The following is a 125,716-nucleotide window of genomic DNA, read 5'->3' on the forward strand; positions in this document are numbered from 1 at the left end:
TGAACTATTTCAATGCAAACATCTGTATCACAGACAGTTGGCTGCTATGTTCTTCATGAACATTTGTTTGCCTGTTTTATAATGAACGGCACCACTGACTTTATCAGTCATCAGTCATAATATTTAGCCCATAAACGTTACAAACTTTGTGAATTTCAACTGCAGAATTGTTTTTTGCCATCAAAAATCCTATTACTCTTTGCACTTCTATTCTGAGGGAATAGGGATTGTAGCATTCATTATAAATGGATTAATACAAACGTCTAACAATATAATAACTATTGTTCCTTACAGCTGCTGATTATTGATTGAAATAACTGAGCTACACTAGCACCATCTGTTTTCATTGCTTATAGGCAGAAAATTCAAGACAAACCTTACTTTAAAAACACACCTTTATTTTATTTATTATTTACATAATATTACTACAGTTTTTTTTTTTTTTTTATAAGTGCATTGACCCAAACTCATTAGCCACTAATATTAATAATCATTAGCAAATTGCATGTCACGAACTTCACTTGATGTTTAACTTTCACAATCTATAGAAAGTTCCGGAGTTTCCTTGTTAAACATATCTTTAGTCATTGGCTAAAGCAGTCTTTACTAAATGCCCTAATTTTCCAGGTTTTTATTTCTTGTGACATTCTAGGTGTTTTGAAACATCAAATTGCAAGAGGTGCAGTTCAGTACCCAAAAGCTTAATATCATTTTTTTACAGAAATCATTGTGAACAGTACCACTTTGATTACTCACTTTTATTATAGCCACTTTCTACAAAGGTTAATCTAATATGAACGGTAATTTTTTTTTTTTTTTAATAAATTTATTATAAAAAAATAAATGATAAATTTATTTATCATTTCTCTATATATCTCCTGCACGATCTACACACTTTTGCCAGTGATTTGGAAACTTGAGTATTCCTTATTCATAAAAAATATGAGGACGAGTCATCAACCAGTTAGTTGTGCATGCGCTCCTTGACATCTTCATTGTTTTTTAATCGTACCCCTCCAAGCGATTCTTTCAAGGGCACAAACAATAGTCACAGGGGGACAAATCTGAACTGTAGGAAGGATGGTCAAGGGTTTTCCAATGCATTTTTTCCAATTTATCCCTTGTCAAAATAGTGATGTGTGGCCTGGCATTGTCATGGATAAGGATAACATCTCTTAATGGGCATATCCCCCGTCTTTTGTTCTGGTAGGCAGCTTTTGTTTACTGTAGCAGCCGGTAATAGTAAGCCGCATTCACCATTTGTTGATTGTGAAGAAAACTCCCCTTGAGTTGAAAAAAATTGTTGCAAGAACTTTTCTGGCTGCATCCTTCTTTCGCCACTCCTTACTTGCCATTTTTGACTCCAAAATGTAATGATGGACCCATGTCTCATCATATATGACAATTCACCTCAAAAAATCGTCCCCTTCTTGCTGAAATCAATTCAGAAATCACTCGCACATCTCCAACCTAACCTGTTTTTTGATTTTCGGTGAACAACCTCGGAATCCATTGAGCACTAATTTTTCTAAAGCCATTATGATCAGTGATAATGAATTGAGTACTCCTATAGCTAATACCCACTTCTGACGTGATTTCTTCAATAGTGAACTGGCGGTCACCTTTAATAAGCTTTTGAATGGCATGTATGTTGTTAGCTGTGAGACTTGACCTTGGGCATCAATCATGACTGTGGTTTTTTTACACTTTCTTCCCCACCCTTAATTTGTTTGGCTCATTGGCCCATGTATGCACTTTGTTTTGGGACAGTGTAGCGTCCCCAAACTGTACTTTTAAACGAGTTGAAATTTCTACGGGTTTAACGCCTTCATTAGTTAAAAACCTTATGATTATACATTGTGTACCAGACAATGGAACTGTTGTTCACTCATGGATGTACTGACAACAGAACAGAGTGGAGGAGTTAACCAAGCTGGTTCCCCCTCTCTAACACACTGAACATTACCTCCCCCCACAATCTGCCATTCAGCTCAGAACTACCTGCCATATAGAAAGCAAAATCTGAGTTTAAATTTGATTCACCCTTGTATTATTACTGGAACTGCTCTATTAGAAACATTAACTTGTATATTTTGATTAGTTCATAGCCTTATATTACATTATATGGGGGTGTATTTTTTTGTACCTCTGAAAACAATGCTTCACAGATCTTAAAGCATGTATTGAATAATTTGTTTGTCACATACATTGATTTTTCATTTGTATGAAAAGAACAAAATGATGAGTGTTGAAAGTAAATTGTTTGTTTTCACTTATCAGATTTTAAATTTTGATATGCCTCTTTATAAACTGTAATCCCTTTTTTCTAAAACAGATTATATCTAAAAAAAGTGTGACAATATTAGTTATGATAATTCAGGTATAATTGTTAACAGTTAAAAAATATTTAACCTTAAAAAATGCAAATTAAAATTAACTCATAAAACAGGAGTTCGTTATTTTGTTAGAAGTAAAAGATAGTTTGAATAAATTTAATAATGTTTATTGCAGCTTAACATAATTTTATCTTTTTGTTTTTTTTTTCTGTAGAAAAGCTGCCCAAATTGTCGAAGACGTGATCGTTGATTTGTGAACCGTTAAAAATATTTTTAATGATTGTTATAATAAAATTGAAGTTTTTTAAATTGATTTTTTCAATACTGTTATTTGTTTATTTGATAAAAAAAAGTATATTGTTCTATAACTGTCTTCATATTTTAATCAGTTTAATTAATATTTTTGTTTGAAGGTATTTAAATTAATTTTGAATATCTGAATTTTTTTTTTTTCTTGGGCTGAAATTTATGCATTCTTTTATTCTGAAGCCCATTGTAATGAACGTGCCTTTTTAAAAGTAATAATTTCTTGTAAACTACCGTATATTAAAAGTGGATGAATCAATTTTTTAAATATATCAACCAATAATTTATTAATCATGATAAGTAAGTAATGGTAAAAAACTAGTCATATAAAATTAATCTTTACATTTTGTACAATTATACATGAAGTCAATTCTGTATTGCATACAGTCTTTAATTTTTGTTTAATTACATTTGATTGGACCTATATTTTCTAAAAAAAAAAGTGAAAATAAAAATTAAATATATTTATACTAATAGCAATAAATTATGTTGATTTTATGTTATATTATATATATTTTATGTAAATATTCTGTCTCTGTTGATTTTTTGTAAATGTGAATTAAGTTTTTTCTTCATTAAGTATTTTTATCTCTATATATTTTTAAAACCTTGTAAACAGATAGCAAGGTGTAAAATTTCAACTACGTATTAACCAATAGTTAATAATTACACCAGTAAAATAAGTTGTGAACTTTGAACACAATTAAAATAGATTTACTTTAATTACAATAATTTTCAGTATGTTTGTATTATTTTATCTTATTTGTTATTACTGTAAACAATTTATTTTAACATTACCTAATTGAATTTCTGTTGGTTAAATAGTAAAAAGCAATGGGTGGATGTCAATGTCATAAGCAATTTTAATAGTAATAAGAATGATTCAGTCTCAGCACAGTAAACATTGGGATTTTTGTAGTAGGTAATAAACCTCCTGACATAATTTAAACTGTAAGTGTGTACGAATTACATGTTTAAATCATACCGGAAAAATTGTGCTACAACTTAAATTGTCTTGTCACAGTTCAAGTTCTTAGATTGATTGAATTATCTTATAGTTTGGAAAAAATTCTAGCTTTTGGAAAAATCAAATTATTAGGTTGATTTATACTCCTTTGACGATGATTCAGTTAAATGAAAACTTGTGAAGTTACATAATTTTTATTTGTATGTATCGTATTAAACTTTTACTTTCAATTTATATTGATTATTGAATAATTTAAGAGTGCAGTGTCATTAATGATGTAATTTCATTACTCTTAAATAGATCACAGATTTTCAATTTTATTTTTTTGTATGACTAAAACTGATGTAATTTAACTGGAAAGAGAGGAATATTAAATATTACATTCAATTCTATTTATTTCACATTCAACAAAATTTCTAACAAATGTATTGATATATAAATGTGTTTGTATGAAGCTTTAATTAATTTTTTGTAACTACTTATAACAGCTACCTTATTTAAATTTAATTTACCTTGATTGTGCTGCAACTGATGCATGAATCTGCTTCTGAATGTCAGTTATGAATGTCATTTCATAAGTATAGTTTGCATCTTATCATGGCAAATTGATTAAAATACTAGAAATAAAAACTGAATGAAAATAATTCATACATATTATAGTAGTTTATTAAGACTATTGCTACTGAATTCTCATACGTTCTGGATTTATTAATTTTAGTTTTCCATTTACAAAATACATAAAGTAAAAAAGAATTGTTGCCACAAAAAAAAAAATTGATTTGAAGTCTTGTTACATTAGTATTTTTTTTCAGAATTATGTCTGTATGTATTTTTGTAAAAGCTTCAGTTGTTAAGTACTGAACTGGTTTTGTTAAAAAAGTATTTTCTCTTGTTTTAAGCTAAGTGGTTGTTTGGCACTGTATCAGCTTTGTAGTCCATAACTTTGTCTTGAACAAATTAAGTAATTTCCAAAAAATATACTTTTTCTTTAAACAGCTCCATTATTTTTGGTTTAAATTCCTAAATTATTGTTATAACTGCTCTTATTCTTCGATTAAAGGGTTTTGTATTTGATGTGTAAGTATGCAATTTGCTAAAAAAATTAATATAAGGTACATATAAAATTCATAAAAATGTCTTGTTTCTTCTAGTTTATATGTTCATTCATTTTATATATGAGAAAGAATGTGAAAATGGTAAAAAGCTAATTTTTATTTTATCCTAAGTTGTTGGAAGATTGCATTTGAATTATTGTTTTATGTAAAAAAAAACACGTTATTTATGTAATTGTATTGATTGAAATTAAAATAAAATATATATGCTGTACTACTAATTGATATTATGTTAACTATTTAAAAATAAGTGAATGTGTAAAAAACACTTAATTTATCACTGATGAATAAAGTTCATTATTTTTTAAAAAAAGATTTTAATTTACATTCAAATTTTTTTTTAATTGGTATATTAAATAATGTTAGTAACCTAATATCTCTCGCTTCCCCCCTCTCTTTCTATCTCACTCTGTTGCAATATACATATGTTATTTTTAAAATAATTTATTATATTTTATTGCATTATCCTTATGTTTCTTAGTTTATAAATTTTTTATCTGTAAATTTTCTTTCTATTTATATTGTCAATAAAGTAACAGTTTGTTGCATAAACTTGTATTAAATATCAACTAATTCTTGGAGATTAATTCAAAACAATCTTTAAATTAGGAATTAATTCTGAGACGTGTGATTAATTATCATTTTTAATATATACACGAGGTCTGTAAATAAAGTAATGAGACTGGTTTAGAAAAACTTTTTATTTACAATACAATTATACATTGACTCTTATCACCTTCAAAATAATTCCCTTGGGAAGCCATGCAATACTGCAAATGGTTTTCCCACTCTTCATAGCAATGTTGGAATTCAGAAACCAGAATATGCTTCACATGATTGGTTACATTTTTTTTTAATGTTTTCTATTAAGTTGAGAACAGGAAAAAGTCGCAGGGACTCAAGTCAGGAGAATAAGGTGGTTGAGGAACTACAGGAGGAATGTTTTTGTTTATCAAAAACTCATTAATTTAGAGTGCAGTGTGACAAGATGCATTGCCATGATGTAGCATCCAGTTGTCTTTTGATTGCTGGTCTCACACAGGCAACTCTTTTTCGCAGTCTTTCAAGAATTTCTCAGTAAACATATTGATTTACAGTTTGTCTTGCAGGCAGAAACTCCTTATGGACAATGCCATTACTATCGAAGAAACAAATTAGATTGATTTTTATTTGTTCATTTTTGCTTTTTTGGGATGTGGTGAGTTTGAAGTGTGCCAGCTCCTTGCTCTGACATTTTGTTTCTGGGTCACTCTTAAATATACAAGATTCATCACCAGTAATAACATTTTTTTTGAAAATCAGGATCAGTTTCAGTTTGCCCTAGAGGGGAGCCTCCATTCTGTTGTTTTTCTGTTCAACAGTGAGATTTTTTGGGACCAATTTTATACAAACGTTTTTCATGTCCAATTCGTTTGTGAAAATTTGATGGATTGTGGTATGGTTCAAATTCATTTCTGACAGTTAATTGCCGGCTGTACCATATCAAATCGTGATTTGATACGATTGTCACTTTTTGACATTAATGGTCTTCCAGAGCATGGATTGTCCGCAACTCCCAACCTTCTGAATATGCCTTAAACCACCTAAAAACTTGAGCTCCTGCGTGACAAAGCGTCATCTCCATACTCCCTTTTTTTAATTTTGAAAAAGTTTCAGTAGCATTCTCACAGAGTTTTACAAAAAACTTGATTGTATAAACGTTGCTCATATTTGTATCATCACTCATTTTTGTAAAATATTATAAAATAATATTTATTTTTTCTAATATAAAATATTTACCTAATATAAATCAGCTGTTCATATAACCATATGTTTATTAGTCATTTTAAAATGTTGCCACTGTGGCTGCCAAAAAAATTATTACTTTATTTACAGACCTCGTATTTATGTATGAAATCATTTTTTAATGAGTTTCTGATTTGTGTTTTTTCAAACTTAATTTAAAAAAGAAAGATATTTAACAATAACTAAGTAGCCATGAACACATTTCTGGAAGGAGTAATGAAAGATGAAGTACACAACATCCAATTCAACATACTTGAAAAGTTTCAAGTTATTGTCTTATGTAACAGTGGTTTAATTTTAATAAAAATTATCAAATAATGAATAGATTCTTTTATTTATTTATTATTTTTTTTGTTGTATTGTACATGAATTCCAGATTGTACTGTAGTCAACAAAAGGATTACTCTGCACCTTTTTGCCAAAACTATTGGATATTATCCAGTATCTCCATTATTTTGTTTTTGCAGTTGTTTATCCTTGGCATTGTTTTCTAGAGAAGGTTATATGTTATGTGTAATTAAATTTAGTTAGTAAATAAATACATTTATAAAAACTTTATTTCAGAATATTTATATAGTTTTTTTATTTGTAGAATCTCAGTTTGTATTGCAGTAGTGAATTTTGTAAATGTGGTACTTGTAACTTTATAGAAACATTAATAAAAAGACAATATTAGTGTTTATAAATATGCAGAATTGGTTAATCCAGAACATTGTTGCATGTGGTGAAAGTGTAAATCTGTATTTTTTACTGTTTGAAGAGGAAACTTAATGTACATTGATAATTTTTTTTAGACATTATTATTAGTTTTTCTTGTGTATCTATAAATATCCTTTGTATGGTAGTAATTTTGTTACTTATATGTTTATAGAGTACTGGTATCTTTTGGTACAAATGGAAATTAAAATATTTGTATTGTATTTTTTGAATTCAAGGATAATTTTTTTAAGTTTTATAAGTGTCATAACTTGTCACTCATTCCAGCAAATAAGTTGTTCTAGCAAGTCATCTACAACTCATTGTCTTTAAGAAGTAGAAAATATATTTTAAATTTGTTTACAGAGTGAGTAATGGTTTTATATGTCAGAAAGTGTCTACAAAAAATAACTGGTTACTGCCATTTTTAATTTGGTTTTGCAACCTAATTCTGAAAAGATGCAGACTTATTACAATATAATTTTAAAAGAAACAACATTTTTTCCTGTCTTTAATACATAAATATGATTAAATATCATGATTAGATTTAATAATATTTAATTATTGTACTTTTAGTTTTTAAGAGTGGTGTTTATTGATACACCACTACATTGTAAAATTTGATACATTATGAAATGTATCCATTTGGAATATTGTTTTTGTAATTGCCCTAATTGAAAATTTTTTTTACTGAAAAATCGTTCAATTAATCTTAAGCTATAAATTATATGAAAGTTTCATTCTTAACGCTATATAAATATATTGTTTTTAGTGATTATACATTTTTATATTAATAGATTTAATTATTAAGATTGTTATTTTTTTATTTATTAGATCTTAAATTTAATATAAATATAGGATAGAGTATTTAAAAATGAGACATTTATCTGATTGCTCATAGTTAATACCTACATGGTCAGTTTTCATTCATCCAGAATTTTATTTTGCTCAATTTTTTTACACGTTAAGTTTTTGGTAATTAATTAAATGTATATAATGTAATTTTATTGAATGTAGGCTTTGTTTCATTAACCTGTGTTACTCTAAAGTATTACATTTTAAAAATATATTGAAACTTCCAAACAAATACACAATTTTACTTAATACATATGATAAAAGCTACATGTGCTTACATATCCAGTTCTCAGGAACTGGAAAAAAGGGTTTAACAATTTTACGTCCAGTGCAGTGTTAAAAAATCTGATGTGGACACCACATAACTTTTTTGTACGCCTATTTCATATACACATTTTTTGCTATACTTTTATTCATTTGAAAGTGAGATGTGATCCTCAAATCTTTTAATAAAGTGGACAGTAACATAGAAAAATGGCCCTAAAAATTTCCTTAGCATTTTGTATATTAGTATATATATATATATATTATTAATTTTGTTTCTCATCGCTCAAGTGGATATGTGGTGTAAGTGAACGTGTCAGATCTGTAACCATGCACACATTGGTTTGAATTCGATTTCATTACTATATTTTTTTAAATTTAAATATGTTGATTTATTAATAATTATTATTATACCTCTGTAAAATATTTTGAATTAATATAAAGTACGTTATTATTTATTTCACTAATAGTAACTTCTGATTTTTTTGTATTGTTATTACTGGATTATTTATTGTTAAATTTTTTTTTACAATCGCAGGTTAATAATTATTAGTAAATCAATGTATTTAAATTAAAATGTATATTAGTTAAAAAACCATATGTATATGAAGGGGAAGGCACACCAATGTGACTTCCCCTTGTAAAATCCAAATATTTCATTCATTAAAATTTTATTTCCGTACAACTCTGGAACCAGTAAAAATTAATACCACTTATGTTAGATATATCATTGAACCTGTTCAAACATGGCTTATTACTGCAGTTAAGAAAAAGTCAAAATCCAGTTGTTTCAAAATTAAAACCCCGCTTTACTTAGGAAGTCTGACTGTGTATACATTTTTGGCCCAGTTGATTGCAATCAAAAGGACCACAATTAGATTTTACAATAGTCCTAATTAACAAAATTTCAACATTCTACGGTTAATCGTTTTTGAGTTATGCGTGATACATATGTAAGTACAGACATCACGCCAAAAATAGTCAAAATAGATTCAGGGATGGTCAAAATGGATATTCCCATTGGAATCTGAAAACCAAAATTTTTTGCGATTACAATACTTCCTTTACTTCGTACAAGGAAGTAAAAGTGAAGATTTAATATTATATTTTATATTTTAAATTCATGTAAAATACAATTTTTAAAACAGATTTTCTTAATTAAGTGTTGAACTGACTTGTCATCTTCGAAAAATTGAATAACATCTGACAGTATAATTCTACGTAACTTCATGATCTGTACAAGCATACAAAAATTTATCAGTGTACGTAGTTAAAACATCATACTTTTTTCCCCATAAAAGTGGCGTGATTTTAAAATATGAATGTGAAAAATCTTGAAAAACTATTTTTCTGTAGTATATTCATTGACTGTGTTTATTTAAAACTATATCCTTTGCGAAGTGGTAGCATTTTGTCCTTTCATCTGGAAGTTCCAGGTTCAAATCCTGGTTTGGCATCTCATTTTTCATACATTACAAAATGTCTTATTTCATATTCTCATGCACAAGCTTCTAGCTTATATGGTGAATTAATAAATAAAAATTGACTAAACGTATGAAATTTAAAGAATAAATTTTTAATATGCATTTTAATGTTCTGTGTGAGAACATTAAAAAAATCCTATTTTGATTTTTTAATTTTAATGTTTGTCAAAAAAAAAATATTTGTGTACAATATAAAACCACAATATGTAACATTGTTTTTTGTTTTTTTTTGTACATGTTTACATATTAAAGGTTATTAGTTAAGGAGCTATATTATTAAATCTTATGTTTCAAAATGACATAGTATTCTACATATTCATCAGTTATATATCCTATCAATAATATTATTCATTGATTATTATTATAGTGTTCTTAGTTATTTTGCCTTTTGTAATATTGAGTACTACTTTTTTTTTAAATAAAAAAACATTCAATATTGAGTAGAGGTATGGTAACATATCACATGTGTATAAATATAAATTTGCTTGTGTCTTTCCATTTATTGAAATTTACTAATCTTTTTTACCAGCATTTTTAATTAGATTTTTTATCAGAATTTTACCATACAAAAATGTGTATTGTCTGAAATTAAAAATGTATTAATACAATAGTATTAATAGGGTACAATTGTAAGGCTGAACAATTGTAAGGCTGAACAATTGTCACATTAAGATATTATTATTAAGCATATTTAATTAGAAGTGGTACAATCACCTAGTTGCCTACTAACTGTTTATATTTTATTAAGTGATGTCTAAACCATTGATCTCAAAACCAGGAAAGTAGTATTTGCCATAAAATTCAGATTTATATTCAATCCAGGAATAAGCATATGCCAGGTGGCATTATCCTTTTGTAGCAGGAGTTTCTGCCAGCCTTCATTTCAATTCAGTTGTTCCATTATACACAGTATGTCTGAAAAGCTCCTAAATTAAATTTCTGTAGTCTATACAAGTAGCGCCATCTTTTGGACATCCAAGAAACTATGTAGTATGATGTCTAACAAAATTTCATCACTCCAGTCTTGAGTTATATTCAATCATGTATGTTGTGTTGATGTGACCTTGTGTGAGCTCGGAACATGGAACAGAGAAGTGCGATAAAATTTTGTGTTCAACTTCAAAAATCTTTCGTTGAAACTTATTCTATGATACGGCAAGCATTCGGTGATGACGCTGCATCTTGTACTGCAACATACACATGATGGAAGCGATTTAAGACAGAGAGTCTGGATGGCTGTGAACGAAGTGGGAGTCTGTCAACAGCTGTTAACGACAAAAACTGCCCCGACGGTGAATTCTAAATTTTATTTGGAAGTAATGAAACGCCTGATGCATTGCATTCACTGAATCCAGGTCAAGTACCAGGATTCAGGCAGTTTGACTCTTGCATGTCAATGCCTTGGTACACATGGTAACAGTTTTAACATGTTAATACACCCCAAATCAAATCACTGTCTTATCCCACCCACCCTGTTTACCTGACTTGGCTTTAGCAGATTACTTTTTGTTGCTGAAACTCAGTTTAAGATGAATGGCTGTTTTTTTGACAATATTCTGGCCATCCAAAGGGCTTGATCTAAGCAGTTGAGGCGATTCCACAAAGAGGTTTCTCCAGAGCGTTTGATGGGCTCTACAGATGCTGCAATGAGTGAAAGGTTCTAAATTTATTTATCTTTAAATCTGTATTTTTATTTAATTTAGTTGGGGAACTTTTCAGATGTACTATGTAGTTGTAAAATATCTGGAAGTGTAAAAAAAAAAATATATATATATATGTATTTTATGACAAGTGATTATAATCCCTTTTTTATGTCAAATTAATTACATGTGTTTTATAAATTTTTTAGTATTTTATGATAAATTGTGATTCTGAGGTAGCTTACTTCCTCAATAATTCTCTCTTCATGTGTGTTCTTGTGTTCAGACCTTCCTTGACATAATTTAAACCACCTTATTGTTTGTTTTCTTCCTGTTATTTCTTTACCAAATAGAATTTATTTAATATTTATTTCCTTTGTGAGTGTTCACAAATGGTGAACAGTATGAGACATTGAGGATGTAGTGTATCTGAACTATAGAATGATTTTGGTGGGGTGGTAAACTTGACTTGGTAAGATAAAAAGTAGTCAAAAAAGCTTATGGACTCTAGTGAACTTAAAATTTAATACTCTTAATGGAATGCTTTCGATCTATTGTATTGGAAGTATTTTGCCAGGTTGATTGGTAAACAAGTTTGTTACACAGTTTGTCCATAATTAAAAAGTTGAATTAACTATTCTGGCATCTCCTTTATTACTTATTTGTTAATTGTAATTAATTAGTATGATTTGCCAACCTACCTTTAGTAATTACTAATAGTAAATTTGTATTATGATGAGATTAGATAAGAAAAGGTGTGATAAAAAAATATAAATGTATATCCTTTCATAGAACTTAGACATATTTTTAGCTGTGATAATTCATTTAAATTTAAGGTATTAAAAGAAAAAAATTTTAAAATCTTGATAATATTAATTGTTTCAAGAAGTCAGTCAGTCTGCTTCACAAGTTTCAAGATCACTGGTAACATTTGATTAGTTATGTTATGGTGCCTTTGTTTTTAGACTTTTATATTTGGCTGGTATCAAAAAACTGATACTGCCCAGAGTTGTGGATGTTTGGCATGATATACAATTTGTATTAAATTTATAATTATCTGTGATTACAATAAACTGGTCTGTTTTTCCCTAAGATTGTAGTGAACAGTATTAGGAGTCTACCTATTCTAGATTACAGGTATTGTATATGCAAATAAAATTATGGTCTTTGAGGTTTAACTATAGTTTCATTTCTTGATCAGCAATGTATGATATCATGCAAGTATATACCTGGTGATCATTTGAAAAGTTACCACATTTATTATTTATCAGCTATCAATCCCATAGAATTTCTGTTTTGCATACCCATTCTTGGGAAGAAACCTTTGTAAAATTATTTTCAAAGGGTTCAAAGGGGTGGAACCCACTCTCTTTGCTACACCTACCTTAACTCAAAAATCTTAAATGGCAATGGGTAACATTTAATTACATTATTTGACAATCTGAAAATAATTAATTTTGGTGAAAAGAAAATTAAAATCCGCCCACCCCATCAATAGATGCAAAAAACCATTTGGGGTAGTATTTAGGGTTGAAACAACCCTTGAAAATTGGTTCACTGGTAGTGAAGTTATGATACAAGTTATACAGTATTACTGACTCAAAGCATTAGGTCTGAAGTCATCTGTTATTAAAAAAATGGGTTTAGGTTTTTCCAGCATTGTAAAGACAAGATGTACCAGTAAACGTAGCATTATTTACATGTTGAAAAATTATTAACAAATAAACTTAATAATTAAATAAAAACTAATTCATAAATGAATAATTGTTAATCAAAAAGTAAAGCTAAATCATTCATTAATTTTGTTATGAAGGTTTTTATAAATCATTTGTTCAAAATGATTCCTATTTAAATCTTTATTGAAATTCACATGTTGCTTTTATTAAAATTTCTTTAGTTAAATACCTGCAAATACTTTTTCATAAACATTGAATTGACATCTATTAATTGATTCATTTCTTCATAGAATTCAATCCTATCAGCATCATCCTCAATCAGTTCTTGATGCACTGAATTTTATGCGGAAAAAATTTATTTACAGTAACACTATATCCCAACATAACCTAAAAAAAAACACATTTTTAATCATAATTCAATACCAGTGAACCAATTTTTATTTTATTGTGTCAAATTACTTTTCATTCAAAGGCCCTTCCAGTGAAGTGTCACAAACTATGTCTCATTTTTAAAAAAAAGTCAACCCTGGAAAATTTTTAAAAGATTTTAAGGGTGAAATTTTGTGTTTGTAATTAAAAAATAATTTTAACAAGTTTAATCCACAGATTATGATTATTTCAAATGATTTAAGAAGTAATATCACATAATTCTATAGTTATTTTTGTTGGATTGAAATTTAAAAACAGTACTATTCCAAATGTTTTTTTGCACCTAACTGAAATTTTAAAAAATACTCCAATGGGTTTTTTGCACCTACTGAGTGAAGGGGTGGGTGGATTTTAATTTTCTTTTCACCAAAATTAATGTATTTTTTTCGGGTTGTCATTCAATGTAATTAAATGCTACTATTGCCATTTAAGACAATTTTGAGTTGGGGTAGACGTAGCAGAGAGGGTGGTTTCCACCCTTTTGAAAATTATTTTAAAAAGGTTCTCCCTGAGAATAGTATACATGCGTGCAAACAGAAATATGATGGGACTGATAGCTGTTGAATAATGAACGTAACTTTTCAAATGATCACCCAGCATACTACACAAGCGTAACTACTGTCTTTGTTACTAAGTAGTTAATTAACTACTTCATCAACAAAGATGCAGAAGTGATGTGTACAGTTTCTGAATTTGGAGTGATTGACCAGAAGCTGACAAGCAAGACATAATTCTAAGTGGTTGTTGAGTAAAATTGAGCCTGTTATGAAGGAGCATAATCTAAATTAAAAATCATTTTAATGATTAGTTAATAATTTTAGTGTGTTGTAGTTATCTTAATTGTAGTAAGTTAATGTTGTTGTAAAAAGTGTTACTTGTAATATATCTGCTCACATTTCTATATGTGTGTGGCAGCTATATTCTTATTTGTTTGTTATTGCTTTTTTTCTAGTTTCCAATTTTTTTTAGAGTGATAATGTTTTACAAAAATTATATACAGATGAATTTAAAAGTACACTGTTATATCAATGCTATAAATATAAAAATTTTGTTTATATTTGCCCACAAGCTAAGCTGACTTTCTTGTAGACTCGTTAGGTTAATAAAAAGTGCTAGAAACTGTAATCAATTTTCTGGGCATAATTGTTTCTACTATATTAGTGATGTCTGTTTTAGTTGCTGTACAATATGACGATTCTTCCAGTAAACCTCCTCTGAAAAACACCATACAGAGAAGTTCAGTCTTAGAAGTCAACAGATTAAAACCCTTGATCTCTAAACCAGGAAAACAGTATTTCCCATAAAATTCAGATGTATATCCCCTCAGGAATAAACACATGCCAGGTGGCATTATCCTTTCGTAGCAGGAGTTTCTGTCAGCCTCTTAAAATAGCAATTAATTCCAATGTATTTCAGAATTTACAGTTGGTGTAACATATTTTCCTTTTTGACATAGCTCATCGCACATCTAGGTTTTGCTCATGACTGCTAAAATATGTGGGTTATCTGCATTCTACACAGAATGGTGTGTTTTACGAATGTTAAGCCAAACTTTACGTGAAAAGAAGAAAAACTGGAGGGTAAACTGAAGCTACTTGAATAAAGTTTTAAAGCACTTAAAATCATCAGTCTTGCATACGACATTTCCTTTTGCTCATGAATTACTCTGTGGACTATGATGTGTGGTAAAATTTTAACATCTGTATGAATGAAACCATATGGATTGATATATTGGAAGAATTACATTTCTTATGAAGTATTCACTCACTGACTTAATTTAAGATATTTCTTAGGCACAACCATTTACATCTGAATTCTTTCTTTCTAATAAAATGACTTCCTGTTTTTTGTTCTTTTTTTTTTATAAAAAAAGTTTTACCAATTCTTTGAAGTTTTATTGTTAGTATGGCCTTAGTGAGTTTTCCATAAATTCATTTCTTGTAATGAACATAACGCAAGATGTAAGAAGTGTTCATCGGTGAACTCCTTTTTTATTTTTTTTCAGTTTATAAATCACTTATTGTCACAATATTGTATTAAATTCTTTGAATAAAACAGTATTCACTAAGCTTTGTTTGAAACCATGATAATTCAGATCCAGCCTCTTAACAGTTTACCCACTCATAAAATTTTCTTCATTTATGTTAATTACAATACATCAGAATATGTAAAAAAAAATAATAAATAAAACGGCAGTAACTTTAGATCAGAATGTTTAAACTTAAACAGTTAGGAGAAATAAAATTAGAAAATGAGAAAGAATTTTTGAAGAAAAAAATTTTAGGTCACATAAAAGAGAAAAAATTGTTTATTGGGGAAAATATCGCAAAAAATCAAAAACTTTTATGTTTTCAATACAAAAGAAGATTAATTTTGGACATTTTTCTAGAATGGTTAAAAATAGATTTACAAAGAAAATATTTGAATCTTTAAAACTAGATAATCTGAATTAACTTGGTTTTCAGGAGTCAGAAACATTTTGAGATCTCGTAAGAGGAAATCTGTTATAAATTGGAAGATTTCCAAGCCAAAAATTACAAATTAATATTCATTGATCAAAAGAAAGAAATGTCACAGTGAAATGTGAAGGACTATTGGAAGAAGAGAAAATTACAGAATAAGGCAAAATAAAAGTTGTAACATGTCCATAGTGGGGAAATAAGGGAGAAAAGAATCAGTGTAATTTTAAATTGATCACTGCATTATTTATGTAATGTTTACATGTACACTTAGGTAAATTAATAATTTAGCTTTAGTTATTTTCTTAACAATTATAAAATATATAATTAATATATATAGGCAGATTTTATTGCTGCATTTATTGTAGAATAACAGATTATATTTTTGTGAGTTGTAGCAAATTCTTTGGATAAACAAAAAAATAGGTTCTGTCAGTTTAACCTGCAATATATTCTGGTAGCAGTGTTTTGTTTTGCTCAAGTGCTGTCTCCTCTGTATTCTGCTGAAGCCAATAACTAAATGGAGGATGTAGCCCTTGATAGTAATAGAACATTTGCTCATTCTGTTTCTAAGGTTTGACCATGCATTAGGTTGTTAATGATACTTTTAAGGATTGTGATCATTTAGTTTTCATATGTGCTTTTTTCTGGGAGTGGATAATGCAGTTGCCAATGAAGTACGTAAGTTTTAGATTATAGGTCTACCATTCTTTGGATCTATTTCTCACAAATATTATTTGCCTACGTAATTGATTGTGTTGTTATATTTTATAAACATAAAAAGGCATCAAACTTTTAATAAAACATTCTAAATTTTATACTAAATTTCTTTTAACTAAAAATTTAAGTTTTTCTTTTTAAATTTGTTTTATTTATAGATAATATGTCTTGTTGGATATGTTTTATCCAATTTCAAATTATTTATACCTTTTACTTGAATAATTCTATATCCGAGTAAAATATATCTAACATTTTTCACTTCTGAAAGGGGATATTTATTAATTTGTTATCATTATCTGCCGTAGTCATTTTTAAGGGTTTGATTTATGTAAAGCCGAGACACAAGAGGCATCAATAAGAGTTGCTTTCTAGGAGAGTTATGATCTCTATGTGATCCTAGATAGATTTTAGGGCTGAATATCACCAGCATTTCATTGGCTCTGCATACATTGTATACCAAGCTTTTTGAGGATAGTAATGAAAATAATCCACATTTTACATTTAATAGAATCGCAGGTTTGTGATGCTTTCTTTAATTCTTTACAATGATTGTGCCATATGTATTTTCTTAATGTCAATATAATGTGTAATATGATCTGTGATCTTTACAACAACCACATTGTTTAACATTCTGTCCTTTGTTAAATGTATGGACATTGAATGCAGAGCTAATCTCTGTCACTTCTAGAAATTTCTTAATATGATTTAATTTGCTTAATGATAATTTTATTAAACAATTCACATGTAAACACAATTGTATAAAACGAAACTTACCTTTTTTAAGGTTTTAACAGTTCCAAATCTGTTAAATACATAAAATAATAAGTAAGCAATCCTTCAGAATTTACTTCTTCAGTTTAGGAATGTTAACAGAAAAAACAAATATCTTTTCTTTCCAGAGAAGTACAATTTTATTAAAAACTAGTCAACACTTTACTAATTTGACAAGTATTGCTTTATCCTGTTGATACTACAGTATCAGTGAAGCTAAATCGTGTCTTAAATCCTTTAAACATTACAGGTTTCTGCTCAAACTTTAAATGAAATAACCTATTAATATTTTATTTTTATTTGTGGAACTGTCGTTAACTAATTAATTATTTAGCACTTTGCAAATCAACTTTATTTCTACCCTATCAGATTTCTTTTTTCATTCTGTTGCATTATATTATTTTGTCTTGTATATCCATTTATTTTTTTGTAGTATGCAATTAATTGTTTATAATGCATGAAAAATGCTAAGCCTGATGGATTCAAATCCATGATCTAGATGAGAAAATACCACTCTCTAGATACCATTAATGCAAAACTTTTGTGCTTCATGGCAACTTTGATACCCTTAGATAGAATGAGTGAATATTCTACTACTGTTTACTATTATTTTTTTTATCTTAGTATGGTTTATATTAAATCAAACCAAATTTGTTCCTTCCTTTAGCTCTAGCTACTGTTTTCTGAATAATGATTTTCTTATACTCAAGATCGTGATTTTGATTTTTAATTAATAAATATACCCATATAAAGGCTTTATTAGAAATATGTTTAATGTGCTTTGGAATTGTTACATATGGGAACTGATAATTTTTTTTTATATAGACGTAGTAATACTCTCTGAAAGCCATTGCAATCTGCATGAATATGCAAGTAAATTATAGTTTTTATAATAAAAGGTGTATGGAAACTTGTTATCTAAGAGCTTTTTAAAATATTATTAGAAAAATTGAGATATTTCAGTGAAAATAATTATATAATTTTATTTAATCATTTATTACACTTAATACCAGTAACATAATAATAATAATAATAATAATAATAATAATAATAATAATAATAAAAATGTGATTTTAATCTTTATTAATAATTTTTTCTATTGTATTTTTAAAATGTTTGTTTATAAATTTGTAACTATAATTAATTAAAAAAAATTAATTAGTATGTGTTTGTGTTTTAATCACCCAATGAATTTTATTTTCCATTATCCTGCTCATTCATAATTAATTGTAGGCATTGCTGTTAATAAGATAAAATAATTAAGTATAAATTAAACTATTTTTCAAATAAATTAAATTTTATTATTTAATTTTATTAAATTAAGATGATTTAAACATGGAAAAATTTATTCCAAATTATTGCAAAAATATTATTTTAAAATTATACCTGCTTGTTTTGTGGATAGTTGGAATCATTGATGATCAGTTGTGATTAATTGGTTAGTATAACTTATTTATAAATTTACTATTTACTTTCTCCTGGGCATTTATACAAAAATTAATAAACGGATGAAAAATAATGGCTGATGAATTGAATGAGGATTAACATTCCGCAGTCGAGCTGTTCCTTCAAATAATTATAATTCTTTTTTATCTTTGTGAAGTTAAAATAAGATCATTATTAATTCTGTAAGGAAGATTACTGTTGTATTAAAATATTTGTGAAGCTACAAAAATGATGAGATTGTGTCTATGTTATGATTGGCAGTAAAATCATTTGTAATAACATTTGATTGTGTCAGTTACATAAGTTACTCTTAAATTACAGTGTATTGTTATTAATTATCAGTGTATTGTTATTCATAATGTATCATTATGAACTATTAACCACTTTAAGAATTTTGGACTGGCTTTTGCAACAGCACTTGTTAAATCATAGACTCATATTCATGCATCCAAATTTACTTGCAATACCATATGGAGTTCTGTTGTTAGAGATATTGTTGACCGAATTAAAATTTCAACAACAAAATATGTACTTTCCAAATACAAGGAAATATGATTCAAAAAATCTGTTTTAAAGTGGTACAGTTGGACACTATTAACTGAATGGCAGATTATAACTTATGATTTCAGACAGTAAAATTGTAGTTTTATTTTTTTATCTGTGAGCTATAGCTTAAAAATTACAGAACACAACTAATAAATAAAACAATTTGGAAGGAAGGGAATCTTTTATTCTTTATTCTGATTTCTACTTCTTTCTTATTCTTAAGCTAGTGAATGATAGTTCCTAAGCAACATTTTCACTTCTTGTTCCGTATGCACAAGCTTTTAGCTTATTTGTTGAATTAAACAAAAAATTATATATACATTTATTTATACACAACACATATTCTATAGTGATAACATTAATAAATATTCAATATTATTTTGGCTTGTGATTAATTTTCACTTCTACCTTGTTCTTTAAGCAGGTCTGTTTACCATTTCACCATCTTATTGAAATGGTATATATAAAAGAGAGGGGATTGAGATTGTTTCTTCCCACTGAAAAGTAATTTGGTAGTGTTTTCCTACATCAGTATAATAAAAACCATCATTTAAACAAATCTTGAAACAATTTTTTTTAGTAGAAATGTATGTTATAACATATTAAATTATTCTTGATTAAATTTAATTTAACTCAATATTCTTTATACCATATAATGCAATACAGAAATTTTATGTAGTCAGTTTTCCAAATTGTGGTTTATTCTTTAGAAATAAATATTGGAGACTGTTAGGCTGGTGAAGTATTAAGTGTAGTTATTGTGAACAAAATGATATTCATGTTTATCAAATACGATTTCAGACAATAAAGTTATATGTGGTAAAAATCATCAAGAAGCAAGTAATCAAATTATCAAAAAAGAAAAATAATTCAATGTAAGGAGTTTTACCAAATTTTTTAATACAAACTACTTTAGACAGGAACACCTTAAAATTTATAAAAATATTTTTAAAAGCAAATAATTGGTTATATCTAGCAAACATCAGTGCAGACTAATTATTTATATTAGTAATGAGGAATTCGACTAAATAATTTATTAGTTAAATTGGATTAATCTACAGATACATACAATTAAACAAGGTTTGGAGTAACTATAATTTTTAGAATTCTTTCACATATATTTATACAGTTGTTCTGAGCCCATTTTTTCACTGTAAACTATACTGAGAAAATATTAAAACTAAAAATTCATTAATTACTTGTTTGTAAAAATTGCAAATTTTAAAATTATTTCCCTTATACTTTTTTTTAACATCAGACTCCTTATATCATTTATCGCACAGTCTCTGTACTGAACCATTATTCTAACATGTCAGATTTTTATCTCTTCTCAGTAGATTTTAATCCTCACTTGTCCTCTATATTCAATCTTATTGGTAGGATTCATTTAATAATTTGAGATTCATTCACATATTGGGAATTTAATCCTTTCAAAAATGGCAATTTCTGGGTTAAGTTTGTATGTAAGTATGCACCCCAACATATATACATTACATAAGAAAACCCCTTTTTTTGTTTGTACTACATTAACCTGTTAGGTTTTAATAACCTTTAGCTTATTTGTCAGCCCTGATTTGTTCACTATACTATTGTGGCACAATTCCAACTGAGAAAATACAATTATTTTTATTGTAAACATTTAAAATTTTGAATTCTACACAGCCACTACTTCAATTGATGATTATCACAGCAACTTTGAGAATTACAATTAAAATATATGAATGTTGGTCAAGGATTGTCAGTTACTAATTTTTCACCTGGAATTTCTACATTGCTAAGAAAACATCAGAAATTGACAAGTATATTATAGTAACCAAGAATTGAGGTCTATATGTACATATACATTCAAAATTATTGGACTAGTAAATGCCTTGTAGCAGTTACTGTACAGCAACTAGAATATGGCAGTATCCATCCCAGACAGAATTTTATATTGTAAATATATAATAAAATTCATTATTGTAGTGGTTTGATGAGAAAACTAAAAAATTATACTTGATCTCAATCTATTCTGATATTTTGTACCACAAACCATACTATTAAGCTTGAGTAGTATTTAGTAATAAATTTTACTAATATTAATAAATTAACTATAAAGACATATAACTGTAAATTGACTAGTCAATTTATAAATGTAATCCTAGTTATATGTGATAACTAAGAATGCAGGGGAACTGCAAGTGTACTCTTAGTGTATTTATTGGCAAAATATATGTTCTATGGATAATGTCTAATTTATTATAAAGAATGAGATTTACATGTAAAAATGAATACATCTGTATACAAAATTTATTCATGTAAATGAATAATTTTTTTTATACATTTTCAAGCGCAAAAATTAGTTTAATCCTTATCAGTACAATGCAATTATTAGGACTCTGTACAACTGTTACATTTTTTGAGTAAGAGTTAATACTAAACATTTTTCATGACAGCCACCCCATTTAGTTATTACATAATTCAAGAAGTATAAGAAACCAAAGAAAGAAGTGAGGTAAAAAAACAATGTGAAGGTGAAGATGAACCAACCTAAAAGAGGCTCAAAAATTACTAATAAAATTTAGATAACTGTAAATAAGGATCTGAATATTTATGGGCTACTGTTTATTTATATACTAAAACTGTTAGATGAATATAGAATATATAAAATGAATGAGTGATCGAAGAAGAAAGTGTAGAGATATGTGTATACAAAATGTATTATTAGAAGTCCAGAGTAGCAGTGGAAGATTGAATGAAGAGAAATGTACTGAAGTAGAAAAAAAATTATTTTTTTACCTATTAGGATAAAACATAAAGAAAAGTAACAGAATGATTTGAGGAAATAAAAACCAACATTTGTTAATACAGAAATAATAATGTTTCAAATTATAACCTTAGTTTTTTTGCATTGGTACAAAACACATATTCTTGTTATTCACAAGAACCTTGAAAAATAACATTTTCCCGTCCAGCTATTATGAGTGCTCTGTGTTTGGCTAGTCTTTTAACGTAATGTTTTTTGCTGCCTCTATTGTCTTACTTACATATGAAAAAAAACAGTATTTTGTGTAACCAAGCTGCTAATAAAATGGCTACCATCTTAATATTTGCAAATAATAATTTTCATGTAGTATCATCGTCAGTAAAAATTTCATGTTATAATAATATGCCTACTTCATTTGTGTTGCATAAACAAGAGGAATTTGTGGTTTCTCATTTGCATTGTGAAGGACAGCTTTCAAAGTTGTTTTAGAGGAATCTATAAATAAATCTCCATAGAATTGTGATGCTGTCATAATATTTTTGACTTCACTAAACCAAGTAATTCTGACCGCATTTTAGACAATTTAAGATCACAAGTCAGATAGATCATTTATTTTGTAAGATTCATTACCCTTATCTTGGAAATCTAGATCCTTTTCATCATTATTTCTAAATCATTGTAACCTTCTTCATCATAACATTTTCTTCTAAACACCATGTTTCTGGTGAATAGAAATAGATAACTTTTCACTGTGTGGAAAGGTCTTATGACTGAAGGAAGATTAGAATATATAACAGATTTCTTGAATTTACTTGTATCTTTATTTTTGATACAAAAATAACAGCCTGTTGACTGGTCCTTAGGCTTTGTCCATACTATAGGAACAGCAAAAGGCATTACATGCTATATAAAGCCATAAGTCATAGCTTCCCTTTAGCCAGTTGTTAAAGTTACACAAGAATTACGTCAGATATAAGGAAGAGTTACCCTGATCATTTTACCCCCAAAATAGAGTTCATATGATTTTTTAACCAAAGGAGTAATCTTTCTTGTTTGAAATTTAAAAGTTAATTCATCACACATGCAGCATAGATTGTTGCTGTAAATGCATTAAAATGATTATACTTCTATCAGGCATTTCCATATAAAATACACAAAAGCAGTAAGTATGAAGCATATCTATATCACTAAAAGTAGGAATGAAACAAAGACCATACTCATGATGATATTTGCATGAAAGTCAGAACGAAAATGATTCTCTGGTCTGGATTATTCCACAGTAAAAATAGTGATTGAAATGATTATATCATTTATGATGTTGGTAATAAAGGCTATTTAATTAAATCATATTACTGTGATAAATCTATTTTCCCTAGAAGGAATGAAACAGAAAACAGTGTATTAAACACACTGGCCATTCATCCAAATTTTTGCATACTGAACCATATTTTTTTTTTTGTCTTCAGTCATTTGACTGGTTTGATGCAGCTCTCCAAGATTCCCTATCTAGTGCTAGTCGTTTCATTTCAGTATACCCTCTACATCCTACATCCCTAACAATTTGTTTTACATATTCCAAACGTCGCCTGCCTACACAATTTTTCCTTCTACCTGTCCTTCCAATATTAAAGCGACTAATCCAGGATGCCTAAGTTTGTGGCCTATAAGTCTGTCTCTTCTTTTAACTATATTTTTCCAAATGCTTCTTTCTTCATCTTCTTGCGTAGAACTTCATCTATGCCGTTCATTGTTTCTTCTAAATCCTTTTTACTTTCGGCTAGAATTACTATATCATCAGCAAATCGTAGCATCTTTATCTTTTCACCTTGTACTGTTACTCCGAATCTAAATTGTTCTTTAACATCATTAACTGCTAGTTCCATGTAAAAATTAAAAAGTAACGGAGATAGGGAACATCCTTGTCGGACTCCCTTTCTTATTACGGCTTCTTTCTTATGTTCTTCAATTATTACTGTTTGGTTCCTGTACATGTTAGCATTGTTCTTCTATCTCTGTTTTTGAACCCTAATTTTTTTTAAATGCTGAACATTTTATTCCAGTCTACGTTATCGAATGCCTTTTCTAGGTCTATAAACGCCAAGTATGTTGGTTTGTTTTTCTTTAATCTTCCTTCTACTATTAATCTGAGGCCTAAAATTGCTTCCCTTGTCCCTATACTTTTCCTGAAACCAAATTGGTCTTCTCCTAACACTTCTTCCACTCTCCTCTAAATTCTTCTGTATAGAATTCTAGTTAAGATTTTTGATGCACGACTAGTTAAACTAATTGTTCTGTATTCTTCACATTTATCTGCCCCTGCTTTCTTTGGTATCATGACTAAACACTTTTTTTGAAGTCTGACGGAACTTCCCCTTTTTCATAAATATTACACACCAGTTTGTATAATCTATCAATCGCTTCCTCACCTGCACTTCGCAGTAATTCTACCGGTATTCCATCTATTCCAGGAGCCTTTCTGCCATTTAAATCTTTTAATGCTCTCTTAAATTCAGATCTCAGTATTGTTTCTCCCATTTCATCCTCCTCAACTCCTCTTCTTCCTCTATAACACCATTTTCTAATTCATTTCCTCCGTATAACTCTTCAATATATTCCACCCATCTATCGACTTTACCTTTCGTATTATATATTGGTGTACCATGTTTGTTTAACACTTTATTAGATTTTAATTTATGTACCCCAAAATTTTCCTTAACTTTCCTGTATGCTCCGTCTATTTTACCAATGTTCATTTCTCTTTCCACTTCTGAAAACTTTTCTTTAATCCACTCTTCTTTCGCCAGTTTGCACTTCCTGTTTATAGCATTTCTTAATTGCCGATAGTTCCTTTTACTTTCTTCATCACTAGCATTCGTATATTTTCTACGTTCATCCATCAGCTGCAATATATCGTCTGAAACCCAAGGTTTTCTACCAGTTCTCTTTATTCCGCCTAAGTTTGCTTCTGCTGATTTAAGAATTTCCTTTTTAACATTCTCCCATTCTTCTTCTACATTTTCTACCTTATCTTTTTTACTCAGACCTCTTGCGATGTCCTCCTCAAAAATCTTCTTTACCTCCTCTTCCTCAAGCTTCTCTAAATTCCACCGATTCATCTGACACCTTTTCTTCAGGTTTTTAAACCCCAATCTACATTTCATTATCACCAAATTATGGTCGCTATCAATGTCTGCTCCAGGGTAAGTTTTGCAGTCAACGAGTTGATTTCTAAATTTTTGCTTAACCATGATATAATCTATCTGATACCTTGCAGTATCGCCTGGCTTTTTCCAAGTGTATATTCTTCTATTATGATTTTTAAATTGGGTGTTGGCAATTACTAAATTATACTTCGTGCAAAACTCTATAAGTCGGTCCCCTCTTTCATTCCTTTTGCCCAGCTTGTATTCACCCACTATATTTCCTTCCTTGCCTTTTCCAATGCTTGCTTTCCAATCTCCAACTATTATTAAATTTTCATCTCCTTTTATGTGTTTAATTGCTTCATCAATCTCTTCGTATACACACTGTACCTCATCATCATCATGGGCGCTTGTAGGCATATAGACGTTAACAATCGTTGTCGGTTTAGGTTTTGATTTTATCCTTATTACAATAATTCTATCGCTATGCGTTTTGAAATACTCTACTCTCTTCCCTATCTTCTTGTTCATTATGAAACCTACTCCTGCCTGCCCATTATTTGAAGCTGAGTTAATTATTCTAAAATCACCTGACCAAAAGTCGCCTTCCTCTTCCCACCGAACCTCACTAATTCCTACTACATCCACATTTATCCTATCCATTTCCCTTTTTCAATTTTCTAGCCTACCAACCTTTTTTAAACTTCTAACATTCCACGCTCCGATTCGTAGAATGTTATTTTTAAATTTTCTGGTGACCCCTTCCTTAGTAGTCCCCACCCGGAGATCCGAACGGGGGACTAGTTTACCTCCGGAATATTTTACCAAGGAAGGCGCCTCCATCATTGCTATATGAAAATGCAGAGAACCACATTTTCTTGGAAAAAAAGCAGCTGTAGTTTTCCATTGCTTTCAGCTGTGCAGTACTCAGAGGACTGAGTGATGTTGATATGGCCATTTAAGTCATTCTGACTCACGCCCCTAACAACTACTGAAAGAGCTGCTGCCCTCATTCAGGAATCATTCCTTAGTCTGGCTCTCAACAGATACCTCTCCGATATGGTTGCACCTTCGGTCCAGCTACTCTGTATCCCTGAGCACTCAAGCCCCCTCACCAACGGCAAGGTCTCATGATTCATAGAGGAGGGAACCATATATATCAGACAATAATATTTTATTATTAATGTAAACATTGACTAACAATGAATCTTTAGACACATTCAGTTAACAGAAAAATAAATTGTTTTAAATTCTTTTATTTTTTACAAATTACATTTACAAAAATAAAGCCCTAGGACAAATTTTGAGGTCATGTTTGGATTCAGTATAAAAAAGTATACATGAATAAACCAAAGTTATCTTTCTTACAAGACTCTTGTAGACCAGCATAATTACTACATCCAAGGTGAAATTTTAAAATACATCAATTTAAAAGTTTAAGTAATTTATGATTGCCGTATATGAAGGTGATGATTCTATCATATATTGATTTTTGGTTAAAATTAATTCAAAAATAAGTATAAATTCAAGATGTGAAGCAGAAATACAAATAGTGACCAACAAATCTAAGTAGTAGTCAGTAATGTAAATTACACACAATATATTATAACTAACACTTGTAGGCATCCTAAAAAAAATATTTAATACATAAATAAAATCCTAAACAATATTTTTACTCTAACAAAATTAATTGACATAAAAGACCAAGTAAGTTACAGAAACAAATATATATACAGTTCAAACATCATTGTGTTAATAAATTTCTATAACGTTTAACAAAAAAATAATTAAGTTAGGAATAGCAGCATTTTCAACTTTCTCTCTCTCTCTACATATATATATATATATATATATATATATATATATATATAATAAATAGTTAACCAACACTCAGTTGGTTAACTATTTATTTTTTTGACCAACCATGGTCTAGTGGTTAAACTTTTCATTGTAGAATCAGCTGATTTTCAAGGTTGACAGTTGTATAATTTGAGTCCTTGTAAAGTCCTTGTAGGAATGACATTATTTTCAAGACTTCATGTTTGCCAGTACATTTTACACTTTACATTGCACTACGTCTGCAGCTACAAGAGACTTGACAACCTGGTAGCATTAATTGCAGCTGCTAATACATTTACACACTTGCCTAGTCCCGGCAGTTGCTGGAAAACTGGTTGGAGGAAACAAAAACAACAATATATATATGTATAGAAATGTTGCTGTTCTTGTTTTATTTACTTTTCACTTTTGTTAGTTAAATACCTTTACTGTGTAGTACTTGTTTGTTTTAATTATTTAATTCTTCCAACTTTTGAGTAGATACTATTTTTTTTGACACGTTATTGGCTTCTGCCTCCTGTCATTATTATTTTTATTTCCCTAAAATTAATCTTAGTGCCATATTCTGTCATAGCGTTTTGATTTTGAAGTCAATTGTTGATGTCCTGCATTTCATCTTCTAAAAAAATCACATCATTGAAAACCTTATATAATTTATTATCCTTCTGTCTATGCTAATCCCTTCATCTTTTGCTAGAACAATTCTGAATCATATCTTCAATACACAAGTGTATGGATGAGATCATCTGTACCAGCCAGTGTATGACAATGTAAACAATTATTAACATAAACACTGTAAAAAATAAATTAAACTTTACTGCTGAACTATTTAACAAATGTTCTTTTACCTTATTGTCTAAGAAAACAACCAACTAAAACATACTTTCTAACATTTAAAGCATTAATAAAATGGATGCATTCCAACCGTTCAACTTTTCTTTCTTAGTATCCATAGATTGGTTAGCATTAGCTCTCCATACGTCTTTGGTCAGCCATTCCCTTGAGCTCAGTATAGGTTCTGCAGCCCTTATTTTGTATTTGTTTAATATATTCCATCTCTATCTTGAGTATTTTTCCCTTCTGTAGCACCTTTGGTGATGGACTTAACTAAACTATCATATCTTAGAAAATGCCCAATCCATACAGTTCTTCTTTTCCTAATCATTTCAAACAAACATGGCTTCTCTAACTCAATAAAATTTGAACGTTTGTAACCTTGTCAACTCAATTAATTTTCATCATCTTACAGTGTCACCATAAAAGTGATAAGGTTGAAATCACCAAAGGTTTTGGTGCTCTTTTTCTCTACTTTCCCAAATGTTCAAGTTTCACTACCATAGAAGAAAACACCACACTATTTTTGGATAGTAAAGATGATTTTTTCTTTAGTCAGCATAAACCTTGTTCATTCAATCTTGCTGAACGTCACCTTTGCATGGTTGATTCTTCTATCTGGGTTTGCCTTAGCACCCAGATAGACAAAACAGTCTACACTCTTAGGTTACTCACTGCCAAGATAAAATTTGCTGAGTTCTATGTCTGGTTGAGGCCATTATTTTGGTCTTTACTTTATGTATTTTTAAAGTACATTTCAAGCAAAGTGTCCATTCTAACTCCTCCATCTTGGCTATTAAATCATGCTCGTTTTCTCCATGTCTGGTTACCTCATCTGCAAACTGCATCATATGTACCTTTATGTATCATCTTGTTTCTAACTTCATCAAGGCCTTTCATCAATACCATTGAAGAAAAGTGGTGAGAGTGCTCATTCTTGCCATAATCCCTTGCTTTCCTCCTCTTAGTGTTCACCACTACAACTCATCCATATATAGATTGTGAACTATCTCTGTATTTTATTTCTACCTCTTTTAATAAACTTAACTTTCAGTAACAAACTTCTGGAATAACAACTTTCAGTTCACTCTATCAAACTCCTTTTCCATGTAAACAAAAGCAATGAATGTATCTGTTCTTTCACAATCTTTTTTCAATTATATGGTGTAGTCCTAATCATCCAACTGGAGGTGTTATTTACAGTGCTTCTAACCACTCAACTTCAGATAAACCATCTGCTTTTAGAAATATAATCCACAGCTACTCAACAAAAACCTATCACCTGAGATCATATAGAAATGCTTGGCTGTATGCTTAACACACACAGGTCGGATATAACATACTCCTATATGAAACAGCCACAAATAAAAAACAAAAAATACAATACAAATAAAAACAAAAAACTCATTCTGCTAACATGTGTAAACAAAGACTCTAAAGCAATTTAAAAAAACTGGAATGCAATACAGCCTTCAGTGCAAAAATCAAAATAAAGTGATCAGTAGTAAATGCATGTTCCTGAAATACATAAACAGAACTTGTGACTTCACAGTGGACAAAAGAACACAGCTTCATACAAAGACACAATGAATACAAAAAAGAAACACACTTGATTAATATTAAATATATACAGACTCAAATGATGAATTAATAGAACAGACACAATTCAAATCCAACATATTTTTAAACACTATATGTGTGTACTTAACTAAAGAAAACTGACAGCATAGCATCGATGCCAGGGTAAGAACAGTACCAGTCACTGAAAATATATACAAAACTAAGTGAAAGCATTATAAGTTTTTAAATCATATTTAATAAAACAAATTTGGTTAGTAATTAAAAGGATAATTATGTAAGTTTAACATAATTGTAGTTAAAAATGCATAAGGATTACACAAAGAGAAAAATTATCTGACAAGGAAATTAAAGCGAAAAGATTGTCATATTATTATCAGTTGTACATCTACCTTAATTTAACAATTCTTTATTGCAAGAAAGAATATGAAAAGATATCCTGTATAGTCTAGGTCACAAAGCAAAATAACAATTAACTGTTCAACCTTTCTAACACTGGTAGTTAGATTTGTAATTGTATCTATTGTTTACAATAAATATCATTTGTTCATAAGTGCTGGTAATATAACTCTTTAAAAACAATAAAAATATCTTGAAAAATAAAATTTTGACAGAAATAAAAAAGACAAAGAATAAAAATGCTACTATTCTGTGATATTTTACTTTTAGCTTAAACTAAAAATAAATTGGAGCTATTAGCTTTGTAGTTTGAACTCATGCCTAGGAAAAAAGTTGAATTTAAAAATGTATAAAAGTAATAAAGAGAGGAAATATAAATGTTGTAAATTATGGTTTTTTACAGCGAGAGGTTTTTATAATAAATAAATATATATATGACTATAACCTCTTGAAGTGACTTTACATTTACAACAACATAAATGAAATATTTTGGCTTAATTTTAATTACATTACTAGTAATATTTTTAGGTTGGGAGATAATAAATTGATTTATTTCATATACAACAGAATTTGAGCAACATAATCTAAAAAAAATAAACTGTAGTTTTTAGGGTACAAAAGAAAGTCATAAGATATGTGATAGGCATAAGAAATATGAACCACTTTTAAAGATCTAAAATTAATAGTGGTTTCCTTATTGCTATCTATTTATAAAATACCAATCAGTTGTAGGCAGACATTTTGTAAAAAAATTAAATACTTATAATTATAACAGAAGAAATGGTACAAATAGATTTGAGAAAGTTCATATAAATAATATAATTGAATAAGCAATCTTAAAAAGAGCCAAAAATTTGTGATAGAAAAATTTTTACAGAAAACAAAAACAAATCCACTTTAACTTGGACATTAGAAGTGCTACTGGTAATTTTTCAGAATAAAATGACATAAATTAGCTCCAAAAAGATGTTTTGAAAATACAATTTCTGTATATTTTGAAAGTTAGTCATTAATAATAATGAAAATTAAAAATAAAATTTGGTTTTATGCAACTAAGAGATAAATGTTCCAGAAATATTAACCATATTTCTGGAACATTTTTTACACACTCATGGGATCTGGAAATTAACAAATTGTTACATCCTTATGCTGCTGAAAAATAATTTGCCTTACCTCTTTTCTAAAATGTTCTAAATATTTCAGAATGCTCTAAAATAAAATTTATTTAAAAAGTATAATTTATTGAATTTAGAGTGTGTAGGCAAGATTGAAATTAATGAATTTCACAGTTTAACAAATTAAAAAAAAATGTTTCAGAAATATGCCATGCAGCTATAATTAAGTTAGCTACTTTAGTTAATTTTCTGCTTAATCTTTCTTAAACAATTTTCTGCTTAATTAATTTTTCTTCAGAAATTCATTTTTTAGATACTGTGTCTATGCTAATATAAGTAGATGTTAGAGGTGGGGTGTGCCTTGAAATGGAAACTTTTTAATTGGTTGATTAGTGTGTAAGTACTTAGTATTATATTTGTTTGTTAGATATGTTGTTTTATCAAATTTCATATAGTTATAAGGTTTACACTGTTTAACCAACTGAATTTTGGCTTTTATTAGCTATGTTTAAACATTTTATGGGTTTTGCATGTGTTTCTGTGGTGATTTCCAAAAGTTGCTTCTGTTATGTAGGGTTTATAAATATTTTTGTGAATCAACTCTGTCAAAAGTAGTATTTAGTGCAGTCACAGCAATTTAATTTGCTTACTGAAAATTTAGTATTACCCAAGAATGTACATTATTCTTATATACACATTAGTTTTAATTATTTTTCTCCCCAATAAACATAATTTATTGCACATTTCATTCATATATTATTTACATAGAAGAAACTCTGAGCAGAAATTAGTTATATTCCATATTTTAATTTGAAACGTGAACTACAGTATGCATGAATATTTATGCGATTACTTTATTGTATGTTATAAATCATAGTTTTCATATTCAGATTTATGTCAAGACTGTGGTTAGCATACTTTAGTTATTAAATAAAAATGTGAGCATATTGTATTAGGAAATATTAGCTTTTCATTTTTTGAATACTTATCAATCTGGATAATTGTAAACAAAAATCTAATACTACTATTAAATAATATACATTCTACTACTATATATATATATATATATATATATATATATATATATATATATATATATATATAGAGTATATATATTAGAGTAGAATTAGTAGAATATATTATTCTGTAAATACAGTAATATATTTTATTTTTAATGGTTCTAGTGGAACTCAAATGTATAGTTGTAACATATTATTCAATATCAAAATCACTAATTAATTTAAATTTATATATTTAGCATGTGGAATTATGAAAGCAGTAAGCTGTTAAGTTTAGAAACTGGTCAGTTCCTCTCCTCACAATGTAAAATTAGTCTGTGATAATTTAACTGCCTACAGAACGGGTATTGATGTTCGAAAATGTACAGCAGCAGTGCATATTTCAGTAAAATTATTTGAACCCTTATAAAATGTTTTTCATTGTTTTTTCTTATGGCTTGTTTTAAAAAACAATAAACCGTGCGTTTAAAATAAAAATTAGAATTACGACAACTAATTAAATGTTGCATACGAACAGAAATATCTTAACAGAATTGATCCGTAAAGTTTCATTATAAAAATAAGGATTATTCAATTATTTTTATGATTTGTAAATGAAATTCAAGTGAAGGTTAAGTGTTTTTAAACGTATGTGCACGTACAGGACACAATATGAACTATTGCTTAAACAAAATAACGTGGCATTGCTTAAAAAAAGAAGGTAAATGTACGGTAGAACATTTTACTAATTAGTATTCAACGTTATTAGCTTCAGTTATGGAATTAATATCAGAAAAAAAATCGATTTTGTGTAAAATATTTGTTGACAAGAATTCGTGAATTATTACCGGAAACGGCAAATACGTCAGTTGTACTTAAATTAATTTTAATTCATATTTAAAAGAGAGTATAAAAATAGGCTGGAATAACAGTTATATCACCGCCTAGAGTTTAACTGGAATTAAAGGATGTGTCAAAATGGTAGCTTAATTGCCATTGGGCAATAGTTTAATAATTAACTAATATGGCGCGCCCCGAGAAACGCCGTCTTTGCAAGTTTGTTACCGAATGGTTGTCAAATAATGAGTTTTCATCGTGGCTCGTTTCAGTGAAGGAAGATAAACATAAAGCATATTGCTTATTATGTGAGAAAGTGTTCCCAGTAAGTCATGGAGGACTTAATGATGTGAAAGCTCATGGGAAGGGGAAAAGACATAACTTTCTTAAAGAACAGCAGGAAAATAGAGCAAGAGAAACGTCTACGGGGCAGGGTTGGCCTACGCAGGGACTTTTCCATTTTCTCTACCCGAATAATCGAAATCGGGTTTTTAATGCCAGCGTGAGTACTGTAACCTTTATTTAATTTTGTGTTCCTAATTAGTTTATTTGTAAGAAATATTTTTGATGGCATTTTAAGGTTTTTAATGAGTAATCATATAAACAGAAAGGACGTGTCCTTTCTCCCTTTACATGTTTATACCGTTAAATATATATGTGCGTTGTAGATTTTACTAGTTTTTATTCATTTGAATTCATTATTAACGATTTGTGTGTCTTGAAAGCTATAAAATAATGCATATTGGTTTTTTTGGGGTGGAGGGGTTAAGTTAAATTGATGGTCGTACGACCTAAAAAATTTGCTTTCGTCACGTTTACAGTTCGTTCTTAATTAATTACTAGAGGATGTCTGCTTCTATTTTTTGGAGGCGAGTATTGTGATAAAATTCTTCCTACTTTGTATTTAAAAAATTAGTTACTGATCAGTGATGAAGCCTACGTTGAAAATATTTGGTTGCACGAGTTAAAAGTGAAGCAGTTTTGCAAAATCGATTCTAGTATGAAAAATTAATAGCGTATTGAAATTATAATTCCAGGTAGGCCAAGAAATTATGCTAGTACCTTTTAACATAATACATATTTTAGTTAAAAATACGTTCTATTGTAAGTTTAATATTGAAATGTCTGATTAGTCACATGTATAGAGATCGCTTACCGCATTTGAAATGACAGATTGATTAAATTTCTTGTCGGTTTACATGTGATTGTGTGCCAGTTGTTTGTATTCATAACTGTACTTAAAATTATAATTTCAGATTGTTCTCTTTTCAAATTTAAACGTACGTTTCTCGTTATGTAACTTATTTTTACTGTATTAGAATTGATTTGACTGGTGTTATTACATTGAGTGTTCTTTAATGTAAACATTTTGTAGTTAACCTAACTGTTTATTATACGACTTCGTTTTTCGTTATACTTTCTGTTACTACCAACACTTCACTGTGAATTTAAATCATTTTTATAGGTTCTTAACTGGTTGAATGGTTTTATAAAACTTGTTTTATTGATTCCTGAATTAATATTCAGGAAAATTGAAATTTTTTTAGGGTCAGCGAAAATTATTTTTAAGTCGTGATTTATTAATTCGGTTATTTTTAAGATTGTATTTAGAAAAAAAAACTATTGAAGTTTTTGTTTTGTTTATCCCTATTTCTAAAGATTTGATACCCATTATTTGTACACAATTGTTTTGTTTGAATAAAACAATCTTTGATTTACTCAAATTTTTAAGCTTTTTAACAAATCTTGTTTATATTTGTGAAAGTTTTGTGGAGTGTAAACTACAAAGGATTATTTTAAGTATTTAAAGTGTATCCATAGTACAACCTGTGTGGATTTTTAATCTATACAGGATGTTTGTGTTGTCTTCATTGTGGCTATTATAGTTTTGAGAACTGAATTATTTTGCAATAGTTTTTCTTTACTGTTGAGATGAGGGTTTTATTAAGCAATATAGGGAGTTTTTTATTTTATTACTCCTTTTTTGAATACTTTGTAGAATATATACTTGCATTAATCTGATGTAATCTAACCTAACCATTTCAATTTTTGACAAATGTTTTTGTTTGGTATGTAAATAAATAGCTTGTTTTATATTATAAAACTTTATCAGTTTTCCCATAATGATTGTAAATTATATTCTCATTATTTTACCCTATTAAACACTGCTTTATTTAAGTGGTGTGGTTTTTGTCCTTTTTTGTTTTATATGCATTTTTCAGTTAATGTGAATGTTTTATGTTTATGTTTTTTTATAATTTCATTTATTACATTTTAAATTAATACTAATTCATCACTGGTTATGTATTGAAGTTAATTTTGATGGTAAATTAGTTTGTAGCGCTTTCTTTGTCTACAACATTTCATTTGATGTTTTATTCTTTTTATATTTATGTTCTGTTTGTTTTACCATTAATGAATGGTTTTAATTTTGTTGTATACTTTTATTATATAGAAGTATTCTTTATTGGCCAACAAAGTTTATATTAATGTTAGGTTAAGCTGACCATTAAGGAACTGTAGGAAGAAATTTTCCCATAATTAAATTGTGCTGTGTATACATTTTGGATCTTTTCTGTTACGTGACAGCGTTTGAATTTTGTTGAATAGTGTAAACGCGCCTTGTATGGAATGGAATGAAATGACATGACATCATAGCCACTTGGCATGTAATTAATTTATTTGCAATATTCCATTTTTCAGAAATCATTCATGTGAGTTGAATCCTTTATTCATTGTTGTCAGTCATATGTTTATTTTTGTATAGTGTACATTAATTGTTAATTTATAGGGTATGTTTATTATTAAATGAAGTTATTATTAAATGGATACCCATTTGTAAAAAAAAAGTAGTTAAAAGATTAAAGAAAGCAATAACATTGTAATCAATCGAATACTGACTCGTTATTGCTCTGATAATAAGCTGCTGCCGCAGAGTTGTGGCCAGTGGACCAGTCATTGCGATATTGATATGGAATAATGATGTCATTCCAGCCTATACCGAGGCACATTTACACTACTTCCAAAAAATGCAGATGCTGCCACTTAACAGAAAAGGTCTCAGTTTTTAATTTAAAAATATTCTGATTTCTCTGAAAGATGGCAGTTGAACAAATCTTTTTCACATTTTTTTTTTTTTTGAAGATTAGGTAGAAGTTTAAATACCATATGGCATTTCATTGTTAATCTTTTCTTAGCAGCTTTCTTTCAGATATTTTAATCTTTTATTTTCAGTTTCTGTTGAACTCTAAAATCATAATGCTCTTTTCTCAGATTTTAATGTATCTTTATGGTTAATATATCCTTAGATTTTGTGCTTGCAATTTTTTAAAATAATATAATTATATTTTTATCATGATATTTGCTCTTACATAATTAAAATTTTTTGTCAGAAATGAGGCAAAATCCTTCACAGTAAATAAGAAGAGTGAATAAATTTTGTTTATTGATATATCATTTATTTTGTTAGAAATTTGATGTAACAAAAATAATATATATATATATGTACTGTAATACTTTAATGTATGCAATTTTGAGAATGTGTAGCAATTTATATTTTTTTCCTATTTGAAATTTACATGTATATTTCATTTTACGTATTAGTTGTATTACTTTGTGTTGATTGATTCTGCTTGTGTTTATTATTTATAATAGTGTTTTTTTTAAAACTATTACTGATGTATTTATTTATTGTAATCTCAGCCTGTGTTGGTGTTACCTAACCTAAAAATTTTAAAGTGTAGTTTAAGGACTATGTTGTTTATTTATTTTTCATACCTTCAGCAAAGACATTTTCAAAGTATTAACAATATTCTTGGAAGATGTGTAAAATGGTACAAAAGTAGTACACGCAAAGGAAAATCTTGAATGCGATTGATTGATTTACTTACATCAATATTTTTACTATTATTAAATGAAAATCTGCCATTCATAGGTGTGCTTATATATTATCTAAATAGAATCTGAAATACTGAAGAACATCAAGTGTAATAAATATGGACAATAATCCAAAGTTTAGAATAAGTAATTCAAATCAATAATACTTCAAAAATCGAGGCATCAAATATCATGAATAACAGTTATTACTTTATACAAATTAAGTGGCATATGAAAAAGGGCTGTTTGCTCAATAAATTCTATAATTGCTTATTTTTTAGTTATATGTATGTAGAGGGATCCAGGGTTACTTTTCATATTGGCTGAATTCACTATCATTCTGTAGAAATAGATATGTGTAATATTTTAAGTTCCATAACCATTATAGCTCTAGGTGACTTGAAACAGGAGTCAAATGACAGCTATAAATTAACAAGATCTCAGGTTTATCTGGAAAAGTGAGGTAGGGATGAGGTTTTCTACTGCCTTTTTTTTGAGTTGACTGTACAGGTATTTCTGAGTTATACTAAAGTAACCTTTAATAATGAAAAAAGTAAATAACTTACAGAAATGTTTGATACAATATTGAATACAGTATATCTTTAACTTTCATTTATAAATGTTCTATATGGCTACCTTTTGTAAAATGGTAAATGTCCCATCTGTTATCAATTACATGTCAAATCCTATCAATCATGTTTGGATCTATGGTGGCAACTGTTCGTGTTTTGTGGTGCCACAGCTTGTTGACATTTCCTGAAAGTGGAGGAAACAACACTTTGTCTTTAATTTAATGCCATACAGGGAAGTCCATTGGAGTTAAATCAGGCAGTCGTGGTGGCCAGGAAATTGTTCTACCACGTCCAATCTAAGTTGGACACTGCTATTGAGATATGCGACAACTACATTATAATGTGGTGGCGCATCATTTTGCTGAAAAATGAATTTTGTGCCCATACCCTGTTGTAATTGTGACATTAGATAATGTTCAAGAATGTCCAGGTATGATATGCCAGTTACAGTTAACTGCAAAAAAGAAAGGACCAAATATTTGTGACAGCTTACAGCACACAAAACAATAAAACATAGAAATATTCTATATACCTACCACTGAAATACAGGGGGTATTCTGTCCTACAAATTATATCTTCACACTTGCCACAGGATCATTTCATCCTCCAGTCACTAAATATACATATGCTAAATGCTGCAGGACAAAATTAATATGTGTGCCTAAGATACAGATATGTGATAGTTCTAAGATACTTTGTTGTGACATATTTTATGTAGATAAAACAGTGCTTGTATGTTCAATCAATCATTAGTCATTCCCTTGTTTATAAAGTAATGTATTTGAAACAGATAAGTAGTAATGCTTCTTTGCAGTTTGTTTATTGTTTGTAATAATTTAAAATATGTAAAAATTAGTACTAATTTAGTTCTACTGTTTTTAAATTATTTATATTATTGTTCTTTGTATTTTATTTGGTTGGCAGAAAATCTGCCTATGGTAGTTGATATAAAACACATTTGTTCTTGTTAAACAGCAAGTATGTAATCTAATAAAACAAAATGAAAAATTGTGATTGACTTCCTATCAAATTTCTTGTAAATGCCTTTCTTGTGAAGCCTGTTTGAAGCTGTTTTGTGAAGTTTCTGGAAGCAATGTTTCTTTCATTAACAAAAGTGTTGATTCTCCACAAGAAGTGCTTCTCATTCCACTGATAGAGTTGCTGATAATAATTAGCTTTGAAAAACATAAGGAAGAACAAGTTCCATTAACTTGAAAATTGGTAGTTTACGATTTAAAACATTTTCTCTGATGCTGTTTGGTGGCTTTAGTGAAATTTCCTTAGCTTTTTATGGAAGAGATTTTTATTTTATCTTTTTATTTTGTATAGATCTGGAGTTAACTTAGAATATTCCGTGTGTTATTGATATTCTTGAAAAACTCTTTTTTTTTATTTATTCAGCCTAACTTTAATTCCTGATAGTTTTTTAAGCCTTTACTATTAATGACCTTGAATATATATTTTTCTGTATTTATAAATTTGTTACACTCTAAATTGTGCTGAGCTTTGGTATTAATAGGTACTAGGTTATTAAACTTAGCTTTGAATAGCATTTTATCCCAACTTTGTAAATATATATATATATATTAAATAATATATATATTAAATATTATATAAATATATATATATATTTCTTTGCTAGAAATCTGTGAACTGCTAACTTTTTGCTTTTAGTTTGTATATTGTTTTTTTACTTCATTAGTACCACCTACATTTTTTTCTCTACAGAAAGGTAATTGTTTATTTAAACAGTATCAGGGTTTGTGTGAGAGAGGTCTTAAACACAGTCTTTTTGAATGAATCAGTTTATTTGTTAATTGCTATTGTGCGTATGCTATTCTTGTTGCAAAAAATAAAAAAAATTCTGATTTGCTCTCCAGGTTAGGATCGTGGACATTTTAAGGTTTGCAGGCAGTTGTGGATTATAAATTTGAGTGATACCCTTGGTTAATTTTCTAAATTTATCACTATTTAAACTACATTCCAACAGCAAAATAAATTTATTTTGTTTAATTTTCACTTCTGTTCATCACTTTTTGGTGCTGTGTCAGTGCTGTTTTACTGCACCTAGAATGAGAATTTAAAACAAACATTATATAATTAAAATATTTAATAAATTAATAATTTTAAATTTCTGTTTTTATGAGAGAAATTTGAATGGTTATTTTCTGTCATATTTGATTATAAGTGATTGATTAGAATCGGACAGAATTAATATTTAAGAAATCTAAAGTTATTAAACATTGAATAAAAAGTATAAACATGAAATATTAAATGTTAATGAAAAAATATGAACTGTAACAAAATTTTATTTTATATATGAAATATTAAATATGAAAAATATTGAAATATTGCAAATTAATTGAGTTCTTTGTTCTAAAGGATTTTTGAAACTGATTGTTAGCACCTTTATTGGAGTATCCAGTAGCACTGTTGTTAATGGCACCGATCTAAAATATGATGTTGGGAAACTGTTTAAGCATGTAATTAAATAATATGTTTCATTTATATTATGTTATTAATCTAATATGATCTCAAAATTCACAAAATACAACATATTAAATGATCAAACACATCATCGATGAAATTTATTATTATGTATTCAAAAAGTCTTTTTTTTTTCATTTTTAAAGATGGGCACCATTAATATAATTGTCTCCAGATACTTCAGTGAAGAAGATGCTAATAATCAGTTGTAAAAGGCCTTTTGAAGATAAATTCTATCAATCTATAAGCTGTCTATAAATTTTCTGTAATTTTATACATTTCGTCTTGTTCAGTGATTCAGATTTATTTATCAAAATTTACATTTACTTGTTAAGGTTAGTAATTAAATAGAACATAATGTAATTATGTTCTTATTATATTCAACCTAATTATCCTAGGTTGAAAAACCTGCTAAATAAAACTGTATTTATCATTGTGTAACTACAACGATTTATGGGGAAGTGTTTATAAAGTATGGCCTAGGCTGTTAGCGTTATATTTTTATTAGTTATTTACAAGAATGCTACTCACAAGATATTCCCTGTGCAGTGGAACAGTCAGTTCATACGAAGATGCAATTTTTTGATCATGACCGCGATGTGTATTATATAGTGATTATATAAAAAATAAAATTATCTTTCTGTTTTTTACTTTTTTGTTTGCTAGCTGTTCAAAATTGAGAAAATTGATAATTAGTAGTTTTGTAAGTGAGCTAATTATCCAATAAGTAAATACAATTGTAAAAATTAAAATAAAACAAAAGTCATACAAAATTTTAACTTTTTCACCATTTTTGAACCATTAATTTTTTGAATGGCTTGGTGCTATTCCTTCCGTTTCTTAACTAATCTTTTCTATTTAATCTAAGTATAATGAAACAGTGTAAAATTTGAGACATGCAGTGCTCTTAATTGGATATTTTTCATAATTTCATTTATTATTTTATATTAGGTTATTTTTTATTATTTTTGGTTTTAATTGTAAAATCTCATAATATGCAAAAGTAATTATTTTTATCATTGTTTAGCTTTACCTATCCTGTTCCTAAAACATGGCCAAGTTTTTCCACATATCTTCTTCCATATATTCCTGGTCTAGTCATTAAAGACGAAGCTGTTTACTAAGTTAATGTTTATTTCAAGAAAAGTTTGTTTTGATTTTTTAGAGGTAATTATATATTTTTATTAACATAATATAAAATGTTATTTTTGTTGATTGTAAGTATTTAATTTTTAATTAAATAGATAACGTGTAATTTTTAGTTAAAATTTCTGAAAATTTTATGAATTACATTTTTCGCTTTTAAGAAACTTCAGTAAAGATATTTCAATCTATGTACTTAAATCTTTTTTCTTTTTGTAATACAAAATAAAAATGTTTACATTGCTGACGATTGCCTTATATTGAAATTTCATTTGGTGAAATGTTGGAAGGCCTTTATGATCAGATTTTAGAACACTGAAGAATGAAAAAATTAAAAATAATTTAGAATGGTCTATTTTTATTTAATTACTTACATTTCATTCAAAATTTTAGCTGATTACTCATTAGTTTGGTTTGTGTCTGTCCATGCTTCTTGCAATTACAGCTGATTTTTAGAACTTGAAAGATGAGTACTGTAATTTTCTGTTTGGATTAATCCATAACAAAATCAACCGAAACAAAATTAAGGTATTTGTTATTTATTTCTTTCTTTTTGTCACAGAGTCTTATCACATTCATAGAATTGAAAACAGTGCTTTTTATTTTTAGAAATTTTCATACTTTATTCATTAGCCGTTTTGCATAAGCATGTCAGTCTCAGTCAATTTTGCACTTCTTTTAGGTTTGCCAACTTATTTGTTTTTAAAAATATAAAGTTCAAACAAAAACCCCTTAATCTGTAAAAAATTAGTATATTTCATGTCAAGAGTATGTTTTGGGATTTACTGAATTAAATAGCTAAAAAAACTAATTGAAAATCCGCATTATATAAAAACAAAAAATTTCAACTTTGGAACCTGAAAAATAACTTAAAACAGATTTCAGTATTTAGAGTGTTCTAAAAAAGTAAGGATATGAGGATATGATTCCCTAGGTTTCAGACTTTTAGAGAGGCTACCCCCCCCCCCCCAAATAAATAAAAGGTGAGTTTCTATTTTTTTCTCAAAAATATTTAGTTTGTAAACTGAGATATTACGTTTTTATAATATGCTTTTCCAATTAGTTTTTTGAGCTGCTGCATATTAAAGCACAGTTAGTTTTTATGTTTTAGACATAAAAATGTAGTATGTCAATGTCATATGCAGATAAATGTGGGGTTTTGTTTGAACTTAATATCTTTAAATAGAAGGAAGTTATTAAAGTTTCTGCAAACTTTCAAAAATGCAAAATTTGCACATTTGCCTATACAAAATCCTGCTCACAAAAAATATGAAACATCCTAACAAAAGAACCTTTATTTTTCAACTTTCTAAATGTGGTAAGATTATAGTTTTCTTAAATAAATGTTTTGTAACACATTTATTAAATAACTTATTTAATAAACGTGTGTGCGTGTGCGCTGAATGCACACACATGTATAATTAGCACATCCATAAATACAGTGTATTTGGGATGTTATCATGGAAGTAAAGATATGCTTTTAAGAACATTTGAGATTTCTGTCATTTTAATTCAAAAATTAATTATAATTCTGACCTTACCTTAGATTCTGAAAGGAGGGCTAATAGAAAATTACAAATATCTTAGTTTTTGTTTGTTTGTGATCATTTGTTGATAGTTTCTTATCCAATTAATAATGTAATACAAAATTGTTTAAATTTTTAAATTACATCCTTACTGTAGAGTAAACATTATTATTATGTAATGTTTAATACACAGTACTTTTCTTCACTTTTACTTTATAAGCGCTTTTATGTTGATCATTATTCCATTAGATGATTTTTTTTATCAAAAATTAAAAACATCAAACTTTAAAATAATGGTGAGTACGTCCCCTCCCACTACAAAAAAATCAATTAAAAACTTTTTACATTCTCTCGGTTAAAATTAGTTAAAACTTTTTAATTGATTTTTTAGTGAGAGTGGTTGTTCTCTGCACAATCTGAAGTTTAATGTTTTTAAGTTTTTATTCAAAAATTATTCTGCATTTGAATCGTGGTCAAGTATTGCATTTTTCATGTTATATACATTTTATACTTCACTCTGTTTATAGATTAGAATCAGGAAGGGTAATTGGCTGTTGTATAAATCCCTCCTAACCCCAGAAGAAATAGGAAAATGGATGTTAAAGAAAGTACATTGTTTTTTAAGTAAATACTTCTTTCACCTTCACAGTAGAAAATATTTACTTTTTTTGCTAAAGTACATTTGAAAAGATATTTCCAATAATAATAATTTTTTTTTGTAGGACAGTCTTGATTGAAATTAGTCACTAGTATTTATAAATAACTGAAACTTTATGTGTTTTTGTAGAAATTCTAACTTGCTTATCCAATTATGACTTATTGTGTTGTCTTTTAGTATAGAACGAATGAATAGGCATATTGTATTTCAGTATAGAATGAATGAACAGTTCAGTTTTTTAATTAATTTTTTTAATATTTGTGAGTAATTATTGTGAAAATTGTTATTGCTGAAATTTATTTAATAATCTTAATATTTCATAACTACAAATTTATAGTTTTCTATAACTTTACAAATTCCTGAACCCTGAACAAGACTAAACAATTCTAGATTTCTTTGCTATACAGAGGTTCTGTCATATCTATATCTTTTGAAGTAGTATCTTAAAAAAAAAGTGCTATGAGGTAAGAATGAATGTAAGTGTAAGTTTCAATACTTAATGGATTTAATGGATTGTTTACTTAGGTACAGTTTCTGTTTGAATTGTGAATGTATAATGTTGACATTTTATAGCTGTGATGTTAAGAAACAATATATGAGGATGTCCATTTAACTTAAAGTTTAACCCTTTTGTTCAATGATAAAATTTAAAGTTGTTGTCATCATTATGATCTTATCTTTTTGTGTAACAAAAAAGATTTAAGTAGCTAGAGTGATTGGTAAACAGTAAAAATTTGTATTTAATTATCTAATACTCAATTTGGTTCTTGGCTAACATAATACATTAGAAACTTGATCTGCTCTGTGTTACTTTGATAAAGTACGAATAATATAATTTTTTAAAAAATATCATGTAACATAAAGAAGTTATAGGAATTTCCATTATGACAATATTTTATACATATACTAACAATTTTAAAATTTGAATTATATTTTTTAAAATAAACGCTATATTTTCAACTATATATTTTATTTTAACTGTATCTGGTGGATTTAAGTGTTTATTTGTATACATGCAGGCCTATGTATAAAATTTTGTGGCTCAAAAATCTAAAACTATTTGATCAATTTCATTGAAATTTATATATGTTCTTGTTAGTGTATCTGAAGTTGGGCATGAAAAAATTTGATTAAAATTGGTTGAGTCATTCTTGAGTTACACTCAATTTAAGGCTCAAATTTTGTGACTTGAAAATCTCCAAAACTACTTGATCATTTTTATTGAAATTTAGATGTGCTATAGTAATGTATCTGAAGTTGGGCATTGAAAATTTGATTTAGATTGGTTGAGTCATAGAGTTAATTTTTTAAGGTAGAAAAATTTGATTAGGGCAAGATAGAAGCGTGATTAATTATAATGCTGCGGGTTGGAACATTGGAATTTCTTTATGTATGTTATCTTTTGTTAACAATATTAAACCAAATTAAAAGAAAAGTATTAAAATCAAATTAAATTAATGAAAAATCAGTCTTCTGGTGCAGAACTGTGCAAGAATCCTAAGTTTTCCTGCTAATTTTCTTGAATTATCACACCAAAATAATTGAAATATGAGTATAACATCATTTTAATTACAACAATCAATATTAAACAATAATGATGATCAAAAATTAAAAATATCTTCAATTGACTGTGTAGGAGGTGTGATTTTTTATTTAAAATACTTTCAATCAGGTTATTCATAAAATGTAGCTAAGAACTAGTGCAAAACTTTGCCCATTTAGTATAAATTAAGGCTTTTGTGTGTGTGTGTGTTTTTTAAATAATCAAAGCATTTAAGTTCGTAGGTTGAAACAATCAAGTTATATAAAATTGCTCAAAATAGATTTAGAAATATTTTGCTTAAATTACTTTAAAAAAGTCAGCATAAATTACTTTATGGGGTGAATATTTTATGTAATTCAGAAAATTCAGGTTGTGAAATGCAGCTTGATGAATTTACAGTGATTATCTTTAATGATTATGATTTGTTGAGTTATTATAAATTCCTTAATCTTTCTTATTAGTCATCCCATTTTACATATTGAATCATTTGTTTTGACTGCAAATTTTATTTAGTGGCATGTACATAAATAGAATGTGTGTGTGTGTGTGTGTGTGTGTGTGTGTGTGTGTGTGTGTGTGTGTGTTTTATGTATATTTCTTTGTTCGAGTGATGTTTTAATTAAGTTTTTTTTTTACATTATTAGTTTTCCTCTTTGTTTATTGAGTTCACTTAATATTTTATTATATTTTGTGCTTTCTTGAGGTTAGTAATTTGGTGTGCATATTTTATGACGTATTAGAAGCATATTTCGATTGATAATGGTTTTTATTCTGGTTATTTAAATTGATCATTTTGTATCAAGTATTGCTGTATATTTTAAAAAATTCTTTTTTCTCATAATTAGGTAGGAAATAACATTCATTTTTACTGGAATTTCATTATGAAGCTAGTGCTATTTATTAACTAGCAGGGAATTGTTTTTTGGGGAAAAATGAAAGAGTCTTGTAATTATTGAAGAGTTAATGAAAGTAGGTTTGGTTATAGTTTATTAGTTAAAGAGAAACATTATTTAAACCTGTGTGATATGTCTTTGTTATTTATTTCTCATCTAATTTTGGGGATTTTAACTAATTTTTGGGTGCTGAATTCAAAATTTGTATCAATTATCAACCAAATTTTTATTTATTTAAAAACACAGATAATTGAAATATGTTAATACAATTCTAAAATAACAGTTTCTAAAGGTTAAAATGATTGGAAATGTCTTTAGAATAACAGTTTTTAAAATATGTTGACAAATGTTTTTTCTTGTATGATGTTTGATCAGTTTTTCTAAGTAAAAACCAACAATAGTCACCAATCTTCTTTAGTACCGACGCTCCATGGTCAGAATATCGTGATGGAAACGCTCTCCTTGCTCATCACTGTAACCCAATTTTTTAGGATAAATGTCTGGGTAGGAGTGTAGGAAATGAATTTTTAATGACATTCTATTCCTAAACATGTATAGTTTTCTTACACTTTATTAACCAAAAAAACATAGTTTTTATCTTTTCTGTTAAACAAAAACTGCCAACAACATCTTTGAATTACTTCCATGCAGTAATTTCACATTTGCTAAGTTTTTTTTTCTTGATATCACCACATAAGCTTGAAGTTGTGCGTGGAATATGGAAATTAAATTTTGTAGCGAAAATGCCATGCTTGACTGGGTTTTGAACCCGGTTTATAATCAAAAGTTTAGTCTTTAAGCAGTTTCTTGATTTGTGGACCAATAAATATACACACCCTCCTTGACCATCACTCAATTTAGAAAAAATTGTTTTTAAATTATGAAATCCTGACTCATTTTTGTGTAGTGCCTTTACAACATTTTTCATGAGTGAGTTTTACATGAATTGGTGGCAGTATTATTTTACCACTCAATTAATGTTAAATGCTTTACATTTTTTTCACAAGCCACAAAGTTATGCTGCAACAGCTATTTCATTACTAGGTATAATGACCTAGTTGTAATACCTACTAGGTATAATATCCTTTTGTATCATGACTATCCCAAAAATTAAGAAAACAACAATATTTCATAAGCCTACCTTGTAAACCAAGAAGTAATGTAACAACTTTCAGATCGCAGCAGACTTGCTGTATATATGCTCTTTGTATTTTATTGCTTCTAATATTGATGCCATAGTTTCATATGTTTCTTTCATGTTGACTGTATAAGCTGATGGAATGGATGCCTGTTTGTTACCATTATGCATTAAAACTGCTTTCATGCTAACTTTAGAAGAATCAATAAAAAGATGCCATTGCTCAGGTATATGCTGAATTCCAAGCTCTTTTTCATCAGGCCATTGATGTCAGTACAAACACACAATGAATTTTTCATGGAGAAATGTTGAGTTTCATTCCGTGTTCTAAATGTAGTAACTTCTGCCAAAAGTTTCCACCATTGAAGTCTAGACCCCAGAAGTTCAGCATGCTGCTTTGATAACTTTAAATTGTAAACTAAATCATTAAGTTCATGTTGTTGAATTAAATGAGATTTCTCATCAGATACAGGAAGAAAATTTTCAGCATCTATATACATCATCTGCTTCATTTTCAGATTGTTCTTTTAGCAGTGTCAGATTAGGTGGTGGTACAGGTACAACCAACTAATGGTTTTACTGGTTTTAGAGCTGAAGATACATCAACAAATTTTATGAACTTCCTATTTTTGAATGAAAATCCAAATATATTTGTCGTACAAAAGAGCAGTGGTTCTTAGGTTCATATCATCGGTACAGCAAATGGCATAGCTCATTGTTTCCCCTTCAACCATTCAGTTAGAGTTACTGAGCGTGATATGTAAATAACATGAGGAGCCCAGATCCCCTAGTGCACAATCAAAATAAAATTTATAAGCTGGTTTTATCAATTCAGAAATTGTCATTCTTTGAGATTAAGGCGTAAATTTACCACAGTCACCTAAAATTGTCTGGGTGATTTGAACACCACAAAATTTTGTAGCAAATAAAATGGAGTAAAATCACTTTCATTATAAAGAATTGAAGAAATATAGCAAAACATTAATAACCCTGTAAAACATAACATACACTAGAGACAAGTGAAGCTTGTAGAGGTGGAGGAACCCCATTTATGGGTGCCGAAGCAGTGTTGGACTCGCCTAACAGGTTCTACAAGATGTTATTAAGAGCGTATGTGTTTCTGCGCACTACTGACTAAACTTCCACTCCTGAGAACCACTTATGTAGCATTACTTCAGAAAAGGCACACACACACACACACACACACACCAAAACCACAGCACCCATATAACACTCATATAAACACACACTCATGCAGTCACCAACACCAACATCACACCAGGTTCAACATAACCCACACACATCATAACAGTCATGAACACTGCAATTTGTTTTAACTGGGAACACTGATAGAACCACACACAAGAGGGAGTCACCAACACACAGGCAACCAGATCACAAAGGCAAAACTCATACACAGACAAACACACAGGCAGAACTCACGATCAGTACTTACCCACAGCAACTGCCCTCTGTAGTCATGAGAATGTCATCGAACACCAGGTACAGAGCACCCACGGCTTCTTCGCACCAAGGCGACCTCCAAATGCTCAGGCGGTCGGCCTTGAGCCTGTCCGACCCAGAACCCTGTGACGTCTCCTTCTCTTGCAAAACTCGTCTATAGTATGTAGCCCTTTAGATGCTCCGCCGGTGACAAGTCCCTTGACCCCAAGCCCTCTGTCCCCTTCAACCGCCTTCCAAGGGTCGTAACTCCATGACTACTAGCAAATCTTGTTGTTACTGCCACATACTTACTGCTCTTCCTTGCAACATAATCTCCTGTACATCTGTGGGCCTGAACATATCCTCTTGACCTCAGGTGTCCAAAATTTGCCTCCATGCCAACCTCAAATCGTGGATGTTAGAAAAAGACATGATATGCCGTTTCCTCTTCTTCACAGACTGGACAACTGTCTGAATGGTTCAGGGCAAACCTAAAAAGGTATGTCCTAAAACCGTTCATGACTGCCAATGCGCCTACCTCCAACCAATCCAATGCCTAAGCCGGAACCCTAGCCACCTAGGATCCTACCACAATTGAGTACCTTGATTAAACTCCCTCTGCAGACCTACAAACTGCAAGAATGTGAAGAGAACCACTACTCCTCACGGATTATCCATTTAATACAGAGAATGGAATGTATTCTCTCAAGTTCCCTAACAGCTCGTGAACGTTCAACCTTGTATCAGGGACAGACGTAGAGGACATGGTCCAGTGTATCATCAGTCCCAAAATCTGGGCATTGACTTGAATCCACTGAACGAAACCTAGCCAAACTCGCCTGAAAGGCAAATTGCCCGGACAGAAACTGTGTAATATACCGATTGGGGAAGACCCATCCAATCAAACCAAAATCAGACACTATAGAAAATATACCATGCGTATAGCAAACTGCCAAGATACAAGGTCTGGTCTTCAATCTCCTGCTTTCGTTCTGACGTCAGTAGGTTATTTACTTTGGAAATTTAGCATTCCTTATAATCATTAGCCAAAAAATCTATTGGTTTGATTCTGGTTTTAACACAGACTGCGTCCTGTGAGACTATTCTATAACCACCTATAACAGCCAGCAAGAGGAGTCGCTTGGCCCGCAGCAAAATGTCCGTGCAATACCTAAAAGCCATGCGATGAGCCCAGATAAGCACAGCATAATAGCTTCACTGACACCCTTGTAAAGGATACACATGGTACGGTAATACAACCTCTAATCAGGATGAATGACTGTGGATTCCATAAAAAGCATCAGCGGCTTTTTCTGTAGATGTTCCTTGAACCATACATACTGTAGATGTTCCTTGAACCAAAAATTCTCATCAAGGATAACACCCAGGTATTTTTGAATCGTAACGTACCGAATGGGGAGACCTGCCATTCAGACCTGGATTCATCGGGTAGCAGCCAATCGACCCTTAAGCAACATCATTGTGGTTTTCTCTGAAGCCCTGAAACCACCATGTCCTGCCGAAAACTGTATCAGACTATGGTCCATCATACCATGTGGCCTCTTCACACCAGCTCTTTATATTACCTACCAAGCTATGTGTCTACTGGCCTCTCATGCTTGCATTCCACTGCTCTTGCCAAACACCCATCATCTCCTGCAACGACTGGTTAGCCCTAACCAGTCTCCTTTTTTCCAACGGAGGCAACATTCTTAGTTCTCTTAGTCTCCTCCTATGAGCGATCAACAAATCTATAGGCAGGGACCCTGCCAAGACTTATACAGCCTCCTGAGATATAGTCCAATATGCAGATGTTATTTGTATACAGCACTTCCTTTGTAATGATACCATTATTTTCATAAACTTGTCATACCTTAACGCCTCCGCGCAAATTTCCGCACCATATAAAAGAGTAGAATATACCACACTGAAGAGTAAACTCTTCCTCTGTTCACTGGGTTCCCTAGAATTTGGAAGGAGAGCAGCGATTAAAAATGTATAACCCATTCTGGTCTGTCACGGGCCTCCAGCACGTGTGTGCCAAATTGCAGCCGTACAGCTATCCAAATACCCAGGTACTTTATTACCACCGATTTGGACACAACTCTCCAGGTAAATGCAGAAAAATAAATTTTTTTGTTGTTGAATTAGAAATTAATAAAAATAAAATTATAATGTCTGATGTAGGAACAAGTAAAATAACTATTAACAGGAGATCAAATCATCCTTGATCACACAAAATTAATATATTTTCAAATATGTTGAATAGAGTGATGCATTATACACAGAATAACAGGGAAAAATTAGATACAGAAATAAATATCATAAAACGTATTGCAGTAAAAAATTGATATAGTACCTCATTAATTGATAATATTTATAAAAAATAAAAATAAAAATTTAGCAATATAACAAAATTGAAACCTATAAATAATACACATGACAGTGACAATATCTATAAAATATCTACACTAATAATATTATTGAAAATTTTGTTTATAATGATGAAAAATACAAATCAGCATATAAGCCAAACAACCATATAATAAAACATTTAAAATTTCATAATGATAATTATGATTATAATAATTCATGTGGGGTCTCTAAAATAACATGTAATGATTGTAGTAAAATTTATATTGGAATTTATAGATCGTTTAGGGTAAGGTTTGCAGAACATTTTAGATATTATGAAAACAATAAGTTAGGATTTTCTAATTTTGCTGACCATTTAATAGTTAACAAACATTCCATTACTGATTTAGAAACAAATTAGGGAATTATTGAAATTATAAAAGAATATGATAATGATAAAAGATTGGACATTTTGGAAAAATATTATATATACAAATGTAGCACAAAGTTCAGCTTTATTAAAATCTGTAGACAAAATTTGATAATGATTTTCTTATCAAAACTGCTGTAAATAGCAGCACTTTTGTAAATTTTAAGTAAATTTCATAAAATATTTGTACAGCACTGATAAGTGGTGGCTAGCCGCAAGCATATTTAAGAGATTTAAAAATTGAAAAAAAAATGTTTGTATTAAGAATGTTTAATTTTTATTTTAAGTATTAACTACATTTATTATACTATATATGCGATAATTTTAATTTCTTGACATATTTTTTAATGTGTAAAAAAGTAACACATTTGAAGTTTTTAATTTTATGATCTACTGACAATGAAGGTAACCCTTGAAAGCACTTTTGATTACAAATAAGTAATGAGATTAGGTAAGAAACATAACGTTTATTAGTAACAAGCTCAAGTATAGCAAAACAAATGCAAGGGGGGTCCTGAAAGAGTTAAGGCAACAACAAAGAAAAAAGACTCACAGTGTCTACAGAATTGAAAGAACACTATTTAAGGAAAGGTGACTCTTTTCTAAACAAGATTTTAATGTGTGATGAAACTTGGCTTCACCATTTTGAACCAGAGTCCAAAAGACAAAGCATGGAATGAAAGCACACCAGCTCATCTGTCTGAAAGAAATTCAGAACGCAAGCATCAGCAGGAAAAGTCATGTCGACCGTCTTTTGGGATGTCGACTTTTGTGATTATTTGGAAAATCAGCATACAATAAACAGTGTCTACTACTCAGACATACTGATGAAAAAAGTAAAGCCAGCAATGAGAGAAAAACATCATGGATCTCAAAGAAAAGGCGTGATATTGCTATATGCTTGTCTTCACACCGCCCAGCTGATCCAAGAAACCATTGGAAAAATGGGTTGGGAGATACTATCACATCCTCCCTACAGTCCAAGGCGCAGTTGGATTTTCATTTGTTTGGTCCACTCAAGGAGGCATTACATGGAAAAAAGTTCAGTAACAACGAGGAGGTCAAAGAATTTGTGGGAAAGTGGCTCAAACAACAAGACAAAGACTTTTTTGCATCAGGTATAAAATAACTAGTTCATCATTGGGACAAGTGTATTAATATTGGTGGGGATTCTATTGAGAAGTAGTAGAAGTCTGATTTTGTAAAAATACACAGTTTTTTTTCTTCATCAATTTGTCTCTTTAATTATTGATGTCCCTTGTGTATGTCTGGGCTCATCGAGTTGAAGGCTTGGAATAACTTAGCACTGTAGCTAGTGGTGCTGTTGTGGTGGGTGTGCTTGATGGATGATCAGTATGGTTTTGGCCCAGGCAGAGACACAAAAGATGCTATTCTTAAGGTTATGAACATTTTTTCTTCTAGTGAGTCCAGGTATATCTTAGGTATCTTTTTGGACATATCAGGGGTTTTTATAATTTGTGGTTACTTTCTGAACAATTTCGGTCTTGATCTGCAAGTAAATTGGAAAACTGAAAGGTAATGGAACACAGTTGGTTTCCTGAGATTCTTAACCTTGCAGAGGATGTAGCGGTAGAATAACAACCCGGGTGGCTAGGGACTGCCTGGATGCTTACTTTGCCTAGATTGGTATTTTGGTATTGAGCCTTGGTTAGCTGTGATATTTGCCGTTAAGATGAGAATGGATGTCTGGAGAACAATGTGATGGAGCTGTGGTGTGGGAGAGTGTAGGCATTGAAAGCAGAATCAGCTAGGGTATGTTTCATTAGAAGCTTATTAAATTTGTTTCTTCATTTTTAAGTACATCAAGAGGACTTTGAGTAAATTGAATGTACCGTTGCTGCGATCAGCGCTTGTTTTGTTAGTATGAAAATAGTTTTTTTGGTGTTTAAAGACTCGATCAATTAATGATCCGAGTGTATAGTCTAATTGAAGTTAGATATGGGAAGAGTTTTTGTGTGAAACTTTTGGTGTTAAGGAGGGCACAGGTATTGCACTTCTGTGAATCTGTTAATTTGAGGTTGAGGGTTGTAAATTATGGTCGTAGTTGGAAGAGGCCATATGAAGGCGATAATAATTTATGTAAATACACTGATGGAAATGTCTGCTGAGGCATTTGCATCAGTGGCATCCATTTGATCAGTGGCCAAATTGAATTCTGTGATGTGTTATTAGGTTTAGCGGGTCTAAAAGATCACCTCCAGTAAAGCCCATCAGGTCTAAGAACAAAGAGAATGGTGTGGTGACCAGGATTGTCAGAAAGTGGGTGTCTTCCCGTATGGTGGCAGGATAGTTGGGTTTGTTATTTGTGATATTCCATTGCAGTTGTTGCATGTAGACCATGTATGGTTTTACTTTTATGATGAATTTAAAGTAATATGACTTATGATGAACTGGAAAAACTATTAAAATACTTTCCATTTGATCTTATTTTCATTTATAAACTTTTAAGTGATATCTTTTCTTATCCCAACTTCCGTTAATTGAAATTAATTAATAATTAATAATTCCTTAATCAATACTTCCGTTAATTGAAACAGTGTTGTAAGAGGTAATGGGATTGATATTTCTAGCTGTTGGTAGTATATTTTATGTTCATAAATAATATTGTGTATGATGTATAAACAGAATTATATTTCTGATGTGTCATAGAAGAACTGAATTATGTCCTCTTATAAAATTACATTCTTTCATTTAAAAAATTATAATTTTATGTTACAAGTAAGTCATAAATATTATGCTGCTTACTTTCTATATCTCTTTTCACTACTTGAATGTAGACTGCCAAACAGTATTGTGCAGTGATATTTTTCATCAATAATGTAAATAAATTTTCTAAGAAAATAGCTAATTAAAAAAAATTGTGGAACATGGTATGCTATTAATTAATCTATCATGTAATAAAAATGTGTTCATTTCATACTTCATTACATTTGTTTCAGATGTTTCATATTTGTATGAGAGGTTATGTCTAAAGTAAAGACCATTTCATTGTAAAAAAATTTATTCTTAAAACTTATAAATATTTTTTATTTCTTAAACTACATACCTTATACTACTTCTCTGTATAATCGCCACATGAATTAAGACATTTATCGTAGTGATACACCAGTTTCAATATACCCTCATCATATTCTTCTGCTGCCAGTTCATTTAGCCACTGATTAACAGCATTTTTAACTTATCATCACCTACTAATTGCTTATCACTCAAAAATTGTTTCAATTTCCCAAACAAATAGTAATCAGGAGCTAATTCCAGACTACGTGGTGGGTGATCGTAAATTTTCCATCCAAATGTTCTCAGTAAATCACATGTTGGATCTGCAACATGTGGACGTGCATTATTGTGCAGCAGGAAAATGCTGTCAGTCAGCCACCCATGTCGCTGATTTTGAATGGTGCACCATAACTTGGTAGAGTTTCACAGTAGGCTTTTGTATTTATTGTCATTCCATATGGCATGAAATCAATCAGCAGTATACCAAATCGATCCCAAAAGACTGTGGCCATCAGTTAGCATCCAGATGGCTGTGGCTTGAACTCTGTTGGTCTGGTAGGTGATTGAGGATGATACCATTCCAGAAAAAGAATTCCAAAAGCACATCCAATTCGAATTATTTTGTGACATTCTGTTAAGATGTGTGGCACCCAATGTGCACAAACCTTTCTGAAGTGTAAGTTGTCATGATCAGTGTGACTGATAACAGCTCTTGAAACATCAGGAAAAAGAAGGGCCAGGATGGAAATCATTGAGCGACGATCTTTTCTAATTTCATCATCGACGCGTTTCAGCAAGTCCTCTGTGATTATCGAGGGCCTCCCTGAATGTTCATCATGCACATTAATTATCTTATTTCTAAACCTTTCACACCATTTTCAGATGTTTCTTTCATTCATTACATTATCACCGTACACATCAACCAGCTGCCTATGAATTTCAGTCGGCTTAACATTTTGATGGTTTAAAAAATGTATGACTCCATATTTCACAGTCTGTGGCATTTTCCTATTCATTTTATAATGTAATAAGTCACACGTAATCAAAGATACTACAATGTGACAACTTACAGACCACAATGCAATGTATACGTTACTAGTGTGACCATGAAAGACATAGGTTCGCTAACCTTAAGGATAGAAAAATTTCCCAGCGATCTTTATTTAAGAGATATCCCTTGTACATCAGCTGAAATTTCATGTATCTGAAATGCAGGTTGCCCAGTTATTTTGGGTAACAGAAGTTTTATTATATGTAGTATAGCAGGAAGTGATGGGAACAATAAATGAAAGTGGTTGTTGTAGAAGTAGTTACATGGTGCTGGACAGTTGCAGTTTAGTCAGTTTGCAGTTTATTATATATCATTTTATTCAAGCATTAATTCTAGGATCAAGAAACCTTTAAGAACCACTTAAGAAATAATATGGATTATTAAATTAATTACTCTGTTAGAAACCATTAATTAAAAATTTTCTGTTTCAAACTTCTTTAAAAATGTAGATAGGTTATTTATTTGTCATTGCTAATAGATTTTATGAACTTTTTGGCATCATTAATTATTAAATAATGGTACCATGTTAAATAGCGCAAATTTTCACACTATTACAAAAAATATATATTGATAAATTTATAGAATATCATTTTCTTTCCTATAAACTATTCAGAGAATGTGTTTGTCTTTGTTTTACTTTTTAAGAAATCTTTTTTCTCTGTGTGGAACTTCTGAGTAGGGAAAGGTGCTCTGTTGTGAACTGTTATTATACTTTTTGATCTGATATTTCCATTTAGAGTTCTTATTAATGTTTTATTTATGTATTCTAGGTATATTATACTATTAAGTTGCAGCACCTGTTGGTAGTTTAATTTATTATTACTTATTTTATTTTTTTAAATTTTATTATCTGATTTCTCGGTATTATTATCTGTTGTAATTTATACACTGAAATAATTATTTTTTCTTTTCCTTCTTTATATTTAACTAAATATTAAAAATTCTGGGTTTTCCAGCTTTTTACGAGAGAATAGTAAATTAAAATTTTGTTTACAACAAAAGGTTTTTTTGGTTTGTTTTTTTTTTACATATTTTGTGATGAATATGTCTTATTAATTATTAATGTAAATCTAATATATAAATGCAAAAGTTGGTGATGGGTTTGGTCTGTCTGTTTTTTTTTTTGCAACAGCATCACACAAGAGAACCATCCGACTGATTGCTTTCAAATTTTCATGATACTTTTTTGTTATCCTAGGGAAGGTTAAACCACTGATCAAGACCCTATAAAGTTGGGGATGAAGTTGTGATTTTCCTTATTAAAGGTCCTGTGTACTTTAGTTACCATAATTACTATTACTAAAGTCTGAATACTTTGTTATTTATCAGTATTATTCTCACAACTATGAGGATAATGAACCCAGTAACGGTCCATCCTGGCTAGATGGGAAATGCGAGTGAAACATGCCCTGATCAGCTAGTATTTTATGAAGTAAATGATTTTTTTCTTGAAGAATTTTTTTTCTAAAATTTTTATTAAAAATAAAAAATACATAAAACCTATATGTCTGAGGTTATTTCAAAATTTAATTTCAGTTGACTGTTGAAAATAACCTGGTAGCAACACAGAACATGTGCAATAGCCCCAGCAGTAATTTATATATTATGATGATAATAACAATCTGCCTACCTCTGTAGCATAGCGGCAGTCTGTCTTTCATCCAAAAGGTAATGAGTTCAAATCCCAGCCAGACTGACATTTCTCATTACAAAAATTCATCTCTTATTAATGGTAACAGTAATCAGGGTAATATCTGCAGTTAGATGAATAAATAATAAATTTTACATGTCTCTATAATCCATTCTGTTTGGTGTTATTAAAGCAACTTTCCATGAAACATGGAATTTATCTGTTCCTTGCATCAAATGTGAGGTCAGTAACTTTTTTTGCTTTAAGTAAACAGTTATAGTCAACATATAATGAGATGCCATAAACTTGATACAGTAGTCAAAAGAACTTAGCAACATTATAAGAGTGATTGCACATTCTCAAATAAAATTAAAAAAATAGACACTGTCAAACCAAAATATGATAGCTGCAATTTCCTTGGAATGCAAAGGCTTATTTAGAAGGGTTGTGGTTTTTTATCCAGTCATTCAGAGTCAATTTTAAGAATAAACGGATTTATACTATACCCTGAGTACTCTTAGAAGAAACATTTTTTGCATAGAGCATGCAATTGTTACCATCTTCCTATTATAGTGTTAATTGTTGATAGTGTGGTTTACATTGCCCATCTGAATTAGAAATGATTGGGCTTGATGATCTTGATCTCTATTCTTATTGTAATATTCTGACTTATAACCTTATTCAATTAAATGTTGGATAAATACATTCTACTTTCTTAGTTAACTATGATTTTCAATTTTTGGCTGCAGGTTTAAATTCTGTTATACAAAAATTTAAGTAAAAAAAACTTTGGATATGGTAAAAGATTGTAAACTGTAATCCTTACACAGTCTCTCTTATATGATTGCTCAAAACCTGGCAGATATCAGAGAGTATCATTTTGGAAAATGAGGATGTGAAATAAGAATAAAAATGTCAATAGTGTAAGTTCCATTTGGTTGGGTAAATATATAAAATTGGATTTTAATCGTTTTTTTACCTCTAATGATCTTAGCAGTTGATCCTTTGTAATTATTATCAAACAACCAAATTCCTACACAAAACTAGACAGATGGATGAGTATTTGTCATTTAATAAAATATTAAAAGTAATTAATAAGTGATATATCTACCTTACCAGCAAATAAGTGTTCTCATATTAGCTATAATTTTATTATTTTTCAACGTTAAATTATAATATCTATAAACCATTTTTACCTCGCTTATTAATTACTTTTAATTATTTATTAAAATATATCAGAAGAACCATGTTAAGAAATTTTTTTTTTAACCTCCAGACCACCACCATTAGGTATTGCTTTAGAGGATGAGATGAATGACAAGTAGCGTGTGAAAATGCCATGCCTGATCGGGATTTGAACTCGGGACCTCCATATGAAAGGAATATTTGTTATTTATTGGACTAATTTAAGTTTACTCGTGCTTAAGCTGGTTCTTTTTCTGCAGTAGGTCTATTGTATAAAAATTGTGTGATTGATAATATAACTGTTTTTAATTAAAATCTGAAAATAAAATTGCATGAAGCTAATTGAAATTAAGTTTCATTTTTAGTCGGAAAGGGGTTTGAACTCAAAGTTCTGGAAGTGGATGTGAAAAAACTTTAGAGAGAATTAAAAAATTAATTAGGTGCATTAATCATTATTGATTTTGATCCAGCAGATGCATATATTTATCTTGATTTTTTCTATCTTTCTGTTTAAAAGTACATTATTACTTTTGGTTGCATGGTAGACGAGGTGTGAAAATGGATTTTCTTTACATTTTGAGATATGAGGAGTATAAAAGTACCATTTACTTAAATTGTGGTTTCCTTATATATTTTTATATACATTTATTTATAGGTGTGTATAAATGTTTGTGACTTGAAAATCTCCAAAACTACTTGATAAAATTTTATTGAACTTTAGGTGTGCTTTAATAGTGTATATGAAGTTGTGCATGTGAAAATTAGATGAAGATTGGTTGAGCCATTCTTCAGTTACACTCAATTTAAGACAGAAAAAATTGAGCAGGGCAAATTAGAAATCTTGCCGTGCTCAATTTTGTAATCGTTTGATTATTTTTGAAACCCTGCATGGTTCATTATGATGTTGCAAGTTGGAATGTGGGAACAAAACAAAATAATGAAGTCAGTCTTTTGTGCAGAATTGTGCAAGAACCTTTTTAGTAAAATTTTATCTACCATATTAAATCCATTGATTTTTTTTTTTAATAGACAGATTATTCTAGTGTTTTTCTTGGAATAATTATCTTCTGTTTTACATGTTTAGCTAAAATTATTTACCAAAAGGTTATTTGCCCAAAATAATTCTGTATTCATTTATGTTCCATACTAATTCATACTAATTCCTCTTGTTTTCTTTTTATATCGGTCATCACCATCACATGGTTATCTACATGTGAGTAGGTCCTTTCACTCCATTACCCTTTGCCTTCATTGCTCCACCATGTCTGCCTTCATTTTCCATTATTCAGAGCTTAACTTTTAGGATTCTGATTGCTCCCATTTCCTTTATGCGTGCATTTATATATATATCAGTTATGTACATTAAATGACATAACAAATCGATTGTAGGTGACCTGACAGGTCACCTACTAAGTCTGAGATATGATGCTAGGTTTTTTTCTAAGTCTGAGATACAATGCTTATTTTTACGATTTTTAAATAGTAAAAATAAGCATCGTATCTCAGTAAAAAAAAAGTTTGAAATTAAGTGATTTCCTGTTGTTGCTGCTGCCTTTCTGACTGAATCATTAATTATTAATATCAACTTTCTAAGTTCACCAAAATGTATCTGATGTTTATTAACCCTTTAAGTTATTAAACATCAGATACTAGAATGCCAATAAAAAGAAATCACAAACAATTCAGTTTTCTTTAAAAGGTTACATCAAAACCATAATTTATTTTGTTAAACATCATTATTCTCAGTAAAAGCAAATCAGTGAATTACATGTGATGTGTATATTAAACGGCGCAACAGTGGTGGTTATACACAACCTAAAGCAAGTAATATAATTATCATGCTTGGAAAAAATTCATACCACCTTTCAAGAGGAGTAAACATCTAGTTTAGGAGTCAGGCTTATTAAAGAAAGTGAGGAGTGAAGCGGTTTTCTGTCGGCTTTGTCATTGAGCCAAATGAACCAGTTGCAAATTAGCAGCTCATCGAATTGTATGTGACACCCTCTATGAATCCCCTTTATGTGACATCCTCATTCTCTTCTCCATGTAGACTGACTCTTGAACATCATTACTCCTGTCTGTTGTGAGACTATGTACACACATGGTCTGTGAACAACATATAGACTAAGCACATTACATACACTCACCTCTACTTGTGAATCGTAAAGTGTAAGAAAACTTAATGTTTAATTTCAAATGAAACTACTGTTACTGTAAATAAACTTTTTTTTTTAATCATAATTCTTTCTTTTATTCTTGTGGCTCTCTAATTTTTTTTCTTTTCTTTTTAGTATGTTTGTTTAAAACCGCCCATTTCTACATTTATGTAGAAGTTTGTGCTATTGATGTGTATTTTTTTTTGTGAGTTCCCTGTTAATAATGACTACACTATTCTGGATTGCTTTTTATATGCGTTATATATTTTGTTGAAGGTGCAACTTCACGCAGTTAATTTATTCCTGGAAATTTGTATTTGTTTGATGAGTACGTTCTTTATATGATGATTTTATCCTGAAAGCTATATTGTATTCAGCCTTTTTTTTTTAAATTTGCCATTTTTTCTTAACTTTTGTGTGTTGTAGACGGACAAAAAACATGATTTGTTGTGATTTATGTACCGATTTGTGACTATCTTAACCTCCTGAGCACTTGTGGACAACAAGTACAGTCAGTATATAAGTATATTCGTACACTCATTTAATTTAATTTCTACGAATGATTTTAATTTTTGATTTCCTGCAGTGAATAAAATTTTAATTATTTTATGTTTGAGTTACATTGCCTTTAAGCCTGGTTGTGATTGGGGTTAGTGCCCGTGATCCGTCTCGTACCATCTCCGATTATCCGGTCCTGATACTCCGCTATTTATTAACAAAAGTCCAACAATCAAGTGGATAACATGAGTATCATTCAAATCTACTTTAAAGTAGCTGTACCCGCAGTTGTGTTTGAAATATGGGGTTTTATTATTATTAACTATCGTAATAGTAATATTGGGAATTTGTTTTAAAGAACTTTAATCTTATAAACTTGAAATCTTTTATTTAAGTTAAAAATACTGAATTTCCTGTTACTTTTCATTAGGTACCGTATTTTTAATTGATTTACTTAATGACATTTTATGTTTTCTGTTTGTTTGTGTTGTTAATGATTGAAGAAGCTGATGGGATAAAAATAAGTTAAGTTTTTTGCTGCTGCGGTTATTTTTTGTATTTGTAGTTTTTTGCTGTTTATTTATATTTGATAAAGTAGGGTATAAATGTTCATAAATTTATTTTAAAAAAATAACGTGGATTTTTTTGTGAATTTCATGTTTTTTTCTTTTATATATTAATTGTCAAAACTATTGTAAATTCAGAAGTGTATGAAGAGAAATGAAAAAAAAAACCATGAAAGAGTTTTATTTAATTAATTTTTAATAAAAGAAAAAAAAACGCTGTTTGGCCATTTTATAAAATTCATGATGTTTTGTGATCCGGTGTGATATTGATTTTCTGGGAAAAAAAAGTGTGGAAAGTTTCCTGTATAAAGTTGCTTGTACGGTGAGTGCTTCTAGGGATGTGCGGTTGCGGTTCAGATTAATAAAGTGAAGTGTATGTGTGTGTGTGTGTCTGCGCGCGCCCACGCGTGTGTACGTTTTTAATATTTCGGGGGAATTTTTTTAAAGAACTTTTTTGTTCTTATTGAGCTGCTTATTCATGGAGTTTTTTCGTGTTTGTTGGAAATATAATATACGTTTTAAACACTAAGCGTTTTTTAATGACTTATTTCTGGGGTTCTGCGGGACAGATTTTAATATCTCATGTTAATAGAAACGTTCTTACGTACAAAATAGTGTCAAAATATTTTTTCTCTTCGCCACGTTTTTTTTTATAAATCTGCACAATATGTTTTAGTTAAGGACGTTTATTCCGACTACAGTTTTATTACGTTTTACAGTTACCGATCGTTTGTAACCCCAGAAGCATTTCGTTTCTTGTAAAAATGTCTTTTTCACTACATCAGGTGGGATTATCGATTAAATAGCGCGGGAAAAGATTTCAGAAAAAGTTTTTTATGTAAGGTTCCGTAACGATTTTTTCGTCTGAGATCGTTCGACTGTTTTGATGCGCTTTTTTTTAACCTCCGGATCCACCGTTAGCCCTTCTTCAGAGGATGAGATGAATGATTTGTAGCGTGTGTGAAAATGCCATGCCTGACCGGGATTCGAACCCGGGATCTCCGGATGAAAGTCCGAGACGCTACCACTCGCGCCAAGGAGGCCGGGTTTTGATGCACTTATCCGTTACTTTCTATTCTGTGCCGATATTATTCTTCATTCTACATCTTTCATCCTATTATCCTCTTTTATCCGTTTGGAATTCTAATCGTTTTCTTTTAGTCGTAATTTAAGTCAGTGTATCATGTAGTTGTAACTGCACAATGAATAAAAAATAAGTAAGTGTATAAGTTAAAAAAAAAAATCATTCATTTGATAAAAATTATAAATATATTTACAAATATAATTGAAATAAATCTTAAGATTTAATTAAACATCTTAAATTAAATTGAATCGTGAAAATCTTTAATGTGATTCATTTTAAAGCGGAATAAAAAATTGCTCTGAATTTTTAAATAAAAATGTATAATTTAATTAAGAGATCTTTAATTAGAATTTTCATGAAAATAATTTTTGATATCGTGTAAATAGAAGAAAAAATGAGGTATAACCGTTTCCGGTCTAGAAAATACCGCTATCAGAAATTATATGGTTTTCTTCTTCCTTTTCTTTCACATTAAAAGTAATTATTAATATTTTCAAAGTAACTTGAAAATAATTAAGAAATGGAATAGTACTTTTCTGTAGCCCAGGTTTTTTTGTTTGTATTTTGGTTCATCATTGTCGTATTCATTTGTAATTGTACTGTTAAAAACTTTTCATAGTGTAATTGGTGGTGCTTTTTCACAGACTTTTTGAAGTAAAGTACAGTATTAGTTTCGATCACACATGGTTTCATTGTGGTGGGAGGTGAAAATGAATTTTTTTTAATGTCTTTTATTCATTCAGTCGTCGTTCTTGCTGATGTAATTAAATGTAAATCGATCGTTTGAATAATAAGATTAAAAACTGTAATTAGAAAAAATAATTTTAAGTTGAGCGTTAAGAAAAAAATAAAATAAAAACTATTCATCGACAAAATATATTATTATAATTTAAGAAAACAATTAGAAATAGAATGTTACCAAACTTCAGCAACCAATACCATGTTGCTTCGACTATAAATCCTGTTTTTCGTTAATCCTGTTACGACTGCTTCGGATTAACGGACTTATGCATATATATTATTATTTTAACTAAATTAGTTGAAGTGACTTCAACAATAGTTACACTCTCTGAACTTATATTTTTAGTTATTAGTTATCGAGGTATCTAAATTGCTACGTTAACAGTGAAGCTCATTATTCTGATGTTAGGAAAATGTGTCAGAAAAGATTTTATTGTTAGTTTTTTCCTTTTGGCAATCCATCACAATTTTTAAAAGATTTTGTTCTTTCTTTTTTTCCATCCTGACAGTGTACTATAAATGGTGTACGTTGCCAGTCATTGACCTCAATGTTATTCTTTCTTCCCATCATAATTTCTCACACGTAGACACACATACACACAGACGTGAAGTAGAGGGGAGGGTATATTTCTTTTTTTTCCTTTTTCATAATAGCGTTTGATCATCACATCTATCTTTTACTTTTATTTTATTTTTGGTTTTATTTTTTATATTTTTTCCTATCAATATTACAGTCTGTTTTTATTTTAAGTTTCTTTTTTTATCGTGGAATCTCTCAGTAGTATAAAACGTTTTTTTTGTTTTTTTTTAATTTATTTTTAGGGTTTTAGTTGCGAGATTTTCGTTTAAAATTATTTTCCAGGTTGTTTAAATAGCGTTTTTTAAATCTTTTTTCTAAAAAAATATAATTGGTGTATGTTTTTATTTAATTTTAATTATGTTTCTTAATTGTATCTATATTAGCTTTTTCTCTTTATGCGAGTTTTAAAACAATATAAACGTATATAAATAATACCACTGATGGATTGAGAACTTGCTTTAATAAACTAAATGACTAGCGGGATGATTACGTGTGTTTTGTTTGCTTTTGTGTTTTAGTTTTCTCTTCAATTTATAAGCTGCTATTTGTAAAAGAATTCATAAAAGTTGGTTTTTTGAAATAAGGGTTTCCGTTTTTATTTATATTTTCTGGAAGTGACGTTCAAAGCCGTGTGCCAATTAATCTGTTTCACAACACCTACCTCGTCTTCGCGGTGCACAAGATAACATCTTATGAAACTTAATAATTTTTTTTCTAACTATCGGTTTAGTGATTATCCTTGTGCAACACCCAAGTTGATTTGGTTTTTTGTCAGTTGACTGCTCTCAGTTCGTCTTATGTGCTGTACGTGGTAATTATATATCTAATCCTATGCGATTCATGTTTTTTTTATACAGTAGGAAATATAATTCAGACGATTCCATATCATACAGTGACATCAATATTTATTACAGTGTTAAGGGGACAGCTTGGTGTCCACACCAAATTGGTACAGATACAAACTTTTGATACAGTTATTGGATTGGATCGCTTTAATTTTTTAGTTTCTGTCGGTCTTGTGTCCGGATCAGCCTGATAACGAACAAAATCACTTAGTACCTTTTATATTATACTGTTAATATCTCATATTACTCATACAATGTAGTCTTAAAGTATCATGTCCCTGAAAACTGCTGCTGCTACTTCTGTTGCTGTTAAACAACTGCAAATTTTCTGTTACTTTTATTTCATTTTTCTTTTCATGGCTGGTAAATAGGATTGTATATTTATCGGGAGATTAGAGTTTAACTTTAGGCATTACAACCTTTTTTTTTTAATCTTTTTAAACATCCCCAACATTCTTGGCCTCCGCTGTTAGGCTATGCACAGTGATGTTGGAGCGTTGTGGCAGTTAACTGCCCCCCTGTCTTGCCCGGTCCTGTGGGCTCAAGGCATTACAACCTAAAATTTATTTGCAGTACTTGCCTTATCTACAGGTAGACCACATTGATGATACACCTGCTGTACAGGTCCAACCATTCCCAGAACATTCCTGGCAAGTTCAGACATACAACTTTAAAAATGTAAATGGTAAAGAAGGAATTACGGGTATGGAAATGGAATAGATGTTCTACTGTATTGGAACTACAGTACATGACAAACAATCCCACCCAGAGAAGAATTGAAGGCCTGATACATTAGCACGCATACATCCCATTTACAGGGAGGTGAGGGCATTTTTACCTACAATGAGTGTTAAGAGTGATGAATTATTTTTTGTTGACCGACTGCATATGATGTACTTTTTATTTATAAATTAAAGAGCCACCCAATTAAAGGCATATGTTTCTTAAGGACAACCTCATCTGTCCCTAGAATTGTGATAAATGTAATGTTAGTACTTTCAGTATAAATTTTAGGAACAAAATTATTTTTTCTGATTGTATCTACTTAAATCTTTTGTTTGTTCATTCAGATCCCCCTAATAGAGGATTTTCTGACCTCTGGTGGAGTCAAGGCAGATTGTCTGCCCTTTTTTTAGGAAGATTGATCTTGATACTGTTGAGGCCTGTCAGTTTTTCTCATTCTACAAACTCCATTTTTTGAAAAGAAAAAAGTAGATTATCAGATGTAGACATGTAGTTATCAGAGACAGAAAAAAAAATTTTAGGATAAAGTTTTAATAATTGTAGTTAATGAAATTATCACATTATTAGATGTTATACCAAATTTATCACACTTGTGTCAATATCTTCAGACGGTCGGGGGGGGGGGGGGGGGGGTAGATAGTTTCTTTGAGGTCAATTTTTTCAAAATTTTACAAACATAACCCCACTTTATATTCCATGTATGGGCATGTTGTAGTATCTGCGAGCATATCTTTTGGCTTTCTCCTATGTAACCTCCTCCAAAAAGAAAAAAAGTCATGTATTATTTATTACTGCATTAGGGGAATTTCTACTCTTACCCTGGTAAATAAACCTTTTTCAGTTTTTGTATTTTTAACAGTGCATTTTTTAAACATTATTATTTAAATTTTGGAACTTTACGTGTAGCATTCTCATAAAGAAATTTCATGTCTTAAAAAAATTCTTTACTATTTGGAAGAGTTTGTGTCTGTTGAAGAGATAGAGGAATTCCTACAACGGCCAGATTGGTTTTTCTGTTACCATTTTCTTAATTTGAATAAGAGACAAGTTACTACCACAAAAAACCATTATTTTGCATAGTTTATAACGTTATTTTTCTGGCATTATGAATCTTGATGTCAATTCTTTGAATACCACAGGTTGTGTAAATACTTAAAGTTACCTCATCTTTTCAATTATTTTTAATTTAGCCATTACTGTAACCATCATTGTAGGTAACATCCAGTTCTAAAACTCCTTCATGGTAGCTCATGGTTCTAAAACCATGAGCTGTGTTTTGAGTAAACTTTCCCAGATGTGTTATTGAAACTCATGACCACATATATATATATATATATATATATATTTTATAAGTTTAGGATTTCTTATATCTCTAAATATTTGTTTAATTTCATGTGTAACTAGATAAGAATGAGAATTTATATACTTAAACAGTGTTTTTTTTTGTCTTTAGTCATTTGACTGGTTTGATACAGGTCTCCCAAGATTCTCTACCTATTGCCAGTTGTTTCATTTCAATATACCCCCTACATTGCACATCTCTAACAATTTGTTTTATTTATTCCAAATGTTGCCTGCTTGCCTGCAAATCTACCTGCACCTTCAATATCAAAGCGACTATTCTAGGATGCCCGAAAATGTGGCCTTTAAGTCTGTCTCTTCTTTTAGCTGTATTTTTCCAAATGCTTCTTTCTTCATCAATTTGCCACAACACCTCTTCATTTGTCACTTTATCTACCCATCTGATTTTTAAAATTGTCCCACCAGATTTCAAAAGCTTCTAACCTTTTCATCTCAGGTTCCTATCGATAAAGCTAAGCTCCAAACATATACTTCAAAAAAGATTGGTGCAGAATAAAAATTAATTGAGAAATACATCTGTCAGTTAAATACTAATTAGGACTGATAATTACAGTAGAAAAAAAATTTACCCAATTTTTTTGTTTCTTTCTTGTTCAGTAATGTTGTGTGTATGTATATGTGTGCACGTGCGTGTGTGTTTGTTTTACCAAAATCTATAGTAACGAACATTAAAAAAAAAACTTAACAAATTAAGAGGTGTTATTTCTTTAGAATTTTTAATTCAATCTAAAACCAAAATTAAATAATTCAGTAATATAACACTGCCTATTTATCAAACAGTATTAACATAAATGCATAAACAATCCTTAAATTAATGAAAATTAATAATATGGATAAACTATGACTTATCTATTATATTAGTCATAAACACTATTGGTATAAACTTTTAGATAATCTAAACATAAAAATAACCATTTGTTGATAGAATTAAAACAACAGCCTTAAATGGAATATTTCATGATTAACTGTAGTCTTATAAGTACTTAAAAAGGTTTTATTTATGCTTACAAAGCGATTCTCTAGTTTTGTTACAAATGAGAAAAAGAAAAAGAATGAAAAATGCCTCATTGACACAAATAATAGTATGCAGAAATGCACAAATTTAAAAATTAATAAAATTTTATTCTACAAAGAAATGCTAATATTCTATCTATTTTGGCATGGCATACTGCTAATTACATTAACAGAAGATTTTTTTAAAATTTATTAATAAAAGATCAATTATAATTCAATTTGATGTGTCAATATATAACTTTCCTAAAATTTAAATACCTTGCTTAATTTCCTTTTATTTTTTTTTTTTTAATTTTTTACATATGCAACAGATTTTTAGCAGTTTTTTTTAATTTTTACTAACAGTGCACATTATTGTAAATAAATAAGTCTAATTATCGACTGGTTGGCCACAAAAAGTTTCTTATTCAAGAGTGTTTATATGGGAAATTTTCTCATTTTAAGGTGCTGATGTTAAGCTCATTAGCTAAACAATCCCAACAGTATGCAATGCAACCCATTCAGTGGTCAAATAATTGTTTTTATTTCAAAAGTCACAGCTTCCTGAGGTGTTCTAGAAACATCAGACCATCCTGTCAACCTGATGATTGCATCAACAGGTTATGAAATGCAATCTTCTGTCTTGCTCAGCACATTTGTATAAATAGAACTATTTTTATATCATATACTGTGTTTAAATTCAAATATTTTCAATTCTTTTTTTACAGAAATAAAATTGTATAAAAATATTTTTAAAATACATGTAGAAATGTAATTCAATAAAAACAGCTCCTAGTAAGATAGAAAACAGCATTCCTTACAACTAGTAGTTTTACAATTCATGGACTGACATTGATTCATCAGTGGTCAGACATCAATGAGAAGGGTTCTTTGTTCTTAGAGGGATCTAAAAACTTAACTTTACAAGTTGGGAGCCATCATTTTTTGGTTTGATAAATTTCTCTGTATTGTTTACATATATACAACCCTCTATCCCTACAAGTTCCATGCAAATTTTCCATTGTTCGAAACAGTGCTGGAAGTTTTCTTCTGTGAGTTCTTTCATGAAGCTTGCCACCTTTTCTTTCACAGCTTCAATAGTCTGAAATCTTGTCCCTTTAAATGCAGATTTGACCTTGGGGAACAGATAAAAGTCACATGGCGCCAAGTCAGGCAAATAAGGTTGATGGTCCAACACTAGGATGTTATACTTGGCTAGAAATGACTTGACAGACAATACAATGCAAGCCAGTGCATTGTTCTGATGAAGAACCTTGTTCTTCCACAATTTGGGTCGTTTTTTCATATTTTTTCACAGAATTGAGCAAGGACCTCAAGGTAGTAAGTAATATTGATTAATAGTTTGACTTTCAGGAACCCAGTGACTTCAGTGAACCTATTTTTGACTGGAAGGGCGACCCGGGCGAACATCATCTTTAGTGTTTTCTCGACCATCTTGAAAATGCTTAAACCACTCAAAAATCTGTGCATGTGATAAACATTCATTACTATATACTCTTTTTAATAAAAGTTAAGATTCAGTAGCAGTTTTTCCAAGTTTCATATGAAATTTCACAACAGTTCTTTGCTCAAATAAAACACTTATAATTTTTTTGGCAAAACAACAAAACAGTTGCTATTCAAACGAAGGCCATGGCTAGACTAATATGTCTACAGAATTGGAGTGGCAGCAATCAAAAGAGAAGACTTCACGCTAAGTAGCTGTCCGTCATATGAATTTGATGCATGTGCAGTTCTTATATAGCAGCATTAGTCTCAATGTTTCATTTAGATCTGGTTTCAGATTAGGAGCTTGGGATTATTTTCATATGTGGAAAAGTTTTCATTTCATTTTCCCACCACAAGGAGCTTCAACTATTATCAAACATTTTATGTTTTACATCTTCATTTATTTATTTTTGAGTTCGCATTTTTGTGTTTACTGTATAAGTTTTATTCTTCGACTTAGTTCTTTCGGTATGGTTTTATCTTCTGTGTTTCAAACGTGATTATTCTCAGCCTGCTACTCTGAAAGTGAGAGAGTTAATGTAGCCATTACAAAGAATAATAATTATCCCTGCCAAGCATACTAGGAAAATGAGGAGTGAACTTTCCAGTTCCCTTCTTCACTTGCCCAAATATACTGTCAGGTATGATCATACCAAACATGTTGGAATGTAGCTGATATTCTACAAGTGACACATTCATTTTGTTTTCACAGGGAGTAATTGTTTAGTAAACATCATTACTCTCAGAGAAATCAACTTTGATTGGTGCCGCATGTTCTTCAGATTCCCTCTGTGAGAAAGACTGTGGTAGATATTGTAAAGAAATACATTAATGCACTATTTTTTGTAGAAAATATTGCATTATAGGTCTTTGTATCCACTCAGCAAGAAAAAAATTGTACTTATTAATTGTACTTAAAAATAATTGAGTTATTTTATGTCTTTTTTTGTTAAAAATATCCTAGAAATGTTATTAAATCCAAAGGAAATGCATTCATTATCTATATTTTATTCGTGTATCGACAGTAAAAATGACAGTAAATAACAAATAAAATTCACTTTGTTCAATAAAATGTATAATTTGCAGCATTATTTTTATTCTCTTTTTTTTTTTTAATTATCAAATTTGCTTTAATTGAAAATAATTCACTGTTCCAGAACATGGGTTGTTCAATTACAGCATATTTTTTGTAGCTTTAATATAAATAATAAATAAATGTCAAACCCTGGCTGGAAAATTTACCCAGAATCAGTTAGAAGTTGAGAAGCTTCTTTACTGTTAATTGGGCAGCCATTTTAAAATGTATTTGGACTTGATTTATTTCTTAGAAGAGGAAAAGTAAATAAGTATGATAAATATGATACTATTTGGAGGCTAGAATTCAGTATATAATGTATGAAAGTCATGATTCTACAAATTTTGTTCACTGTAGTGTTGTCCATTATCTGGAGGTGTCTGTTATGGTAGTTTTTATTATTATATAGGATGTTATTAATAAAACAAACTATATATAATACCATACACACCTTTTCTCTTTTTGACAGTGTTGTAATATTTTCAAGGCTGATTTTTCTCTCTTTCTCTCTCATTCTCCCTCCTGTTTAATCGCTGATCTTGTAAATAAACTATTATAAATTATTGATGAAAACTAATAAATTATATAATATACTAATTAATTTTCATAACGTACTCATATAATAGGTAAATTATAATTATGTCAAATCACTTAATTATAAGATCAGTTGAATTTTTTTTCATGTTTTTATTTACAGATTTGATGATATTGTTTAAGCTAGATCACTTTATTGGTATAAGTTGGACTTCTTTTTTAAGATAAAAAACATGTGTTTTATTGTAATGGAGTTAATCAGTTTATACTTCTATATCTTATATTAAATTTAATCAATATCATTACTGCAGTTTTTCTTTTAATAATTTTTATTCTTTCTGGAAAAATCACCTGCTATTTTAACATTAAATATTTGTTGGATAATTTAATTTAGGTGTTAAGTATTCATTATAAAATGGTTTCTGTTCTGTTTTTGTCATTTTTAAATAGTTTTTCCATTGATTTTTAATACCATTTTTTAGGAAAGAATCCACAGTAGAACCTTGTTAATCCAAACTTAAAAAAAAACATTTACTTAATCCAGCTAGTATAAAAATGAAAAAAAAAAATGTTTCTCATAAAATATGTTTTTTAAGACATTATCAATAAGCAATGATTCTTTTCTGACAACTAAAAAAATCTTGGACTAATTTCATGTGGCCCCCACCCAACTCTTTTTTAAAAGAAATATTTATTTTTCCAAAGACCTGTTTTATAGTAAAATTTATTTACATTATTGAACAAGTTATTGGTAAATGTATCTTTTATTTTATACTACATCTTGGATATTTTGTTGCTGTTTAAATTCCTAAAGTTTGCATTAATTTTTTTTAGTTTGTGTATTTCCCTCCTTCACCTTTTTACCTTAATAAAAACACCCTTTTTGCTGTACATTATTTTTTATAGATGATCTGTTCTATAATTGCTTGCATTAATCCAAAGTGACAGCCTAAATTAATTTTAAGTAAAAAGGTTTTATAGTGTTATAACTGTGAACATTTAATTGTTGATGTCTTGATTAGTTAATCATTACACGATAGGATCCTAAATCCATTGTTTTACAATTTAATAAATTTTGTGTGTGCATGCATGCATGTTTGCTTGCTTGCATGCATCAAATTTCTTTTCATACTTATAGCTAAAGAATTAATAAATCCTTATTATTGAAAACTGGAATACAACATTTTCTAAATCAATAGCATGATTAAATTTTAAGCACTACTAATAGAACAATGAAGCCATTGGATGAAACCTTTCAGATTAAATAATTGCCTTCCTTATTAAAATATGAAAGACAGGTATTATTTTTTGCCAATTAATTTTTATTAATTAAAAATGATGTAATAATTTAAAAGTGGTGTAAATACACAAAAAAATTTTGTTCGATGTAGCAAGCAAAATGGAAATAAAGAATTTTTTTCATTACATTCCTTTTTGTAGAAAAGAATCCAAAATTCTAAATAAGAAAAATTCCTTACAGTTCAGCAGAAAGGGTTTCCTGTGTTGAAAGTAGTTGTGGTTACAAAATGGTCTGTGAAACTATATTTTCTTTAAGTTACATTTACAGAAGGATTAATAATCTAAGGTTCAATCCCTCTGGCAATCAGAGCCTGATATCTAATATTCAATATATTTTTATGTTGGGAATGAGAGTACTATTTAACATATGTCTTAGATTGGCCCACAAGTTTATAAATGGATTCAAATAACATCAGAATACATTGGTTTCCACTGGATCTGTAGAAAATTTTTGACTAAATTTAAAGCTATCACAGACAAGTGTATTGAAAATTTATTATCTTTCTTCAGTGACAAAGGTACCTTACCAAGAAATAAATTTTTGTACGGTAAAAGACTGATTAGTGTGATATTTTAGTAGTCACCAGATTTAATACAGTTGTTTTGATTTGAGGCCTGTAAGTGGTCTTCCTTATTTTTTTTTAAATTAAGCACATCTTGTTACATTCATGGATTGTCAAGATGGCAGGTGATGCTGTGAATTAGAATTTTCACCAAGACCATATTGATACTTAACATATTGATTAATGTTAAAATATTACTGGTTTGTTTAGGCATAGAACTATTGATCTCTGGTGCAGATAAGCTAACCTAATGATAACTATTCCTGCCACTCCAGCACATCTATTATGATGAAATAATTAATATTTAGCTACTGAGTTTAATGTAATTGAGAATGTTTAAATTCTTTTATTTAGTTTGCATCCACAACTACCCAAGTTTAGATAGTGCTGGGTATCAAAAAAGCTGGTCATTTTTTGAGAAAATAATTCACATTTCAATTTTCAATAATAAATTAAATAGTTTTAAGTTTAAGGTGAGCCTCCTAAAGTTCTGTTATTTCTATGTTGTCTTTATGTGAATTGGTTCATCCCAAACAAATGAGATACATTTTTAATTACACTGAATATCTATAATCTAAGGCATCCAATTGTTATTTGAAACATAGCTTTTTTATGTTTGTACCTCATGCTTCATATTGGTGGTAAACACCACTACTTCCCTGGATAATTTTTTCTGTTGCCTGATGTTTCCAGTTATTGGGTATATCTCTGCTGTTAGAATCCAACTGTAGTTATATTTATTACTCCGTTATTTTTCCTGTTTTGTTAAAGGTAATTGTTTTATATTATTATTAAGTAGGTTGTAATTTTATTAATACAGTGTATGTTTAATAAAAACCATAATGCTTATTACAGGAATAATAATATGAAAATTCGATTATTTCTATTCTGTAGAGTATTTTTATTTATTTTTTTTAACTTACCTAATTATCAGTCAAATATATATATATACTTTTTATTATTTTTGTTGCGTAATTAATCTTTGAAGAAAAACTGTGCTGATAGTTTTTTGTTTTTTTAGGCCAATGTAGTTGAAGAAGTGACCCCGATAGACGAGGTGAAAACTAAACGTGAAGTTCCATTTGAAGACGAGCTGACATTAGATTCTGCTATTAGTGAGACAGAGTGTTGGCCTCAAGCAGAAATGACATCTCCAGGGAAGATGGAGACACCGCAGCAGTACTGCTTGCGTTGGAAATACCATCATTCTAATCTTCAGGTCATGTTCTCTCAGCTTCTTGAAAGGGAAAGTTTCTGTGATGTCACTTTAGCTTGTGAAGGAAAGACACTGCGGGCTCATAAGGTATTTTATGTAGACAGATTTTATGAATCAACATTAGTAATACTGGGTGATGTCTATTTAGTTTTTTTTGGAGGTAATTATTATTTGTTTTTTGTTAGATACAGACTCTGCATAAGTCATACTGCTTGTGTGTCTATTACTGCTTTAAAAGATCTTTTCTGAAAAATATCAAACCTAAAATGGAGACATTGGTTGACCGCTTAGATCTCTTGATTTGTCTACATATGACTTTTCATTAGGGTTTACCCAAGCGCAAGGTATATGATAAAGGACACAAAACATTAACAGAACAAAAATTAAAAATTCAAGAAGTTGCATACATTACGCTGGGCATCTTACAGCAAGTAATGGAGAGCTTCTGATACAAGACTGCAAGATTGTGTAGATCATAATGGTGCCTTTACCTGTCAAGCGTTCCTTAAAAAAAATAAAGATTTTATGTCTTGCTTAACAGAAAGCTATCATTCATGTTAAAAGAAAGACCTATTTCATTTTAAAAATTTTACTGCTTATCTTATTTACCTGTAAATTTTATTATTATTTTATGTATATTTAGCTATTTTATTATAAACCAAGCCTTTAAATAAATTTTATATCAAATCTGCAAAGCGCTGACAGTTTTGTTTTGTATCAAAGTGATATATTTTCATTTAGAATGGCTTTTACCATATGAGTTGTATGGGACTGTATTTAGCCCATCTCTTTTCTTCTAAGAAGAATACATTACCATATAATTTTTGTGTTAACAAATTCCTTCTTTTATTTTTTCAAAAGTTAGCATTCTCTGATCATAACAAAATAATAGACTAAGAAATTAATATTTACAGACTGAGAAATGAGGATTTATAATAATCCTTATTATTTATTTACTTATTTACTGATATATATTAACACACATTAACTGATATATATTAACATTTATTAATTTTGGTACAATGTGCTTTGTGTAATCAGCAATTAGCAGCTTAGTAAAATACTGCATTTTCTTTTCTAAATAGTCAAACACAGTGAATCTAGTTAACCAAAGCTACCTCAAAAATAAAATTGGTTCACATGTTTGATTTAATTGTTCTTGAATATTTAATATAGCACATGTTAAAAATTATGTTTTTATTTATTTTTTTACAATTTTCTGGGGTTTTATAAAAGTATCTTTGTTATAAATTTGAATATTGTAGTTTTTATTTATTTTATACTGTGCTAGAATGAATTTTTGTGTTGCTTTAACTTAATCTACATCATAAATACTTGTATAAGCTAAGTTTTAAGAATGTTTTCTAAAATTGAGTTCTGATCAGCTGGGAAAAAATTAAAAGATGAGCACTTTTATTATATCCCCTGTTTATTTACTTTTCCACATTCAGGCATTTAGACTATAACTTCAGCTTTTCCAGATTCCTGTAGAATACTTTTACCAGGACCCTCAGCTATGAGTTAGCTTTGTGAATGTTTGGGTACCAGGTGTTCTTCATTGGTTTCTAAAAGCTAGGTAGTCAGCTAGAGCTTCATATTGGTAGAGAGATGGTATTTGCTTAGTACTAAATCCAGGATATCAGAGTACCAAGATATCAGGACATGGGACATGGAACATGTTGAGAGGTAAATGGCAAACAAGAATACCTCTGGTCATCCTCCTTGACTTACAAAATGCATTCATTAGCATTCCTTGGGCGGTTTTAATGGATTTGCTGAGAGCTAAGGGACTCAGTGAGTACATTATCGCCGTTCTCAATGACTACCTCCACAAACGATGGGTAACAGCTGATATGGAGGTGGGACAAGTAGAATTTGGAATTTACAGGGTTGTGCCACAGGGTTCCGTACTTGGCCCACAATTGTGTGGAACATTGTACACGATGGCCTCCTGGGATTGGAGTGCCATGGGGACACCCAGGCGGTTGCCTACGCTGACGATCTGGCGCTCCTGGTAGCCGGACAGTCAGAGGAAGAGGTTGAAGGTACAGAAAATGAGGTGGTCAACAAGGTAAGCGGCTGGATGGAGGAGCAAGGACTGAGTCTGGTCTCTCAGAAAACAACTATGGTGGCGATGGTTGGCCGCAGATGAATCAGGGAGTTGGAAATATTGGTCAATGATACAAGAGTTCACACATCAAGGAATGTTAAGTACCTCAGCATGTACAGGGTTCCGTACTTGGCCCACAATTGTGTGGAACATTGTACACGATGGCCTCCTGGGATTGGAGTGCCATGGGGACACCCAGGCGGTTGCCTACGCTGACGATCTGGCGCTCCTGGTAGCCGGACAGTCAGAGGAAGAGGTTGAAGGTACAGAAAATGAGGTGGTCAACAAGGTAAGCGGCTGGATGGAGGAGCAAGGACTGAGTCTGGTCTCTCAGAAAACAACTATGGTGGCGATGGTTGGCCGCAGATGAATCAGGGAGTTGGAAATATTGGTCAATGATACAAGAGTTCACACATCAAGGAATGTTAAGTACCTCAGCATGTGGTTGACAAATCAGGCCTCTTTACTCATCATCTTAAGTAGGCAGCTGGCAAAGCAGGAAGAACCCTTGATGCTCTTACAAGACTAATGAGTAACAAGCAGGGACACCGGGCCAGAAAGAGACACCTCATCCTCTCGGTGGCCACCTCAGTTCTGCTATATGCAGTGCCGGTGTGGGTGGGGGCACTGGAAAGGACAAGGAATGACAGGCTCCTCTACTCACTCCAGAGGAGGACAGTGATCAAGGTGGCCTCTGCATATCGTATGATTTCAGGATGCAGTAGAGGTCATCGCCAGGGTCCCCCGATTTGTCTGAGAGCAACACAGCTAACAAGAAGGTACGACGGGATGACGAAGGCTAAGACGTGGGGAATTCTACTGGTGGAGTGGCAGACCGGTGGGATGCCACCGCTAAGGGCCCCTGGACGAAGAGACTAATCCCAAGGATTGGGCTGTGGATTTGGAGAAGGCATGGGGAGGTAAGTTACTATCTCACCCAGTTCCTCTCTGGCCGTGGGAACTTCGTGGCTTACCTTCATCGGTTCAGAAGAAGAGCCTCCCTCGTGTGTTCATATTGTATACAAGTAGACACACCAGAGCACATGTTTTTAACTGTGCTTGGTGGGATCACATCAGGGTACAGATGAGACTGGCAAGGCTCACCCCAGATAACATTATGGGGTACATGCTCCTAGGCAGGAGGGAATGGAATGCTTGCTTTGAGGAAGTAACGGCCATGCGATGCTTGATGATGTCGCGATCAAGGGGATTTTTATTTATTATTATTTTATTTTTTTTTATTACTTTCTTTTGCAGGAAAAGTAGGGTGAGGTGCACTCATGTATGTGTGACAGAATGTTATAATTTAAAAAAAAAGGGTCGAAGCATGGCGACGTTAAGGACCAGGGAGGTAGTCTTTTTGCCTAAGGTGTGTGGGTCTACCCACATTCAAGAGTGGAGGGGTCGGGACTCCCTGATGATGGCATAAAGAACCTGCAAGATATGAGTGGGTCGCGAAGTGAAGGATATGCGAAACATATATCTGGAACTATTAGATTAGGGACAGGATGGGTAGCTGCTTAGCGGAAGGTCATAGCAGCTATCCGGAAGAGGAAGGTCAGTGTGTCCTAGTGAAGTTGGGGAGACCCTGGTGGGAAAACTCCAGAAGGGGGTTAGCTAGGGCAGACAGAGACTGCTGCCACGACACTCTGAGGTGACTGTGTTTTGCTTAACGGCGAGGACCGGTTGACTTGGGGGATGTTGTGTTGCCTTAAGGATAGAGTATGGCCAAATAATTACTGATTAAACCATATAGTTACCTTCATACAATCTGCTTGGTGGAATTGTTCATTGTTTTACAGAACAATATCCTTTTGATCATCTATTTTTTTTTTATTTTTTTATTTCTTAAGCTTTTCAGGATTTTACAATAAACTTGTGATATCATTTTTGGCCTCTCTTGGGGCGAAAAATAAATAAATTATATCAGCAGAATTATTTTGCAATCCTCTTAAATATCAGAATATCTCCTGTATGTGCTCTAGTTTGATAGTCGACTTGACATTTTTACTTGTTAAATGAATGAGTTTGCATCTTGTTTACATGACTATGGTAATAACATTAACTTTATTATCAGCACAGTATAGTTTTTCATGTATCTTCATGATAACATTGTTCATTTTGTAAAGTATGAATCATACCATGTCCTCTGCTGTCAGCATGAGTGACCAAAGTTTCATATTTCTTTGATCATTCTATTGACATTGAATAGAATGGATAGGACAATGAATAGATGGACATGTTATCAGATTATAGATTGACTGCAGTGTATGCACTATGTTTCAATAATCAGTTAATTTTCAACAGACTTTTGGAATAACCCATGAAATTTAGCTTTCATTTTAAATAACAAAAACCTCTGCTTACAAAAGTTATTGAAATGTGTATTCAAAATGAAAGTTTTCTTTTTGTAATTTGTATTTTTTTTAAACATCTTTTGAAACAAATGCCATAAACCAGCTTTTCATCAAGATTAAGCTTACATTTCCCCAATGAACATTTTATGGTAATAAATAGCCTAGATTTCAGTTAGATTTAATTTAAGATTAGTTCATCTTTTTTTATTGTTATACCCAATTACTGTGTTATTCACAAAAGAAACAGGTTAACTGATGTAAAGAAATTTAGTTGACTAATTTTTTTACCTTTGATGAAATATGTAATAATTTTTTACTTTTGATGAAATATAAAAATGTTTTTGAAAAAAGTTACTTTGAAAATTTTACAAATAAAAATTTTGCCTAATGTGCATAGATAGCACAAATTCTTATCTGGAATGTAAATAACTATGTAGTAGCTTACTCTGAAATAAGTGAGCTTTTTTCCACATTTTCAATTAGCTTCCGTTTCCATATTTATTTATTATCATCACCTTTAATATTGATAATAACTATAGCGGCAGTTACTGCTGCTTGGTTCATTAGTTTTGAAGATGTTAACCAAGAATTTTGTGTTTAGTTTCATCATACTTGTTCTCAATACCAGTAAACTGTTTTGAGATGGTAGCTGATATTGTAGTTTATATTGCTTATTATTTGAGTTTACTTGGATAAAGTGACAATTTAAGCAGTTACTAATGTCTAAATTTAGTGGACCCATTTAATGTGTTGTGATATCATTTGATTATCTTTTAAAATAAAAACAATATATTTAGCCTGTTTAAATATTATTTTTATTTATAATTAATTAAAGTATAAAAATATAAAATAATTTCACATAATTTATATTTGTAATGATCTTTATTCACTATGTTAAAGAGGGAATGTTGAAATTTACCTTATTTTGTATTATTAATTAATGATATTTTGATAAATAATACAGTGGTCAAGATAAATATACATATTATTTTTATGTTTTTGTATTTTGTTTCATTACAGATGATGTTATCAGCCTGCAGTACATATTTTGATGCAATCTTTTCACAACACGAAGAAAATAATCCAATTGTCATATTAAAGGATGTTAAGTTCTCGGATATCAAAGCTCTTGTTGAATTTATGTATAAAGGAGAAATTAATGTTGAAAATGTAAGTGGATTTTTAAAGAATTTTAACATTATTTATTAAAAATTAAATTAAAATAATGAATAATTACAGAATTATGTAAGATGTATCAGTATTTTTCTCCCTTGTCATATATTATTTAAGTTACAGATTTAGTTTAATTATGTTAAGTGGTTTTTTCTAAACAATTTTTTGTTTACTTTTTCTGGATCTATCTATAGGCTATTAGAAAAAATGTTTCAAAGCATGTTGATTTTTTATTTGTTTTTATCGTGTTTTTTTTTTAATACAGAGTTGATTTCACTCTAAATGATAATACTTGAAGAAGATAAAATTTTCAATTTAAAAAAAAAGACATTTATGTTTTATTATTCTCAGTTATGAATATTTATCTGCAGAAAATTATTAAGCAATTGGTGTGTATTAATAAGTAAGTTTTTTAAAGTAAATATTTATAAACAAAACATGAAAATTTACTGTTAATGGAATATTATCAAATTTTATTTTCTTTAGTTAGTGAATTCTAAATTAGATAGAAAGCGGAGATGAAAAATTGAAATGTGCATGTAAAAAATGTAAACCATATTTTTTAAAAAACATAAATTTGAGTATTTATTTTACACATTTTAAGTATATTTATAATAATTATATTTACAGACCTTCTAATAGAGTTGACAAGTTTATAATTAAGTGATATTCTTGCACTTATAATCAGTATTATGTAAATAAACACTGAAGTATTATTCTTCATTAAAAATGTCCAACTAATGAACTAAGTCGTATAGGGGAATGTTTAGAGGTATGAAACTTGCAACTAAATAAAAAGAATAAGTTTATGTTATTTAAAACACCTTGCATTAACTGTAAAATGAAACAAAATTACTAGAATCCAGTTTTAGTTAATACATACTTAAGATTTATCAGTAAAAAGAAAATATTTAGAATTATGTAGTTTCTATTTACTTACTAATGCTTCTAAAAAAACAAAACTTATTTAATAGTAATACTAAAATAGTAAGTATTTCTTCAATATTAATTTGTATCTCTTCTGAAGTTGGCAGGAAACAATTTTTCATTAACTTGTTCTGTAGTGAAAAAATGAAATATAAAAGGAATGTTTATCTTTACTTTATACTTTATAGAGAGATATATTCATATAAGTTGTTAGTTTAAGAAAAGTTCACATAGTAAAAACATTGCTTTAAGACTTATTTTTAATAAATTATATACCTGACTTGATGACCATTATTATTTTTTGGGTCGTTTTTTTTTTTGTCTTCAGTCATTTGACTGGTTTGATGCAGCTCTCCAAGATTCCCTATCTAGTGCTAGTCGTTTCATTTCAGTATACCCTCTACATCCTACATCCCTCACCATTTGTTTTACATATTCCAAACGTGGCCTGCATACGCAATTTTTCCCTTCTACCTGTCCTTCCAATATTAAAGCGACTATTCCAGGATGGCTTAGTATGTGGCCTAAGTCTGTCTCTTCTTTTAACTATATTTTTCCAAATGCCTCTTTCTTCATCTATTTGCCGCAATACCTCTTCATTTGTCACTTTATCCACCCATCTGATTTTTAACATTCTCCTATAGCACCACATTTCAAAAGCTTCTAATCTTTTCTTCTCAGATACTCCGATTGTCCAAGTTTCACTTCCATATAAAGCGACCCTCCAAACATACACTTTCAAAAATCTTTTCCTGACATTTAAATTAATTTTTGATGTAAACAAATTATATTTCTTACTGAAGGCTCGTTTAGCTTGTGCTATTCGGCATTTTATATCGCTCCTGCTTCGTCCATCTTTAGTAATTTTACTTCCCAAATAACAAAATTCTTCTACCTCCATAATCTTTTCTCCTCCTATTTTCACATTCAGTGGTCCATCTTTGTTATTTCTACTACATTTCATTACTTTTGTTTTGTTCTTGTTTATTTTCATGCGATAGTTCTTGCGTAGGACTTCATCTATGCCGTTCATTGTTTCTTCTAAATCCTTTTTACTCTTTGCTTTAATTACTATATCATCAGCAAATCGTAGCATCTTTATCTTTTTACCTTGTACTGTTACTCCGAATCTAAATTGTTCTTTAACATCATTAACTGCTAGTTCCATGTAAAGATTAAAAAGTAACGGAGATAGGGAACATCCTTGTCGGACTCCCTTTCTTATTACGGCTTCTTTCTTATGTTCTTCAATTGTTACTGTTGCTGTTTGGTACATGTTAGCAATTGTTCTTCTATCTCTGTATTTGAACCCTAATTTTTTTAAAATGCTGAACATTTTATTCCAGTCTACGTTATCGAATGCCTTTTCTAGGTCTATAAACGCCAAGTATGTTGGTTTGTTTTTCTTTAATCTTCCTTCTACTATTAAACTGAGGCCTAAAATTGCATCCCTTGTCCCTATACTTTTCCTGAAACCAAATTGGTCTTCTCCTAACACTTCTTCCACTCTCCTCTCAATTCTTCTGTATAGAATTCTAGTTAAGATTTTTTATGCATGACTAGTTAAACTAATTGTTCTGTATTCTTCACATTTATCTGCCCCTGTTTTCTTTGGTATCATTACTATAACACTTTTTTTGAAGTCTGACGAAACTTCCCCTTTTTCATAAATATTACACACCAGTTTGTATAATCTATCAATCGCTTCCTCACCTGCACTGCGCAGTAATTCTACAGGTATTCCGTCTATTCTAGGAGTCTTTCTGCCATTTAAATCTTTTAATGCTCTCTTAAATTCAGATCTCAGTATTGTTTCTCCCATTTCATCCTCCTCAACTTCCTCTTCTTCCTCTATAACACCATTTTCTAATTCATTTCCTTCGTATAACTCTTCAATATATTCCACACATCTATCGACTTTACCTTTCGTATTATATATTGGTGTACCATCTTTGTTTAACACATTATTAGATTTTAATTTATCTACCCCAAAATTTTCCTTAACTTTCCTGTATGCTCCGTCTATTTTACCAATGTTTATTTCCCTTTCCACTTCTGAAAACTTTTCTTTAATCCACTCTTCTTTCGCCAGTTTGCACTTCCTGTTTATAGCATTTCTTAATTGCCGATAGTTCCTTTTACTTTCTTCATCACTAGCATTCTTATATTTTCTACATTCATCCATCAGCTGCAATATATCTTCTGAAACCCAAGGTTTTCTACCAGTTCTCTTTATTCCGCCTAAGTTTGCTTCTGCTGATTTAAGAATTTCCTTTTTAACATTCTCCCATTCTTCTTCTACATTTTCTACCTTATCTTTTTTACTCAGACCTCTTGCGATGTCCTCCTTAAAAATCTTCTTTACCTCCTCTTCCTCAAGCTTCTCTAAATTCCACCGATTCATCAGACACCTTTTCTTCAGGTTTTTAAACCCCAATCTACATTTCATTATCACCAAATTATGGTCGCTATCAATGTCTGCTCCAGGGTAAGTTTTGCAGTCAACGAGTTGATTTCTAAATCTTTGCTTAACCATGATATAATCTATCTGATACCTTGCAGTATCACCTGGCTTTTTCCAAGTGTATATTCTTCTATTATGATTTTTAAATTGGGTGTTGGCAATTACTATATTATACTTCGTGCAAAACTCTATAAGTCGGTCCCCTCTTTCATTCCTTTTGCCCAGCCCGTATTCACCCACTATATTTCCTTCCTTGCCTTTTCCAATGCTTGCATTCCAATCTCCAACTATTATTAAATTTTCATCTCCTTTTACGTGTTTAATTGCTTCATCAATCTCTTGGTATACACACTCTACCTCATCATCATCATGGGCGCTTGTAGGCATATAGACATTAACAATCGTTGTCGGTTTAGGTTTTGATTTAATCCTTATTACAATGATTCTATCGCTATGCGTCTTGATTTTGGGTAGTAGATATTTAAATTGAAATTAAGAAGCTTTTTTTATATCTGTTTTTAATTCAATTTTTTAATTAATGTTTTATTTTTACAAATAAAGTACCTTGGTTTTGTCATAGCCATGATATAATTTTAAAAAAATATTAAAGAAAATTCTATTTATACAAAAACATTAATTTCTTAACAGACTAGTAAAGAAAAGTATAAAAATGAGTTACAGTTATTGCACTTATTATTATTATTCATTAAACCTATTAAACAGTTAATAAATTCTCAAAAAGAAATCCTTAAAAACCCTAGCTACCTATGTCATGAAAAAAAGCAAATACTTTTATGAAGGTAACTTTCACAAGGAAAATATCCAACCCAAAGTTAACAGCAAATGCTTAAGAATCTTCATCTTTGTTGTAAGCCACCAGTTCTGTCAAATAGTACAGCTTGTTTATTCAGTGGTGGCAGATAGAAATTGAATGTGTCATAGCATCGCATCAACAGTTTGTGGTGGGGCTAAACAACTTGTCAGTTGAGATCAGAACTAGGTGCAAAATATTGTGTTTACATACTTTTCTGAAAAAGTTGTATATATTGTTTATAACCAGTAACTGAATTTAATACTTACATAATCGACCTTTGTTCACAGGTGTTATTTGTTAAAAAGTTTATTAATAGCGTTGGTGTGTGTCATAGCATCATGTTCAATTTTGTACTTGAACATGTGCTAATGGTTTTTAGAAATAAGAATAATCATGAATTACTGTCACCATCCATGATCATATAGCTAAATATAGAACTAAAACTATGCTTAATTAAGACAAGATCAAAGACAAGCTTTGTTTTACTGAATTAGATTTATGATTAGCTACTTAATTGTAATATATGTGTAGTATATTAAGATCATAAGGAAATTTGGCAAAGGCAAAATTATGGAGCTGAGTGTTCTTAATTACGATTGTAGATGGTTTGCTCTCTGTATTCCTGTCTGTAGATTGAAATCCTGTTACTTGATCAAGACAACTAAGAGTTCATGCAGCTCATACACCACCACTCGTCAAACAAACTATACAGATGAGATCACTTTTTCATTATGTTAATTTTAAAATTCTGCAATATAGTATAAAAGCTGAGGAAGGTGTCAAAAGTATTTTAGGTAGGCTTAGTTACATTATGTACTTTAAAAAATATTTTACTATAGTTCTGAATGTTTAACCAATTACACAGTATTGTGACCTCATTTTGTTAAAACATGCTGGATCCTATTTGAATTTTCTCCCCAGAAATTTGCCACAGAAATAACATTCTTTTCTACTAAAAATGTTTTTTTAAGTTACATTAGTCAAGAACTATTTGTATCATTTTTTTCCAGTCGCATTTGTCATCTTTGTTGAAAACTGCTGAAGAATTACGAATTAAAGGATTGGCAGAAGTATCATGGCGATCGGAAGGTGAAGGAAGTTGGAGAAGTGTAGAAGGTGGTGGAAGTGGAGCTACAGATGATATGGATTCTGATACCGAACCGCCTCCAACTAAAAAACTGAAACCACCTAGCCAGCATCCTCAACATACACCTCATTCCCATACACCACAACATTCACAGCATACGCTTGAACAACATTATAATACAAAACCTCATACAACTACTGAATCACATTATTCTACACCTAAATCTCATCAAGCAGAACAGCATTTCAATCCTAAAGTTACAAATATTGTCGGCAGTGTTGGAACAAGAAATGATTACAACGTCAGTAATTTTTGTAATTATTTATGATAAAAATAATAATAGATCCTTTAATTTAAGCTATTTCAAAAAAGTATTGTAATGAAGTTTCTGGAGTTTTATTCTTATATGGTGTAAAATTGGTGAAAACCAGATTTCCAGTCAGAAGTTGAGCTAGAGTCCAAATATCAACTGATGTTTTGGAAAAATGTTTATTTAGCACTATTAGTGGCAGTGTTATCACCTATAATTAGTAAATAATTTTTCAGGGTTACATATGGTCTTTTAAAAAAAAGTTAGAAAAAATTTGATATTTAGCTTTCATATAACATTTTTCTCTTCACATTGAAGATAGGATTGCTATTGTTATTTGCAGGTTATGATAGTATCATTAGCAGCGCCATTGCTAATCAGTTGATATAATATTACATTTGTTCTGTAATGTTGTAGAACTATGGTTTAAATGCAGTTGAAGGTGTATTTATCTTTTTGCTATTAACAGCCATCTTACAAGTGTGTTACAGTTAAGATTTGAGATTGAGATAATGACAAAATTTCAAAACTGATAAATGTAGGGTACTAATATAGATGAAAAAGAGAAACTGCCAATTGTAATAGATTTTATTACCTATATTATTATGGCAGCATTAACATCTTAAATTAAAACATATTTACTAGATTGAACATTTTGATTATATAAAGTAACTATTTTTGTGTTTTTAAGTATTAAATGATAGACTAGTTTATGAAAATCCTGAAGGAAATAGGACTTTAGTCCTCTGGAAGGAGATCTTAGTTGTAAATTATTCCAATTGTTGAGTGTCAATGAAAAAAATTGATTTGTGGAATAATATTGCTGTTTAATTTGTTGGCTAATATAAAGTTTTATTGTATATGTATCTCCTGATCAAGTTTTTTTTTACATTTCTACAGTAATCTGTTTGAATTTCAATTTGTTAAGGTAGGTATTAAGTCTAGGCAGAAAAATTATTTATCTTTTAAATTTAAAAATAAATTTTAATCATTTTCGAAAACCTTTTGTTTTATTACATACTTTAATGTAGTTATTTATCCCTTAGTGTAATGTGTAGTCATTTATCCATGACCATTGGCCCTTTATAAAGTGGTTTATTGACTGCTACAACCTATTTCTTCCATTTTCTAATATGATATTATTACTTCCTTTTAAACTGTCATAGTGATGTTTTGCTTAAATTGTATCAATTTCTACTATCATGAGCAACTAATAAATGCCAACAGCAGCCAAACTGCCCACATCATTGTTTAATTCCATTGACCTATAGAAACAAATTTATTGAACTTGGCATTTTATTGTACTCATTTTTCAATTTCCAGGATGAATAAGTGCAGGATCTTCAAATTTTACATGATGCAGTACTCATCTTCCTCAATATCCAAATATTAATTGCATCATTTACAGTTACTGAAGTAACATAACTACCTCTATACCAGTTATTAGTATTACTTACTAAACTGAAGGTCCTGGGTCTGACTTGGCAAAGTGGGTGATTTTTTTCATTTAAAGTCGTCCATTTAAAAAAAAAAGAATCATCACTGATTGTAGCTGTTTATAAGGATTTCTTCAAATTCCATATTCCCTATTCACATTTCTTTTCTTCTCCAGTCAAAGGGCTTTTTCCTAAATTTTATTAAGATATATTTTCTGATAGTGTTAAGTTCTATGTATGAGAAATAATCAATCCATAATATAATGCTACTTCTATCAGTTTCTCATCACAAAGTTAAGAATCTTATTAAAGAAATATTTGACTGTATTTTATTGCAAATTCAATTTATATAATCTCATTTGACAGTTACCTTGTCTTTCAAGAGGTTACATCTCTTCCAAATAATTGATGGAAAAATTTGAATTTTATTTATTTATTATGCTTTTACGGCCAACATGAGACCACTTAAGTCAATTTTAGCTGGATCTTTTCTGAGAAAAGCGTGTTATTTTACTCTTCCGAACTGCCCAGTATTTCTTCATCCGTAAACACCCTCTTCGTTGTACTTTGTCTTTTGTTTAAATCTAATGCTTTTGTCTTTTAGCTTTGTAATTTTTCCAGTTTTATTCTGTAGGTCAGTCAGGGAAATTCCCAATTCTTTCATATCTTCTCTAATTTCTTTGATCCATCCTACTTCTAGCTTTTGGAACCAGAGCTTTTCAATGATATTTCTTGACAGTCTTGTTTCCGGTGTCCTTATGAGATGACCAAAGAAAGAGATTCTTTTTTTCCGCATAGTATCAGTAACAGGCTCTATTTCTCGATACACCACCTCATTTGGCACAATCCACCATTGGCCTTCTTTTTGGTGTTTTTTATTGATACACGTTCTGACAATTCTCTCTATTTTCAGAATTTTTTCAATTCGGTTTTTCTGAGTGATTTTGAAAAGGGTCTCGCTTCCGTAGGTGACTTCTGGCTGTACTACAGTTTTATAATGTTTAAGTTTTGTTTTAGCAGAAAGACATTTTTTGTTATATGTTGACCAAGTTAATTTTTGGGATTTAATCATTTTATTTGTCCTGTTTTGCCATGTCACTTTTTCATTTAAATTATAAGTTATTATTTCCCCTAGATATTTAAATTGTTTTACTATTTTAATTTTCTGATTGTTTACTGTAATGTGCTCTATTACCAGAGGATCTATGGCCATTAGTTCAGTTTTTTCGAAAGAGATATGAAGCCCTATCTTTTGTGCTAAGTTTTGAAGGTTCATGATTTGCATTTTGAATATTATTTGCTAAAAGAGCGAGGTCATCTGCAAATCCTAGGCAATTTAGTGTGATGGAGTTTTTCTTAGTACCCATTTTTATATTTTTGGGATTTATTTCATACCATTTTCTCATGACAAATTCGAGGGCGCAGTTAAAAAGGAGTGGTGAGAGGCCGTCTCCTTGCCTCAATCCAGTTTTTAAGTAGAAGGGTTGAGAGAGTTCACCTCTGAATTTCACTCTGGACTGGGTATTGGTTAAACTTAATTTTATCATGTTTACGAGTTTGGGGAGAAGGCCCAGGTTTCTCAGAATATTCAGCGTGGATGATCGGTGTATACAATCATAGGCCCTTTTAAAGTCGACGAAGGTGATTATTAGTTGTTTTTTCCGTCTTTTATATAAGTCCATCATAAGTTTTAGGGATATTATTTGCTCCGGGCAACCTCTCCATGGCCTAAATTCCCCTTGGTATTCCCCAAATTCCAGTTCAAGTTGGTCTTTGCATCAGTTGTATATGATTCTCGACAGGATTTTGTATGTGTAATCCAGGAGAGATATGCCTCTGTAGTTTTCCAGATTAGTTTTATCCCCTTTTTTATGTAATGGATGAATGAGGGCTGTGGTCCAGTGTTCTGGAAGTTTTTCTTCGTTCCATATTTTCACGAGGCATAGATGTAGGGAAGTTTTGACTGAATAAACTGATGAGTGTTTCCAGAGTTCTGCGAAAAGCTTGTCTTCTCCGCTTGCTTTGTAGTTTTTTATTTCATTTAAGGCTGCGAGAACTTCTTGAATTGTTGGCGGGTTGATATTTACCGGTGAAGTTTTAACTGGAGTTTCAGTGTCAATCTCAAAAAGCTCTGGGGAGTCGTCACAGTTGAGGAGTCTATGAAGGTTTCTGCCAAAATTTCAGTATTTTCTTTATTGGTGTGGGCCATATTTCCTTTTTTTCCTCTCAGCATAAGGGTGGGTGGTTCATATCTTTGAAGAGCCTGACCAAAAAATTTATAATAGTTTCGGGAGTTAGTTTTCTTGGAACTTTCTTCTATTTGCGGAATCAAGTTTTTTTGGGCTTGTCGTTTGGTTCCTCTTATAATTTTCTGAGTTATTTTCCTTTGTTTGGTGAATTCATGGTTAGATTCTTCAGTTTTCTGGGTTTGGTGGTTGATCCAAGCCCGGTGTTGGTCTTTGAATGCTTTGTCACATTCTTCATTCCACCATTGGTGTTTTTTTCTTGGGTTTATAGCGGCTAGTTCTTCAGCTATTTCTTTCAGTTGGGATGTCAGTTCTTTTAAATTATTAGTTAATTTGATTTTTTTTTTGTTTCTTCAAAGATGGCATTGTTTATTAATTTATGTGGATCATAAGCTCTTTTGTTTTTAGGTTGGGATTTTTTCTTTTTATGCGGGGTGAATTTTATTTTAACTTTAATTAAGTAATGGTCCGATCCAGTATCTGTTCCTCTCAAGACTTTTACATTATAAATCTCCTTGTGATATTTCCGGTCCATGCAAACATGATCGAATTGCCATTCCCCTTTTTTCCAAGTCTTCAATTTGTTTGGTTTTCTCATAAAATAGGTGGATTTTGAGATCATATTATGGTTTCTGCAAAATTCGACAAGTCTTTGGCCGTTTTTGTTAGTTTTCTTCTGGGCAGACCATTTTCCGATAATATCACGATATCTTCGTTCTTTACCAAGTTGGGCATTAAAGTCCCCTATTAAAATCTTGGTGTGGGTCTTATTTATGTTGTTTGCAGTTTGGTCAAGAAGTTCCCAGAATTTGTCCATCTCTTCTCTATCTTTTTTAAGATTGTTTTTGTCATTGGTGGGAGCATGGACATTTATTATGGTGTAAAATTTATTGGCTGATTTTAGGGTTAAGGTTGAAATCCTGGGGGAGTAAGACTTAAATTCTACGACTCAGTCAATTATTTTAAGTTTGATTGCAAATCCTATTCCGAACTGTGGGCAATTCTTCATCACACATTTCCCGGGGATTCCTTTGTAAATTCTGTAACCCTGAGATTCAAACGGCTCTCGATCGGTGTTTCTCATTTCTTGAAGTCCTGCGATTAGGATTTTTTGTTTGTCCATTATGTCTGTTAGAGTTTTTAGTTTGCCGGGTTGAGTTAGAGAATTAATGTTGTGACTGGCAATGTAGTTTATTTGCTTGTGTTTTATCCTCAATTTTGAAGTTGTGTTGTTTTTGGGTGTTTCCAAACCCTCCGATTCATTGTTATCTTTTAAGCAGCTGCCCACCGGATCCGAGTGCAGCCTTCTCTGGTATTTACCAGACGGTGGATTTTTTTTTAAAAGACCTTCCATATTTGACTTTCAAAGGCAAGTCAGCCTTGGGTACAAATAAGTTCCTGAGTTACAACTCTGGATGTGATCCAGAGAGGTGATTCCGATTTAGTTCACCAGTAGAAATCTTCACGTTTCTAACTGGTTATCCAGACAAACCAACGTGGAGGCGCAAACCGATTTTCTTAATTGAGACTTTAAGTATGGAGAAAGTTTAAATCGGTTCTGGAATTATTTCGTCCATTTGAATTTTATAATACAATAAAAAGTTGTTTTTTTGTTCTGAGGTAGTGTTAGTTCAATTCATTAACCAAAAATTATACGTTAAAAGTTTCTGATTCTTGCTTACTTTGTTACTGTATAATGTTTCTTTTTCACTTTTTAGTGCAGCTTTAATATCTTATAATTTTTTAAAAAGATAATAACTTTTCTAATGGTCAGTTTCAAAAATGTGAATTGAAACGGAAAACAACTGAATATTGCAGTATGTATGTATTTTTATAATTCCAATTAACAGCACAGTGGAAAAAGGTTTTAAAAAAAATTTTAGTAGTACTGTTGGGAATTTCAACCATGTACTGTTCTACTCTTTTGCAATACAGAAGTGACTACATTGAGTTTTTTATTACTAAACTGTAATTATCATTCAGTAGTAATTTTTATTGTATGGAATTCTCTTTTTAAATGCAGGATCACACTGGGACTGATGATAGTGGTGCATCAGACTCACAAGTTTGGGATCCACCTTCAGCGCAGACTGAAATGTATACAGATGAGCCAGAGAACACACCTATCCATAACAATCCCAATTCATCTACACCAGTTAATGTTCCTGTCTCAATTGTAAGTTACTATTTTTAGTTCTTTTTGCATTCAATAAAAACCTCACATTTAACTCTTTCAGCTCCTCAGGTGGAGTGGCCCCGTCATTTCAGTGATAATCTAGAATTCAGAAGCTGATATTAGAATTAGAAGATTGAAATTTGGCATTAGAAAATAATGTAGTGAATATTAGCTATATACAAAATTTTTAATTTAAAAAAAAAATTACATGCTCGAATTAATGTTCCAGGACTGTGAGAAGAAAAAAACTTATGTTTAATTGCAGCAAAAACCAGGGTTTACAAAAATATCTGGTCTGTTACTAATAAATAATAATATCCACTTGGTTGTGAAGATACCCTAAAACACATTACATCTATATACTTAAATTTCTGGATAACTTCTGGAGAACCTCATTCCACAAACCAGCTACCAAATTCTTTCAGTTATTTTTTACAGAAGATGTTTTTTAAAAAATTACATACAAAACTAACTTATGCAATTATGTTGCAAAGGTAAAGATGATGTGCAATATTGCTTCTCCAACAATATACTACTTGGAACAGTTGTGCTCTAATTATTTCAGGTGGTATAATGTCCTGATTTGAAATCATTCAGTGTTGTTCTACAGAATATGACAATCCATACAGAAATTAAATTACAGATATATTTTTCAGATAGTTAGAATACTAATCTTTTTCAAAGATGTTTCTATAAAATATTTTGGTCACCATTGAGTTTTTTTAACTCATATCACCAGTCGAACAAGAGGTGATATTATATTCAAGGTGATATACAAGAGGAGTATTATATTCTTACCTGTATTTTATCCAATGTTATCTATTCACTCTGTTTTAAGGGCTGCATCAAATTAAAATTTTTCAGTAAATCAGAACCCTTTGATGGGATATAATTGCTGATATTATAACAAAATTATGTTTACATTTTCAGTCATTATTGCAGTTAAGAATCTGTTGTAAGACTGATCAGGCCAGATTTCCTGGCTGCGGTTTACTGACTTTATGTGTTGATTGATTGGTTTGTTACCAGTTTGGAAACAGTACTTAAACAAAATATTATGCCATTTGACAGGCACGGTAATAATTTCAAGGGTAGGGCTTCCTGAAAATGTTAAGGAAGTAATATTTCTTGTTTAAAAATGAAACTTCCAAGATCTTAATTCATTTTATCTTGAAAATGGTAACATAAGGTTACCATTTTTAAGGTCTTAGGGTTGTGATAAGATTCATGTTGTATAATTAACTACACTAAGTAGTTATTACAGTAATAAAACTGAAACCATCACCAGTAGAATAAATAAAAAATACACTCAATGAACAAATAAAACAACTTATCATTATAAGTTGGTTTACTTGTAATTATCATTATAATCAACTATAATAAGGAGGTAGGAGTGATTGATGTTGCTGACTATTGTACTGCATTATTTGACTTGGCTAGAAAGTCTGTTAAGCGTTAGAGAAAATTATTTATTTATTGAAAGTATTCTCATGAAAATTAAAAGGAGTTAGTCTAGTTTTTTTATATGAAAACTTTCTACATCAAGCTAAATTTATATGAACGTAAATGTTATTATCTTTAAATTGTGGTAACATCCAGTGGATTAGATTCCTGGAAATTTTTTCCCTATCATTTTATCTATCTCATCTTTATTAAAATTCATCTCAAGAGTATATGTCTGAGATGGTTATAATAAATGAATTAAAAAAATAAACTGTTATTTAGTTTGTTATGCTTTTGAATACCATTTGTTATCTTTTCTAAGGTGGAAAAAATTTTTATGAAAACAGATAACACTTTAAATTAAACTAACCAAAATATGAGGGTTGTCTAAAATGTTTTGAGCCTAACATAGAAAGACATATTTTTTCTATCAAATATAGTTTTATTTTTCAACAAAGTCTTCTTTCAAGTCGATACACTTTTTCAGTGATGCTCTAACCTCTTTAACCCTTCTAAATAGTAGTAGGTGTCTTTTTCCACAAAATAGGTGTTTACATACACGATAACGTCCTTTCCCGATGAAAATCTCTTTCCTCCAAGCAAAACTTTAACATTAGAAAAAAATAAAAAGTCGCTTGGAGCTAGATCTGGTGGAATATGGTGAGTGGTAAACCAAATCAAAGTGCAATTTGTGAATTTTAGCCATGCCGACCGTCAAAGTGGGAGTAGCCGCATTGCCCTGATGGAAAAGCACTTTCTTCTTCTTCAAATGTGGTCGTTTTTTTTACAATTTCTGCCTTCAGTTTGTCAATTAATGGTGTGTAATACTATCCTGCTATTCTTTTTCCTTTTGAAGATAATCTATAAACAAAATTCTGTCACTATCCCAACAGTCAGTTACCATCACCTTCCCAGCCGATGAAACTGTCTTCGCCTTTTTCAAAGCAGGTTCACCCTTTGCAGTCCACTGTTTTGACTGTTGTTTCATCTCAGAAATGTAGTGGTGGATGCACATTTCATCTATAGTTACGAATCGACGCAAAAAATCTGACTTGTTTGGCTTAAACTGCTCCAACAGGACCTTGGAAATGTTCACTCAAATGTGTTTTTGGTCCGAAGTGAGCAAACATGGCACCTAACTTATGGATAGCTTATGCATATCTAATTCTTCAGTTAATATATACAAACTCATTCTTTTGATATGCCCATAGCCTCTGCTGTCTCTCTAACTTTAATTCGTTGGACATCCAGTACCATTTGGTGAACTTTTTCGATGATATTGGGGGTGGTTGTAGTTTTTGGCCCTCCTGTTTGCTCATCATCAACCAAGCTGGTACAGCCATATTTAAATTCAGCTGCCCTTTTTTTCACGGTGGCAAATGATGGAACAGAGCTCCTGTAAACAGTGTCAAACTCGGTGTTAATTTGCATAGGCATATTGCCTTTCAAATGAAAGTATTTAATCACGGCAAGATATTTGATTTTTTCCATTTTCACAAAAACACTCACAATGACTTACTCAAACAACTGAGCGTCCAAAATGGCTGAAATTTTAGTAAGTACCTTTCAACACATGTATGAATACATTCCCTAACCTTTGTTGACCAGTGCTGCCATTTTCATGTTGAGGCTCAAAACTTTTCTGACAACCCTCATATATAAGTTTAAAATATAAGTAAGAAGTTTTAGGACGGTTGATTAACTGATGATTTATAATTTTACTTACTTAATTTATTTAAGATGTATCGGATAATGAAGAATTTGTCTAATGTGTAGTTTTTATTCTTCCCAGCTTACTTTTTTTTGAGGAACAATTTTTATTACTACCAAAACAAGTATTTTCATTGTACTGCGCTACTTGGTTGGTCTAAGCAGTGTTCTGATCTGAAGAGACGTAAATTTGGGAAGCCTCTGAATTTGAACTCATGGGGTTACTGATGGCTCTTATTGGCTTTAAAGTAAAAGTAGAAATAAGTCGCAGTTAAACTCCCACCGTAGGCTTTGTTTGTGGCTGTTATAGTCACATGTCTCATCCTGAACTGTTAAAGATGGAATCTTTGCTTTGTTGCCTGAATTAGCTCCCATTCAGTAGAATGGTTAGTTTCTCTGGATAAAGTTGTTTTATGCACTAATCGAACAGGAAATCTGTGCTGTTCAACTCTGTGGTGTGTAGCAAGATTGAATGTGTCCCAACACCCACAGTGGTTCTTAAACCAGATCCTCTGTTTGATTGTTGTTTATTTCTTTTGGCATTACACTGCTAAATGGCAAGGGTTATGTTCACTCATTCTTATGAATAATAATCACATAAATGGGCCCTTTCTTACAGCAGGAATATGAGTGGATGAGCTCCACTCAATCTTAAGAAGTTCATAGTGAAATTTGGATAATAGGATAGCGTACAGTCTAACCAGAATCTGATAATGGATATGATCTGATTTGGTACAAGAAGGTATTTGCATTCAAAGAGAGTAAGGTTTTGATTGCAGCATCACAGTCAGAAGTTTACAATCTAGTATGAGGTCTACTTAATTGCCATGGAATAGATATGGGGTGTTTATTGGTAATATGCCTTGCTGTTGTGGGGGGGTGGGGCATAAAGAGTGTGTTAATGTATACTAGGCAGTACTGTAGTTTTGTCCTTTTGAAATGTGATTGTTTGCTATCCTTTAAACATAAAGAATTAATATCCTTAAGTATATAATTATTAAACAGCATTAATGTCAACCACTTTATGAACTAATGGTTTTCAATCACAGAAGTTAATCTAACTTCAACTTGTAGTTTTAGAATTTTTAGAAAATTGACAATTATGATTACCAGTATTTACAGTTACATAAAATGCACATTTACATCAACAGTAGTAATATTTTATCAAATGTACACTGACTTTTCTGTACACCTTTATCACTTAAGTATGAATAATTTAAAACCATTGTGTAGATACAGCTCAATTATAGTAGAACATTGTTGCTTATATGTGAATATGTGAAAGCTTATGATTACACCCAAAGTTAGATTCCTTGTATTATATCCATAATTTCAGTTTATAAACTGAAGTCATTGACACAAGTACATAAAATTTACGTACAAGGTTTGTTCAAAAAATACGTAGATTAACGTCATAAAACAAAATGTACTTTATTTAGAAGTTACTTGTCTGGGTCCCCTTCAAAGTACTTTCCTCCCTGACTCGCACACTTATACCAACGGTGTTTCCACTTCTGGAAACACTCCTAGAACACTTCTTTTGTGATGTTCTTCATTCCTTCATCGCATTTGCCTCAGTTTCATGAATCGTCTCAAATCTTCTTCCTTTCAAAGGTCTTTTGAGTTTGGGGAAAGAGAAGTCACAAGGAGCGAGGTCAGGTGAGTAGGGTGGGTGGGGAAGAACAGTGATCAAGTGTTTGGCAAAAAACTCATGAGTTCTGAGGGCTGAATGGGCTGGAGCATTGTCGTGATGAAAAAACCAGTAGTGAATCTTCAATTTTTCGGTCAAATTCTTGTAACATGATCCAACTGATATCCCACACTCTTCAGCAAGCTCTCTGATGGTCAGACGTCGATTTGCCCAAACCAGGGTGTTGATTTTGTTTACGTGTGAGTCGTCAGTTGACGTGGAAGGATGTCCAGGATGCTTATTGTCTTCAATCGACTGACGACCATCTTTAAAACGTCCATGCCACTTAAAACATGTCACACGCTTCATAGCAACGTCACTGTAAGCAGTCTTGAGCATATCAAAAGTTTCACTCGCAGATTTTCCAAGTTAACAGAAAATTTCACAGCAACTCTTTGCTCATTCAAGTCACTCACTCTAAAATCCACCTAACGAAAAAACACATTTCACAAACAACCGCATAGCTAAGCAACCCAATAATGATATTTGCAATAAAAAAACTGTGTTGTAATTAGCTGATCTGTATGAACATGGTGACACCAAGCGAATTTGACTGGAACCAACTGGACCTGAGCAATTCAAACAGTCTCTGTATTTCTTGAACAGACCTTCTATTTACAAAGTAGGTTGAGAAAATAAATCCTCTTCATGGTTCCAGTACAGTGCAATAACTAGTAGTGTCTTCAAAATAAAAGGATATGTTATAGTTAAAGTATGGCCAACAAATTAAATGATGAGTGTAATTTTCATTTGACTTTGTAATTGTGTATTTTTGGAACTGTAAAGCTGATGGATAGAGTTAGAGTTGGAGCTGGTACCTTAACCGAAAATTGCCCAATTAAGGAAAAAAACTCAAAATTTTTTTTCTTTAACAACAAAATATGTTTTTGTTTCTTCAAAGATTTTTCTTTTCTTTTAATGAAAAAAAAAATCACATTAAACAATCTTGTCACATAAGATTAAGATTCAAGGGTGCATTCAGTACAATTCACTTGATGTATACTAACTGAACTGTTTAAATTTTACCTGCTTCTTCATAGCACAAGTAAGTGGACTTTCATCTTCAAGAATCTATAAGAAGGGATTAGGAGGCCTTTTATGACTACTTATTAGACACCTGAGATTATTTTATAACAGGAAATAGATTAATCCACAGGTAACTCTTTCCTGCAGATCAAACTAAGAATACACTAGGTTTATTGGTTCCAGGATCCCCAGAATTGATTTAGAAGGCTTAGAACCTTACTTATAATTGAAAACAGTAGAAGTAACTAAGGATAGGAAAAAGATGGTAATAAGAAAGGATGTGTGGAGGAACCGCAGTGTGAGACAAACCTACTCAGAAAAAAGCTCCAAGCAGTAGGCAACCATTTGGCTCCCAACCCCTTTGGAGATTTGGCCATTTTTATATACATGATGCAAACAACACATTACTGATCATGATATTTCATTGATCAATTAAATTACATGCTTCTACAAAAATTGTTAGTAAAGAGTATCTGAGAATAGAAACAGGGTTTTTAAAGGAACATTCTTATCTTTGAATAATGTGACATCTGAAATAATAGGGCTGAAAAACTATTCAGCCAGACTTTTCACTGCAGGTGATATTTATATAAAAACAATGAGTGTATGTGCTTAGTGCATTTTTAGCTCATTTGATAAACACCTCATAAAGATGTATGGGAATTCTTCAGGTTGTTCAGATGTACCTAACTGTACGACTGTGATAAAACCTGGTATCTATTTATTATTAATTTGTAATTTTTTTTTTCCAGAGTGGTTTCAATATTCCACCAGCAGTAGATGAAGAAAGAAGTACATTTCAAGAACAACCTACTCATCTACCTGGTAAGAAACAATACTATCGTTAAAATGTGTTCAGCCATCAAGAAGGTTTACTGCAACATTGTTAACATTTATTATTAAAATTTTTTCATTGTCTGGTGTTCATTGATTCTTTTAGTATTTGTTAAAAAATTTCTACCTCAATGGAATTGAGAAGCTACCTGATAGTTTTTTTGATTCATTTTAATTTGTGAATTTTTCATTTCTGGCTGTAATTCTGTGTTAATTTTTTGTTATTTTACTTCTTAGATTTTGTTATATTCATTTAAAAGACCTCCAGATTTCCTCCTTATTTTAATGTATTTAACCTTGCAATCAAAGCTAGAAATTAACAGTTTATATTGACATATTTGTGTGATTTTTTTTTCCAATCTCATTTTTTATACAATTTGATTATTTTAAAAATATGTATTATTTGTAAAATTGGACTGAAAATAACATATTATTATAACTTGCAAGAAAGAAATTGATGTGGAGGTATATATTTTTTACTTTATTAAACATTTTGCATTATTTTCTGAAATATATTTTTGTAATTGTTTTATAATATAATTTTAAGTAATTTTTTCTAAAATTTCAGAACTCATGTGTGACAAAAAAATGATCTAGCCATGCATTTTTGGATTCTACCTACCAAAATTAACAAAATATGTATTAAAAGAAAGTGTGAATTCATCTTTGTGTTCCTTCTGTCCGTTTTGTATTATTTAAAATAAAATTATAAAGTTAATCGATTCCTCAAGATTGGATTGAGGAATCATTATAATATCTGTACTTATGTTTACATCAACGTTATATAATAAATAAGAAAATAACAGCACAAAAATTTTCATAAATTTAATTATGGTAGCCATGTCAGTTTTTAAATCCTTTATACTTCAGTTGTTTGTTTGTTTGTTTGTTTTATCAAAGTGCATTTTATTACCTGAAATTTTAAGACTCATTATAAACAAAATAACATCTTTGAAAATTTTCAACAAATAACAGAGGTACTGCAGAAAACTTGACTTAATTTTTTGTCAGATTTCATCTCTACTACTACTACTTCTATCAAATTATTTTATTTGAATAAGCTTGAATTTTTTTTCATACCATCGATGCTAATTAAATTTATTGTAAATACATTTACGTGTGAAATATTACATTTCAGAAATGGTAACCTTTTTATTTATTTAAAAAGGTTTTATTTATTTATTTAAGTAGTAGTGGTTACTAAGACAGTTATTCACTATTTTACATAATCCACTCTTTACAGTAACTGAGTGAAGATTATTTACCATTATGGAGAAACAGTAGCATTTAATAAATTCTACACAATTAAAATAAATAACAGAATTTAAACAACATAAAATAAATTATTGCAAACCAGTTTTACTTTTAAATTCCTTTGAGCAAATGAGTAAAGTGGTGCTATTTGTGACCATACATTGCAGCAGCCTACAATTAAGTCATTTTCCCAATCTTTCCAAAATCCGCCGTGATATCTCTGATATATTGAAAACCATTCATTTTTTGCTGAAGATTTTTCAATGCTGTGTATTAATGTATTGTAAACCGAACCATATATTTTAGGTGTCCCCTAAAATATATCCCCCAGAAGAAATCTCTGTTTTGAGTTTAATCATCTGATCTTATGAGCCAAGCTTTGGTTCTCCACAGCTAATCCACCTTTCATGAAAGTAATTATTTAAATATCAAGGAATACTGAAGAGCAGTGGGGCACTATTATGGATGAACTATATATCCTTCCTACAGAGGAAGTTCATCCAAATAATTCAGCAAGAAGTAAGTTTTCTAGGTTTTAGCAATAAATTCCCACTGTTCAATTGTGCTGGCAGGAAATATGGCCCAGTCAGAATTATCAGTGATACAAGCCTAAATGTTTCTCTAAAATTAATGCTGACACCTTTACTACATATTGGCATGAAGATTTTCATGTGCCTAACAATAGTAATTTTGAAAATTGGCGATTCATTTCAGTGAACTTTGGTTCACAGAGAAATTGTGGATTAGATGTCAGTTTTTGTAAAATGACCTCACAAAGTGCTGATCTTAGCATTCAATAATCACTTGCACAATGTACATGATACAGATGCACTTCTCAGCGCATTGAGAAGGTGCTATTGGCTTTTCAAAATTCTAAGTTGTTTAATTAACTTGTTTATGTGATTGAACTATTCTTGTATTGTCCTCCGGATTTTCCTCATTATGTTCAGATTCTTATTCTTCAAACCTAGTATTTTTTATCACGAGTTCTAAGAGAAAAATTTCTGGTTTCTCTTAACCTTTCGTAAAGAACTATAAAACCTTACCACTTAACAGGAAAACATTTTTCATACAGATGGCATGCTTCGATTTCAGTCTGGCAGTCTGCACATAAGATGAAAGTTTAAGTATGAATTTCCGTTTTCAAACAGTAAAACACAAGTAAAGAAAAACTGATATCAAAACAATTTAACAAATTATTGATTTTCAAAAAAAGAAAAAACATAAGTAAAACCAGTTATAAAACCTGTATAACTGTGTTTAATTTATTATAATAAATTTATATGTATTATATTAATCCGATCAACCCAAGTACAGAATTAATAAAATAAAATAGGATGACACCAACCTCATTCCACAATCCAAGCAAGAGCATTTTTGCAAGTACATCACATCATCAGTTGCTCTATCATTTTTCAAATCTTTCATTGCAAATTACACATTAAAATTAAAATTTTACGTTGCAAATTGCACGTTAAAATTAAAATTGTTAAAATATGCTTATCCAATTAAAACAGAAATAAAACTAAATTTTTTTATATTCAAAATTTTAAATTGTAAATTAAAAACATGTAACATGTTATTATGTGTACATGTAATATGTAACATGTAACGTCTTACACAAAGTAAGACGTTACATGTTTAAAAAAGGAAGAAATTTTACTGTATCACTAGTTGATTAGAACTTTTCATTAAAAAATAATAAAATTTTAATGAACAAATAATTATAATTAATAATAAAAGTAAAGACTTCATTGCCAAAAATTTTGTTTACAATAATACCCAATACATGCGTATAATCAATCATACCAATGCTTACAAATAATAAACATGGTGGACAACAAAGTCAGGAGGTAACAAGATTTATCATCATATACATATTTGAAAAAAAAGAAAAATTTATTAGAAAAATGTTTACATTATAAAACAAAAATTCCTGTTTAAAAAATAATTTTATTTAATACAGTTACATGTTATCAGAGTTAAAAATAAAATATAATATATAGTCACTTTCATAAGAAAGCCTGGGATAGAAAATTAAAGCAACAAGTTAATACACCTTTCTATGAGAAATAATGTGTTCTGTACACAGTTTTTACATAGTATAGTAATGTGGACATTAATATGTTTATACACACTGTGTGTTTTTAAAATTACACTCGAATTACACCCTGCTGTTTTAAATTTTATCTGTAAAAAATAAATATTTGCTATCTTATTTTTTTCTTTCATTACCTTCAGTCTCCCAAAAGGTACACTTATTTCATCATTAGAGATATTAAATTAAAATGCGCATAGAACAAGATGAAAACATCACTGGTCTTATTGCTATTTAATTCAATTCAATAAAACAAGCCGTGTTTTTTAAATTTTGTTTTATATGTATTATAATTTTATTTCTTCCGATCATGAAGAAAAAATAATATTTTTTATGTATGTATTGTTAAATAAATCCAAGAGTAATTTAAAGAGAAAGATTAAGATGTTACTGTATTGGCTAGTCACATAAGGTTTTTAATTATATATTCTAAATATTGTTAAATGTAGTACTAATAATGTTTCATTTAAAAAAATGAAATCAATATTGTATATGGGATTAATCAATGTTTTGACCTCAGGTCCAGAGCTGAGAATGTTAATTATAGCCAAACTGCCCTAACATAAACTATTTGGCAACTCATCATTCACCTTAAGATTATATTTAAGTTGGTTGTATATTTTGTGCAATTGGTCTTATCTGCTATTATTGTTTATTATTGTTGACCATTTCAAAATTATTTTTTGTTTTTATTTTGAAAATTATACTTTTTAAAAATTAAATTAAATTTCACTCAACGTGTACATTATTACAGTTATCCAATTTTATTTTATTTATTCTTAGATTTGTTTTTCCTATTAATGAAATATCTTTATACTTTATAGCCTGCTTTTATTTGGTTTATATGCTTCTTTTAATATTTTTTATTCAAATTTATAAATTTATTAACTGAATGATTTGTTTCATTATTATGTTATGTCATTTTTAATTTTGACTACTGTTTTGAGTTACAAAAGTTCATGATTTTTTTTTTATATTTTGTGTATATTGTTTATAGAGTAGGTGTTGAAAATTGCAAAAAAAATTATTGTTACATCACTAATACTTAATAGGTCTACAGCATATAAAATAACAATGAATATGATGTAATTTTACAAAAATTAATATCCTTTAACAGTAAATTAAAATCCTGTAATTAAAAATAATTTCATTTCATTTCATTTCAAGTATTTACGTGTTTATATAGAAGGTCATCATAGATAGAATTACATAAGTAGAACAAAGTAATTTACTACATATTTTAATGGAGTTTAAAGTAAGATTATCAAAAAAAACCAGTTACTGGTTCTATATACATTATTTATTTAATATCAATGCAATTTATAAAATATTCAAAATTAACCTAATAAAAATAGTAATACTTATATAACATTTTTTTATTTAGGGGGAGTTACATACAGTTAAATTGAAAAAGTGATGTGAGAATAGCAAAAGCATTATTAGAAATAAAAGTTTTGTAAAGATAATATTCAATAAATTGCCAAACAAGTTTAATAACAAAAAAAAATTGATGATTTATATTACATTATGGTATTAGTAATATTTTTTAATGTATGTGAACTCTGAAATTATTCTAAGTTACTGTTAAATTTATTGTACCTAGTCTTATGTTCAGGTACCTTGAGTGGTGTCTGCTATAGTCTGCTAGTGCTTATACATACATTTTTTCATTTATACATTTGTAAAACTGGTACCAATTTTGTAATTAGAATTTCTGTAACTGTAGCAGTTATTAATAATAAATAACTCTTTTCATATATCAATAAAAGATTGATTCCTTATGGTTATTATAATTGACAGTGCATTTAATTATGGTAAATTTTATAAATTAAGAGTGAAACATCATTAAATACATTTTAGTAAAAAGCAATTGTTAAATTTTTCCACAGTTTTGGAAATTATCACAAATCCATCATTAAAAAAGTCCATACATAACTGCTGTATAATAAAATTCTACAGTAAATAAAAATATATTGCTTAGTACAAATAATAGATTATTGATAACGACAACTATCTCTGTAATTAATAAAAATTAGAATAATTGTATAGTCGACGTCATAAAAAAAAATAAAACTGATGTCTAATCAGAAGAAATTGATTTTAATATCATACAGAAACAGTCTCATTTTATTATAGACCAATTTAAATCTTTCACTTTATCTACCTTATATATATTTTACTTGTGTACATTTATTTTTTTGTAAGTCATTCAACCTCTTGGGGCTGGGTACCTGACTCAAGGTAGTTATTCATCCCTGGACATTACTTGATTCCGATGATCTTAACTAGCATCGTGGTCAGCATGTGCCATGATGCTGGTTCAGTCTGTATCACGAATGTTGTGCAGTCTGTAGCATAGTCCCAGTAATGTTCTCTGGTGTAAGCACGCCAAATTATCTCCTGCATGCTTCCCTATGCTGCAGGAACTGATCGCACATGAACACTGTATATTCTGTGGTGTTCTGCTCTTTGCAGTACCTTAAAAACATCCATGACCAATAAGGAATTGGATCAACTGATACCTTATTTCCTTGTGTGTGTTTTTGGCACAGCCATCTCTGTAAGTCCATCTGTTTCGCCGACTGATCTCATCTCTCCTGCCACTTGCGGACAAGTGATACCTCTGCATCTGTCTTGCCCTATCCTCTGTACATCTCATCCCTTTTCTGAAAGAGGAAATCCAGGAGAGGCAAAAGCCTAATATACCGGCAGCTTCATCTGAGATGGTCTTGTACCTGCAGCGTACCTGAAGGGAGACAGCCCTGTGCACCCAGTTAGAAATGCCAAGGGCCGGCTGCCATCATCCTACTGATTGTGGTAGTCTATTTTTTGGCTTCGATCAACACTTCTACTTGCCTTTGGAACTTCACGTCTTTGTCTATTCACTTCCTGAGGTATTTCACTGCAGGGGTAGGATTGACTACCATGGCACCGACTGCAAATGAAATCAGGATTAGCTATGCCTACCCAAGACTACTACCACTTTGGTCTTCTCCAGTGAAAGTTGAAGCCCAATCTCCTGCAGGCACAAAGCAATAATATATATAGTCTCATTCCCAGTGTCAATCACATCCAAGTCATTTAACCTGGAAATATTGAACTCTGGGTTATCACGGTCAAAAAGAAAACCAGTAACATTTATTTTTATTACAACCTGTTCATTTTCGTACTTTCTCTATTTAGTCAAAATTTGATTACTGTGTAAAGATTAGGGAAATCTTTACCCTAATCTAATCAGGTTGATCTTTATCAACCTGTTCATTTTCGTACTTTCTCTATTTAGTCAAAATTTGATTACTGTGTAAAGATTAGGGAAATCTGACTTTTTTGAAGTTCAATATATACAAACGAATGGGCTAGTATTCTAATTAAAAGTGTTGATTAGCAAGTTCTGATTTTATGCTTATTTTGATTGATAATGCACTATAGTAATATTATGTTGTTAATTTTTTATCTTTATTTTACAGATCTAAGTCAATACTCTGATGTGGTTAAGATGAACGATTATATGGCACAAGGTGGCCGACGACCACAATTTTGGGAGGAGCCATTTACAAAACGTGTTATGGAAGCTATTAAGAACAAAGAATTAGAAATGAAAGTTGCAGCTGAATTAATGGGAGTGTCTTATGGTACACTTTATGGACGTTACAGAGACGCATATGGATGTTTAAAACATCCGTATAGGTGTGTATACATCTGTGAATGTTATTGCAATTAATTATATTATTTCAATTTTATGTAGTAACTTCCATACTAAGTTTTTTCTTAGCTTGCTGTTGCATAACCCATTTACTATAATTGGTGCTTTGGTACCCATTACAATGAATGTAATTTTCTACCACAGAGGGTGTAGATTCATGTTCTGTCAAGTATGCTTTATTATTATACAACATGACAAAGTTTGCACCATTTATTTTGATTTAAATATCAGATTGTTCAGAGAAAAACATGGAGATTTTCCCTGTTTTAAATACTCATGAGTAGCAGTTATATTCTATTCCAAACACAATAAACAAAAAACAACAAATATAGTTTATTTTACCATTGAAATAGTATGTACTTCATAAGAGTTATTGTCTTGTTTTGAATCATAAAGACTGCAACCTTAAATGATAAATGAAAGAAGTAGGAAAAAAATTATTAATCTAAAAATGTTCCTCTTCACTATAAAGTTCAACTTATTCATATTTTACCACAGCTTCTAACTGACAAAGTATTTAAATTCTTTCTTTTGATGAAATTTATGTGGAAAAATAATCAATAAATTAAAATAAAAATTACTGTGATAATACAGAATAATTTTTTTAATGTTTGTCTAAATATAATACTTTTTCTGCATTGTTTATTTTCCGTATTTACAGATCTGTAAATAGAATCTTTCTATCATCCTCAATTTAATAGAAATGGCACATTAAAGGTCTATAAAAGTTAATGTAACTAATGTTTTGAGATATACTCTACTTGTATTAAAATAACAGATGCTCTTGTATTAGCAGATGCTCTCTTTTCTTAGGTTGTCTCAAATACATGTCAAATTAAAGTAATCAACTAGCATATTAAAACTTTATTTTCCTGTGTATCTGTTTTTCAACACTAGAATATCTCGGTGGAAACATTCACCATGTTCATCACTTTCTGATCTAAGGTTGGCGGGAAGAAATCCAGATGGGAACGCTGGAAATAGACTTTTATTAACATATTAAAGCTCTGAATGATTTATCTGTTTATCTGTAATATCCTGCTAATTTTGTGTTTTATGGACACCCAGAAAATTTTTGCACATCTTTAAACACTGTCCCAAACATTAGATTTACATCGGTCATCACAGAGTTAGACATTCCATCTTTGACCAGTTTCCTTATTTATGGGACAGTATAAATCAGTTCTTAAATTTTTGCTTCACTTTTGCAAATTTCTGTCTTATGCACAAGAATCCTTGATTGTCCTTCATAGCTTTTACAAAATTATTTTATTTCAGTAATCCCAGTTTGTAGAAAGAGTAAAAATCAGAGTAGAAAAAGTAAAAGAGTAAAAATCAGTTTATTCTAGTTTAACTAGAGGCTCCTGGTGATTCTAGGAGTTTTTTCATCAGGAGTTAAGTTTTCACATTCCTTCCATTGTTTTACTACATAATGCTGATCCTTAGCTCAGCTGTCCCATTCCCAAATAATAAAACAACAGTATTTTGTAAACCCTAATTGGATGCCTGACCAAAGTGCTGTTACTTGTAAATGTACACATTTCAACTACCCATTTTCTAATTTACTTTCTAATACTTAGAAATTTACTTAATCTACTTCCTCAGTCTTCATAGCATCATAATTTCTTTCTTATTAATCCCATAAATTGGTACAGAAGGATATTTATTATGAATTTGAACTTGCCGTAATTGTAACATAAGCTCATCAGTATTTGTACAGTAAACTAAGTTTTTTCTTCAGCTTAGTATTGAGAAAGATCTTTGTCGGCTTCAATATCCTGAGAGTTTTCTCCTTTTTTTAAACAACTTTTAACTTTGCAATCTTGAGCCTAAACATTCAGCTTGACTTTTTGACAAGTTTAAATTTCTTACCAAGTCATTTAGCTCATCTTTTGACATAAAATGTGGCTCATTGTATTGTAATTCAAAGTTTGATGAATCATGATTGTCTTCTTCCATAATGTTTGCTTCTTCATCTCTGTTTTCAGAACCTTGGGAACTGAAATGGGTTTACTGTGAGGTACAGGCCGCAATGCACATGGCAATGAAGGATATAGTATAGAGTGTTTAGACTTCTTAGAAATTCCAAATACATTAGTATAATAGAAATAACAATTGGTTTTCATGCCAAACTATAGAGATATCAAATGGCAAGGTTATTCATCTGCCTTTGGCGATTCCCATAAGTGATCACACAGTTACTATATATTATATGAGGACCCCATGTTTTATCCTGATCACTGATTTTATAGTCAAAGTATAATTTATAATTTTTTTTTTTAATTAAAGGTGTAATGTTTATATTATGTGATTTTTGTAATGAACTTACTAGATACATAAAAAACTGTCTGAATCATTTACACACTTATGAGACATTATAAGACTTCACTCTTCATTCACTTAGAACATACTGACTGAAGAGATTATAATATTAAAAGCAGCAGGCTAACAAAGTCAACAAGTTTTATATTGTTTTGAATTGTACAGACAAGATGAATCTTATTCATGTACGCTCTAATAGAGAAGTATGATGTGGTATTAATGTTATGGCCTAAATTATTGTTTCATAGTTAACACCTGATAATAAAGTTAAAAACATATACTGAGCACATAAACATAATCATATAAAATTAAAAATGTATGTGTGTAATCATGCATCATATAACATAAAAATTTTAATTTTGGAATTTTTCAAAAATTTAGTGATAGAAAAATTTTGAGTGATAAAAACCATATTGGTTTCATGTATCTTATGTTAGAAACAAAAATTGTGTTTATCAGAATTATTTTTGGTAGAAAATTTTTTAAAAAATTTTACACTTTCTGGTTTATGTGGAGTGACGTCAGTTTTATTTTTCAATGACAGCAACTGGAGTAAAAATTGATAAAAGTTCCTGGGGATTAGGTTACATTATTTTACAACTCCCATGTTAAAAATAGCCTTCAAGTTCTTTCCAACAATAGCTAATCATAATTACTCAGCTATGGTGATAGAACCTGATTGATACTGATCCAGTTCTCATGGTTCCTTATCAAGAGAAATAGAATAAAGTGGGAAGGAAGAGGCTATGAATCATTGAAGGAACTGTAAAACTTATTTCTTACGATAATTGCCTAATGACTTCTGGAATTCATATTATGGCACTGAGTTTGCGTGTGTTTTTGTAATACTGTCCAATAAAGATGCCCACAAGTGATTAAAGTTCACTCATCACCTGTTTATAGTTAAGTGGGAGCCAAGTGCAGTTGGGCTGACTAATGTAATGCCATACTTATCCCTCACCATCATTGCGCAGATGTAGGCAGTGAATGAGATGATTTCATTAAGCTCTTTATCATTTTCTGTAATGCTTTTTTTCTATGTTGTGTTCTCTTATTTATATATTTACTATGTATGAATTTTTAGAGTCCGAGACTTTTGGTTAGAGCAAGGGCCAGCTGAAGTATTATCAAAACTGCAGCGAAAGGAATTGACACTCTTCCGCGCTGCAGAAATGTTAAATGTTACAGTGACAACATTGGCCAATTACCTGTCGACATTGCGACAAGGTGAACCCGGTTCATCGGATGGTGAAGATGAAGAAGAAGTTGAGAATGCAGACCGACTTGCTTCCGCTCGACATGTTTTAAGCAACAATCCAGACATCACAATAGTAAAGCGTGAGCGCGATGGACCAAGCCTGAATGGTAGTAAATGAATTTAATTTAGCAGTGGTCAGTCATTGGACCATGTACGTACTATGTATGCTAGCACAACTCTTAAGAAAACAAAAACCGTAATGTGATCACCATAGCAACAGTAACACTGTTTTATTCGAGAGTTTTGCTATACACTATATGTATACATACATACATACAAATATATATATATATATATATATATATATGTGTGCGTGTGTGTGTGTGTGTGTGTATAGGTTCATAAGTAAAAAATAATAAGTAAGAGTATTTTTTTATTTATAGATGAAATAATAAATGACAACTAATAAATAATATCTATTAATTATTAAATAAATATACACTGTTATATATATATATATATATATATATATGTCTGTGTGTGTGTGTGTGTGTGTGTGTGTGTGTGAGAGAGAGAGTGTGAGTGTGTGTGTGTATATACACATACACAAATAATGAACATTGTGGCTATTTAAATCTCATTATTTAATTATTATATTGTTAGTTTAGATTATATTATTTTATTTATTTTAATATTAATTATATTATCATTGTTTTTACATGTTATAGTAGAAATTGAAAGGTTATTATTTAAAAGAAAAAAACTAATTCCTAAAGGGTGATGTTTTTCTTTGTTTATTATTTTTAAGTGTAATTTTTTATTTTATTCTGTAGAATTATAATACTTATGAATATGTACTGTTTTCCATTAATCTACCATCATATTTACCTTTGTATTATGTCATCGAGAGGTGTGTTCAGAGAAAATCTGAACCTTGTAAATATTGTGCAGTTGAATGGTGCAGCACTTTTTCTAGCAAATAACTTAGTCTGTGGAACTTGTTACAAACTGTGTTATTTTATATTTAGTAACTTTATTGAAAGGTTTGTTTGATGAATAGTGTTAGTAAGATTTTTTATCCTATTAGATTTCTGTGATCAGTACCAGAATATAAAGTTATTGTTTCTCTTTTCTACATGTGTGATTAGACTTTTTTCATCACTGGTGATGATCATAAAGTTCTTTTTTTTTAAAGTTGCTGAGTTACACAAATATTTATGCATGTTTTTTTTTAATTAAGAAACGTGAAACAAAGTACAGTTACCTGGTGTTTTTTTAAGATTTTTTTGTTAGTATAGTGTGAGTCCCTGTGAATGCATTGTTCTCATCTTTTGTATAAAGGAAGCAATGTAGTGATAATTCACCAAAAGAGCTGCCACAGTTGTGAGTTACTGTTAGCCAATTGCAGACTGATTTTAATTGATTCATTGTGGATTTACTGTATAGAGGAGATTGTGAACCTGCAATAAGAGTAAATTTATTTATTATTGTCTATATGTTTTCTGGAATTTATAAAACATAAAATAAAACAATAGGTCATTTATAAAATTAGTTCCTAATCTGCATAATTTTTTGCGTTTATTATTTTTTCTGAAATATATTGCATTCATGTTATATGCAAGTAAAATTAGAACAGATTCTGTTCAGTGTTTTTTTAAACATTGAAACTGAATACAATGTTTTTTTGCTCCTTTGAAATTGTATTTAAAAACAGAATTGTATAAAACATGTTTGCTAATTTATAGCAAATATTTTTTTTTTTACCTCTCATTAAGTTATGGTGAACCTTTTAAGAAATTAATATTTAGTGATTATAAAAACCAAACATCAGGTAACACTTAAGTTTAATAAACTAATTACTCCAACACAATGACCAAATAAGGTAATTGTTATTAATGGAATGTAAAATGAAGATTACCAGTGAACACGGCTAATCGATAAAAGTCTAATCTATCACAATGGTGTGCTTTTATGATGTTTGGATATTTTTGAACACACCCAAAGTTATTTTTTGTATTTGTAAATATATTATAATAATCATGTATGCAATCACATATTTTATTATCAATATATATTATAAGATGAGAAAATTTATAATTATTATTGTAATATTATACATATATATATATATATATATACATTTATACATACATATAAAAAGGTAACAGTAATATTTATATAGAGATTTTTATTGCAAGATTAATAGTTGATAAATGTGTGTAAGTAATTTTACTGTAAATATTAATTAGATTTTTATTGTTTTTTTTTTTTTTTACTTTCGTTTTAATGTGGGATTTAACTTAACTGACATAAAACCAAAATACAAAAAAAAATAAAAAAATATGACTGCTTATTGTACAGTTCTGAGTAGTGAATTTAAAAAATTGTTTAATAACGTATTAGTTGTGATTTTGTTATTCATATAAGTTTCTGGTTTACTTATTTTTAAAGAGAATTTTTAAGTCAAAAATGCATTATATCTCCTGAATTTTAAAAGTAAAAAGTTTTATTTATGTTTTGTAGTTCCTGGAATAATTATATCATTTTAGTATATTAAATATTTATACATATTCTTAAACTAAAATATAGTATCAGTGTATTTTTTATTGAACTACTAGTGCCTTGTATATAAAGGTTTTTTTTTTATTTTGTTACATCATTGAGTTATTGAAGTCATTCATTTTTATAATTTTAATCAATTTACGTGAATTATTTATCTCTATGAAAATTTCTTTCTCCTATTTCAGTGTGATTTTAGTCCAATTGATGAGAAATGAATATTTTTACTCTTACAGTTTCTCTTGTCCAAATAATTATTAATTGCTCTGAAATATTATTGTAGCCGTCTGTTAATTTAAGAAGATGAGATTGCTGAAAGAAATGGCTATTTTTTTCACTAATTATTTTTTCAAATGCTTTCAGGAGGATTTTAATTAGCAGCTATTTTCTAACTGCAGATCTCTTTTCTATGTTTAAAGAACTTTATTTATAATGTTCTTGCATTTTTAGAAATGCCAAATTATTAAAAAATAGATTGTCAATCATAAAAGAAAATAGCTGGTATCAGTAAATTATTAAAATTTTGTTTGATAATAATTACTGAATTCAATTATTTACAAGTCAGATTCTTAACACAAGATATTAATTACTCATGAGATATTCTCATAATCTGTGAAAGTTTTGTTGTTACAAAATATTTCAGGTTGCAGTAATATTTTTGACCTTCATAATATTTGTCATGAAGATTGGCCACTTTCAGTAGCAGCTTAAATATATATGAACAGACTGCTAGGGTTTATTTTATTATAGGGTGCTATCATATTATAGGTGAATTTTTTAAGCTGCTTGGAAGTATTACGGATCTGATAAAAATCAGAATGTATTGTGAAACATAACTTAGTACTATTTAAATCTGTACTGAAGTGTAGGTTGCTGTGAAAAGTCTGTCAATTCAGGAAAGTCTACCTAAGTTATAAAAGTGTCAGTGTCTAATAGTACATTTACTTATAAAAAATGTTTAATTTGAGAAGTATTGTGTATTGTTTAAATTATTGGTTTATGTAGAACAAAAGCAGTGTTCTTGGTGATAAATATAAGGTATCCAAGTAATCATTAAAGTTTTATTATACACATTTTCTGGTAGTAAATGTGGTATAATGTAGTTTTTGACATTAAAATTTGACTTATGAAATATGTTTAAAATGACTTAAAAATATTTTTAAATTTTATTAATTAAAAATTTAATTTATATACAACTAATTTATTATTTGTGTACGAATATGTACAGTTATTTATAATATAAACTGTGATTTCCTTCTTTTGTAAAATGATTATTTCCTAAGTTCAAAGATGTGGTTGTTAAAATAATTTCAATAGTAATTTGTAAAGTAAAAAATAAAATTATTCTAATATTTCAAATTAAAGGTATATGTCGTTTCAGTACTATGAGTAAATGTAAAAATTGAGAAATTTATGGAAAAAGTTTGAGTATTAAGAGATTTTCTAATTATTTCTAACAAAAGTGGTTTGTAAAATTAATTGTGTATTTTTTTTTTTTTCTAAAATTACATCTGTTTAATATTTTATTTAACTATTATTTTTTAGTTTACCATATAAATTTTAATAAAATATAAATTTATCCTAGATTTTTGGAATCAAGGGTACTTTGATTTTTGGGTATTGAAGCAGCATGAATTGATTAAATATGTGATGGAGAGTACTGATGTTTTATATGGGTTTGAAGGCCTTAGCTTCGCAGATTATTAGAAATATCTTATTTGATGAGATTAGTTTGTTATTAAATATGTACAATTTTCTTAAATAATTGCAACAGTTTGTAAATGAATAGCAGGAATATAGAGTTTTAAAATTGGGGCACAATTATTTGTGTTCAACTTCTCGGAGCTTTGTGTCAAAGGAAAAATTTATGTGGTCTTGAATTTAATATCTTAATAACTTTTATCAAGTAACTAATGAATTTTTTCCTTTGTGTCAAACTAGTTTAAATTCATTCTTTAAAAAAATAATTATTGGCATTATATTACTGCATTAAACAGAACTGTAATTGATACAAAACTTAAACCGGCGTACATTTATTCTTGAGGCCAATACATGGATGTACTCTTGATTACTTAAGACTGCTGTTTTAACAAATCATAATCTCTATGATTTTGGCTTTACATGAATTCAGATAGATGTGTTGTAGTTTTTGGTGCTATACTCCTTTATTGCAATATTTTGCCAACCTTCACAAGCAACCTCAATAGTTTGTTTGTGGATTCTCTTCATGGATTCACAAAATTGTTGTCTTTCAAACTAGACCACAAATACCATTGGTCTGTCCTCAGAATTGTATTGTATCCAAGAGCACATTTACAGTGGTTATATAAAGTGCCATAGTAAACCAAAAATGTATTGCTTTTATCTTTGCATGCACAACAATGAAATCTTTACTAAACAAATAAAATTTATTGTGGTTGTACATGCAGAAACCAAAACCATTACTGCCAATGTAATACATCCACTTATCCCCCCCACCATGATTGATCATAGCTTTTTCTATTTACAAATTGATCCTTTGGTTTATGTTCAGAAATACCAATATTTGTCATTACATCATTGTGGATTTTATGGATTGGAAATACAAAAGAACTTGTGCAAGATAAAAATCTCTAGCTTAGGATACAAAAAATTTCTAGCATATTGAAAAAGAACCAAAATAATGTTTTTAATTAAAATTGGTTATTGATGTGGATAACTCTGAACTTGAGATCTGTGGAACTTAACTGATAACGTATAAATTAAAAATTATAATGAAATTTATATGTGCAATATGAATATTAATAATTTCAACAAAAGTAGTTTTTCATTAAGGAATTTAAATCGAAGCATATATTTTTCAAATTTTTAAACGTAATGTTTTTCAACACTTAGCAATTATTTCCGTATATTGAATTTATATTTCTTTGTTAACTTATTACCAGAAACATCGTACCAGAACACATATGGAAGTTGTAACTTTGTATTTATCTTTTGTCCTCTTATTTTTGATGTAGGTGTTAAATATGGGTTTTTATGCTTATGGAATTTTTAATATCTTACTTTCTAAGTTAAAAAGAAAAATATTAAACACCATGTAAGATTCACATCTTTTATTTAATTAATTTGAAATCCAGTATTTTATTTATTGATTATTTGTATATATTACTTGATGTAGAACATTAAATTAAAAAATAAAATATTAACCATAAAATGTTTTTTATGTATTAATCTTTTTTTCAATTCATGCTTATAAATAATATTAGAGAAAGAAATGCCTTAATGCACAATCTAATGATTAACACCAATGGACTATAACAGTTTAAAAAAAGTAGGTAATTGTATTATGCACTATTACCATTTATTTAATGTAAATCTAATGCAAATACATCCGATGCACCATCATTGCTGCTTATTTCAATTTTGTCACTGCCTCTATCCTCAGCATTGTTTGTTTCCAGAACATCATCTTCCTGAGGTTCATTATTTTTATTGTCTAGTCATCACTTTTCCCCTTATTGTTAGTAGTTATAATTTTTTAATGAATTATGAAATAATTACTAGATCATGCATGTGAAATCTATTTCACTATTTATTCTAAGACAAGTTATTCATGATGATACACAACTGTGATTATTGAAAGTTAAAATCATTTTCTAATTCACTTGTGTATTTGAAGTAACTTCTTTCAGTATATTTACTAACAGTTGATCAATTATAAAAACAATTGAGTACTATTAATTTTTTCTCCCAGAATGTATTTTATCCCCTTATTTTAATTTTTTATGTTCTTTGTAGTTATTAAATTTATATCAATTTTTCTTCAGGTATTTCCACATAAAAATATTAATTTATTAGCTATATTTTACATATTAAAATAATAATATCTTGGGGAAGTCCTTTTAATTTTAGACTTTTGTGTAATATACTTAAACTCATGTGTAAATGCACTTTTAAAAAAAAAAATTTAATTAGGTTTTGGTGTGTATTTAATTAATATTAATTTACTACTTGTAGACAGTTGTGGAATTTTTTTATTATTATTAATTGCCAGTTTGTGTATATCATTTTCATTAAGAATAAATTCCTGTAAACAATAAGTTGAAATTATGTATACAAATTATCTATTTTGAACTAATTATTTAAGTGATGAGGTGTAAGTAATGTTTTTTTTCTTTTTTTTCTATTTAACTTAACACTTTTGTCCATCTTACTTTAAAATTTATCTTTAATTTTCTTTTTTTTGTGTTATATTTTTCGTGGCAGGATTTTGTAGTTCACTGTGCAATGTTAAATGTTATTTTAATGAGTTAAGTTACAATTATGAATTTATTTTTAAATTCTTTCCAAGTATTTTTTAAACTAATACATCAAGTTTCTTTTTACTTTTGATATTAAATTATGTTATCCCCAAAGCAATTAATTTTCAAAACTTCACATTAGATATTTTCTTAAATGGAAAATTTCTTCCTCTTGTCAGCAGGGGTGTTACTAGATGTATGTCAGTTTATTCCTTCTTTTAGTTATGTTTAAAGTATTATTATTTTTAGTCACGACTACATTTAAAGAAAACAAAAAGTTATAAATGAGAGTAACATTTTGGTAAGGATTGTCTTCATATAGTGATTTACACAAATAAGTACAGTTTGCTTATTATTTACCTGCCTTTTTTATTATTTACATCTGTTGTTTGAAACAAAAAATTTGCTACCTGTTCCATTCATAAGCAGAAGTTATTTTTTTTCTTTCTTTTTTTCTATAAGTACATCTGGCAGGGAAACTTTTGTGCAGGTAGCGATTACAGATTTTGGTTGTAGAGTGCATAAGTATACGTACGTGTATTTGGACCTACATAAGTTTATTTTCACGTAGGTTTTAAAACTTAAGTATTGTACAACTTTTTGCCTTCTCGTACTATATTTAAAAATAAATTAGGTCAGTTTTATTTTTTTTTAAGTTTAAAATTTTTAAGAATGTTTTTATCCCTGATATAGGCTTTACAAGTTGCATAAACAGTGTGTTTTGTAATCTAAGTAAATGTTAACTAAATTTTATGGCAAAGTTACATTTACATAGCATGGTAACAGTATTGACATTATTATTTAATCGATACATAAAAAATAATGATTGATCCTCTTTTACTTTCTGCTACTACTGCTAAGTAAAATTGTACCTATGCAGTTAATAAATTGTGCATTCATATAGCAGTAGTTCTACTTATAGCAAAGTCAACAGTTGGCGTGGCAGTACTGTTAAACTTCTGTTGGAAATTTATTTAAAGCTCAGTCTATGATAATTTGCTATTAATGTCGTGTTTAAAATATGTTTGTTTTGCTTTTTTAAAGAAAATGTTTACTCAATTTTTCCCCTGGTTTATTACAGTTCCTTTTCAATGAGTAGTATTAATGTTGCATTTAAGTTTTTTTTTTTAAGTCTGCCTCTTATGTGTTCCATTTTTACAGTTTAATCCTTTAATTTTTAAAGTAGATAAACCTTTATTCCATTTATTTCAATTTTATCCAAGAATTTGTCTTTAACCTTTTATGAAAGTAATTTTATATTCTTAAGGCTGTGTCATATTAACCAAGTTGTAGACTGTCATTGTTGTACGTTTCTTACACTAAATACTGTAGCCAATTTTCTAAGATAAAATTTTTATTTCACTGCATTGTTCTGTTACCTATTAGGAAACTTTTAAACTGTATATTTTGACAAAATGATTTAAAATTGTGTGAAAACAAATCATAGTTTTCTCGTGGCCCTATATCTAGTTCAAAATATTGTTTTTAATTTTGTTAATATCCAAATATTGCGAGTAGAGATGCGTGTAAATAGTTTTATATATTGTTAGTTGTAATAATGTAAATGGGCATATGTCAACATACAGATCATACTGTTAAAATAAACCATAATTGTCCATACTATATTTATTTCATTTTTTAAATTAAATTCAAAAAATATGTCCTAAAAGTAGTAAGTTTTCAAACACTGAAAATCAATGCCAAAACAGTTATTACTTTATTATATTTATACCTTATCAGTATTAATTTCAAATAAAGATGTTTTGGTGTTTGTTTTTACTTTTAATTGCCTTTTATTATCTAATATTACCCCAAATTCAAATTCTTATGAGTAGTTTATAGATTATTTATTTTGTTTAAATCATTGTTTTAAATATTATTGCACATATAAATTTGTTTTTAAGTTGTAAAATTATGGCAAAATAACACATTATTTTTAAGAAACATATTGTAATTTTGCAATATTCTGTTATTGTAATTAATAAATTTAAATATGTATATAAGAAGACAATATAAGTTAAACAATGGTTCAAGAAGATATTTTTATTATAATCCATGATTAATCATTAAAAGTAAGGTTTTTTTTTTGTTGGAATCCACTTTTCTTTTGTTTAATTTTATTGTAAATTAATGATAGTAATTTTGATAAAATATCTTCTTTTGTTAGGTAAGAATAACCAACAGATATATCTTAACGAGTTCATTTATATTTTATTGCCATCTATACATAGACCATAGTATATCTTGCATGGCTTAATGATATACTATCTAGAAATTAATGCTGTAATTTTTATTTGCTTTTATGTATTGACATTCTAGCTGTGGTAACAGGTATTACTGATAACAGTCATTTGACAGACAATAAATTTGTAATTTTTTTTTAATCATAATTTCTTATTTTGTTTATTTAAAATGTATCTAAACTGTAAACATTTAAAGAATATCCAGTTGGTCATTTTTTCAATACTATTTTGTGATGGCCTAATAACAATTATATCAGAAATAACATTTTAATATACAATTATCCAAATGGCTTGCCCTTAAGAAAGAATAGAATTCTTTATTCAGTAAAAAAAAAGGTTAATTTTTAATTATTTTTTATTTATTTATTAATCGTAATTGATTTGTAAAAAACACATTCAGTCATAACCTAGCTGTATGTATTTCTGAATGAGAATAAAACTTTGTTATTTTAGTTGCAGAAACATCTGCATTCTGAATAATAAATTATCTAATTTTTTAATTTCCAGTAAAATTTGTGAAATAATACTTTAAATTTGTGATTAATACCATTAATCATGCAAGACTGAATTCTATGGCATAATGTAAAATCTCCCTATAAATTATTCATATTAAGGCAAGTGCATCATATGATTTCTACTGATTGTGTAATTGTAAACTGTAAAAAGGGATATTAAATTTTGATTAAAGATTTTATTATTTAAAAAAAAAAAATACAGAATCATCAAGCATACTTCTGCTTAATGTGACATTGGTAAAGAAATATGATGACCATTTTAAACATGCTTTTATATGTTATTTTACACATTCTAAAACTAAATCACATTCTAAATCTAAAGATTTTTTTATCTTTTCCCGATTATGTATTTTTATTCCTTGTTAATATATTGAATATATTTTTCTGTTCTAGAAGATGTTTATTTAAATTGTGTGCAAATAATCTACTTTCTCGTATTATTTTTTTTTTTTCACTATATTAGAATATCTGTTACTATTTATTGTATTCAATAATTAATAAATTTTCTTCTGTTTACTGCTCTGTTTTTTAAGAGATGTAAACCTGATCAGTGCAATAGTCTGTAAAATAATGTAAAATATGAAGTAGTTACATTTATATTTCTTTACAATAATTACTATGTATTGATTTATTCAGTGCCTCTGCTATGACTATATTTTTTTTAAAGTAAATTGTATGTAACACCACATTATTAGTGATGGTAGTAGTGTTCATTTTTCTATGTGACATTTGTGAATTATGCTTATCAGATTTTTATCATTACTGTAATTCACAAAAATTTTATAAAAAAATAAATTGAAACAATGGTCAAATCTTTCATAATCTTAGGCTTTTGAATGTTTCAATTTTGAGTTTTAGTATTCCCTACATTGTTTTATTTCTCTTTTTTAATAATGTGTTTTCAGTGCTTCTCATATCTATCATTTTACCTATTGCCTTTAAAATTTGAGCTCAGTTTATATGAAAGATTTATGATCACTTTATCAACTTTTATTTTGTGATTAAAAAAAACTAGTTTTTTTTGTAGTTTTGTCAAGTTACATTATTATTTTTTTTAAATTATTTAATAAATTGGTTTAAAACATTGTATCTGTACTTTGTAAACTTTTGTTTTGGTTGCTATTCTTTAATTAAAGTAAAAAAAAAAATTAAATAATATTTTAGTATTATTTTTTTTTTTTTTAATTTTATATCCTTTGAAAATACTCTTAAAATTATAATATTTTAAATTTAATTTAGTTGAATTTTCTTATTTTTTAATATTAATAAATTGGAGGAAACAAATTAGGTGCTGACTTAATGAATTTATGTTGAATAACATAAAAATGTGCAATATGTGGTTGATACAATTAGAATATTCTTCAAGTATTAACATACATCTATCAAGAAAATTATAATAATTTTTAGAATGATGTAATTAATGGAATCATGTTCACGTTTAACATCAATAATGTATAAAAGAAATGCAATTTATTAATTATTCCTTTCATTTCATACCTAGAAGAGGATAAAAGATTTATATATATATATATATATATATATATGTTTTCATTTAAAAAATTATTTATAATATTAAATTATTAATTTGAATTCCGATCAGTATTTTATTTTATTTTTGTTTTTATTCTTTCTAATTTATTGTTTGAAGTAGACTGTTTTGCCAAAGGTATGTAAGTATACAAATCTAGTTTTATTATTAATTACTTTTAGGAAATAAACTTAAGAATTATTTATTTATTAATATTACAATAAATAAATTAATTATATATAAGTTAGCATTTAAATACTTTTTATTTAAATATTTATTTCCTGTTTCATTATTTATTAATAATTAGATTTCTATTGGATATTGCTGTTGATGTAGCTCAACAACATTTTTTTTGTAATTTGGCAAATGAATTAAATTACATTTATTTTATGTATTCTTTTTTTTTAAATTTGTTCACACAAATATATCTACAGAAGATTTCCCTGACTGAAAAACCTTATATAGTATACAATGATAGGTAGGAATTGCATAACTTGTAATATTCATAAGTAGGGTTAACATGGATATTATATTAATCATGGAGATGTTCTAATTACTTTAATATAGAAGTTAGGAGTTTGCTGTATTGTTCTAACATGTTCAGTGAAGATTTTTCTATCTTGCTTAAAATTACATCTTACTAGGGGTAAGAATAGATAATAAAGATAATTAATTTTGAAAATTTGTTTTGTTTTCATATGTAACTTGGAAAAAGGCACTGTTTAATTTATTCCAATAGAAGATTGTACTATTACACAGGAACATTCTGTAAAATTAAGCATAAATAATCTATTTTTATTTATGTAGTATCAAGCTACACTGTTTTTTTGTATCTCCATAAGTTAAGCTAGTCGGGGACTTAATATTTTTTTTGAACTCCATGCTACCTTATGATTTTTTTATATTTATATTACGTTTGTAAAAATTGTTCAAGTAATTTCTTTTCCTGCCTAATTTTGAAACTGTATTTATTTTTTAATACACTTATTCTTGTATGAAATTTATATATTTAGAAAAATATTACTAGTGATAGTACATGTATTAGGTATTCATTTAGGCTATTTAGTGTCTTTTCCTTTTTATCATTATAATTCTGACTTTAAGTATAATTCCATGCTGTTGATTTGCTTAAAATTTTGTAGTCATTATAATTATTTCATTGTAATCATTTTTTATTTTAAAATTAATAAAAGAAAAAATATATTTACAGATTTTTCTTATTTTATAATTACAACATAAGATTATTTTATTAGTACGATTTAATTTAAACATAAGATATTAAATTAATTTGTTTATATTTTAAGCGTAATTTTTTTTTAATTTACTTAATTTAATAGTTTATAAATAATAATTCTCATTAGATTTGCTTTATGTTTTTTTGTGAATACTTCTGGATAAGTGATAAATAAATAAGGTATTATTGTTAAAAAGGAAACACAGTTATTATTAAATTATTTATTATAAGTTATGGTTATTTTAAGTATTTTTGTTAAATTTATTAACCCTTTCATTAGTGTCTTAGTACCCAATTCCTATGAAGATATTATATTTTGTTAAATGATTACTGCTCATTTAATAACTTTTTTTTAATTTAAAAAAAAAAGTAACATGTATTTTTTATTAAAAAAGACAAAAAAAAAAAAAAAAAACATTTAGATGTGTGCTGCACACAGTTAAAATTTCTTTTGTTTTAGAAGGGAATTAGAATGGTTTGAAGTCTTAGTATTTTTCCTACATTTTTTTTTGTAGTTTCAGTAACTCATTGATTTTTATTTTTAGAAAAAAGTTGTAATATTTATTTCTTCCTAAGATTGTGAAATGAGCTATAACATATTTTTCCCATGATTTATTATTAATTATTATTTCATTATTATGAAATAAATATTTTTTGTTAAAGTTAGGGTGATGTACATATTGCAATAATTTTATATTTTCCCACATATGAAGATTTTTGAGAATTATGCAACTTTCTGTGGCTAAGTAATCAGCAGACTTATTATTTTCACTTCTCATATTGTTAATGGTCACTAATGAAAGGTTTTATGAATTTTCTATCTTTTTAATATTGCATATATATTAATATTAAGGTTATTATAATGATGTTAATGCTGTTTACAATATAATGTAGTGTTAATATTATGTATTTTATAGAATTGGTCCATTTATAATGATTATTTTTATTATTATTACTACTACTACTATTACTATTGTTAGAGTAATATATATATAGATATATATGACAATCCAAGCACTTCTGTTTTGCCCATTTGTGATTCATTGTTGTATTAATATGAATATAACAATTTAACTTTTTTTTCAAACATAAAGTAAAATTATGTATTTATGTAATTATCGTTATTTAACATTTTTTTGTTACATTAAAAAGTAATTAGTCAATTTTTATGTTTTGCATTTTATAATTGATTAATTTTTTTTTTATTTATATTTTTATAGATAGATTATTATATATACACACACACATATATATATATATGAGTGTGTGTGTGTGTATATGTATGTTTTTTTAAATTAATTTTTGTTGCTGTGTTTGCTTATGTAAATATTTTGCTAGTTGATTGCTTAAATTTTATTTAAATTGTTAAAATAAATATGAATATATTATTATAACATTATACAATATATAATATTGTAGTTATAATTTATTAAATTATATTTTTATTATTGCTGCTACTATTACTTTTATGTTCAGAAATGTAATTTTTTTTATATGTATTTTCCTTCTGTTTGATTATTTTATATTATGATTAAAAAATCTTTCTGAAGTAGTTATCTGAATATTAAATATTTTATTATGTTTTACATTTAATTCATAATTTAGTATGAATTTTTTGTATCATTTATAATATATTTAAAATAAACATGTGCAATAATTAATTTTCAAGGCTTTAATATTTTAAAATAAAATAGATCATTGCTTGTTATTTCAGTTTAGATAAATTTTATGCACCAATGTTTTAAAAATTTTGATAATATATTTATTTTTATTCAAAGTCGTAACAGACTTGCTTTAATAAGAATGTGACTATTACGATATATTGTAATTTTTAAACATCATATACAAGATGAGATTGTTTTGTACATAACCCTTTCACTCGTGACATATTGTGTCTTAAATAGTTAAAAATACACAAATACTTAAAAATCTTCAAAGTTGAAAACACTTTAAAAAAAATATATAAACTTTGAGTTAATTTAATAGTTAAAAATCTTGTATTTCTAAAGCACCTAGAAATTGTTAAATTAATTCTGATAGAATACTCTGTAAGTGCCAATTCACCATAAGGACATTTACATTATATACATTTGCAGTCACTAGTCAAAGGGTTAAATATATGCTATGATTTTATTATTTTTATTTTCTGTAACAGTACCGAATATGTATGAATATTATTCAACTACATCAATTTTTTTAAGAATGATCAATTAACTTAATCAGCATTAACATGTTAAGTTTTCGTTGTAAGATGAGTTTGTGTAATTAAACTTTTGCATTTTAAAATAAAGAATTTTTTAATTAATTTTTTGTTAATTTTTTTCTTAATTATGTGTAAATTAAACAATTACTATAAAACTCATAACCAGAGTAATGTGGACATATTTCAGTTACATTAAAAATTCTGGACGTTAGAAAAAAAAATTTTTATTCTAATATTAGTAAACTATTAGTAACATTCAGAACAAATTTTTCGTGAAACCATTCTTTGAACAAGTTTGATGATTTTTGAAGGCTTTTTTAGTTTCTGTAATTTAGTGGCAGTGTGTTCAGATTAATGATTTTAATCTAGTTTTTTTTTACTTTTGATTAGCATAATCAAAAATTTATACTGCAGATGAATTACTGTGTAAAATAATTTTTTCATAGGTTTTTTTTTAATTTTATGAAATATGAATATCCTAAATTAATTAAAGGATGAATAAAGTTTTTGTTTATGATTTTATTCCCCAAATTTAGTTAATAATTTAATTTTATTAACTTATATTTTATTCTTTTTTTATAAATCTAATTGTTTATCATCAAATAGATCTGTCCTAAACATTAATGGAAGTAGGTTACCGTCTCCAATTTGTTCAGTCGTGATTTCCTCTTTCATTTTTTTACTTTGTGTTCCCTCCTTGTTGCTGTATTTTTTTAATATGTATATTTTTCCTATCACGTTGTCAAATGGTCTATTATTTACTCACCTTTTTGTATGTGTGCACATTCCTCAGTTCTAATCAAATATTGATTTAAAGTTCCAAATATTTTATTTAACTATCATAAGAAAAAATGAGACAAAAAGAAGAATTAGGGAGCCATACAGCAAACAATGTAAAGTCTGTATACTGCAATAGGCAGGAAGATCCTTCTGACAACTTTGTTTTTTCGTTCCAATTAAGTTTACGGATTTTTTAAAAAAGTTTTCACTAAAATATTATCCTAGAATTTTAATATCGATAACTTTTGATATTGCCTAATTCAGAAATATACCATTAATAGTTCAGTTTCTCCACACTTGCATTTTTTAACTATGACAATAGAATATGAAATTCCTTTAATTCTGATGGGCTCAATTAAAGCACTATGTTTTCCATATAAATAAAGTTTATTCACTTACTTAATCAAAATTTTCATAATTACATTATTATTATTATTCCTTATGAAAGATATCTTTTAAGAAAAATAATTTTAAATTGAAAGGGCATTCAAGTTTTACTTAAATGTATGATGCAGTTTAAAATAATCCGTGAAGTTTGTAAAAGTTATCCGTGAAGTTTTGTAAAATATATTTCTATTCTAAAAATCACTTAAAATCTTGATTTAAATTTACTCTTTAATTATGGTTTTTATACCTGTTTTAATCAGTTTTAGATGATTTATTCAGTTCATACTAAAAAGGAAATTTGTACATTTAATATTTTCAACTCGTTAACTATTTTTTGTAGATATACATTTCAATTTTTTATTTAGTTCAAATATAACAATAATGTTAAAATATTTCTTGATAGCAGTATTCCATAATTCTATAAACTTCATTCAGTAGGGTATAAATATCTTTATAATGGGAAAACTTTGTAAATTATCACTGAAGTGAAGTGAAAGTGATCTATTAAAGACTTATTTAATTTAGGTATATATAATTAATTCATTAAAAATTATATGTTAAATATGAAATTATAATATTTACTTACAAAATTATTACTTATCTTTAGAATCATAAGGGACAAAAAAGTTTTCTAAAAAAATAAAAGAAAGTTTATATGTTATTGAGAGCAGCTTTTCCAATTTTCTCAAAATTTGTAATACAAAAAGAGGATTGCTGGTTTCCTACTAGATTTGCCAATTAAACTTCTGTCTGAAGATCTTCCCTACTGAAAAAAGTTAATAGATTACTGCTATCAAGAAATATTTGAACATCATTATTATTATTATTATTATTATATTTGTACTAAATTATTCTCCTTATCAGCAAATTTGTCTATTGCTACCATAAATGTGGCACTAGAGGCCAACACAGAGTAGCACTTCTTAGACTGGGAAAAGAGATAAAAGAATCTATTTAAATCTTAATACGTTGTCTTATAAAGAATTTAGGATTTATTATGTATAATTGTTTACAGGACAGATGGATTTTTAAAAATAGTAGATATGATTATGTGTATTTTTGTAAATGTCTTAATTTGAGTTCTTGAAAGTTTGAGTCAAAGATTTGAGTTAAATTTGTTTAAAATAATTTGTTGTTTCATAATATGATATACTTTCTTTTAGATATAAAAGGAATATTAATACTTTTAGACAAAAAATAAACATTTCATACGATTAATTTATTAATTTATTCTTTTGAGAGGAGTGAAAAGTGAATGAATTTAAAATTATACAGAAGGAATATTTGATGTGAGAAATTTAGTGATGTAATTAATTTATTATTTATTTTTTACCTTTTTAAGCTAAATTCTCAAAACAAAGATAAAATGGTGTGATATGATAATTTTAATTAATTCATTATTAGAATAATTAAATTGTATGTATAAAATAATTCTTTAAAAGTAATATTTTTAAAAAAGTATTAAAAGACAAAAAAAAAGAATAGATTTAATTGGAATTAATATGTAACATAATATTTGATAAGGAAAGTAATATTTGTAAAGGAAGTCTTGAAAAATAAATAATTTTCACTAGTTCTTATATAATTTTTCTTTTTGATTTTATTTTTGAAAATTAATAACCAAATAAAAAGCTGTCTAAATGTAATATTTAAATTATTTTTATTATGATTTTAGTAAAGTATTAATTTAATTTTTTGATTTTAAAATGTAAAAAGAAAGAGTTTCTCTTTCTTTTTAAGAAAAAAATAAAATGTTTTAGTAATGATATACAATTATAATGCTGTTGTCACATACAAAATGACTAAGTTCCTTTTACAATATTTTTGCCTTATTCAAGATTTGCCTTTGAATGTATAAAAAAAAATGTTTAGTAAAAATTCACGTTGTATATTAAATTTTACATGTTAATTGTAG

General features: G+C 29.2%; 2 protein-coding genes across 3 annotated transcripts in view; both read left to right on the top strand.

The window, feature by feature from the left end:
• LOC142325192 (uncharacterized) overlaps window positions 1-8,214 on the top strand; it is a 19,154-nt gene extending 10,940 nt beyond the window's left edge. For both annotated transcript variants that reach the window (XR_012756500.1, XM_075366629.1), the window contains exon 3: window positions 2,551-8,214. Coding sequence is in view for 1 of the 2 variants with exons in the window: in XM_075366629.1 (XP_075222744.1) it covers window positions 2,551-2,586 (36 nt within the window). In the remaining variant the exon portion in view is untranslated. The remainder of the gene's footprint in view (window positions 1-2,550) is intronic.
• Window positions 8,215-33,168: 24,954 nt separating this feature from the next.
• LOC142325193 (uncharacterized) lies at window positions 33,169-108,372 on the top strand. The gene is made up of 8 exons (XM_075366630.1): window positions 33,169-33,483; window positions 73,500-73,781; window positions 79,182-79,331; window positions 84,550-84,927; window positions 90,642-90,794; window positions 97,416-97,488; window positions 104,317-104,536; window positions 107,959-108,372. Exons 1-8 carry the CDS (start codon window positions 33,169-33,171, stop codon window positions 108,248-108,250), a joined length of 1,863 nt encoding a protein of 620 aa, XP_075222745.1. The 3' UTR covers window positions 108,251-108,372.
• The last annotated feature ends 17,344 nt before the right edge of the window (window positions 108,373-125,716 follow it).

The sequence above is a fragment of the Lycorma delicatula genome, chromosome 5, assembly GCF_047948215.1.
Source record: "Lycorma delicatula isolate Av1 chromosome 5, ASM4794821v1, whole genome shotgun sequence".
In the NCBI taxonomy this organism is placed as follows: domain Eukaryota; kingdom Metazoa; phylum Arthropoda; class Insecta; order Hemiptera; family Fulgoridae; genus Lycorma; species Lycorma delicatula.

Bases quoted from the DNA above. Each gene is read 5' to 3' on its own strand.
- LOC142325193 (XM_075366630.1), top strand. From the start codon at position 33,169: ATGGCGCGCCCCGAGAAACGCCGTCTTTGCAAGTTTGTTACCGAATGG. The intron at 33,484-73,499 runs GTGAGTACTGTA...TTGTTTTTTTAG, and splicing joins ATCGGGTTTTTAATGCCAGC to GCCAATGTAGTTGAAGAAGT. The intron at 90,795-97,415 runs GTAAGTTACTAT...TTTTTTTTCCAG, and splicing joins TTAATGTTCCTGTCTCAATT to AGTGGTTTCAATATTCCACC.